Source organism: Oncorhynchus mykiss, chromosome 3 (genome assembly GCF_057628025.1).
Source record: "Oncorhynchus mykiss isolate SJ-2025 chromosome 3, ASM5762802v1, whole genome shotgun sequence".
In the NCBI taxonomy this organism is placed as follows: domain Eukaryota; kingdom Metazoa; phylum Chordata; class Actinopteri; order Salmoniformes; family Salmonidae; genus Oncorhynchus; species Oncorhynchus mykiss.
In genome coordinates, this window is record NC_143024.1 from 2,306,257 (window position 1) to 2,413,162 (window position 106,906).

Consider the following 106,906-nt stretch of genomic DNA (forward strand, 5'->3'; position numbering starts at 1 on the left):
TGATCACCATATTTTGCAGAAACTGGGATGTACGATTTTCAAACCAAGTCAAGATCACCATTGAGGTACCTGGCTAGCTCAGTCGGTAGAGTATGAGACTCTTAATCTCAGGGTCGTGGGATCGAGCCCCACGTTGTGTAATTATTTTCTCTGCCGAAGCACCAACTCACTTCGCAAACAACCATACGCTTGGAATTTCGACAGGCTTGCCACCCTGCATAGTTGGTGATACAGAAGGCTATGAATTTGTATTCTAGCTCTGCCTGCACTCTGACCTGTCATCTGAATGACATACCTATTACCAATGCATTTTACTCCTAAATGGCTTGAATAAATTATCATTTTCCGGACAAGAAATAGACAGGCAGAGGCTTCAAGAACAATACTTGCTCCTAGTGGGGCTTGAACTCATAACCTTGTCATCTAATTGCTGTATACTGCTGTATAAGTACAACACGCTAACATATTGCACCACAGGATCCATCAACAACACTCACTGATCACCATATTTTGCAGAAACTGGGATGTACGATTTTCAAACCAAGTCAAGATCACCATTGAGGTACCTGGCTAGCTCAGTCGGTAGAGTATGAGACTCTTAATCTCAGGGTCGTGGGATCGAGCCCCACGTTGTGTAATTATTTTCTCTGCCGAAGCACCAACTCACTTCGCAAACAACCATCCGCTTGGAATTTCGACAGGCTTGCCACCCTGCATAGTTGGTGATACAGAAGGCTATGAATTTGTATTCTATCTCTGCCTGCACTCTGACCTGTCATCTCAATAACATACCTATTACCAATGAATTGTACTCCTAAATGGCTTGAATAAATTATCATTTTCCGGACAAGAAATAGACAGGAAGAGGCTTCAAGAACAATACTTGCTCCTGGTGGGGCTTGAACTCATAACCTTGTCATCTAATTGCTGTATACTGCTGTATAAGTACAACACGCTAACATATTGCACCACAGGATCCATCAACAACACTCACTGATCACCATATTTTGCAGAAACTGGGATGTACGATTTTCAAACCAAGTCAAGATCACCATTGAGGTACCTGGCTAGCTCAGTCGGTAGAGCATGAGACTCTTAATCTCAGGGTCGTGGGTTCGAGCCCCACGTTAGGTGATTATTTTCTCTGCCGAAGCACCAACTCACTTCGCAAACAACCATCCGCTTGGAATTTCGAGCAGGCTTGCCTCCCTGCATAGTTGGTGATACAGAAGGCTATGAATATGTATTCTATCTCTGCCTGCACTCTGACCTGTCATCTGAATGACACACCTATTACCAATGAATTGTACTCCTAAATCGCTTGAATAAATTATCATTTTCCGGACAAGAAATAGACAGGCAAGAAGAATACTTGCTCCTGGTGGGGCTTGAACTCATAACCTTGTCATCTAATTGCTTTATACTGCTGTATAAGTACAACACGCTAACAGATTGCACCACAGGATCCATCAACAACACTCACTGATCACCATATTTTGCAGAAACTGGGATGTACGATATTCAAACCAAGTCAAGATCGCCATTGAGGTACCTGGCTAGCTCAGTCGGTAGACCATGAGACTCTTAATCTCAGGGTTGTGGGTTCGAGCCCCACGTTAGGTGATTATTTTCTCTGCCGAAGCACCAACTCACTTCGCAAACAACCATCCGCTTGGAATTTCGAGCAGGCTTGCCACTCTGCATAGTTGGTGATACAGAAGGCTATGAATTTGTATTCTAGCTCTGCCTGCACTCTGACCTGTCATCTGAATGACATACCTATTACCAATGAATTGTACTCCTAAATGGCTTGAATAAATTATCATTTTCCGGACAAGAAATAGACAGGCAGAGGCTTCAAGAACAATACTTGCTCCTCGTGGGGCTTGAACTCATAACCTTGTCATCTAATTGCTGTATACTGCTGTATAAGTACAACACGCTAACAGATTGCACCACAGGATCCATCAACAACACTCACTGATCACCATATTTTGCAGAAACTGGGATGTACGATTTTCAAACCAAGTCAAGATCACCATTGAGGTACCTGGCTAGCTCAGTCGGTAGAGTATGAGACTCTTAATCTCAGGGTCGTGGGATCGAGCCCCACGTTGTGTAATTATTTTCTCTGCCGAAGCACCAACTCACTTCGCAAACAACCATCCGCTTGGAATTTCGACAGGCTTGCCACCCTGCATAGTTGGTGATACAGAAGGCTATGAATTTGTATTCTATCTCTGCCTGCACTCTGACCTGTCATCTCAATGACATACCTATTACCGATGAATTGTACTCCTAAATGGATTGAAAAAATATCATTTTCCGGACAAGAAATAGACAGGCAGAGGCTTCAAGAACAATACTTGCTCCTGGCGGGGCTTGAACTCATAACCTTGTCATCTAATTGCTGTATACTGCTGTATAAGTACAACACGCTAACAGATTGCACCACAGGATCCATCAACAACACTCACTGATCACCATATTTTGCAGAAACTGGGATGTACGATATTCAAACCAAGTCAAGATCACCATTGAGGTACCTGGCTAGCTCAGTCGGTAGACCATGAGACTCTTAATCTCAGGGTTGTGGGTTCGAGCCCCACGTTAGGTGATTATTTTCTCTGCCGAAGCACCAACTCACTTCGCAAACAACCATCCGCTTGGAATTTCGAGCAGGCTTGCCACTCTGCATAGTTGGTGATACAGAAGGCTATGAATTTGTATTCTAGCTCTGCCTGCACTCTGACCTGTCATCTGAATGACATACCTATTACCAATGAATTGTACTCCTAAATGGCTTGAATAAATTATCATTTTCCGGACAAGAAATAGACAGGCAGAGGCTTCAAGAACAATACTTGCTCCTGGCGGGGCTTGAACTCATAACCTTGTCATCTAATTGCTGTATACTGCTGTATAAGTACAACACGCTAACAGATTGCACCACAGGATCCATCAACAACACTCACTGATCACCATATTTTGCAGAAACTGGGATGTACGATATTCAAACCAAGTCAAAATCACCATTGAGGCACCTGGCTAGCTCAGTCGGTAGAGCATGAGACTCTTAATCTCTGGGTCGTGGGTTTGAGCCCCACGTTAGGTGATTATTTTCTCTGCCGAAGCACCAACTCACTTCGCAAACAACCATCCGCTTGGAATTTCGAACAGGCTTGCCACTCTGCATGGTTGGTGATACAGAAGGCTATGAATTTGTATTCTAGCTCTGCCTGCACTCTGACCTGTCATCTGAATGACATACCTATTACCAATGCATTTTACTCCTAAATGGCTTGAATAAATTATCATTTTCCGGACAAGAAATAGACAGGCAAGAAGAATACTTGCTCCTGGTGGGGCTTGAACTCATAACCTTGTCATCTAATTGCTTTATACTGCTGTATAAGTACAACACGCTAACAGATTGCACCACAGGATCCATCAACAACACTCACTGATCACCATATTTTGCAGAAACTGGGATGTACGATATTCAAACCAAGTCAAGATCACCATTGAGGTACCTGGCTAGCTCAGTCGGTAGACCATGAGACTCTTAATCTCAGGGTTGTGGGTTCGAGCCCCACGTTAGGTGATTATTTTCTCTGCCGAAGCACCAACTCACTTCGCAAACAACCATCCGCTTGGAATTTCGAGCAGGCTTGCCACTCTGCATAGTTGGTGATACAGAAGGCTATGAATTTCTATTCTAGCTCTGCCTGCACTCTGACCTGTCATCTGAATGACATACCTATTACCAATGAATTGTACTCCTAAATGGCTTGAATAAATTATCATTTTCCGGACAAGAAATAGACAGGCAGAGGCTTCAAGAACAATACTTGCTCCTCGTGGGGCTTGAACTCATAACCTTGTCATCTAATTGCTGTATACTGCTGTATAAGTACAACACGCTAACAGATTGCACCACAGGATCCATCAACAACACTCACTGATCACCATATTTTGCAGAAACTGGGATGTACGATTTTCAAACCAAGTCAAGATCACCATTGAGGTACCTGGCTAGCTCAGTCGGTAGAGTAAGAGACTCTTAATCTCAGGGTCGTGGGATCGAGCCCCACGTTGTGTAATTATTTTCTCTGCCGAAGCACCAACTCACTTCGCAAACAGCCATCCGCTTGGAATTTCGACAGGCTTGCCACCCTGCATAGTTGGTGATACAGAAGGCTATGAATTTGTATTCTATCTCTGCCTGCACTCTGACCTGTCATCTCAATGACATACCTATTACCAATGAATTGTACTCCTAAATGGCTTGAATAAATTATAATTTTCCGGACAAGAAATAGACAGGAAGAGGCTTCAAGAACAATACTTGCTCCTGGTGGGGCTTGAACTCATAACCTTGTCATCTAATTGCTGTATACTGCTGTATAAGTACAACACGCTAACAGATTGCACCACAGGATCCATCAACAACACTCACTGATCACCATATTTTGCAGAAACTGGGATGTACGATTTTCAAACCAAGTCAAGATCACCATTGAGGTACCTGGCTAGCTCAGTCGGTAGAGCATGAGACCCTTAATCTCGGGGTCGTGGGTTCGAGCCCCACGTTAGGTGATTATTTTCTCTGCCGAAGCACCAACTCACTTCGCAAACAACCATCCGCTTGGAATTTCGAGCAGGCTTGCCACTCTGCATAGTTGGTGATACAGAAGGCTATGAATATGTATTCTATCTCTGCCTGCACTCTGACCTGTCATCTGAATGACATACCTATTACCAATGAATTGTACTCCTAAATGGCTTGAATAAATTATCATTTTCCGGACAAGAAATAGACAGGCAGAGGCTTCAAGAACAATACTTGCTCCTCGTGGGGCTTGAACTCATAACCTTGTCATCTAATTGCTGTATACTGCTGTATAAGTACAACACGCTAACAGATTGCACCACAGGATCCATCAACAACACTCACTGATCACCATATTTTGCAGAAACTGGGATGTACGATTTTCAAACCAAGTCAAGATCACCATTGAGGTACCTGGCTAGCTCAGTCGGTAGAGTAAGAGACTCTTAATCTCAGGGTCGTGGGATCGAGCCCCACGTTGTGTAATTATTTTCTCTGCCGAAGCACCAACTCACTTCGCAAACAGCCATCCGCTTGGAATTTCGACAGGCTTGCCACCCTGCATAGTTGGTGATACAGAAGGCTATGAATTTGTATTCTATCTCTGCCTGCACTCTGACCTGTCATCTCAATGACATACCTATTACCAATGAATTGTACTCCTAAATGGCTTGAATAAATTATAATTTTCCGGACAAGAAATAGACAGGAAGAGGCTTCAAGAACAATACTTGCTCCTGGTGGGGCTTGAACTCATAACCTTGTCATCTAATTGCTGTATACTGCTGTATAAGTACAACACGCTAACAGATTGCACCACAGGATCCATCAACAACACTCACTGATCACCATATTTTGCAGAAACTGGGATGTACGATTTTCAAACCAAGTCAAGATCACCATTGAGGTACCTGGCTAGCTCAGTCGGTAGAGTATGAGACTCTTAATCTCAGGGTCGTGGGATCGAGCCCCACGTTGTGTAATTATTTTCTCTGCCGAAGCACCAACTCACTTCGCAAACAACCATCCGCTTGGAATTTCGACAGGCTTGCCACCCTGCATAGTTGGTGATACAGAAGGCTATGAATTTGTATTCTATCTCTGCCTGCACTCTGACCTGTCATCTCAATGACATACCTATTACCAATGAATTGTACTCCTAAATGGCTTGAATAAATTATCATTTTCCGGACAAGAAATAGACAGGAAGAGGCTTCAAGAACAATACTTGCTCCTGGTGGGGCTTGAACTCATAACCTTGTCATCTAATTGCTGTATACTGCTGTATAAGTACAACACGCTAACAGATTGCACCACAGGATCCATCAACAACACTCACTGATCACCATATTTTGCAGAAACTGGGCTGTACGATATTCAAACCAAGTCAAGATCACCATTGAGGTACCTGGCTAGCTCAGTCGGTAGACCATGAGACTCTTAATCTCAGGGTCGTGGGTTCGAGCACCACGTTAGGTGATTATTTTCTCTGCCGAAGCACCAACTCACTTCGCAAACAACCATCCGCTTGGAATTTCGAGCAGGCTTGCCACTCTGCATAGTTGGTGATACAGAAGGCTATGAATTTGTATTCTAGCTCTGCCTGCACTCTGACCTGTCATCTGAATGACATACCTATTACCAATGAATTGTACTCCTAAATGGCTTAAATAAATTATCATTTTCCGGACAAGAAATAGACAGGCAGAGGCTCCAAGAACAATACTTGCTCCTCGTGGGGCTTGAACTCATAACCTTGTCATCTAATTGCTGTATACTGCTGTATAAGTACAACACGCTAACAGATTGCACCACAGGATCCATCAACAACACTCACTGATCACCATATTTTGCAGAAACTGGGATGTACGATTTTCAAACCAAGTCAAGATCACCATTGAGGTACCTGGCTAGCTCAGTCGGTAGAGTATGAGACTCTTAATCTCAGGGTCGTGGGATCGAGCCCCACGTTGTGTAATTATTTTCTCTGCCGAAGCACCAACTCACTTCGCAAACAACCATCCGCTTGGAATTTCGACAGGCTTGCCACCCTGCATAGTTGGTGATACAGAAGGCTATGAATTTGTATTCTATCTCTGCCTGCACTCTGACCTGTCATCTCAATGACATACCTATTACCAATGAATTGTACTCCTAAATGGCTTGAATAAATTATCATTTTCCGGACAAGAAATAGACAGGAAGAGGCTTCAAGAACAATACTTGCTCCTGGTGGGGCTTGAACTCATAACCTTGTCATCTAATTGCTGTATACTGCTGTATAAGTACAACACGCTAACATATTGCACCACAGGATGCATCAACAACACTCACTGATCACCATATTTTGCAGAAACTGGGATGTACGATTTTCAAACCAAGTCAAGATCACCATTGAGGTACCTGGCTAGCTCAGTCGGTAGAGCATGAGACTCTTAATCTCAGGGTCGTGGGTTCGAGCCCCACGTTAGGTGATTATTTTCTCTGCCGAAGCACCAACTCACTTCGCAAACAACCATCCGCTTGGAATTTCGAGCAGGCTTGCCTCCCTGCATAGTTGGTGATACAGAAGGCTATGAATATGTATTCTATCTCTGCCTGCACTCTGACCTGTCATCTGAATGACACACCTATTACCAATGAATTGTACTCCTAAATGGCTTGAATAAATTATCATTTTCCGGACAAGAAATAGACAGGCAAGAAGAATACTTGCTCCTGGTGGGGCTTGAACTCATAACCTTGTCATCTAATTGCTTTATACTGCTGTATAAGTACAACACGCTAACAGATTGCACCACAGGATCCATCAACAACACTCACTGATCACCATATTTTGCAGAAACTGGGATGTACGATATTCAAACCAAGTCAAGATCGCCATTGAGGTACCTGGCTAGCTCAGTCGGTAGACCATGAGACTCTTAATCTCAGGGTCGTGGGTTTGAGCCCCACGTTAGGTGATTATTTTCTCTGCCGAAGCACCAACTCACTTCGCAAACAACCATCCGCTTGGAATTTCGAGCAGGCTTGCCACTCTGCATAGTTGGTGATACAGAAGGCTATGAATTTGTATTCTAGCTCTGCCTGCACTCTGACCTGTCATCTGAATGACATACCTATTACCAATGAATTGTACTCCTAAATGGCTTGAATAAATTATCATTTTCCGGACAAGAAATAGACAGGCAGAGGCTTCAAGAACAATACTTGCTCCTCGTGGGGCTTGAACTCATAACCTTGTCATCTAATTGCTGTATACTGCTGTATAAGTACAACACGCTAACAGATTGCACCACAGGATCCATCAACAACACTCACTGATCACCATATTTTGCAGAAACTGGGATGTACGATTTTCAAACCAAGTCAAGATCACCATTGAGGTACCTGGCTAGCTCAGTCGGTAGAGTATGAGACTCTTAATCTCAGGGTCGTGGGATCGAGCCCCACGTTGTGTAATTATTTTCTCTGCGAAGCACCAACTCACTTCGCAAACAACCATCCGCTTGGAATTTCGACAGGCTTGCCACCCTGCATAGTTGGTGATACAGAAGGCTATGAATTTGTATTCTAGCTCTGCCTGCACTCTGACCTGTCATCTGAATGACATACCTATTACCAATGCATTTTACTCCTAAATGGCTTGAATAAATTATCATTTTCCGGACAAGAAATAGACAGGCAGAGGCTTCAAGAACAATACTTGCTCCTAGTGGGGCTTGAACTCATAACCTTGTCATCTAATTGCTGTATACTGCTGTATAAGTACAACACGCTAACATATTGCACCACAGGATCCATCAACAACACTCACTGATCACCATATTTTGCAGAAACTGGGATGTACGATTTTCAAACCAAGTCAAGATCACCATTGAGGTACCTGGCTAGCTCAGTCGGTAGAGTATGAGACTCTTAATCTCAGGGTCGTGGGATCGAGCCCCACGTTGTGTAATTATTTTCTCTGCCGAAGCACCAACTCACTTCGCAAACAACCATCCGCTTGGAATTTCGACAGGCTTGCCACCCTGCATAGTTGGTGATACAGAAGGCTATGAATTTGTATTCTATCTCTGCCTGCACTCTGACCTGTCATCTCAATGACATACCTATTACCAATGAATTGTACTCCTAAATGGCTTGAATAAATTATCATTTTCCGGACAAGAAATAGACAGGAAGAGGCTTCAAGAACAATACTTGCTCCTGGTGGGGCTTGAACTCATAACCTTGTCATCTAATTGCTGTATACTGCTGTATAAGTACAACACGCTAACATATTGCACCACAGGATCCATCAACAACACTCACTGATCACCATATTTTGCAGAAACTGGGATGTACGATTTTCAAACCAAGTCAAGATCACCATTGAGGTACCTGGCTAGCTCAGTCGGTAGAGCATGAGACTCTTAATCTCAGGGTCGTGGGTTCGAGCCCCACGTTAGGTGATTATTTTCTCTGCCGAAGCACCAACTCACTTCGCAAACAACCATCCGCTTGGAATTTCGAGCAGGCTTGCCTCCCTGCATAGTTGGTGATACAGAAGGCTATGAATATGTATTCTATCTCTGCCTGCACTCTGACCTGTCATCTGAATGACACACCTATTACCAATGAATTGTACTCCTAAATGGCTTGAATAAATTATCATTTTCCGGACAAGAAATAGACAGGCAAGAAGAATACTTGCTCCTGGTGGGGCTTGAACTCATAACCTTGTCATCTAATTGCTTTATACTGCTGTATAAGTACAACACGCTAACAGATTGCACCACAGGATCCATCAACAACACTCACTGATCACCATATTTTGCAGAAACTGGGATGTACGATATTCAAACCAAGTCAAGATCGCCATTGAGGTACCTGGCTAGCTCAGTCGGTAGACCATGAGACTCTTAATCTCAGGGTTGTGGGTTCGAGCCCCACGTTAGGTGATTATTTTCTCTGCCGAAGCACCAACTCACTTCGCAAACAACCATCCGCTTGGAATTTCGAGCAGGCTTGCCACTCTGCATAGTTGGTGATACAGAAGGCTATGAATTTGTATTCTAGCTCTGCCTGCACTCTGACCTGTCATCTGAATGACATACCTATTACCAATGAATTGTACTCCTAAATGGCTTGAATAAATTATCATTTTCCGGACAAGAAATAGACAGGCAGAGGCTTCAAGAACAATACTTGCTCCTCGTGGGGCTTGAACTCATAACCTTGTCATCTAATTGCTGTATACTGCTGTATAAATACAACACGCTAACAGATTGCACCACAGGATCCATCAACAACACTCACTGATCACCATATTTTGCAGAAACTGGGATGTACGATTTTCAAACCAAGTCAAGATCACCATTGAGGTACCTGGCTAGCTCAGTCGGTAGAGTATGAGACTCTTAATCTCAGGGTCGTGGGATCGAGCCCCACGTTGTGTAATTATTTTCTCTGCCGAAGCACCAACTCACTTCGCAAACAACCATACGCTTGGAATTTCGACAGGCTTGCCACCCTGCATAGTTGGTGATACAGAAGGCTATGAATTTGTATTCTAGCTCTGCCTGCACTCTGACCTGTCATCTGAATGACATACCTATTACCAATGCATTTTACTCCTAAATGGCTTGAATAAATTATCATTTTCCGGACAAGAAATAGACAGGCAGAGGCTTCAAGAACAATACTTGCTCCTAGTGGGGCTTGAACTCATAACCTTGTCATCTAATTGCTGTATACTGCTGTATAAGTACAACACGCTAACATATTGCACCACAGGATCCATCAACAACACTCACTGATCACCATATTTTGCAGAAACTGGGATGTACGATTTTCAAACCAAGTCAAGATCACCATTGAGGTACCTGGCTAGCTCAGTCGGTAGAGTATGAGACTCTTAATCTCAGGGTCGTGGGATCGAGCCCCACGTTGTGTAATTATTTTCTCTGCCGAAGCACCAACTCACTTCGCAAACAACCATCCGCTTGGAATTTCGACAGGCTTGCCACCCTGCATAGTTGGTGATACAGAAGGCTATGAATTTGTATTATATCTCTGCCTGCACTCTGACCTGTCATCTCAATAACATACCTATTACCAATGAATTGTACTCCTAAATGGCTTGAATAAATTATCATTTTCCGGACAAGAAATAGACAGGAAGAGGCTTCAAGAACAATACTTGCTCCTGGTGGGGCTTGAACTCATAACCTTGTCATCTAATTGCTGTATACTGCTGTATAAGTACAACACGCTAACATATTGCACCACAGGATCCATCAACAACACTCACTGATCACCATAGTTTGCAGAAACTGGGATGTACGATTTTCAAACCAAGTCAAGATCACCATTGAGGTACCTGGCTAGCTCAGTCGGTAGAGCATGAGACTCTTAATCTCAGGGTCGTGGGTTCGAGCCCCACGTTAGGTGATTATTTTCTCTGCCGAAGCACCAACTCACTTCGCAAACAACCATCCGCTTGGAATTTCGAGCAGGCTTGCCTCCCTGCATAGTTGGTGATACAGAAGGCTATGAATATGTATTCTATCTCTGCCTGCACTCTGACCTGTCATCTGAATGACATACCTATTACCAATGAATTGTACTCCTAAATGGCTTGAATAAATTATCATTTTCCGGACAAGAAATAGACAGGCAAGAAGAATACTTGCTCCTGGTGGGGCTTGAACTCATAACCTTGTCATCTAATTGCTTTATACTGCTGTATAAGTACAACACGCTAACAGATTGCACCACAGGATCCATCAACAACACTCACTGATCACCATATTTTGCAGAAACTGGGATGTACGATATTCAAACCAAGTCAAGATCGCCATTGAGGTACCTGGCTAGCTCAGTCGGTAGACCATGAGACTCTTAATCTCAGGGTTGTGGGTTCGAGCCCCACGTTAGGTGATTATTTTCTCTGCCGAAGCACCAACTCACTTCGCAAACAACCATCCGCTTGGAATTTCGAGCAGGCTTGCCACTCTGCATAGTTGGTGATACAGAAGGCTATGAATTTGTATTCTAGCTCTGCCTGCACTCTGACCTGTCATCTGAATGACATACCTATTACCAATGAATTGTACTCCTAAATGGCTTGAATAAATTATCATTTTCCGGACAAGAAATAGACAGGCAGAGGCTTCAAGAACAATACTTGCTCCTCGTGGGGCTTGAACTCATAACCTTGTCATCTAATTGCTGTATACTGCTGTATAAGTACAACACGCTAACAGATTGCACCACAGGATCCATCAACAACACTCACTGATCACCATATTTTGCAGAAACTGGGATGTACGATTTTCAAACCAAGTCAAGATCACCATTGAGGTACCTGGCTAGCTCAGTCGGTAGAGTATGAGACTCTTAATCTCAGGGTCGTGGGATCGAGCCCCACGTTGTGTAATTATTTTCTCTGCCGAAGCACCAACTCACTTCGCAAACAACCATCCGCTTGGAATTTCGACAGGCTTGCCACCCTGCATAGTTGGTGATACAGAAGGCTATGCATTTGTATTCTAGCTCTGCCTGCACTCTGACCTGTCATCTGAATGACATACCTATTACCAATGAATTGTACTCCTAAATGGCTTGAATAAATTATCATTTTCCGGACAAGAAATAGACAGGCAGAGGCTTCAAGAACAATACTTGCTCCTCGTGGGGCTTGAACTCATAACCTTGTCATCTAATTGCTGTATACTGCTGTATAAGTACAACACGCTAACAGATTGCACCACAGGATCCATCAACAACACTCACTGATCACCATATTTTGCAGAAACTGGGATGTACGATATTCAAACCAAGTCAAGATCACCATTGAGGTACCTGGCTAGCTCAGTCGGTAGAGCATGAGACTCTTAATCTCAGGGTCGTGGGTTCGAGCCCCACGTTAGGTGATTATTTTCTCTGCCGAAGCACCAACTCACTTCGCAAACAACCATCCTCTTGGAATTTCGAACAGGCTTGCCACTCTGCATGGTTGGTGATACAGAAGGCTATGAATTTGTATTCTATCTCACTTCGCAAACTCTGACCTGTCATCTGAATGACATACCTATTACCAATGAATTGTACTCCTAAATGGCTTGAATAAATTATCATTTTCCGGACAAGAAATAGACAGGAAGAGGCTTCAAGAACAATACTTGCTCCTGGTGGGGCTTGAACTCATAACCTTGTCATCTAATTGCTGTATACTACTGTATAAGTACAACACGCTAACAGATTGCACCACAGGATCCATCAACAACACTCACTGATCACCATATTTTGCAGAAACTGGGATGTACGATTTTCAAACCAAGTCAAGATCACCATTGAGGTACCTGGCTAGCTCAGTCGGTAGAGTATGAGACTCTTAATCTCAGGGTCGTGGGTTCGAGCCCCACGTTGGGTAATTATTTTCTCTGCCGAAGCACCAACTCACTTCGCAAACAACCATCCGCTTGGAATTTCGACAGGCTTGCCACCCTGCATAGTTGGTGATACAGAAGGCTATGAATTTGTATTCTATCTCTGCCTGCACTCTGACCTGTCATCTCAATGACATACCTATTACCAATGAATTGTACTCCTAAATGGCTTGAATAAATTATCATTTTCCGGACAAGAAATAGACAGGCAGAGGCTTCAAGAACAATACTTGCTCCTAGTGGGGCTTGAACTCATAACCTTGTCATCTAATTGCTGTATACTGCTGTTTAAGTACAACACGCTAACAGATTGCACCACAGGATCCATCAACAACACTCACTGATCACCATATTTTGCAGAAACTGGGCTGTACGATATTCGTACCAAGTCAAAAACACTATTCAGGTACCTGGCTAGCTCAGTCGGTAGAGCATGAGACTTTTAATCTCAGGGTCGTGGGTTCGAGCCCCACGTTAGGTGATTATTTTCTCTGCCGAAGCACCAACTCACTTCGCAAACAACCATCCGCTTGGAATTTCGAGCAGGCTTGCCACTCTGCATAGTTGGTGATACAGAAGGCTATGAATTTGTATTCTAGCTCTGCCTGCACTCTGACCTGTCATCTGAATGACATACCTATTACCAATGAATTGTACTCCTAAATGGCTTGAATAAATTATCATTTTCCGGACAAGAAATAGACAGGCAGAGGCTTCAAGAACAATACTTGCTCCTAGTGGGGCTTGAACTCATAACCTTGTCATCTAATTGCTGTATACTACTGTATAAGTACAACACGCTAACAGATTGCACCACAGGATCCATCAACAACACTCACTGATCACCATATTTTGCAGAAACTGGGATGTACGATTTTCAAACCAAGTCAAGATCACCATTGAGGTACCTGGCTAGCTCAGTCGGTAGAGTATGAGACTCTTAATCTCAGGGTCGTGGGTTCGAGCCCCACGTTGGGTAATTATTTTCTCTGCCGAAGCACCAACTCACTTCGCAAACAACCATCCGCTTGGAATTTCGACAGGCTTGCCACCCTGCATAGTTGGTGATACAGAAGGCTATGAATTTGTATTCTATCTCTGCCTGCACTCTGACCTGTCATCTCAATGACATACCTATTACCAATGAATTGTACTCCTAAATGGCTTGAATAAATTATCATTTTCCGGACAAGAAATAGACAGGCAGAGGCTTCAAGAACAATACTTGCTCCTAGTGGGGCTTGAACTCATAACCTTGTCATCTAATTGCTGTATACTGCTGTTTAAGTACAACACGCTAACAGATTGCACCACAGGATCCATCAACAACACTCACTGATCACCATATTTTGCAGAAACTGGGCTGTACGATATTCGTACCAAGTCAAAAATACTATTCAGGTACCTGGCTAGCTCAGTCGGTAGAGCATGAGACTTTTAATGTCAGGGTCGTGGGTTCGAGCCCCACGTTAGGTGATTATTTTCTCTGCCGAAGCACCAACTCACTTCGCAAACAACCATCCGCTTGGAATTTCGAGCAGGCTTGCCACTCTGCATAGTTGGTGATACAGAAGGCTATGAATTTGTATTCTAGCTCTGCCTGCACTCTGACCTGTCATCTGAATGACATACCTATTACCAATGAATTGTACTCCTAAATGGCTTGAATAAATTATCATTTTCCGGACAAGAAATAGACAGGCAGAGGCTTCAAGAACAATACTTGCTCCTAGTGGGGCTTGAACTCATAACCTTGTCATCTAATTGCTGTATACTGCTGTTTAAGTACAACACGCTAACAGATTGCACCACAGGATCCATCAACAACACTCACTGATCACCATATTTTGCAGAAACTGGGCTGTACGATATTCGTACCAAGTCAAAAATACTATTGAGGCACCTGGCTAGCTCAGTCGGTAGAGCATGAGACTCTTAATCTCAGGGTCGTGGGTTCGAGCCCCACGTTAGGTGATTATTTTCTCTGCCGAAGCACCAACTCACTTCGCAAACAACCATCCGCTTGGAATTTCGAGCAGGCTTGCCTCCCTGCATAGTTGGTGATACAGAAGGCTATGAATATGTATTCTATCTCTGCCTGCACTCTGACCTGTCATCTGAATGACATACCTATTACCAATGAATTGTACTCCTAAATGGCTTGAATAAATTATCATTTTCCGGACAAGAAATAGAAAGGCAGAGGCTTCAAGAACAATACTTGCTCCTCGTGGGGCTTGAACTCATAACCTTGTCATCTAATTGCTGTATACTGCTGTATAAGTACAACACCCTAACAGATTGCACCACAGGATCCATCAACAACACTCACTGATCACCATATTTTGCAGAAACTGGGATGTACGATTTTCAAACCAAGTCAAGATCACCATTGAGGTACCTGGCTAGCTCAGTCGGTAGAGCATGAGACTCTTAATCTCAGGGTCGTGGGTTCGAGCCCCACGTTAGGTGATTGTTTTCTCTGCCGAAGCACCAACTCACTTCGCAAACAACCATCCGCTTGGAATTTCGAACAGGCTTGCCACTGCATGGTTGGTGATACAGAAGGCTATGAATTTGTATTCTAGCTCTGCCGGCACTCTGACCTGTCATCTGAATGACATACCTATTACCAATGAATTGTACTCCTAAATGGCTTGAATAAATTATCATTTTCCGGACAAGAAATAGACAGGCAGAGGCTTCAAGAACAATACTTGCTCCTGGTGGGGCTTGAACTCATAACCTTGTCATCTAATTGCTGTATACTGCTGTATAAGTACAACACGCTAACAGATTGCACCACAGGATCCATCAACAACACTCACTGATCACCATATTTTGCAGAAACTGGGCTGTACGATATTCAAACCAAGTCAAGATCACCATTGAGGTACCTGGCTAGCTCAGTCGGTAGAGCATGAGACTCTTAATCTCAGGGTCGTGGGTTCGAGCCCCACGTTAGGTGATTATTTTCTCTGCCGAAGCACCAACTCACTTCGCAAACAACCATCCGCTTGGAATTTCGAGCAGGCTTGCCTCCCTGCATAGTTGGTGATACAGAAGGCTATGAATATGTATTCTATCTCTGCCTGCACTCTGACCTGTCATCTGAATGACATACCTATTACCAATGAATTGTACTCCTAAATGGCTTGAATAAATTATCATTTTCCGGACAAGAAATAGAAAGGCAGAGGCTTCAAGAACAATACTTGCTCCTCGTGGGGCTTGAACTCATAACCTTGTCATCTAATTGCTGTATACTGCTGTATAAGTACAACACCCTAACAGATTGCACCACAGGATCCATCAACAACACTCACTGATCACCATATTTTGCAGAAACTGGGATGTACGATTTTCAAACCAAGTCAAGATCACCATTGAGGTACCTGGCTAGCTCAGTCGGTAGAGCATGAGACTCTTAATCTCAGGGTCGTGGGTTCGAGCCCCACGTTAGGTGATTGTTTTCTCTGCCGAAGCACCAACTCACTTCGCAAACAACCATCCGCTTGGAATTTCGAACAGGCTTGCCACTGCATGGTTGGTGATACAGAAGGCTATGAATTTGTATTCTAGCTCTGCCGGCACTCTGACCTGTCATCTGAATGACATACCTATTACCAATGAATTGTACTCCTAAATGGCTTGAATAAATTATCATTTTCCGGACAAGAAATAGACAGGCAGAGGCTTCAAGAACAATACTTGCTCCTGGTGGGGCTTGAACTCATAACCTTGTCATCTAATTGCTGTATACTGCTGTATAAGTACAACACGCTAACAGATTGCACCACAGGATCCATCAACAACACTCACTGATCACCATATTTTGCAGAAACTGGGCTGTACGATATTCAAACCAAGTCAAGATCACCATTGAGGTACCTGGCTAGCTCAGTCGGTAGAGCATGAGACTCTTAATCTCAGGGTCGTGGGTTCGAGCCCCACGTTAGGTGATTATTTTCTCTGCCGAAGCACCAACTCACTTCGCAAACAACCATCCGCTTGGAATTTCGAGCAGGCTTGCCTCCCTGCATAGTTGGTTGATACAGAAGGCTATGAATATGTATTCTATCTCTGCCTGCACTCTGACCTGTCATCTGAATGACATACCTATTACCAATGAATTGTACTCCTAAATGGCTTGAATAAATTATCATTTTCCGGAAAAGAAATAGACAGGCAAGAAGAATACTTGCTCCTGGTGGGGCTTGAACTCATAACCTTGTCATCTAATTGCTTTATACTGCTGTATAAGTACAACACGCTAACATATTGCACCACAGGATCCATCAACAACACTCACTGATCACCATATTTTGCAGAAACTGGGATGTACGATTTTCAAACCAAGTCAAGATCACCATTGAGGTACCTGGTTAGCTCAGTCGGTAGAGTATGAGACTCTTAATCTCAGGGTCGTGGGATCGAGCCCCACGTTGTGTAATTATTTTCTCTGCCGAAGCACCAACTCACTTCGCAAACAACCATCCGCTTGGAATTTCGACAGGCTTGCCACCCTGCATAGTTGGTGATACAGAAGGCTATGAATTTGTATTCTAGCTCTGCCTGCACTCTGACCTGTCATCTGAATGACATACCTATTACCAATGCATTTTACTCCTAAATGGCTTGAATAAATTATCATTTTCCGGACAAGAAATAGACAGGCAGAGGCTTCAAGAACAATACTTGCTCCTAGTGGGGCTTGAACTCATAACCTTGTCATCTAATTGCTGTATACTGCTGTATAAGTACAACACGCTAACATATTGCACCACAGGATCCATCAACAACACTCACTGATCACCATATTTTGCAGAAACTGGGATGTACGATATTCAAACCAAGTCAAGATCACCATTGAGGTACCTGGCTAGCTCAGTCGGTAGACCATGAGACTCTTAATCTCAGGGTCGTGGGTTCGAGCCCCACGTTAGGTGATTATTTTCTCTGCCGAAGCACCAACTCACTTCGCAAACAACCATCCGCTTGGAATTTCGACAGGCTTGCCACCCTGCATAGTTGGTGATACAGAAGGCTATGAATTTGTATTCTATCTCTGCCTGCACTCTGACCTGTCATCTCAATGACATACCTATTACCAATGAATTGTACTCCTAAATGGCTTGAATAAATTATCATTTTCCGGACAAGAAATAGACAGGCAGAGGCTTCAAGAACAATACTTGCTCCTGGTGGGGCTTGAACTCATAACCTTGTCATCTAATTGCTGTATACTGCTGTATAAGTACAACACGCTAACAGATTGCACCACAGGATCCATCAACAACACTCACTGATCACCATATTTTGCAGAAACTGGGCTGTGCGATATTCGTACCAAGTCAAAAATACTATTCAGGTACCTGGCTAGCTCAGTCGGTAGAGCATGAGACTCTTAATCTCAGGGTCGTGGGTTCGAGCCCCACGTTAGGTGATTGTTTTCTCTGCCGAAGCACCAACTCACTTCGCAAACAACCATCCGCTTGGAATTTCGAACAGGCTTGCCACTGCATGGTTGGTGATACAGAAGGCTATGAATTTGTATTCTAGCTCTGCCGGCACTCTGACCTGTCATCTGAATGACATACCTATTACCAATGAATTGTACTCCTAAATGGCTTGAATAAATTATCATTTTCCGGACAAGAAATAGACAGGCAGAGGCTTCAAGAACAATACTTGCTCCAGGTGGGGCTTGAACTCATAACCTTGTCATCTAATTGCTTTATACTGCTGTATAAGTACAACACGCTAACATATTGCACCACAGGATCCATCAACAACACTCACTGATCACCATATTTTGCAGAAACTGGGATGTACGATTTTCAAACCAAGTCAAGATCACCATTGAGGTACCTGGCTTGCTCAGTCGGTAGAGCACGAGAATCTTATTCTCAGGGTTGTGGGTTCGAGCCCCACGTTGGGTAATTATTTTCTCTGCCGAAGCACCAACTCACTTCGCAAACAACCATCCGCTTGGAATTTCGAGCAGGCTTGCCACCCTGCATAGTTGGTGATACAGAAGGCTATGAATTTGTATTCTATCTCTGCCTGCACTCTGACCTGTCATCTCAATGACATACCTATTACCAATGAATTGTACTCCTAAATGGCTTGAATAAATTATCATTTTCCGGACAAGAAATAGACAGGCAGAGGCTTCAAGAACAATACTTGCTCCTGGTGGGGCTTGAACTCATAACCTTGTCATCTAATTGCTGTATACTGCTGTATAAGTACAACACGCTAACAGATTGCACCACAGGATCCATCAACAACACTCACTGATCACCATATTTTGCAGAAACTGGGCTGTATGATATTCGTACCAAGTCAAAAATACTATTCAGGTACCTGGCTAGCTCAGTCGGTAGAGCATGAGACTCTTAATCTCAGGGTCATGGGTTCGAGCCCCACGTTAGGTGATTATCTTCTCTGCCGAAGCACCAACTCACTTCGCAAACAACCATCCGCTTGGAATTTCGACAGGCTTGCCACCCTGCATAGTTGGTGATACAGAAGGCTATGCATTTGTATTCTAGCTCTGCCTGCACTCTGAGCTGTCATCTGAATGACATACCTATTACCAATGAATTGTACTCCTAAATGGCTTGAATAAATTATCATTTTCCGGAAAAGAAATAGACAGGCAAGAAGAATACTTGCTCCTGGTGGGGCTTGAACTCATAACCTTGTCATCTAATTGCTTTATACTGCTGTATAAGTACAACACGCTAACATATTGCACCACAGGATCCATCAACAACACTCACTGATCACCATATTTTGCAGAAACTGGGATGTACGATTTTCAAACCAAGTCAAGATCACCATTGAGGTACCTGGCTAGCTCAGTCGGTAGAGCATGAGAATCTTATTCTCAGGGTCGTGGGTTCGAGCCCCACGTTGGGTAATTATTTTCTCTGCCGAAGCACCAACTCACTTCGCAAACAACCATCCGCTTGGAATTTCGACAGGCTTGCCACCCTGCATAGTTGGTGATACAGAAGGCTATGAATTTGTATTCTATCTCTGCCTGCACTCTGACCTGTCATCTGAATGACATACCTATTACCAATGAATTGTACTCCTAAATGGCTTGAATAAATTATCATTTTCCGGACAAGAAATAGACAGGAAGAGGCTTCAAGAACAATACTTGCTCCTGGTGGGGCTTGAACTCATAACCTTGTCATCTAATTGCTGTATTTTTTTTTATTTTTCCTTTATTTAACCAGGCAAGTCAGTTAAGAACAAATTCTTATTTTCAATGACGGCCTGGGAACAGTGGGTTAACTGCCTGTTCAGGGGCAGAACGACAGATTTGTACCTTGTCAGCTCGGGGGTTTGAACTCGCAACCTTCCAGTTACTAGTCCAACGCTCTAACCACTAGGCTACCCTGCCGCCCCGTATACTGCTGTATAAGTACAACACGCTAGCAGATTGCACCACAGGATCCATCAACAACACTCACTGATCACCATATTTTGCAGAAACTGGGCTGTACGATATTCGTACCAAGTCAAAAACACTATTCAGGTACCTGGCTAGCTCAGTCGGTAGAGCATGAGACTCTTAATCTCAGGTTCGTGGGTTCGAGCCCCACGTTAGGTGATTATCTTCTCTGCCGAAGCACCAACTCACTTCGCAAACAACCATCCGCTTGGAATTTCGACAGGCTTGCCACCCTGCATAGTTGGTGATACAGAAGGCTATGCATTTGTATTCTAGCTCTGCCTGCACTCTGACCTGTCATCTGAATGACATACCTATTACCAATGAATTGTACTCCTAAATGGCTTGAATAAATTATCATTTTCCGGAAAAGAAATAGACAGGCAAGAAGAATACTTGCTCCTGGTGGGGCTTGAACTCATAACCTTGTCATCTAATTGCTTTATACTGCTGTATAAGTACAACACGCTAACATATTGCACCACAGGATCCATCAACAACACTCACTGATCACCATATTTTGCAGAAACTGGGATGTACGATTTTCAAACCAAGTCAAGATCACCATTGAGGTACCTGGCTAGCTCAGTCGGTAGAGCATGAGACTCTTAATCTCAGGGTCGTGAGCCCCAGGTTGGGTAATTATTTTCTCTGCCGAAGCACCAACTCACTTCGCAAACAACCATCCGCTTGGAATTTCGAGCAGGCTTGCCACTCTGCATAGTTGGTGATACAGAAGGCTATGAATTTGTATTCTAGCTCTGCCTGCACTCTGACCTGTCATCTGAATGACATACCTATTACCAATGAATTGTACTCCTAAATGGCTTGAATAAATTATCATTTTCCGGACAAGAAATAGAAAGGCAGAGGCTTCAAGAACAATACTTGCTCCTCGTGGGGCTTGAACTCATAACCTTGTCATCTAATTGCTGTATACTGCTGTATAAGTACAACACCCTAACAGATTGCACCACAGGATCCATCAACACTCACTGATCACCATATTTTGCAGAAACTGGGATGTACGATTTTCAAACCAAGTCAAGATCACCATTGAGGTACCTGGCTAGCTCAGTCGGTAGAGCATGAGACTCTTAATCTCAGGGTCGTGGGTTCGAGCCCCATGTTGGGTAATTATTTTCTCTGCCGAAGCACCAACTCACTTCGCAAACAACCATCCGCTTGGAATTTCGACAGGCTTGCCACCCTGCATAGTTGGTGATACAGAAGGCTATGAATTTGTATTCTATCTCTGCCTGCACTCTGACCTGTCATCTCAATGACATACCTATTACCAATGAATTGTACTCCTAAATGGCTTGAATAAATTATCATTTTCCGGACAAGAAATAGACAGGAAGAGGCTTCAAGAACAATACTTGCTCCTGGTGGGGCTTGAACTCATAACCTTGTCATCTAATTGCTGTAAATCAAATCAAATCAAATCAAATCAAATTTTATTTGTCACATACACATGGTTAGCAGATGTTAATGCGAGTGTAGCGAAATGCTTGTGCTTCTAGTTCCGACAATGCAGTAATAACAAGTAATCTAACTAACAATTCCAAAACTACTGTCTTGTACACAGTGTAAGGGGATAAAGAATATGTACATAAGGATATATGAATGAGTGATGGTACAGAGCAGCATAGGCAAGATACAGTAGATGGTATCGGGTACAGCATGTACAAATGAGATGAGTATGTAAACAAAGTGGCATAGTATAGTATAAAGTGGCTAGTGATACATGTATTACATAAGGATACCGTCGATGATATAGAGTACAGTATATACGTATGCATATGAGATGAATAATGTAGGGTAAGTAACATTTATATAAGGTAGCATTGTTTAAAGTGGCTAGTGATATATTTACATCATTTCCCATCAATTCCCATTATTAAAGTGGCTGGAGTTGAGTCAGTGTCAGTGTGTTGGCAGCAGCCACTCAGTGTTAGTGGTGGCTGTTTAACAGTCTGATGGCCTTGAGATAGAAGCTGTTTTTCAGTCTCTCGGTCCCAGCTTTGATGCACCTGTACTGACCTCGCCTTCTGGATGATAGCGGGGTGAACAGGCAGTGGCTCGGGTGGTTGATGTCCTTGATGATCTTTATGGCCTTCCTGTGACATCGGGTGGTGTAGGTGTCCTGGAGGGCAGGTAGTTTGCCCCCGGTGATGCGTTGTGCAGACCTCACTACCCTCTGGAGAGCCTTACGGTTGAGGGCGGTGCAGTTGCCGTACCAGGCGGTGATACAGCCCGCCAGGATGCTCTCGATTGTGCATCTGTAGAAGTTTGTGAGTGCTTTTGGTGACAAGCCGAATTTCTTCAGCCTCCTGAGGTTGAAGAGGCGCTGCTGCGCCTTCTTCACGATGCTGTCTGTGTGAGTGGACCAATTCAGTTTGTCTGTGATGTGTATGCCGAGGAACTTAAAACTTGCTACCCTCTCCACTACTGTTCCATCGATGTGGATAGGGGGGTGTTCCCTCTGCTGTTTCCTGAAGTCCACAATCATCTCCTTAGTTTTGTTGACGTTGAGTGTGAGGTTGTTTTCCTGACACCACACTCCGAGGGCCCTCACCTCCTCCCTGTAGGCCGTCTCATCGTTGTTGGTAATCAAGCCTACCACTGTTGTGTCGTCCGCAAACTTGATGATTGAGTTGGAGGCGTGCGTGGCCACGCAGTCGTGGGTGAACAGGGAGTACAGGAGAGGGCTCAGAACGCAACCTTGTGGGGCCCCAGTGTTGAGGATCAGCGGGGAGGAGATGTTGTTGCCTACCCTCACCACCTGGGGGCGGCCCGTCAGGAAGTCCAGTACCCAGTTGCACAGGGCGGGGTCGAGACCCAGGGTCTCGAGCTTGATGACGAGCTTGGAGGGTACTATGGTGTTGAATGCCGAGCTGTAGTCGATGAACAGCATTCTCACATAGGTATTCCTCTTGTCCAGATGGGTTAGGGCAGTGTGCAGTGTGGTTGAGATTGCATCGTCTGTGGACCTATTTGGGCGGTAAGCAAATTGGAGTGGGTCTAGGGTGTCAGGTAGGGTGGAGGTGATATGGTCCTTGACTAGTCTCTCAAAGCACTTCATGATGACGGATGTGAGTGCTACGGGGCGGTAGTCATTTAGCTCAGTTACCTTAGCTTTCTTGGGAACAGGAACAATGGTGGCCCTCTTGAAGCATGTGGGAACAGCAGACTGGTATAGGGATTGATTGAATATGTCCGTAAACACACCGGCCAGCTGGTCTGCGCATGCTCTGAGGGCGCGGCTGGGGATGCCATCTGGGCCTGCAGCCTTGCGAGGGTTAACACGTTTAAATGTCTTACTCACCTCGGCTGCAGTGAAGGAGAGACCGCATGTTTTCGTTGCAGGCCGTGTCAGTGGCACTGTATTGTCCTCAAAGCGGGCAAAAAAGTTATTTAGTCTGCCTGGGAGCAAGACATCCTGGTCCGTGACTGGGCTGGGTTTCTTCCTGTAGTCCGTGATTGACTGTAGACCCTGCCACATGCCTCTTGTGTCTGAGCCGTTGAATTGAGATTCTACTTTGTCTCTGTACTGGCGCTTAGCTTGTTTGATAGCCTTGCGGAGGGAATAGTTGCACTGTTTGTATTCGGTCATGTTACCAGACACCTTGCCCTGATTAAAAGCAGTGGTTCGCGCTTTCAGTTTCACACGAATGCTGCCATCAATCCACGGTTTCTGGTTAGGGAATGTTTTAATCGTTGCTATGGGAACGACATCTTCAACGCACGTTCTAATGAACTCGCACACCGAATCAGCGTATTCGTCAATGTTGTTATCTGACGCAATACGAAACATCTCCCAGTCCACGTGATGGAAGCAGTCTTGGAGTGTGGAGTCAGCTTGGTCGGACCAGCGTTGGACAGACCTCAGCGTGGGAGCCTCTTGTTTTAGTTTCTGTCTGTAGGCAGGGATCAACAAAATGGAGTCGTGGTCAGCTTTTCCGAAAGGGGGGCGGGGCAGGGCCTTATATGCGTCGCGGAAGTTAGAGTAACAATGGTCCAAGGTCTTTCCTCCCCTGGTTGCGCAATCGATATGCTGATAAAATTTGGGGAGTCTTGTTTTCAGATTAGCCTTGTTAAAATCCCCAGCTACAATGAATGCAGCCTCCGGATAAATTGTTTCCAGTTTGCAGAGAGTTAAATAAAGTTCGTTCAGAGCCATCGATGTGTCTGCTTGGGGGGGGATATATACGGCTGTGATTATAATCGAAGAGAATTCTCTTGGTAGATAATGCGGTCTACATTTGATTGTGAGGAATTCTAAATCAGGTGAACAGAAGGATTTGAGTTCCTGTATGTTTCTTTCATCGCACCATGTCACGTTAGTCATAAGGCATACGCCCCCGCCCCTCTTTTTACCAGAAAGATGTTTTTTCCTGTCTGCGCGATGCGTGGAGAAACCTGTTGGCTGCACCGCTTCGGATAGCGTCTCTCCAGTAAGCCACGTTTCCGTGAAGCAAAGAACGTTACAGTCTCTGATGTCCCTCTGGAATGCTACCCTTGCTCGGATTTCATCAACCTTGTTGTCAAGAGACTGGACATTGGCAAGAAGAATGCTAGGGAGTGGTGCGCGCTGTGCCCGTCTCCGGAGTCTGACCAGAAGACCGCCTCGTTTCCCTCTCTTTCGGAGTCGTTTTTTTGGGTCGCTGCATAGGATCCACTCCGTTGTCCTGTTTGTAAGGCAGAACACAGGATCCGCGTCGCGAAAAACATATTCTTGGTCGTACTGATGGTGAGTTGATGCTGATCTTATATTCAGTAGTTCTTCTCGACTGTATGTAATGAAACCTAAGATGACCCGGGGTACTAATGTAAGAAATAACACGTAAAAAAACAAAAAACTGCATAGTTTCCTAGGAACGCGAAGCGAGGCGGCCATCTCTGTCGGCGCCGGAAGTAGAAGTATACTGCTGTATAAGTACAACACGCTAACAGATTGCACCACAGGATCCATCAACAACACTCACTGATCACCATATTTTGCAGAAACTGGGCTGTACGATATTCGTACCAAGTCAAAAATACTATTCAGGTACCTGGCTAGCTCAGTCGGTAGAGCATGAGACTCTTAATCTCAGGGTCGTGGGTTCGAGCCCCACGTTAGGTGATTGTTTTCTCTGCCGAAGCACCAACTCACTTCGCAAACAACCATCCGCTTGGAATTTCGAACAGGCTTGCCACTGCATGGTTGGTGATACAGAAGGCTATGAATTTGTATTCTAGCTCTGCCGGCACTCTGACCTGTCATCTGAATGACATACCTATTACCAATGAATTGTACTCCTAAATGGCTTGAATAAATTATCATTTTCCGGACAAGAAATAGACAGGCAGAGGCTTCAAGAACAATACTTGCTCCTGGTGGGGCTTGAACTCATAACCTTGTCATCTAATTGCTGTATACTGCTGTATAAGTACAACACGCTAACAGATTGCACCACAGGATCCATCAACAACACTCACTGATCACCATATTTTGCAGAAACTGGGATGTACGATATTCAAACCAAGTCAAGATCACCATTGAGGTACCTGGCTAGCTCAGTCGGTAGAGCATGAGACTCTTAATCTCAGGTTCGTGGGTTCGAGCCCCACGTTAGGTGATTATCTTCTCTGCCGAAGCACCAACTCACTTCGCAAACAACCATCCGCTTGGAATTTCGACAGGCTTGCCACCATGCATAGTTGGTGATACAGAAGGCTATGCATTTGTATTCTAGCTCTGCCTGCACTCTGACCTGTCATCTGAATGACATACCTATTACCAATGAATTGTACTCCTAAATGGCTTGAATAAATTATCATTTTCCGGAAAAGAAATAGACAGGCAAGAAGAATACTTGCTCCTGGTGGGGCTTGAACTCATAACCTTGTCATCTAATTGCTTTATACTGCTGTATAAGTACAACACGCTAACATATTGCACCACAGGATCCATCAACAACACTCACTGATCACCATATTTTGCAGAAACTGGGATGTACGATTTTCAAACCAAGTCAAGATCACCATTGAGGTACCTGGCTAGCTCAGTCGGTAGAGCATGAGAATCTTATTCTCAGGGTCGTGGGTTCGAGCCCCACGTTGGGTAATTATTTTCTCTGCCGAAGCACCAACTCACTTCGCAAACAACCATCCGCTTGGAATTTCGACAGGCTTGCCACCCTGCATAGTTGGTGATACAGAAGGCTATGAATTTGTATTCTATCTCTGCCTGCACTCTGACCTGTCATCTGAATGACATACCTATTACCAATGAATTGTACTCCTAAATGGCTTGAATAAATTATCATTTTCCGGACAAGAAATAGACAGGAAGAGGCTTCAAGAACAATACTTGCTCCTGGTGGGGCTTGAACTCATAACCTTGTCATCTAATTGCTGTATACTGCTGTATAAGTACAACACGCTAGCAGATTGCACCACAGGATCCATCAACAACACTCACTGATCACCATATTTTGCAGAAACTGGGATGTACGATATTCAAACCAAGTCAAGATCACCATTGAGGTACCTGGCTAGCTCAGTCGGTAGAGCATGAGACTCTTAATCTCAGGGTCGTGAGCCCCACGTTAGGTGTTTATTTTCTCTGCCGAAGCACCAACTCACTTCGCAAACAACCATCCGCTTGGAATTTCGAGCAGGCTTGCCACTCTGCATAGTTGGTGATACAGAAGGCTATGAATTTGTATTCTAGCTCTGCCTGCACTCTGACCTGTCATCTGAATGACATACCTATTACCAATGAATTGTACTCCTAAATGGCTTGAATAAATTATCATTTTCCGGACAAGAAATAGAAAGGCAGAGGCTTCAAGAACAATACTTGCTCCTCGTGGGGCTTGAACTCATAACCTTGTCATCTAATTGCTGTATACTGCTGTATAAGTACAACACCCTAACAGATTGCACCACAGGATCCATCAACACTCACTGATCACCATATTTTGCAGAAACTGGGATGTACGATTTTCAAACCAAGTCAAGATCACCATTGAGGTACCTGGCTAGCTCAGTCGGTAGAGCATGAGACTCTTAATCTCAGGGTCGTGGGTTCGAGCCCCATGTTGGGTAATTATTTTCTCTGCCGAAGCACCAACTCACTTCGCAAACAACCATCCGCTTGGAATTTCGACAGGCTTGCCACCCTGCATAGTTGGTGATACAGAAGGCTATGAATTTGTATTCTATCTCTGCCTGCACTCTGACCTGTCATCTCAATGACATACCTATTACCAATGAATTGTACTCCTAAATGGCTTGAATAAATTATCATTTTCCGGACAAGAAATAGACAGGAAGAGGCTTCAAGAACAATACTTGCTCCTGGTGGGGCTTGAACTCATAACCTTGTCATCTAATTGCTGTATACTGCTGTATAAGTACAACACGCTAACAGATTGCACCACAGGATCCATCAACAACACTCACTGATCACCATATTTTGCAGAAACTGGGCTGTACGATATTCGTACCAAGTCAAAAATACTATTCAGGTACCTGGCTAGCTCAGTCGGTAGAGCATGAGACTCTTAATCTCAGGGTCGTGGGTTCGAGCCCCACGTTAGGTGATTGTTTTCTCTGCCGAAGCACCAACTCACTTCGCAAACAACCATCCGCTTGGAATTTCGAACAGGCTTGCCTCCCTGCATGGTTGGTGATACAGAAGGCTATGAATTTGTATTCTAGCTCTGCCGGCACTCTGACCTGTCATCTGAATGACATACCTATTACCAATGAATTGTACTCCTAAATGGCTTGAATAAATTATCATTTTCCGGACAAGAAATAGACAGGCAGAGGCTTCAAGAACAATACTTGCTCCTAGTGGGGCTTGAACTCATAACCTTGTCATCTAATTGCTGTATACTGCTGTATAAGTACAACACGCTAGCAGATTGCACCACAGGATCCATCAACAACACTCACTGATCACCATATTTTGCAGAAACTGGGATGTACGATATTCAAACCAAGTCAAGATCACCATTGAGGTACCTGGCTAGCTCAGTCGGTAGAGCATGAGAATCTTAATCTCAGGGTCGTGAGCCCCACGTTAGGTGATTATTTTCTCTGCCGAAGCACCAACTCACTTCGCAAACAACCATCCGCTTGGAATTTCGAGCAGGCTTGCCACCCTGCATAGTTGGTGATACAGAAGGCTATGAATTTGTATTCTATCTCTGCCTGCACTCTGACCTGTCATCTGAATGACATACCTATTACCAATGAATTGTACTCCTAAATGGCTTGAATAAATTATCATTTTCCGGACAAGAAATAGACAGGAAGAGGCTTCAAGAACAATACTTGCTCCTGGTGGGGCTTGAACTCATAACCTTGTCATCTAATTGCTGTATACTGCTGTATAAGTACAACACGCTAGCAGATTGCACCACAGGATCCATCAACAACACTCACTGATCACCATATTTTGCAGAAACTGGGATGTACGATATTCAAACCAAGTCAAGATCACCATTGAGGTACCTGGCTAGCTCAGACGGTAGAGCATGAGACTCTTAATCTCAGGGTCGTGAGCCCCACGTTAGGTGATTATTTTCTCTGCCGAAGCACCAACTCACTTCGCAAACAACCATCCGCTTGGAATTTCGAGCAGGCTTGCCACTCTGCATAGTTGGTGATACAGAAGGCTATGAATTTGTATTCTAGCTCTGCCTGCACTCTGACCTGTCATCTGAATGACATACCTATTACCAATGAATTGTACTCCTAAATGGCTTGAATAAATTATCATTTTCCGGACAAGAAATAGAAAGGCAGAGGCTTCAAGAACAATACTTGCTCCTCGTGGGGCTTGAACTCATAACCTTGTCATCTAATTGCTGTATACTGCTGTATAAGTACAACACACTAACAGATTGCACCACAGGATCCATCAACAACACTCACTGATCACCATATTTTGCAGAAACTGGGATGTACGATTTTCAAACCAAGTCAAGATCACCATTGAGGTACCTGGCTAGCTCAGTCGGTAGAGCATGAGACTCTTAATCTCAGGGTCGTGGGTTCGAGCCCCACGTTTGGTGATTATTTTCTCTGCCGAAGCACCAACTCACTTCGCAAACAACCATCCGCTTGGAATTTCGACAGGCTTGCCACCCTGCATAGTTGGTGATACAGAAGGCTATGAATTTGTATTCTAGCTCTGCCGGCACTCTGACCTGTCATCTGAATGACATACCTATTACCAATGAATTGTACTCCTAAATGGCTTGAATAAATTATCATTTTCCGGACAAGAAATAGACAGGAAGAGGCTTCAAGAACAATACTTGCTCCTAGTGGGGCTTGAACTCATAACCTTGTCATCTAATTGCTGTATACTGCTGTATAAGTACAACACGCTAACAGAATGCACCACAGGATCCATCAACAACACTCACTGATCACCATATTTTGCAGAAACTGGGATGTACGATATTCGTACCAAGTCAAAAATACTATTCAGGTACCTGGCTAGCTCAGTCGGTAGAGCATGAGACTCTTAATCTCAGGGTCGTGGGTTCGAGCCCCACGTTTGGTGATTATTTTCTCTGCCGAAGCACCAACTCACTTCGCAAACAACCATCCGCTTGGAATTTCGAACAGGCTTGCCACTGCATGGTTGGTGATACAGAAGGCTATGAATTTGTATTCTAGCTCTGCCGGCACTCTGACCTGTCATCTGAATGACATACCTATTACCAATGAATTGTACTCCTAAATGGCTTGAATAAATTATCATTTTCCGGACAAGAAATAGACAGGTAGAGGCTTCAAGAACAATACTTGCTCCTAGTGGGGCTTGAACTCATAACCTTGTCATCTAATTGCTGTATACTGCTGTATAAGTACAACACGCTAACAGAATGCACCACAGGATCCATCAACAACACTCACTGATCACCATATTTTGCAGAAACTGGGATGTACGATATTCAAACCAAGTCAAGATCACCATTGAGGTACCTGGCTAGCTCAGTCGGTAGAGCATGAGAATCTTAATCTCAGGGTCGTGAGCCCCACGTTAGGTAATTATTTTCTCTGCCGAAGCACCAACTCACTTCGCAAACAACCATCCGCTTGGAATTTCGAGCAGGCTTGCCACCCTGCATAGTTGGTGATACAGAAGGCTATGAATTTGTATTCTATCTCTGCCTGCACTCTGACCTGTCAACTGAATGACATACCTATTACCAAGAATTGTACTCCTAAATGGCTTGAATAAATTATCATTTTCCGGACAAGAAATAGACAGGAAGAGGCTTCAAGAACAATACTTGCTCCTGGTGGGGCTTGAACTCATAACCTTGTCATCTAATTGCTGTATACTGCTGTATAAGTACAACACGCTAGCAGATTGCACCACAGGATCCATCAACAACACTCACTGATCACCATATTTTGCAGAAACTGGGATGTACGATATTCAAACCAAGTCAAGATCACCATTGAGGTACCTGGCTAGCTCAGTCGGTAGAGCATGAGACTCTTAATCTCAGGGTCGTGAGCCCCACGTTAGGTGATTATTTTCTCTACCGAAGCACCAACTCACTTCGCAAACAACCATCCGCTTGGAATTTCGACAGGCTTGCCACTCTGCATAGTTGGTGATACAGAAGGCTATGAATTTGTATTCTATCTCTGCCTGCACTCTGACTGACATACCTATTACCAATGAATTGTACTCCTAAATGGCTTGAATAAATTATCATTTTCCGGACAAGAAATAGACAGGCAAGAAGAATACTTGCTCCTGGTGGGGCTTGAACTCATAACCTTTTCATCTAATTGCTTTATACTGCTGTATAAGTACAACACGCTAACAGATTGCACCACAGGATCCATCAACAACACTCACTGATCACCATATTTTGCAGAAACTGGGATGTACGATATTCAAACCAAGTCAAGATCACCATTGAGGTACCTGGCTAGCTCAGTCGGTAGAGCATGAGACTCTTAATCTCAGGGTCGTGAGCCCCACGTTAGGTGATTATTTTCTCTGCCGAAGCACCAACTCACTTCGCAAACAACCATCCGCTTGGAATTTCGAGCAGGCTTGCCACTCTGCATAGTTGGTGATACAGAAGGCTATGAATTTGTATTCTAGCTCTGCCTGCACTCTGACCTGTCATCTGAATGACATACCTATTACCAATGAATTGTACTCCTAAATGGTTTGAATAAATTATCATTTTCCGGACAAGAAATAGACAGGCAGAGGCTTCAAGAACAATACTTGCTCCTGGTGGGGCTTGAACTCATAACCTTGTCATCTAATTGCTGTATACTGCTGTATAAGTACAACACGCTAACAGATTGCACCACAGGATCCATCAACAACCCTCACTGATCACCATATTTTGCAGAAACTGGGCTGTATGATATTCATACCAAGTCAAAAATACTACTGAGGCACCTGGCTAGCTCAGTCGGTAGAGCATGAGACTCTTAATCTCAGGGTCGTGGGTTCGAGCCCCACGTTAGGTGATTATTTTCTCTGCCGAAGCACCAACTCACTTTGCAAACAACCATCCGCTTGGAATTTCGAGCAGGCTTGCCACCCTGCATAGTTGGTGATACAGAAGGCTATGAATTTGTATTCTATCTCTGCCTGCACTCTGACCTGTCATCTGAATGACATACCTATTACCAATGAATTGTACTCCTAAATGGCTTGAATAAATTATCATTTTCCGGACAAGAAATAGACAGGAAGAGGCTTCAAGAACAATACTTGCTCCTGGTGGGGCTTGAACTCATAACCTTGTCATCTAATTGCTGTATACTGCTGTATAAGTACAACACGCTAACAGATTGCACCACAGGATCCATCAACAACACTCACTGATCACCATATTTTGCAGAAACTGGGCTGTACGATATTCGTACCAAGTCAAAAATACTATTCAGGTACCTGGCTAGCTCAGTCGGTAGAGCATGAGACTCTTAATCTCAGGGTCGTGGGTTCGAGCCCCACGTTTGGTGATTATTTTCTCTGCCGAAGCACCAACTCACTTCGCAAACAACCATCCGCTTGGAATTTCGAACAGGCTTGCCACTGCATGGTTGGTGATGCAGAAGGCTATGAATTTGTATTCTAGCTCTGCCGGCACTCTGACCTGTCATCTGAATGACATACCTATTACCAATGAATTGTACTCCTAAATGGCTTGAATAAATTATCATTTTCCGGACAAGAAATAGACAGGAAGAGGCTTCAAGAACAATACTTGCTCCTAGTGGGGCTTGAACTCATAACCTTGTCATCTAATTGCTGTATACTGCTGTATAAGTACAACACGCTAACAGATTGCACCACAGGATCCATCAACAACACTCACTGATCACCATATTTTGCAGAAACTGGGCTGTACGATATTCGTACCAAGTCAAAAATACTATTCAGGTACCTGGCTAGCTCAGTCGGTAGAGCATGAGACTCTTAATCTCAGGGTCGTGGGTTCGAGCCCCACGTTTGGTGATTATTTTCTCTGCCGAAGCACCAACTCACTTCGCAAACAACCATCCGCTTGGAATTTCGAACAGGCTTGCCACTGCATGGTTGGTGATGCAGAAGGCTATGAATTTGTATTCTAGCTCTGCCGGCACTCTGACCTGTCATCTGAATGACATACCTATTACCAATGAATTGTACTCCTAAATGGCTTGAATAAATTATCATTTTCCGGACAAGAAATAGACAGGAAGAGGCTTCAAGAACAATACTTGCTCCTAGTGGGGCTTGAACTCATAACCTTGTCATCTAATTGCTGTATACTGCTGTATAAGTACAACACGCTAACAGAATGCACCACAGGATCCATCAACAACACTCACTGATCACCATATTTTGCAGAAACTGGGATGTACGATATTCGTACCAAGTCAAAAATACTATTCAGGTACCTGGCTAGCTCAGTCGGTAGAGCATGAGACTCTTAATCTCAGGGTCGTGGGTTCGAGCCCCACGTTTGGTGATTATTTTCTCTGCCGAAGCACCAACTCACTTCGCAAACAACCATCCGCTTGGAATTTCGAACAGGCTTGCCACTGCATGGTTGGTGATACAGAAGGCTATGAATTTGTATTCTAGCTCTGCCGGCACTCTGACCTGTCATCTGAATGACATACCTATTACCAATGAATTGTACTCCTAAATGGCTTGAATAAATTATCATTTTCCGGACAAGAAATAGACAGGTAGAGGCTTCAAGAACAATACTTGCTCCTAGTGGGGCTTGAACTCATAACCTTGTCATCTAATTGCTGTATACTGCTGTATAAGTACAACACGCTAACAGAATGCACCACAGGATCCATCAACAACACTCACTGATCACCATATTTTGCAGAAACTGGGATGTACGATATTCAAACCAAGTCAAGATCACCATTGAGGTACCTGGCTAGCTCAGTCGGTAGAGCATGAGAATCTTAATCTCAGGGTCGTGAGCCCCACGTTAGGTAATTATTTTCTCTGCCGAAGCACCAACTCACTTCGCAAACAACCATCCGCTTGGAATTTCGAGCAGGCTTGCCACCCTGCATAGTTGGTGATACAGAAGGCTATGAATTTGTATTCTATCTCTGCCTGCACTCTGACCTGTCAACTGAATGACATACCTATTACCAAGAATTGTACTCCTAAATGGCTTGAATAAATTATCATTTTCCGGACAAGAAATAGACAGGAAGAGGCTTCAAGAACAATACTTGCTCCTGGTGGGGCTTGAACTCATAACCTTGTCATCTAATTGCTGTATACTGCTGTATAAGTACAACACGCTAGCAGATTGCACCACAGGATCCATCAACAACACTCACTGATCACCATATTTTGCAGAAACTGGGATGTACGATATTCAAACCAAGTCAAGATCACCATTGAGGTACCTGGCTAGCTCAGTCGGTAGAGCATGAGACTCTTAATCTCAGGGTCGTGAGCCCCACGTTAGGTGATTATTTTCTCTACCGAAGCACCAACTCACCATATTTTGCAGAAACTGGGATGTACGATATTCAAACCAAGTCAAGATCACCATTGAGGTACCTGGCTAGCTCAGTCGGTAGAGCATGAGACTCTTAATCTCAGGGTTGTGGGTTCGAGCCCCACGTTGGGTGATTATTTTCTCTGCCGAAGCACCAACTCACTTCGCAAACAACCATCCGCTTGGAATTTCGAGCAGGCTTGCCACCCTGCATAGTTGGTGATACAGAAGGCTATGAATTTGTATTCTAGCTCTGCCTGCACTCTGACCTGTCATCTGAATGACATACCTATTACCAATGAATTGTACTCCTAAATGGATTGAAAAATTATCATTTTCCGGACAAGAAATAGACAGGCAGCGGCTTCAAGAACAATACTTGCTCCTGGTGGGGCTTGAACTCATAACCTTCGCATCTAATTGCTGTATACTGCTGTATAAGTACAACACGCTAACAGATTGCACCACAGGATCCATCAACAACACGCACTGATCACCATATTTTGCAGAAACTGGGATGTACGATATTCGAACCAACTCAAAATCACCATTGAGGTACCTGGCTAGCTCAGTCGGTAGAGCATGAGACTCTTAATCTCAGGGTCGTGGGTTCGAGCCCCACGTTGGGTGTTTATTTTCTCTGCCGAAGCACCAACTCACTTCGCAAACAACCATCCGCTTGGAATTTCGAGCAGGCTTGCCACCCTGCATAGTTGGTGATACAGAAGGCTATGAATTTGTATTCTATCTATGCCTGCACTCTGACCTGTCATCTCAATGACATACCTATTACCAATGAATTGTACTCCTAAATGGCTTGAATAAATTATAATTTTCCGGACAAGAAATAGACAGGCAGAGGCTTCAAGAAGAATACTTGCTCCTGGTGGGGCTTGAACTCATAACCTTGTCATCTAATTGCTGTATACTGCTGTATAAGTACAACACGCTAACAGATTGCACCACAGGATCCATCAACAACACGCACTGATCACCATATTTTGCAGAAACTGGGATGTACGATATTCGAACCAACTCAAAATCACCATTGAGGTACCTGGCTAGCTCAGTCGGTAGAGCATGAGACTCTTAATCTCAGGGTCGTGGGTTCGAGCCCCACGTTGGGTGATTATTTTCTCTGCCGAAGCACCAACTCACTTCGCAAACAACCATCCGCTTGGAATTTCGAGCAGGCTTGCCACCCTGCATAGTTGGTGATACAGAAGGCTATGAATTTGTATTCTATCTCTGCCTGCACTCTGACCTGTCATCTCAATGACATACCTATAACCAATGAATTGTACTCCTAAATGGCTTGAATAAATTATCATTTTCCGGACAAGAAATAGACAGGCAGAGGCTTCAAGAACAATACTTGCTCCTGGTGGGGCTTGAACTCATAACCTTGTCATCTAATTGCTGTATACTGCTGTATAAGTACAACACGCTAACAGATTGCACCACAGGATCCATCAACAACACTCTCACTGATCACCATATTTTGCAGAAACTGGGATGTACGATATTCAAACCAAGTCAAGATCACCATTGAGGTACCTGGCTAGCTCAGTCGGTAGAGCATGAGACTCTTAATCTCAGGGTCGTGGGTTCGAGCCCCACGTTGGGTGATTATTTTCTCTGCCGAAGCACCAACTCACTTCGCAAACAACCATCCGCTTGGAATTTCGAGCAGGCTTGCCACCCTGCATAGTTGGTGATACAGAAGGCTATGAATTTGTATTCTAGCTCTGCCTGCACTCTGACCTGTCATCTGAATGACATACCTATTACTAATGAATTGTACTCCTAAATGGATTGAAAAATTATCATTTTCCGGACAAGAAATAGACAGGCAGCGGCTTCAAGAACAATACTTGCTCCTGGTGGGGCTTGAACTCATAACCTTCGCATCTAATTGCTGTATACTGCTGTATAAGTACAACACGCTAACAGATTGCACCACAGGATCCATCAACAACACGCACTGATCACCATATTTTGCAGAAACTGGGATGTACGATATTCGAACCAACTCAAAATCACCATTGAGGTACCTGGCTAGCTCAGTCGGTAGAGCATGAGACTCTTAATCTCAGGGTCGTGGGTTCGAGCCCCACGTTGGGTGTTTATTTTCTCTGCCGAAGCACCAACTCACTTCGCAAACAACCATCCGCTTGGAATTTCGAGCAGGCTTGCCACCCTGCATAGTTGGTGATACAGAAGGCTATGAATTTGTATTCTATCTATGCCTGCACTCTGACCTGTCATCTCAATGACATACCTATTACCAATGAATTGTACTCCTAAATGGCTTGAATAAATTATAATTTTCCGGACAAGAAATAGACAGGCAGAGGCTTCAAGAAGAATACTTGCTCCTGGTGGGGCTTGAACTCATAACCTTGTCATCTAATTGCTGTATACTGCTGTATAAGTACAACACGCTAACAGATTGCACCACAGGATCCATCAACAACACTCTCACTGATCACCATATTTTGCAGAAACTGGGATGTACGATATTCAAACCAAGTCAATATCACAATTGAGGTACCTGGCTAGCTCAGTCGGTAGAGCATGAGACTCTTAATCACAGGGTCGTGGGTTCGAGCCCCACGTTGGGTGATTATTTTCTCTGCCGAAGCACCAACTCACTTCGCAAACAACCATCCGCTTGGAATTTCGAGCAGGCTTGCCACCCTGCATAGTTGGTGATACAGAAGGCTATGAATTTGTATTCTATCTCTGCCTGCACTCTGACCTGTCATCTCAATGACATACCTATAACCAATGAATTGTACTCCTAAATGGCTTGAATAAATTATCATTTTCCGGACAGGAAATAGACAGGCAGAGGCTTCAAGAACAATACTTGCTCCTGGTGGGGCTTGAACTCATAACCTTGTCATCTAATTGCTGTATACTGCTGTATAAGTACAACACGCTAACAGATTGCACCACAGGATCCATCAACAACACTCTCACTGATCACCATATTTTGCAGAAACTGGGATGTACGATATTCAAACCAAGTCAAGATCACCATTGAGGTACCTGGCTAGCTCAGTCGGTAGAGCATGAGACTCTTAATCTCAGGGTCGTGGGTTCGAGCCCCACGTTGGGTGATTATTTTCTCTGCCGAAGCACCAACTCACTTCGCAAACAACCATCCGGTTGGAATTTCGAGCAGGCTTGCTACCCTGCATAGTTGGCTATGAATTTGTATTCTATCTCTGCCTGCACTATGACCTGTCATCTGAATGACATACCAATGAATTGTACTCCTGCAGCCATTTGGCTTGAATAAATTATCATTTTCCGGACAAGAAATAGACAGGCAGAGGCTTCAAGAAGAATACTTGCTCCTGGTGGGGCTTGAACTCATAACCTTCGCATCTAATTGCTGTATACTGCTGTATAAGTACAACACGCTAACAGATTGCACCACAGGATCCATCAACAACACGCACTGATCACCATATTTTGCAGAAACTGGGATGTACGATATTCGAACCAACTCAAAATCACCATTGAGGCACCTGGCTAGCTCAGTCGGTAGAGCATGAGACTCTTAATCTCAGGGTCGTGGGTTCGAGCCCCACGTTGGGTGATTATTTTCTCTGCCGAAGCACCAACTCACTTCGCAAACAACCATCCGCTTGGAATTTCGAGCAGGCTTGCCACCCTACATAGTTGGTGATACAGAAGGCTATGAATTTGTATTCTATCTCTGCCTGCACTCTGACCTGTCATCTCAATGACATACCTATAACCAATGAATTGTACTCCTAAATGGCTTGAATAAATTATCATTTTCCGGACAAGAAATAGACAGGCAGAGGCTTCAAGAACAATACTTGCTCCTGGTGGGGCTTGAACTCATAACCTTGTCATCTAATTGCTGTATACTGCTGTATAAGTACAACACGCTAACAGATTGCACCACAGGATCCATCAACATCACTCTCACTGATCACCATATTTTGCAGAAACTGGGATGTACGATATTCAAACCAAGTCAAGATCACCATTGAGGTACCTGGCTAGCTCAGTCGGTAGAGCATGAGACTCTTAATCTCAGGGTCGTGGGTTCGAGCCCCACGTTGGGTGATTATTTTCTCTGCCGAAGCACCAACTCACTTCGCAAACAACCATCCGCTTGGAATTTCGAGCAGGCTTGCCACCCTGCATAGTTGGTGATACGGAAGGCTATGAATTTGTATTCTAGCTCTGCCTGCACTCTGACCTGTCATCTGAATGACATACCTATTACCAATGAATTGTACTCCTAAATGGATTGAAAAATTATCATTTTCCGGACAAGAAATAGACAGGCAGCGGCTTCAAGAACAATACTTGCTCCTGGTGGGGCTTGAACTCATAACCTTCGCATCTAATTGCTGTATACTGCTGTATAAGTACAACACGCTAACAGATTGCACCACAGGATCCATCAACAACACGCACTGATCACCATATTTTGCAGAAACTGGGATGTACGATATTCGAACCAACTCAAAATCACCATTGGGGTACCTGGCTAGCTCAGTCGGTAGAGCATGAGACTCTTAATCTCAGGGTCGTGGGTTCGAGCCCTACGTTGGGTGTTTATTTTCTCTGCCGAAGCACCAACTCACTTCGCAAACAACCATCCGCTTGGAATTTCGAGCAGGCTTGCCACCCTGCATAGTTGGTGATACAGAAGGCTATGAATTTGTATTCTATCTATGCCTGCACTCTGACCTGTCATCTCAATGACATACCTATTACCAATGAATTGTACTCCTAAATGGCTTGAATAAATTATAATTTTCCGGACAAGAAATAGACAGGCAGAGGCTTCAAGAAGAATACTTGCTCCTGGTGGGGCTTGAACTCATAACCTTGTCATCTAATTGCTGTATACTGCTGTATAAGTACAACACGCTAACAGATTGCACCACAGGATCCATCAACAACACTCTCACTGATCACCATATTTTGCAGAAACTGGGATGTACGATATTCAAACCAAGTCAAGATCACCATTGAGGTACCTGGCTAGCTCAGTCGGTAGAGCATATGAGACTCTTAATCTCAGGGTCGTGGGTTCGAGCCCCACGTTGGGTGATTATTTTCTCTGCCGAAGCACCAACTCACTTCGCAAACAACCATCCGCTTGGAATTTCGAGCAGGCTTGCTACCCTGCATAGTTGGTGATACAGAAGGCTATGAATTTGTATTCTATCTCTGCCTGCACTCTGACCTGTCATCTGAATGACATACCAATGAATTGTACTCCTGCAGCCATTTGGCTTGAATAAATTATCATTTTCCGGACAAGAAATAGACAGGAAAGAACAATACTTGCTCCTGGTGGGGCTTGAACTCATAACCTTCGCATCTAATTGCTGTATACTGCTGTATAAGTAATACCTAATGCATGTTTTCAGGATATTAGTATAGACTACACCGACATGGGCCCCGAAAATTTATCTAAAGGCAATCTCCTAGTCATAGTAGATAGGTTCTCCAAATGGGTAGAGGCAATAATAACAAAAGGGGAGGATGCTAGGTCAGTCTTTAAGTGGCTACAAACCAAACTAATACCCAGGTATGGCATCCCAAGACAAATCAAATTTGACAAATGGCTCACATTTAACAAACACCTGAGACAGGTGGAAGAAAGATTTGGCATAACCCACAGATTTGGATCTAAGTACAGGCCCCAATCCCAAAATCTGGTGGAACGTCAAACCAAAAGCAAAAGCTAAGATAGCTAAAGTATGTGCCTCATGGGATACTGACTGGTAGAGTCATGCATGGTCCACCAAGGGAGGGAGGTCATATGCCCGCCCTTGATGTACAACAAATTGTAATGTCTAATTATGTGAAAAAACTGACGGTTCTCTCTGCAGCACTCTCTACCCAGGTTCACAAGGTCCAGGAGGGGGAGCTGCCGGGGGACACGCCACTACTGAAGGTAAAGGTTGGTGACGGGGTGTGGGTTACAGTCCACAAGAGAAAGTGGCTGGAACCCAGGTGGACTGGACCGTACGAAGTGAAGGAGGTTACTTCACACTCAGTCCAGGTCAAAGGTAAATCAGGCACACCTTGGCACCGCCTTACACATTGCACCCCAGCCCCAATTCCTTCTAGAACACTGACTGAAGTCAGAGCTGATTTGAGCGGCCTAAATTCGATTCCAAATGAAGACACTCCTTCCTCAGGTGATGCGGCATCAAACTCCGCCTCCCCTGAGAAGGGAACCTCGCCCAGTTAGAGGGAAATTTCTCCCTCTCTGGGTGAGGCTGGGGATATCTGGTCCCTTATTTGTGATATTCCTACTGATATTTGGAGTAACCCTAGGACTTTCACATGGTTAATTGAACAACTTTTTCACCCTGCCACATCACATACACCAACCCCTACACATGTCCCTAACTCCTTTCCTGATATCACTCCCTCCAATCACTCCCGTCCCAAACGTAGCACTACACTTACAGACCCACCATGCAAACCAGACAAGGTTAGTAGCACCACCTTATGTATACCCACGATTGCAACCGCCACCTTTCTGCTATAGTTTTCACGTCTAATAGATGTGAAGAGGGGGATTTGTTATATAAATATTCATACACATAGCTCATATAAACAAAGACATTCCGTCGTAAGAACACATACACCCAGCCATAAGACTGACCCCCTCTTCCTTATATAAACACACATCTCATCTCCCTCTAACTGGCCGGTCCCAAGAGCAAAGAACTTTTGCTGTGCACCAATGGGGCCCGCTCTGGCTAGAGCAAGGCCCGCCTCCAACCCTCCGACCAGTCAAGAAGACCGAAACGACAAGACTCCACCTACTTTATTCTATGTATAAAAATGTATGTAACCATTGTATAGGCCTCTTTTTCACCTGGCTCCTTGCCGAGTTATGTGAACTAGGTCCGTGCACGTAAAACTGCGGGACAAGATATCTCTGACTCATTAAAACTGTCTTTTGTTACAACTGAAATCCACTCTGTCCAGCGTCCGTGATTTGGTCTCAACTCTCCAGTATTTGAACACTAACAAATTGGTAGCAGAGTTTGGTTGTTCTTGAATTCGATCTATTATAAGTTAGTGTGAGAGGACGAGACTGATCACGGCTAAAAAAATCAGACGGAAGAGTGACTTCCCCAGCCATTCATCTTGCCTCAGGAAATCTGATCGGAGCGCTCTATATAAAGGTGAGCAGAGCCCGTTATATCGAAATCTGCATATTGTATTATAGCCTAAACCAAATTTTGATCAGAAAGTACTGGGCGTGAGTATGAATCGGTGCCCAGATTTTTTACATAAGAACCTAAGACATTGATCGGGGAGATCTTGTTTTGCTCGTTTTTATTTTTTATTTGTATTTTTATTTTTTATCAATTGGCCTATTATTAGAAGTGTAGTATGCATGTAAAAGATCCTATTAAATTAGTGCTTACTGTTTAATTGGTTGTGGCTTAGAAGTGTAGTATGCACGTAAAAGTTCCTATTGAATAAGTTCTAAACTGTTTAATTGGTTGTGTTTAGAGATTTAGTTAATTAATAGATCGACTGAATCTGCATGTAAAAGATCCTATTGAATAAGTTGTAAACTGTTTAATTGGTTATGTTAGAGGTGTAGTCGAATAGATATAGGATATGTAAGTTTGGCCTTCCACAAGACAGAGATCGGGAATGATGTGGCTATTGCACATCAAACAATAAACATAATATGAACCAGAGTTGACATTCCATGATTTGGAGATGGGGGAAATTAAATTGAAAGAAACGTTTGTCGCGGAGTAGGTTGGGATACGTAACTGGGCTATTAGGCACACAAAGCCACCTTAGTATCGAATGGCCATGCAATTTTGATTGACAGCAGCCGGGCTGGAATACTGATTTTCGTTTTTTTTTCATTCCTGTTGATATTGCCTAAAGTTTAAAATTATTCTGACAATTGCTATAGAATCGCTGGAATTTACTGATATAAGTTCATAAAGGAACTTTCTGAATTGTTTCTAGAAAGTATTTAAATAAGCCGCCGAGCTTAGTACAGACTTTGTTTGACAGACGCTAAAAGCTACACACTGATTTTTGGGTTTTTCTATTCTATCCATATTTCCTAAAGATATAGAATTATTCTGACAATTGCTATAGAATCGCTCGAATTTACTGATATAAGTTCATAAAGGAATTTGCTGAATTGTTTACAGAAAGTATTTAAATAATTCACTGAACAACTCTTAGTTGTCTAGAAATTCTATCTATATTTCCTAAAGAGCTAGAATTACTCTGAAAATTGTTATAGAACCGCATATATTCACTGATATATTGTTCCAAAAGGAAATCGCCGAATCATTTTTAGAAAATACCTAAACGAATCGCTGAACAAATTCAAATAAAATACCAGAGAAACAGACACGTGGCGGGCGTCACATACTGATAACCCCCTTTGTATGCGAGGGTGGGGGTAGAAGAGATAAGCCATTGCCAGTACAGCAGTATATCTAAGCATACAACGATAGAAATAAACACCACATAGTAAGGATTGAATATACCTAAATAACGCATTATACACATTATCAGACGAACTAGATAAAATGTCTGCAGCTACCACGCCCAAACTAAAATTCAATGAATATTTAGATCAGAGTATGATTGATAGAGCGGGAGGTAAAGAACAGTATGGGAAAGTGGAGAAAGTGTGGAAAGGATTACGGATAAGATGGACACAAGCAGGTTATTTTAGCGGAGGACCACCTACAGGGGGGAAACTCCAAGATATGCAGACAGAATTAGAGGACGCAGTAGAGCATGCAAAAGCGAGTGAGGCGGAGAGAAACAAGATACACAGGTTCAAAAAAGTAGGTACAAGAGAGAGAGAGAGAGCGGAGGGGGAGCTCAAGATAGGTACATGGGCCATACAGGAGAGTAGGAGGGTGCTACCCAAAAACACACCAGACATGATGTGCGTGGCTATTGTGGCGTCGGGGGATGTTAAAGCTCCGCCTGAGAACTTGCCCACGGCTCCCCCTGTGGCCGTTTCTCCCTCACTATATCCACAATTGACAATGGAGGCAGTTCAGCCCCAGCCATACTCAAAGGGACAAAATCACCGGAGCCCGTCACACAACCCATTCCTGCCCAGGGCACCTCCCACAATACAGGCTCCAGTTCTGAGAATAGACCAAGGGGAGTTAAAAGGGGAAATTACCCTGGGGATAACGGCTGGCCATATGGTATGTGAACAGTTCGAAACTGGGATTCCAGGAGCAGGAGACCTCCCCCAGGAACGGAGGCCGCAATGCTCCTCTGTGAACTCTCTCACCTCTGAAACCAGAGGACACCTACAAACAAGATTAGATTCAAACCACTTCTATCAGACGGATAGGGAGGACTGTCATCAGAACATGGATATCGAAAACGAAGAAGAAATTGACATGGTGCTCACCCCAGCTCCGATGGGAGCTCCAAACGTGACTAAGATGCAGGAGCTGCTGAAATCATCAATAGCTCGAGCTAAGGAACTCAGGGAGCTAATAGCTAACCAAGATAACAACAGAGAGGGAGCCTACCGTGTGGAAGGCATAATGAGAGGAACAGTAACCAAAGTTACCGAATCAATGGGGTCCGAAACACTCCGTCGGTCCTCCAGAATTGCTGATAGAAGAGAGCGAGAGCAGGAGATGGCAGGACAGTACCCCCTGCGACCGACACCAGGTGATGCACACACTGTGGAGTACCAGCCCTGGAAAATGACTGATTTAACAACACAACACTGATGGGACAGATGCCTAGCCTACATGGAGGAGCTTCAGCGTGGCTACTTCAACTGCAGACACTTACGTCAGGCCTGCAACTCTGCCTAGGAGACATGAAAGCACTTCTAGCAAGAGCCACCGACCACGGAACCATGGAGGCCCTCATGACAGCAGCTGACCTTGGATGGCGGGCCCCAACACTGCCCATAGACCACTTCCGTACCAGATTATGGGAAGTTCTACGGAGAGCATACCCTACAGAAAGAAACCATGCCACCTTATCCTCCTTTACAATCAACCCAGGTGAGCAACCTGCAGCATACCTGGACAGGGCTAAGACCACATGGAGATCGGTCCACGAAGAACCATTCGATCACACTGATACCACACTCAGCATGTGGAAGGAAATGGTGGTCAACGGGTGTCCCGGAGATGTTAAAACCAAACTCAGAGGAACGGTAGGGTTGATTGCACTTCCTCTGACCCAATTCAACACTCATGTGCACCACCATGTGACCCAGCACAACAAGGAAAGAGGGGGTGCTGAGAGCCAGGTGCAGTCCCTCCAGGTACAACTCCTGAAACTCCAATTGAAGGAAGCACAACAAGGAGAAAAACCTAAGAAACAGATGATGGCGGAAGAAACGAAGGAGACAGGCACCAAAACAGACATCTCTCAAATAGTGGCCCAGACTATCTCCCAGATGATTCAACAGCAGGCCGGTCCTCAACCAGCCAACCCGGGGCCTTGGTATCCCCCGCAACCACAATTTGCATACCAGCCGCAATGGATACCAGGCCATCCAAAAAGAGGGGTTTGTTTCAACTGTAGAACTCCAGGGCACTACTCACGAGAGTGTCCATACCCACTCACACCACAACAACGCCAGTGGAACTCTACGAGAGGTCCATATGGGAAGGAAAGGGGTGGAAATAGACCTCAACAGTACGAACATCAGCAACCAGGACCCACACCCATGCATCAGCAACCCGCATACAACCAACCGCAGTTCCAGGGAATGACTGGGAAAACCATCCCCTGGCCATAAAAATGCCCACCACCCACGGCAGAAGAAGGAAACAGCAACTCCCAGACGGTTCACATGTCACCCTTCAATCAGCCATTAACCCTCAACCAGCATCGGCCAAATTAGCTGAAATCATCGGATTGACGCAGGTCCTCATCAGAGGAAAAGGAAAGACTGAATATCTATACAGACTCAGCCCATGCCCATGAAGCAGGCCACACTGATGGACCCGGAACTTTTATGAGAAACACATGGCCCCACACACGAAGGCAAACTAAAGACCCTCCAAAAAGGCCTCGCACATCTGGTGGCACCCTCACATAAAAAATATGACTGACTTATTTTATGACGATGATTTATTTTGTGACGAATGCAATGGTTGTGACAGACACAACCCAAAGACACCATATCAAACACCAATGGGCTCATACGTAATACCTAATGCATGTTTTCAGGATATTAGTATAGACTACACCGACATGGGCCCCGAAAATTTATCTAAAGGCAAACTCTATCTCCTAGTCATAGTAGATAGGTTCTCCAAATGGGTAGAGGCAATAATAACAAAAGGGGAGGATGCTAGGTCAGTCTTTAAGTGGCTACAAACCAAACTAATACCCAGGTATGGCATCCCAAGACAAATCAAATTTGACAAATGGCTCACATTTAACAAACACCTGAGACAGGTGGAAGAAAGATTTGGCATAACCCACCGATTTGGATCTAAGTACAGGCCCCAATCCCAAAATCTGGTGGAACGTCAAACCAAAAGCAAAAGCTAAGATAGCTAAAGTATGTGCCTCATGGGATACTGACTGGTAGAGTCATGCATGGTCCACCAAGGGAGGGAGGTCATATGCCCGCCCTTGATGTACAACAAATTGTAATGTCTAATTATGTGAAAAAACTGACGGTTCTCTCTGCAGCACTCTCTACCCAGGTTCACAAGGTCCAGGAGGGGGAGCTGCCGGGGGACACGCCACTACTGAAGGTAAAGGTTGGTGACGGGGTGTGGGTTACAGTCCACAAGAGAAAGTGGCTGGAACCCAGGTGGACTGGACCGTACGAAGTGAAGGAGGTTACTTCACACTCAGTCCAGGTCAAAGGTAAATCAGGCACACCTTGGCACCGCCTTACACATTGCACCCCAGCCCCAATTCCTTCTAGAACACTGACTGAAGTCAGAGCTGATTTGAGCGGCCTAAATTCGATTCCAAATGAAGACACTCCTTCCTCAGGTGATGCGGCATCAAACTCCGCCTCCCCTGAGAAGGGAACCTCGCCCAGTTAGAGGGAAATTTCTCCCTCTCTGGGTGAGGCTGGGGATATCTGGTCCCTTATTTGTGATATTCCTACTGATATTTGGAGTAACCCTAGGACTTTCACATGGTTAATTGAACAACTTTTTCACCCTGCCACATCACATACACCAACCCCTACACATGTCCCTAACTCCTTTCCTGATATCACTCCCTCCAATCACTCCCGTCCCAAACGTAGCACTACACTTACAGACCCACCATGCAAACCAGACAAGGTTAGGAGCACCACCTTATGTATACCCACGATTGCAACCGCCACCTTTCTGCTATAGTTTTCACGTCTAATAGATGTGAAGAGGGGGATTTGTTATATAAATATTCATACACATAGCTCATATAAACAAAGACATTCCGTCGTAAGAACACATACACCCAGCCATAAGACTGACCCCCTCTTCCTTATATAAACACACATCTCATCTCCCTCTAACTGGCCGGTCCCAAGAGCAAAGAACTTTTGCTGTGCACCAATGGGGCCCGCTCTGGCTAGAGCAAGGCCCGCCTCCAACCCTCCGACCAGTCAAGAAGACCGAAACGACAAGACTCCACCTACTTTATTCTATGTATAAAAATGTATGTAACCATTGTATAGGCCTCTTTTTCACCTGGCTCCTTGCCGAGTTATGTGAACTAGGTCCGTGCACGTAAAACTGCGGGACAAGATATCTCTGACTCATTAAAACTGTCTTTTGTTACAACTGAAATCCACTCTGTCCAGCGTCCGTGATTTGGTCTCAACTCTCCAGTATTTGAACACTAACAAATTGGTAGCAGAGTTTGGTTGTTCTTGAATTCGATCTATTATAAGTTAGTGTGAGAGGACGAGACTGATCACGGCTAAAAAAATCAGACGGAAGAGTGACTTCCCCAGCCATTCATCTTGCCTCAGGAAATCTGATCGGAGCGCTCTATATAAAGGTGAGCAGAGCCCGTTATATCGAAATCTGCATATTGTATTATAGCCTAAACCAAATTTTGATCAGAAAGTACTGGGCGTGAGTATGAATCGGTGCCCAGATTTTTTACATAAGAACCTAAGACATTGATCGGGGAGATCTTGTTTTGCTCGTTTTTATTTTTTATTTGTATTTTTATTTTTTATCAATTGGCCTATTATTAGAAGTGTAGTATGCATGTAAAAGATCCTATTAAATTAGTGCTTACTGTTTAATTGGTTGTGGCTTAGAAGTGTAGTATGCACGTAAAAGTTCCTATTGAATAAGTTCTAAACTGTTTAATTGGTTGTGTTTAGAGATTTAGTTAATTAATAGATCGACTGAATCTGCATGTAAAAGATCCTATTGAATAAGTTGTAAACTGTTTAATTGGTTATGTTAGAGGTGTAGTCGAATAGATATAGGATATGTAAGTTTGGCCTTCCACAAGACAGAGATCGGGAATGATGTGGCTATTGCACATCAAACAATAAACATAATATGAACCAGAGTTGACATTCCATGATTTGGAGATGGGGGAAATTAAATTGAAAGAAACGTTTGTCGCGGAGTAGGTTGGGATACGTAACTGGGCTATTAGGCACACAAAGCCACCTTAGTATCGAATGGCCATGCAATTTTGATTGACAGCAGCCGGGCTGGAATACTGATTTTCGGTTTTTTTTCATTCCTGTTGATATTGCCTAAAGTTTAAAATTATTCTGACAATTGCTATAGAATCGCTGGAATTTACTGATATAAGTTCATAAAGGAACTTTCTGAATTGTTTCTAGAAAGTATTTAAATAAGCCGCCGAGCTTAGTACAGACTTTGTTTGACAGACGCTAAAAGCTACACACTGATTTTTGGGTTTTTCTATTCTATCCATATTTCCTAAAGATATAGAATTATTCTGACAATTGCTATAGAATCGCTCGAATTTACTGATATAAGTTCATAAAGGAATTTGCTGAATTGTTTACAGAAAGTATTTAAATAATTCACTGAACAACTCTTAGTTGTCTAGAAATTCTATCTATATTTCCTAAAGAGCTAGAATTACTCTGAAAATTGTTATAGAACCGCATATATTCACTGATATATTGTTCCAAAAGGAAATCGCCGAATCATTTTTAGAAAATACCTAAACGAATCGCTGAACAAATTCAAATAAAATACCAGAGAAACAGACACGTGGCGGGCGTCACATACTGATAACCCCCTTTGTATGCGAGGGTGGGGGTAGAAGAGATAAGCCATTGCCAGTACAGCAGTATATCTAAGCATACAACGATAGAAATAAACACCACATAGTAAGGATTGAATATACCTAAATAACGCATTATACACATTATCAGACGAACTAGATAAAATGTCTGCAGCTACCACGCCCAAACTAAAATTCAATGAATATTTAGATCAGAGTATGATTGATAGAGCGGGAGGTAAAGAACAGTATGGGAAAGTGGAGAAAGTGTGGAAAGGATTACGGATAAGATGGACACAAGCAGGTTATTTTAGCGGAGGACCCCCTACAGGGGGGAAACTCCAAGATATGCAGACAGAATTAGAGGACGCAGTAGAGCATGCAAAAGCGAGTGAGGCGGAGAGAAACAAGATACACAGGTTCAAAAAAGTAGGTACAAGAGAGAGAGAGAGAGCGGAGGGGGAGCTCAAGATAGGTACATGGGCCATACAGGAGAGTAGGAGGGTGCTACCCAAAAACACACCAGACATGATGTGCGTGGCTATTGTGGCGTCGGGGGATGTTAAAGCTCCGCCTGAGAACTTGCCCACGGCTCCCCCTGTGGCCGTTTCTCCCTCACTATATCCACAATTGACAATGGAGGCAGTTCAGCCCCAGCCATACTCAAAGGGACAAAATCACCGGAGCCCGTCACACAACCCATTCCTGCCCAGGGCACCTCCCACAATACAGGCTCCAGTTCTGAGAATAGACCAAGGGGAGTTAAAAGGGGAAATTACCCTGGGGATAACGGCTGGCCATATGGTATGTGAACAGTTCGAAACTGGGATTCCAGGAGCAGGAGACCTCCCCCAGGAACGGAGGCCGCAATGCTCCTCTGTGAACTCTCTCACCTCTGAAACCAGAGGACACCTACAAACAAGATTAGATTCAAACCACTTCTATCAGACGGATAGGGAGGACTGTCATCAGAACATGGATATCGAAAACGAAGAAGAAATTGACATGGTGCTCACCCCAGCTCCGATGGGAGCTCCAAACGTGACTAAGATGCAGGAGCTGCTGAAATCATCAATAGCTCGAGCTAAGGAACTCAGGGAGCTAATAGCTAACCAAGATAACAACAGAGAGGGAGCCTACCGTGTGGAAGGCATAATGAGAGGAACAGTAACCAAAGTTACCGAATCAATGGGGTCCGAAACACTCCGTCGGTCCTCCAGAATTGCTGATAGAAGAGAGCGAGAGCAGGAGATGGCAGGACAGTACCCCCTGCGACCGACACCAGGTGATGCACACACTGTGGAGTACCAGCCCTGGAAAATGACTGATTTAACAACACAACACTGATGGGACAGATGCCTAGCCTACATGGAGGAGCTTCAGCGTGGCTACTTCAACTGCAGACACTTACGTCAGGCCTGCAACTCTGCCTAGGAGACATGAAAGCACTTCTAGCAAGAGCCACCGACCACGGAACCATGGAGGCCCTCATGACAGCAGCTGACCTTGGATGGCGGGCCCCAACACTGCCCATAGACCACTACCGTACCAGATTATGGGAAGTTCTACGGAGAGCATACCCTACAGAAAGAAACCATGCCACCTTATCCTCCTTTACAATCAACCCAGGTGAGCAACCTGCAGCATACCTGGACAGGGCTAAGACCACATGGAGATCGGTCCACGAAGAACCATTCGATCACACTGATACCACACTCAGCATGTGGAAGGAAATGGTGGTCAACGGGTGTCCCGGAGATGTTAAAACCAAACTCAGAGGAACGGTAGGGTTGATTGCACTTCCTCTGACCCAATTCAACACTCATGTGCACCACCATGTGACCCAGCACAACAAGGAAAGAGGGGGTGCTGAGAGCCAGGTGCAGTCCCTCCAGGTACAACTCCTGAAACTCCAATTGAAGGAAGCACAACAAGGAGAAAAACCTAAGAAACAGATGGTGGCGGAAGAAACGAAGGAGACAGGCACCAAAACAGACATCTCTCAAATAGTGGCCCAGACTATCTCCCAGATGATTCAACAGCAGGCCGGTCCTCAACCAGCCAACCCGGGGCCTTGGTATCCCCCGCAACCACAATTTGCATACCAGCCGCAATGGATACCAGGCCATCCAAAAAGAGGGGTTTGTTTCAACTGTAGAACTCCAGGGCACTACTCACGAGAGTGTCCATACCCACTCACACCACAACAACGCCAGTGGAACTCTACGAGAGGTCCATATGGGAAGGAAAGGGGTGGAAATAGACCTCAACAGTACGAACATCAGCAACCAGGACCCACACCCATGCATCAGCAACCCGCATACAACCAACCGCAGTTCCAGGGAATGACTGGGAAAACCATCCCCTGGCCATAAAAATGCCCACCACCCACGGCAGAAGAAGGAAACAGCAACTCCCAGACGGTTCACATGTCACCCTTCAATCAGCCATTAACCCTCAACCAGCATCGGCCAAATTAGCTGAAATCATCGGATTGACGCAGGTCCTCATCAGAGGAAAAGGAAAGACTGAATATCTATACAGACTCAGCCCATGCCCATGAAGCAGGCCACACTGATGGACCCGGAACTTTTATGAGAAACACATGGCCCCACACACGAAGGCAAACTAAAGACCCTCCAAAAAGGCCTCGCACATCTGGTGGCACCCTCACATAAAAAATATGACTGACTTATTTTATGACGATGATTTATTTTGTGACGAATGCAATGGTTGTGACAGACACAACCCAAAGACACCATATCAAACACCAATGGGCTCATACGTAATACCTAATGCATGTTTTCAGGATATTAGTATAGACTACACCGACATGGGCCCCGAAAATTTATCTAAAGGCAAACTCTATCTCCTAGTCATAGTAGATAGGTTCTCCAAATGGGTAGAGGCAATAATAACAAAAGGGGAGGATGCTAGGTCAGTCTTTAAGTGGCTACAAACCAAACTAATACCCAGGTATGGCATCCCAAGACAAATCAAATTTGACAAATGGCTCACATTTAACAAACACCTGAGACAGGTGGAAGAAAGATTTGGCATAACCCACAGATTTGGATCTAAGTACAGGCCCCAATCCCAAAATCTGGTGGAACGTCAAACCAAAAGCAAAAGCTAAGATAGCTAAAGTATGTGCCTCATGGGATACTGACTGGTAGAGTCATGCATGGTCCACCAAGGGAGGGAGGTCATATGCCCGCCCTTGATGTACAACAAATTGTAATGTCTAATTATGTGAAAAAACTGACGGTTCTCTCTGCAGCACTCTCTACCCAGGTTCACAAGGTCCAGGAGGGGGAGCTGCCGGGGGACACGCCACTACTGAAGGTAAAGGTTGGTGACGGGGTGTGGGTTACAGTCCACAAGAGAAAGTGGCTGGAACCCAGGTGGACTGGACCGTACGAAGTGAAGGAGGTTACTTCACACTCAGTCCAGGTCAAAGGTAAATCAGGCACACCTTGGCACCGCCTTACACATTGCACCCCAGCCCCAATTCCTTCTAGAACACTGACTGAAGTCAGAGCTGATTTGAGCGGCCTAAATTCGATTCCAAATGAAGACACTCCTTCCTCAGGTGATGCGGCATCAAACTCCGCCTCCCCTGAGAAGGGAACCTCGCCCAGTTAGAGGGAAATTTCTCCCTCTCTGGGTGAGGCTGGGGATATCTGGTCCCTTATTTGTGATATTCCTACTGATATTTGGAGTAACCCTAGGACTTTCACATGGTTAATTGAACAACTTTTTCACCCTGCCACATCACATACACCAACCCCTACACATGTCCCTAACTCCTTTCCTGATATCACTCCCGTCCCAAACGTAGCACTACACTTACAGACCCACCATGCAAACCAGACAAGGCTTTCCCCTCTGCATAGTTGGTGATACAGAAGGCTATGAATTTGTATTCTAGCTCTGCCTGCACTCTGACCTGTCATCTGAATGACATACCTATTACCAATGAATTGTATTCCTAAATGGCTTGAATAAATTATCATTTTCCGGACAAGAAATAGACAGGCAGAGGCTTCAAGAACAATACTTGCTCCTGGTGGGGCTTGAACTCATAACCTTGTCATCTAATTGCTTTATACTGCTGTATAAGTACAACACGCTAACATATTGCACCACAGGATCCATCAACAACACTCACTGATCACCATATTTTGCAGAAACTGGGCTGTAAGATATTCGTACCAAGTCAAAAATACTATTGAGGCACCTGGCTAGCTCAGTCGGTAGAGCATGAGACTCTTAATCTCAGGGTCGTGGGTTCGAGCCCCACGTTAGGTGATTATTTTCTCTGCCGAAGCACCAACTCACTTCGCAAACAACCATCCGCTTGGAATTTCGGGCAGGCTTGCCTCCCTGCATAGTTGGTGATTCAGAAGGCTATGAATTTGTATTCTATCTCTGCCTGCACTCTGACCTGTCATCTGAATGACATAACTATTACCAATGAATTGTACTCCTAAATGGCTTGAATAAATTATCATTTTCCGGACAAGAAATAGACAGGCAAGAAGAATACTTGCTCCTGGTGGGGCTTGAACTCATAACCTTGTCATCTAATTGCTTTATACTGCTGTATAAGTACAACACGCTAACAGATTGCACCACAGGATCCATCAACAACACTCACTGATCACCATATTTTGCAGAAACTGGGATGTACGATATTCAAACCAAGTCAAGATCACCATTGAGGTACCTGGCTAGCTCAGTCGGTAGAGCACGAGACTCTTAATCTCAGGGTCGTGAGCCCCACGTTAGGTGATTATTTTCTCTGCCGAAGCACCAATTCACTTCGCAAACAACCATCCGCTTGGAATTTCGAGCAGGCTTGCCACCCTGCATAGTTGGTGATACAGAAGGCTATGAATTTGTACTCTAGCTCTGCCTGCACTCTGACCTGTCATCTGAATGACATACCTATTACCTATGAATTGTACTCCTAAATGGCTTGAATAAATTATTATTTTCCGGACAAGAAATAGACAGGCAAGAAGAATACTTGCTCCTGGTGGGGCTTGAACTCATAACCTTGTCATCTAATTGCTTTATACTGCTGTATAAGTACAACACGCTAACATATTGCACCACAGGATCCATCAACAACACTCACTGATCACCATATTTTGCAGAAACTGTGAAGTACGATTTTCAAACCAAGTCAAGATCACCATTGAGGTACCTGGCTAGCTCAGTCGGTAGAGCATGAGACTCTTAATCTCAGGGTCGTGGGTTCGAGCCCCACGTTAGGTGATTATTTTCTCTGCCGAAGCACCAACTCACTTCGCAAACAACCATCCGCTTGGAATTTCGAGCAGGCTTGCCTCCCTGCATAGTTGGTGATACAGAAGGCTATGAATTTGTATTCTATCTCTGCCTGCACTCTGACCTGTCATCTGAATGACATAACTATTACCAATGAATTGTACTCCTAAATGGCTTGAATAAATTATCATTTTCCGGACAAGAAATAGACAGGCAAGAAGAATACTTGCTCCTGGTGGGGCTTGAACTCATAACCTTGTCATCTAATTGCTTTATACTGCTGTATAAGTACAACACGCTAACAGATTGCACCACAGGATCCATCAACAACACTCACTGATCACCATATTTTGCAGAAACTGGGATGTACGATATTCAAACCAAGTCAAGATCACCATTGCGGTACCTGGCTAGCTCAGTCGGTAGAGCATGAGACTCTTAATCTCAGGGTCGTGGGTTCGAGCCCCACGTTGGGTGATTATTTTCTCTGCCGAAGCACCAACTCACTCCGCAAACAACCATCCGCTTGGAATTTCGAGCAGGCTTGCCACCCTGCATAGTTGGTGATACAGAAGGCTATGAATTTGTATTCTAGCTCTGCCTGCACTCTGACCTGTCATCTCAATGACATACCTATTACCAATGAATTGTACTCCTAAATGGCTTGAATAAATTATCATTTTCCGGACAAGAAATAGACAGGCAGAGGCTTCAAGAACAATACTTGCTCCTGGCGGGGCTTGAACTCATAACCTTGTCATCTAATTGCTGTATACTGCTGTATAAGTACAACACGCTAACAGATTGCACCACAGGATCCATCAACAACACTCACTGATCACCATATTTTGCAGAAACTGTGAAGTACGATTTTCAAACCAAGTCAAGATCACCATTGAGGTACCTGGCTAGCTCAGTCGGTAGAGCATGAGACTCTTAATCTCAGGGTCGTGGGTTCGAGCCCCACGTTGGGTAATAATTTTCTCTGCCGAAGCACCAACTCACTTCGCAAACAACCATCCGCTTGGAATTTCGACAGGCTTGCCACCCTGCATAGTTGGTGATACAGAAGGCTATGAATTTGTATTCTATCTCTGCCTGCACTCTGACCTGTCATCTCAATGACATACCTATTACCAATGAATTGTACTCCTAAATGGCTTGAATAAATTATCATTTTCCGGACAAGAAATAGACAGGAAGAGGCTTCAAGAACAATACTTGCTCCTGGTGGGGCTTGAACTCATAACCTTGTCATCTAATTGCTGTATACTGCTGTATAAGTACAACACGCTAACAGATTGCACCACAGGATCCATCAACAACACTCACTGATCACCATATTTTGCAGAAACTGGGCTGTACGATATTCGTACCAAGTCAAAAATACTATTCAGGTACCTGGCTAGCTCAGTCGGTAGAGCATGAGACTCTTAATCTCAGGGTTGTGGGTTCGAGCCCCACGTTAGGTGATTATTTTCTCTGCCGAAGCACCAACTCACTTCGCAAACAACCATCCGCTTGGAATTTCGAGCAGGCTTGCCACTCTGCATAGTTGGTGATACAGAAGGCTATGAATTTGTATTCTATCTCTGCCTGCACTCTGACCTGTCATCTCAATGACATACCTATTACCAATGAATTGTACTCCTAAATGGCTTGAATAAATTATCATTTTCCGGACAAGAAATAGACAGGAAGAGGCTTCAAGAACAATACTTGCTCCTGGTGGGGCTTGAACTCATAACCTTGTCATCTAATTGCTGTATACTGCTGTATAAGTACAACACGCTAACAGATTGCACCACAGGATCCATCAACAACACTCACTGATCACCATATTTTGCAGAAACTGGGCTGTACGATATTCGTACCAAGTCAAAAATACTATTCAGGTACCTGGCTAGCTCAGTCGGTAGAGCATGAGACTCTTAATCTCAGGGTCGTGGGTTCGAGCCCCACGTTAGGTGATTATTTTCTCTGCCGAAGCACCAACTCACTTCGCAAACAACCATCCGCTTGGAATTTCGAGCAGGCTTGCCACTCTGCATAGTTGGTGATACAGAAGGCTATGAATTTGTATTCTATCTCTGCCTGCACTCTGACCTGTCATCTCAATGACATACCTATTACCAATGAATTGTACTCCTAAATGGCTTGAATAAATTATCATTTTCCGGACAAGAAATAGACAGGAAGAGGCTTCAAGAACAATACTTGCTCCTGGTGGGGCTTGAACTCATAACCTTGTCATCTAATTGCTGTATACTGCTGTATAAGTACAACACGCTAACAGATTGCACCACAGGATCCATCAACAACACTCACTGATCACCATATTTTGCAGAAACTGGGCTGTACGATATTCGTACCAAGTCAAAAATACTATTCAGGTACCTGGCTAGCTCAGTCGGTAGAGCATGAGACTCTTAATCTCAGAGTCGTGGGTTCGAGTCCCACGTTGGGTAATAATTTTCTCTGCCGAAGCACCGACTCACTTCGCAAACAACCATCCGCTTGGAATTTCGACAGGCTTGCCACCCTGCATAGTTGGTGATACAGAAGGCTATGAATTTGTATTCTATCTCTGCCTGCACTCTGACCTGTCATCTCAATGACATACCTATTACCAATGAATTGTACTCCTAAATGGCTTGAATAAATTATCATTTTCCGGACAAGAAATAGACAGGAAGAGGCTTCAAGAACAATACTTGCTCCTGGTGGGGCTTGAACTCATAACCTTGTCATCTAATTGCTGTATACTGCTGTATAAGTACAACACGCTAACAGATTGCACCACAGGATCCATCAACAACACTCACTGATCACCATATTTTGCAGAAACTGGGCTGTACGATATTCATACCAAGTCAAAAATACTATTCAGGTACCTGGCTAGCTCAGTCGGTAGAGCATGAGACTCTTAATCTCAGGGTCGTGGGTTCGAGCCCCACGTTAGGTGATTATTTTCTCTGCCGAAGCACCAACTCACTTCGCAAACAACCATCCGCTTGGAATTTCGAGCAACTGCATAGTTGGTGATACAGAAGGCTATGAATTTGTATTCTAGCTCTGCCTGCACTCTGACCTGTCATCTGAATGACATACCTATTACCAATGAATTGTACTCCTAAATGGCTTGAATAAATTATCATTTTCCGGACAAGAAATAGACAGGCAGAGGCTTCAAGAACAATACTTGCTCCTGGTGGGGCTTGAACTCATAACCTTGTCATCTAATTGCTGTATACTGCTGTATAAGTACAACACGCTAACAGATTGCACCACAGGATCCATCAACAACACTCACTGATCACCATATTTTGCAGAAACTGGGATGTACGATATTCAAACCAAGTCAAGATCACCATTGTGGTACCTGGCTAGCTCAGTCGGTAGAGCATGAGACTCTTAATCTCAGGGTCGTGGGTTCGAGCCCCACGTTGGGTGATTATTTTCTCTGCCGAAGCACCAACTCACTCCGCAAACAACCATCCGCTTGGAATTTCGAGCAGGCTTGCCACCCTGCATAGTTGGTGATACAGAAGGCTATGAATTTGTATTCTAGCTCTGCCTGCACTCTGACCTGTCATCTGAATGACATACCTATTACCAATGAATTGTACTCCTAAATGGCTTGAATAAATTATCATTTTCCGGACAAGAAATAGACAGGCAGAGGCTTCAAGAACAATACTTGCTCCTGGCGGGGCTTGAACTCATAACCTTGTCATCTAATTGCTGTATACTGCTGTATAAGTACAACACGCTAACAGATTGCACCACAGGATCCATCAACAACACCCACTGATCACCATATTTTGCAGAAACTGGGATGTACGATATTCAAACCAAGTCAAGATCACCATTGAGGTACCTGGCTAGCTCAGTCGGTAGAGCATGAGACTCTGAATGACATACCTATTACCTATGAATTGTACTCCTAAATGGCTTGAATAAATTATTATTTTCCGGACAAGAAATAGACAGGCAAGAAGAATACTTGCTCCTGGTGGGGCTTGAACTCATAACCTTGTCATCTAATTGCTTTATACTGCTGTATAAGTACAACACGCTAACATATTGCACCACAGGATCCATCAACAACACTCACTGATCACCATATTTTGCAGAAACTGTGAAGTACGATTTTCAAACCAAGTCAAGATCACCATTGAGGTACCTGGCTAGCTCAGTCGGTAGAGCATGAGACTCTTAATCTCAGGGTCGTGGGTTCGAGCCCCACGTTGGGTAATAATTTTCTCTGCCGAAGCACCAACTCACTTCGCAAACAACCATCCGCTTGGAATTTCGACAGGCTTGCCACCCTGCATAGTTGGTGATACAGAAGGCTATGAATTTGTATTCTATCTCTGCCTGCACTCTGACCTGTCATCTCAATGACATACCTATTACCAATGAATTGTACTCCTAAATGGCTTGAATAAATTATCATTTTCCGGACAAGAAATAGACAGGAAGAGGCTTCAAGAACAATACTTGCTCCTGGTGGGGCTTGAACTCATAACCTTGTCATCTAATTGCTGTATACTGCTGTATAAGTACAACACGCTAACAGATTGCACCACAGGATCCATCAACAACACTCACTGATCACCATATTTTGCAGAAACTGGGCTGTACGATATTTGTACCAAGTCAAAAATACTATTCAGGTACCTGGCTAGCTCAGTCAGTAGAGCATGAGACTCTTAATCTCAGGGTCGTGGGTTCGAGCCCCACGTTAGGTGATTATTTTCTCTGCCGAAGCACCAACTCACTCCGCAAACAACCATCCGCTTGGAATTTCGAGCAGGCTTGCCACCCTGCATAGTTGGTGATACAGAAGGCTATGAATTTGTATTCTAGCTCTGCCTGCACTCTGACCTGTCATCTGAATGACATACCTATTACCAATGAATTGTACTCCTAAATGGCTTGAATAAATTATCATTTTCCGGACAAGAAATAGACAGGCAGAGGCTTCAAGAACAATACTTGCTCCTGGCGGGGCTTGAACTCATAACCTTGTCATCTAATTGCTGTATACTGCTGTATAAGTACAACACGCTAACAGATTGCACCACAGGATCCATCAACAACACTCACTGATCACCATATTTTGCAGAAACTGGGATGTACGATATTCAAACCAAGTCAAGATCACCATTGAGGTACCTGGCTAGCTCAGTCGGTAGAGCATGAGACTCTTAATCTCAGGGTCGTGGGTTCGAGCCCCACGTTGGGTGATTATTTTCTCTGCCGAAGCACCAACTCACTTCGCAAACAACCATCCGCTTGGAATTTCGAGCAGGCTTGCCACCCTGCATAGTTGGTGATACAGAAGGCTATGAATTTGTACTCTAGCTCTGCCTGCACTCTGACCTGTCATCTGAATGACATACCTATTACCTATGAATTGTACTCCTAAATGGCTTGAATAAATTATTATTTTCCGGACAAGAAATAGACAGGCAAGAAGAATACTTGCTCCTGGTGGGGCTTGAACTCATAACCTTGTCATCTAATTGCTTTATACTGCTGTATAAGTACAACACGCTAACATATTGCACCACAGGATCCATCAACAACACTCACTGATCACCATATTTTGCAGAAACTGTGAAGTACGATTTTCAAACCAAGTCAAGATCACCATTGAGGTACCTGGCTAGCTCATTCGGTAGAGCATGAGACTCTTAATCTCAGGGTCGTGGGTTCGAGCCCCACGTTGGGTAATAATTTTCTCTGCCGAAGCACCAACTCACTTCGCAAACAACCATCCGCTTGGAATTTCGACAGGCTTGCCACCCTGCATAGTTGGTGATACAGAAGGCTATGAATTTGTATTCTATCTCTGCCTGCACTCTGACCTGTCATCTCAATGACATACCTATTACCAATGAATTGTACTCCTAAATGGCTTGAATAAATTATCATTTTCCGGACAAGAAATAGACAGGCAGAGGCTTCAAGAACAATACTTGCTCCTGGCGGGGCTTGAACTCATAACCTTGTCATCTAATTGCTGTATACTGCTGTATAAGTACAACACGCTAACAGATTGCACCACAGGATCCATCAACAACACTCTCACTGATCACCATATTTTGCAGAAACTGGGATGTACGATATTCAAACCAAGTCAAGATCACCATTGAGGTACCTGGCTAGCTCAGTCGGTAGAGCATGAGACTCTTAATCTCAGGGTCGTGGGTTCGAGCCCCACGTTGGGTGATTATTTTCTCTGCCGAAGCACCAACTCACTTCGCAAACAACCATCCGCTTGGAATTTCGAGCAGGCTTGCCACCCTGCATAGTTGGTGATACAGAAGGCTATGAATTTGTACTCTAGCTCTGCCTGCACTCTGACCTGTCATCTGAATGACATACCTATTACCTATGAATTGTACTCCTAAATGGCTTGAATAAATTATTATTTTCCGGACAAGAAATAGACAGGCAAGAAGAATACTTGCTCCTGGTGGGGCTTGAACTCATAACCTTGTCATCTAATTGCTTTATACTGCTGTATAAGTACAACACGCTAACATATTGCACCACAGGATCCATCAACAACACTCACTGATCACCATATTTTGCAGAAACTGTGAAGTACGATTTTCAAACCAAGTCAAGATCACCATTGAGGTACCTGGCTAGCTCAGTCGGTAGAGCATGAGACTCTTAATCTCAGGGTCGTGGGTTCGAGCCCCACGTTGGGTAATAATTTTCTCTGCCGAAGCACCAACTCACTTCGCAAACAACCATCCGCTTGGAATTTCGACAGGCTTGCCACCCTGCATAGTTGGTGATACAGAAGGCTATGAATTTGTATTCTATCTCTGCCTGCACTCTGACCTGTCATCTCAATGAAATACCTATTACCAATGAATTGTACTCCTAAATGGCTTGAATAAATTATCATTTTCCGGACAAGAAATAGACAGGAAGAGGCTTCAAGAACAATACTTGCTCCTGGTGGGGCTTGAACTCATAACCTTGTCATCTAATTGCTGTATACTGCTGTATATGTACAACACGCTAACAGATTGCACCACAGGATCCATCAACAACACTCTCACTGATCACCATATTTTGCAGAAACTGGGATGTACGATATTCAAACCAAGTCAAGATCACCATTGAGGTACCTGGCTAGCTCAGTCGGTAGAGCATGAGACTCTTAATCTCAGGGTCGTGGGTTCGAGCCCCACGTTGGGTGATTATTTTCTCTGCCGAAGCACCAACTCACTTCGCAAACAACCATCCGCTTGGAATTTCGAGCAGGCTTGCCACCCTGCATAGTTGGTGATACAGAAGGCTATGAATTTGTACTCTAGCTCTGCCTGCACTCTGACCTGTCATCTGAATGACATACCTATTACCTATGAATTGTACTCCTAAATGGCTTGAATAAATTATTATTTTCCGGACAAGAAATAGACAGGCAAGAAGAATACTTGCTCCTGGTGGGGCTTGAACTCATAACCTTGTCATCGAATTGCTTTATACTGCTGTATAAGTACAACACGCTAACATATTGCACCACAGGATCCATCAACAACACTCACTGATCACCATATTTTGCAGAAACTGTGAAGTACGATTTTCAAACCAAGTCAAGATCACCATTGAGGTACCTGGCTAGCTCAGTCGGTAGAGCATGAGACTCTTAATCTCAGGGTCGTGGGTTCGAGCCCCACGTTGGGTAATAATTTTCTCTGCCGAAGCACCAACTCACTTCGCAAACAACCATCCGCTTGGAATTTCGACAGGCTTGCCACCCTGCATAGTTGGTGATACAGAAGGCTATGAATTTGTATTCTATCTCTGCCTGCACTCTGACCTGTCATCTCAATGACATACCTATTACCAATGAATTGTACTCCTAAATGGCTTGAATAAATTATCATTTTCCGGACAAGAAATAGACAGGAAGAGGCTTCAAGAACAATACTTGCTCCTGGTGGGGCTTGAACTCATAACCTTGTCATCTAATTGCTGTATACTGCTGTATAAGTACAACACGCTAACAGATTGCACCACAGGATCCATCAACAACACTCACTGATCACCATATTTTGCAGAAACTGGGCTGTACGATATTCGTACCAAGTCAAAAATACTATTCAGGTACCTGGCTAGCTCAGTCGGTAGAGCATGAGACTCTTAATCTCAGGGTCGTGGGTTCGAGCCCCACGTTAGGTGATTATTTTCTCTGCCGAAGCACCAACTCACTTCGCAAACAACCATCCGCTTGGAATTTCGAGCAGGCTTGCCACTCTGCATAGTTGGTGATACAGAAGGCTATGAATTTGTATTCTAGCTCTGCCTGCACTCTGACCTGTCATCTCAATGACCTGTCATCTGAATGACATACATACATACCAATGAATTGTACTCCTAAATGGCTTGAATAAATTATCATTTTCCGGACAAGAAATAGACAGGCAAGAAGAATACTTGCTCCTGGTGGGGCTTGAACTCATAACCTTGTCATCTAATTGCTTTATACTGCTGTATAAGTACAACACGCTAACATATTGCACCACAGGATCCATCAACAACACTCACTGATCACCATATTTTGCAGAAACTGTGAAGTACGATTTTCAAACCAAGTCAAGATCACCATTGAGGTACCTGGCTAGCTCAGTCGGTTGAGCATGAGACTCTTAATCTCAGGGTCGTGGGTTCGAGCCCCACGTTGGGTAATAATTTTCTCTGCCGAAGCACCAACTCACTTCGCAAACAACCATCCGCTTGGAATTTCGACAGGCTTGCCACCCTGCATAGTTGGTGATACAGAAGGCTATGAATTTGTATTCTATCTCTGCCTGCACTCTGACCTGTCATCTCAATGACATACCTATTACCAATGAATTGTACTCCTAAATGGCTTGAATAAATTATCATTTTCCGGACAAGAAATAGACAGGAAGAGGCTTCAAGAAGAATACTTGCTCCTGGTGGGCCTTGAACTCATAACCTTGTCATCTAATTGCTGTATTTTTATTTTATTTTTTATTTTATTTTTTATTTCACCTTTATTTAACCAGGTAGGCTAGTTGAGAACAAGTTCTCATTTGCAACTGCGACCTGGCCAAGATAAGGCATAGCAGTGTGAACAGACAACACAGAGTTACACATGGAGTAAACAATTAACAAGTCAATAACACAGTAGAAAAAGGGGAGTCTATATATACATTGTGTGCAAAAGGCATGAGAAGGTAGGCAAATAATTACAATTATGCAGATTAACACTGGAGTGATAAATGATCAGATGGTTATGTAAAGGTAGAGATATTGGTGTGCAAAAGAGCAGAAAAATAAATAAATAAAAACAGTATGGGGATGAGGTAGGTGAAAATGGGTGGGCTATTTACCAATAGACTATGTACAGCTGCAGCGATCGGTTAGCTGCTCAGATAGCAGATGTTTGAAGTTGGTGAGGGAGATAAAAGTCTCCAACTTCAGCGATTTTTGCAATTCGTTCCAATCACAGGCAGCAGAGAACTGGAACGAAAGGCGGCCAAATGAGGTGTTGGCTTTAGGGATGATCAGTGAGATACACCTGCTGGAGCGCGTGCTACGGATGGGTGTTGCCATCGTAACCAGTGAACTGAGATAAGGCGGAGCTTTACCTAGCATGGACTTGTAGATGACCTGGAGCCAGTGGGTCTGGCGACGAATATGTAGCGAGGGCCAGCCGACTAGAGCATACAAGTCGCAGTGGTGGGTGGTATAAGGTGCTTTAGTGACAAAACGGATGGCACTGTGATAAACTGCATCCAGTTTGCTGAGTAGAGTGTTGGAAGCAATTTTGTAGATGACATCGCCGAAGTCGAGGATCGGTAGGATAGTCAGTTTTACTAGGGTAAGTTTGGCGGCGTGAGTGAAGGAGGCTTTGTTGCGGAATAGAAAGCCGACTCTTGATTTGATTTTCGATTGGAGATGTTTGATATGGGTCTGGAAGGAGAGTTTAGAGTCTAGCCAGACACCTAGGTACTTATAGATGTCCACATATTCAAGGTCGGAACCATCCAGGGTGGTGATGCTGGTCAGGCGTGCGGGTGCAGGCAGCGAACGGTTGAAAAGCATGCATTTGGTTTTACTAGCGGTTAAGAGCAGTTGGAGGCCACGGAAGGAGTGCTGTATGGCATTGAAGCTCGTTTGGAGGTTAGATAGCACAGTGTCCAGGTATACTGCTGTATAAGTACAACACGCTAACAGATTGCACCACAGGATCCATCAACAACACTCACTGATCACCATATTTTGCAGAAACTGGGCTGTACGATATTCGTACCAAGTCAAAAATACTATTCAGGTACCTGGCTAGCTCAGTCGGTAGAGCATGAGACTCTTAATCTCAGGGTCGTGGGTTCGAGCCCCACGTTAGGTGATTATTTTCTCTGCCGAAGCACCAACTCACTTCGCAAACAACCATCCGCTTGGAATTTCGAGCAGGCTTGCCACTCTGCATAGTTGGTGATACAGAAGGCTATGAATTTGTATTCTAGCTCTGCCTGCACTCTGACCTGTCATCTGAATGACATACCTATTACCGATGAATTGTACTCCTAAATGGCTTGAATAAATTATCATTTTCCGGACAAGAAATAGACAGGAAGAGGCTTCAAGAACAATACTTGCTCCTGGTGGGGCTTGAACTCATAACCTTGTCATCTAATTGCTGTATACTGCTGTATAAGTACAACACGCTAACAGATTGCACCACAGGATCCATCAACAACACTCACTGATCACCATATTTTGCAGAAACTGGGCTGTACGATATTCATACCAAGTCAAAAATACTATTCAGGTACCTGGCTAGCTCAGTCGGTAGAGCATGAGACTCTTAATCTCAGGGTCGCGGGTTCGAGCCCCACGTTAGGTGATTATTTTCTCTGCCGAAGCACCAACTCACTTCGCAAACAACCATCCGCTTGGAATTTCGAACAGGCTTGCCACTCTGCATGGTTGGTGATACAGAAGGCTATGAATTTGTATTCTAGCTCTGCCGGCACTCTGACCTGTCATCTCAATGACATACCTATTACCAATGAATTGTACTCCTAAATGGCTTGAATAAATTATCATTTTCCGGACAAGAAATAGACAGGCAGAGGCTTCAAGAACAATACTTGCTCCTGGCGGGGCTTGAACTCATAACCTTGTCATCTAATTGCTTTATACTGCTGTATAAGTACAACACGCTAACAGATTGCACCACAGGATCCATCAACAACACTCACTGATCACCATATTTTGCAGAAACTGGGCTGTACGATATTCGTATCAAGTCAAAAATACTATTCAGGTACCTGGCTAGCTCAGTCGGTAGAGCATGAGACTCTTAGTCGCGGGTTCGAGCCCCACGTTAGGTGATTATTTTCTCTGCCGAAGCACCAACTCACTTCGCAAACAACCATCCGCTTGGAATTTCGAACAGGCTTGCCACTCTGCATGGTTGGTGATACAGAAGGCTATGAATTTGTATTCTAGCTCTGCCTGCACTCTGACCTGTCATCTGAATGACATACCTATTACCAATGAATTGTACTCCTAAATGGCTTGAATAAATTATCATTTTCCGGACAAGAAATAGACAGGCAGAGGCTTCAAGAACAATACTTGCTCCTGGCGGGGCTTGAACTCATAACCTTGTCATCTAATTGCTGTATACTGCTGTATAAGTACAACACGCTAACAGATTGCACCACAGGATCCATCAACAACACTCACTGATCACCATATTTTGCAGAAACTGGGATGTACGATTTTCAAACCAAGTCAAGATCACCATTGAGGTACCTGGCTAGCTCTGTCGGTAGAGCATGAGACTCTTAATCTCAGGGTCGTGGGTTCGAGCCCCACGTTAGGTGCTTATTTTCTCTGCCGAAGCACCAACTCACTTCGCAAACAACCATCCGCATGGAATTTCGAACAGGCTTGCCACTGCATGGTTGGTGATACAGAAGGCTATGAATTTGTATTCTATCTCTGCCGGCACTCTGACCTGTCATCTGAATGACATACCTATTACCAATGAATTGTACTCCTAAATGGCTTGAATAAATTATCATTTTCCGGACAAGAAATAGACAGGCAGAGGCTTCAAGAAGAATACTTGCTCCTGGTGGGGCTTGAACTCATAACCTTGTCATCTAATTGCTGTATACTGCTGTATAAGTACAACACGCTAACAGATTGCACCACAGGATCCATCAACAACACTCACTGATCACCATATTTTGCAGAAACTGGGCTGTACGATATTCGTACCAAGTCAAAAATACTATTCAGGTACCTGGCTAGCTCAGTCGGTAGAGCATGAGACTCTTAATCTCAGGGTCGCGGGTTTGAGCCCCACGTTAGGTGATTATTTTCTCTGCCAAAGCACCAACTCACTTCACAAACAACCATCCGCTTGGAATTTCGAACAGGCTTGCCACTGCATGGTTGGTGATACAGAAGGCTATGAATTTGTATTCTATCTCTGCCGGCACTCTGACCTGTCATCTGAATGACATACCTATTACCAATGAATTGTACTCCTAAATGGCTTGAATAAATTATCATTTTCCGGACAAGAAATAGACAGGAAGAGGCTTCAAGAACAATACTTGCTCCTGGTGGGCCTTGAACTCATAACCTTGTCATCTAATTGCTTTATACTGCTGTATAAGTACAACACGCTAACAGATTGCACCACAGGATCCATCAACAACACTCACTGATCACCATATTTTGCAGAAACTGGGCTGTACGATATTCGTACCAAGTCAAAAATACTATTCAGGTACCTGGCTAGCTCAGTCGGTAGAGCATGAGACTCTTAGTCGCGGGTTCGAGCCCCACGTTAGGTGATTATTTTCTCTGCCGAAGCACCAACTCACTTCGCAAACAACCATCCGCTTGGAATTTCGAACAGGCTTGCCACTCTGCATGGTTGGTGATACAGAAGGCTATGAATTTGTATTCTATCTCTGCCTGCACTCTGACCTGTCATCTGAATGACATACCTATTACCAATGAATTGTACTCCTAAATGGCTTGAATAAATTATCATTTTCCGGACAAGAAATAGACAGGCAGAGGCTTGCCACCCTGCATAGTTGGTGATACAGAAGGCTATGAATTTGTATTCTATCTCTGCCTGCACTCTGACCTGTCATCTGAATGACATACCTATTACCAATGAATTGTACTCGTAAATGGCTTGAATAAATTATCATTTTCCGGACAAGAAATAGACAGGCAGAGGCTTCAAGAAGAATACTTGCTCCTGGTGGGGCTTGAACTCATAACCTTGTCATCTAATTGCTGTATACTGCTGTATAAGTACAACACGCTAACAGATTGCACCACAGGATCCCATCAGCAACACTCACTGATCACCATATTTTGCAGAAACTGGGCTGTACGATATTCGTACCAAGTCAAAAATACTATTCAGGTACCTGGCTAGCTCAGTCGGTAGAGCATGAGACTCTTAGTCGCGGGTTCGAGCCCCACGTTAGGTGATTATTTTCTCTGCCGAAGCACCAACTCACTTCGCAAACAACCATCCACTTGGAATTTCGAACAGGCTTGCCACTCTGCATGGTTGGTGATACAGAAGGCTATGAATTTGTATTCTAGCTCTGCCGGCACTCTGACCTGTCATCTGAATGACATACCTATTACCAATGAATTGTACTCCTAAATGGCTTGAATAAATTATCATTTTCCGGACAAGAAATAGACAGGCAAGAAGAATACTTGCTCCTGGTGGGGCTTGAACTCATAACCTTGTCATCTAATTGCTTTATACTGCTGTATAAGTACAACACGCTAACAGATTGCACCACAGGATCCATCAACAACACGCACTGATCACCATATTTTGCAGAAACTGGGATGTACGATATTCAAACCAAGTCAGGATCACCATTGAGGTACCTGGCAAGCTCAGTCGGTAGAGCATGAGACTCTTAATCTCAGGGTCGTGGGTTCCAGCCCCACGTTGGGTGATTATTTTCTCTGCCGAAGCACCAACTCACTTCGCAAACAACCATCCGCTTGGAATTTCGAGCAGGCTTGCCACCCTGCATGGTTGGTGATACAGAAGGCTATGAATTTGTATTCTATCTCTGCCTGCACTCTGACCTGTCATCTGAACGACATACCTATTACCAATGAATTGTACTCCTAAATGGCTTGAATAAATTATCATTTTCCGGACAAGAAATAGACAGGCAGAGGCTTGCCACCCTGCATAGTTGGTGATACAGAAGGCTATGAATTTGTATTCTATCTCTGCCTGCACTCTGACCTGTCATCTGAATGACATACCTATTACCAATGAATTGTACTCCTAAATGGCTTGAATAAATTATCATTTTCCGGACAAGAAATAGACAGGCAGAGGCTTCAAGAACAATACTTGCTCCTCGTGGGGCTTGAACTCATAACCTTGTCATCTAATTGCTGTATACTGCTGTATAAGTACAACACGCTAACAGATTGCACCACAGGATCCATCAACAACACTCACTGATCACCATATTTTGCAGAAACTGGGATGTACGATTTTCAAACCAAGTCAAAATCACCATTGAGGTACCTGGCTAGCTCAGTCGGTAGAGCATGAGACTCTTAATCTCAGGGTCGTGGGATCGAGCCCCACGTTGGGTAATTATTTTCTCTGCCGAAGCACCAACTCACTTCGCAAACAACCATCCGCTTGGAATTTCGAACAGGCTTGCCACTGCATGGTTGGTGATACAGAAGGCTATGAATTTGTATTCTATCTCTGCCTGCACTCTGACCTGTCATCTCAATGACATACCTATTACCAATGAATTGTACTCCTAAATGGCTTGAATAAATTATCATTTTCCGGACAAGAAATAGACAGGAAGAGGCTTCAAGAACAATACTTGCTCCTGGTGGGGCTTGAACTCATAACCTTGTCATCTAATTGCTGTATACTACTGTATAAGTACAACACGCTAACAGATTGCACCACAGGATCCATCAACAACACTCACTGATCACCATATTTTGCAGAAACTGGGCTGTACGATATTCGTACCAAGTCAAAAATACTATTGAGGCACCTGGCTAGCTCAGTCGGTAGAGCATGAGACTCTTGGTCGTGGGTTCGAGCCCCACGTTAGGTGATTATTTTCTCTGCCGAAGCACCAACTCACTTCGCAAACAACCATCCACTTGGAATTTCGAGCAGGCTTGCCACTCTGCATAGTTGGTGATACAGAAGGCTATGAATTTGTATTCTAGCTCTGCCTGCACTCTGACCTGTCATCTGAATGACATACCTATTACCAATGAATTGTACTCCTAAATGGCTTGAATAAATTATCATTTTCCGGACAAGAAATAGACAGGCAAGAAGAATACTTGCTCCTGGTGGGGCTTGAACTCATAACCTTATCATCTAATTGCTGTATACTGCTGTATAAGTACAACACGCTAACAGATTGCACCACAGGATCCATCAACAACACTCACTGATCACCATATTTTGCAGAAACTGGGATGTACGAAATTCAAACCAAGTCAAGATCACCATTGAGGTACCTGGCTAGCTCAGTCGGTAGAGCATGAGACTCTTAATCTCAGGGTCGTGAGCCCCACGTTGGGTGATTATTTTCTCTGCCGAAGCACCAACTCACTTCGCAAACAACCATCCGCTTGGAATTTCGAGCAGGCTTGCCACCCTGCATAGTTGGTGATACAGAAGGCTATGAATTTGTATTCTATCTCTGCCTGCACTCTGACCTGTCATCTCAATGACATACCTATTACCAATGAATTGTACTCCTAAATGGCTTGAATAAATTATCATTTTCCGGACAAGAAATAGACAGGCAGAGGCTTGCCACCCTGCATAGTTGGTGATACAGAAGGCTATGAATTTGTATTCTATCTCTACCTGCACTCTGACCTGTCATCTCAATGACATACCTATTACCAATGAATTGTACTCCTAAATGGCTTTAATAAATTATCATTTTCCGGACAAGAAATAGACAGGAAGAGGCTTCAAGAACAATACTTGCTCCTGGTGGGGCTTGAACTCATAACCTTGTCATCTAATTGCTGTATACTACTGTATAAGTACAACACGCTAACAGATTGCACCACAGGATCCATCAACAACACTCACTGATCACCATATTTTGCAGAAACTGGGATGTACGATATTCATACCAAGTCAAAAATACTATTCAGGTACCTGGCTAGCTCAGTCGGTAGAGCATGAGACTCTTAATCTCAGGGTCGTGGGTTCGAGCCCCACGTTAGGTGATTATTTTCTCTGCCGAAGCACCAACTCACTTCGCAAACAACCATCCGCTTGGAATTTCGACAGGCTTGCCACCCTGCATAGTTGGTGATACAGAAGGCTATGAATTTGTATTCTATCTCTACCTGCACTCTGACCTGTCATCTCAATGACATACCTATTACCAATGAATTGTACTCCTAAATGGCTTGAATAAATTATCATTTTCCGGACAAGAAATAGACAGGCAAGAAGAATACTTGCTCCTGGTGGGGCTTGAACTCATAACCTTGTCATCTAATTGCTTTATACTGCTGTATAAGTACAACACGCTAACAGATTGCACCACAGGATCCATCAACAACACTCACTGATCACCATATTTTGCAGAAACTGGGATGTACGATATTCAAACCAAGTCAGGATCACCATTGAGGTACCTGGCTAGCTCAGTCGGTAGAGCATGAGAATCTTATTCTCAGGGTCGTGGGTTCGAGCCCCACGTTGGGTAATTATTTTCTCTGCCGAAGCACCAACTCACTTTGCAAACAACCATCCGCTTGAAATTTCGACAGGCTTGCCACCCTGCATAGTTGGTGATACAGAAGGCTATGAATTTGTATTCTATCTCTGCCTGCACTCTGACCTGTCATCTCAATGACATACCTATTACCAATGAATTGTACTCCTAAATGGCTTGAATAAATTATCATTTTCCGGACAAGAAATAGACAGGAAGAGGCTTCAAGAACAATACTTGCTCCTGGTGGGGCTTGAACTCATAACCTTGTCATCTAATTGCTGTATACTGCTGTATAAGTACAACACGCTAACAGATTGCACCACAGGATCCATCAACAACACTCACTGATCACCATATTTTGCAGAAACTGGGCTGTACGATATTCGTACCAAGTCAAAAATACTATTCAGGTACCTGGCTAGCTCAGTCGGTAGAGCATGAGACTCTTAATCTCAAGGTTGTGGGTTCGAGCCCCACGTTAGGTGATTATTTTCTCTGCCGAAGCACCAACTAACTTCGCAAACAACCATCCGCTTGGAATTTCGAACAGGCTTGCCACTGCATGGTTGGTGATACAGAAGGCTATGAATTTGTATTCTAGCTCTGCCGGCACTCTGACCTGTCATCTCAATGACATACCTATTACCAATGAATTGTACTCCTAAATGGCTTGAATAAATTATCATTTTCCGGACAAGAAATAGACAGGAAGAGGCTTCAAGAACAATACTTGCTCCTGGTGGGGCTTGAACTCATAACCTTGTCATCTAATTGCTGTATACTGCTGTATAAGTACAACACGCTAACAGATTGCACCACAGGATCCATCAACAACACTCACTGATCACCATATTTTGCAGAAACTGGGATGTACGATATTCAAACCAAGTCAAAAATACTATTCAGGTACCTGGCTAGCTCAGTCGGTAGAGCATGAGACTCTTAATCTCAGGGTTGTGGGTTCGAGCCCCACGTTAGGTGATTATTTTCTCTGCCGAAGCACCAACTCACTTCGCAAACAACCATCCGCTTGGAATTTCGACAGGCTTGCCACCCTGCATAGTTGGTGATACAGAAGGCTATGAATTTGTATTCTATCTCTGCCTGCACTCTGACCTGTCATCTCAATGACATACCTATTACCAATGAATTGTACTCCTAAATGGCTTGAATAAATTATCATTTTCCGGACAAGAAATAGACAGGAAGAGGCTTCAAGAACAATACTTGCTCCTGGTGGGGCTTGAACTCATAACCTTGTCATCTAATTGCTGTATACTGCTGTATAAGTACAACACGCTAACAGATTGCACCACAGGATCCATCAACAACACTCACTGATCACCATATTTTGCAGAAACTGGGATGTACGATATTCAAACCAAGTCAAGATCAGCATTGAGGTACCTGGCTAGCTCAGTCGGTAGAGCATGAGAATCTTACTCTCAGGGTCGTGAACCCCACGTTAGGTGATTATTTTCTCTGCCGAAGCACCAACTCACTTCGCAAACAACCATCCGCTTGGAATTTCGACAGGCTTGCCACCCTGCATAGTTGGTGATACAGAAGGCTATGAATTTGTATTCTATCTCTGCCTGCACTCTGACCTGTCATCTGAATGACATACCTATTACCAATGAATTGTACTCCTAAATGGCTTGAACAAATTATCATTTTCCGGACAAGAAATAGACAGGCAAGAAGAATACTTGCTCCTGGTGGGGCTTGAACTCATAACCTTTTCATCTAATTGCTTTATACTGCTGTATAAGTACAACACGCTAACAGATTGCACCACAGGATCCATCAACAACACTCACTGATCACCATATTTTGCAGAAACTGGGATGTACGATATTCAAACCAACTCAAGATCACCATTGAGGTACCTGTCTAGCTCAGTCGGTAGAGCATGAGAATCTTAATCTCAGGGTCGTGAGCCCCACGTTAGGTGATTATTTTCTCTGCCGAAGCACCAACTCACTTCGCAAACAACCATCCGCTTGGAATTTCGAGCAGGCTTGCCACCCTGCATAGTTGGTGATACAGAAGGCTATGAATTTGTATTCTAGCTCTGCCTGCACTCTGACCTGTCATCTGAATGACATACCTATTACCAATGAATTGTACTCCTAAATGGCTTGAATAAATTATCATTTTCCGGACAAGAAATAGAAAGGCAGAGGCTTCAAGAACAATACTTGCTCCTCGTGGGGCTTGAACTCATAACCTTGTCATCTAATTGCTGTATACTGCTGTATAAGTACAACACGCTAACAGATTGCACCACAGGATCCATCAACAACACTCACTGATCACCATATTTTGCAGAAACTGGGATGTACGATTTTCAAACCAAGTCAAGATCACCATTGAGGTACCTGGCTATCTCAGTCGGTAGCGCATGAGACTCTTAATCTCAGGGTCGTGGGTTCGAGCCCCATGTTGGGTAATTATTTTCTCTGCCGAAGCACCAACTCACTTCGCAAACAACCATCCGCTTGGAATTTCGACAGGCTTGCCACCCTGCATAGTTGGTGATACAGAAGGCTATGAATTTGTATTCTATCTCTGCCTGCACTCTGACCTGTCATCTCAATGACATACCTATTACCAATGAATTGTACTCCTAAATGGCTTGAATAAATTATCATTTTCCGGACAAGAAATAGACAGGAAGAGGCTTCAAGAACAATACTTGCTCCTGGTGGGGCTTGAACTCATAACCTTGTCATCTAATTGCTGTATACTGCTGTATAAGTACAACACGCTAACAGATTGCACCACAGGATCCATCAACAACACTCACTGATCACCATATTTTGCAGAAACTGGGCTGTACGATATTCGTACCAAGTCAAAAATACTATTCATGTACCTGGCTAGCTCAGTCGGTAGAGCATGAGACTCTTAATCTCAAGGTTGTGGGTTCGAGCCCCACGTTAGGTGATTATTTTCTCTGCCGAAGCACCAACTAACTTCGCAAACAACCATCCGCTTGGAATTTCGAACAGGCTTGCCGCTGCATGGTTGGTGATACAGAAGGCTATGAATTTGTATTCTAGCTCTGCCGGCACTCTGACCTGTCATCTCAATGACATACCTATTACCAATGAATTGTACTCCTAAATGGCTTGAATAAATTATCATTTTCCGGACAAGAAATAGACAGGAAGAGGCTTCAAGAACAATACTTGCTCCTGGTGGGGCTTGAACTCATAACCTTGTCATCTAATTGCTGTATACTGCTGTATAAGTACAACACGCTAACAGATTGCACCACAGGATCCATCAACAACACTCACTGATCACCATATTTTGCAGAAACTGGGCTGTACGATATTCGTACCAAGTCAAAAATACTATTCAGGTACCTGGCTAGCTCAGTCGGTAGAGCATGAGACTCTTAATCTCAAGGTTGTGGGTTCGAGCCCCACGTTAGGTGATTATTTTCTCTGCCGAAGCACCAACTAACTTCGCAAACAACCATCCGCTTGGAATTTCGAACAGGCTTGCCACTGCATGGTTGGTGATACAGAAGGCTATGAATTTGTATTCTAGCTCTGCCGGCACTCTGACCTGTCATCTCAATGACATACCTATTACCAATGAATTGTACTCCTAAATGGCTTGAATAAATTATCATTTTCCGGACAAGAAATAGACAGGAAGAGGCTTCAAGAACAATACTTGCTCCTGGTGGGGCTTGAACTCATAACCTTGTCATCTAATTGCTGTATACTGCTGTATAAGTACAACACGCTAACAGATTGCACCACAGGATCCATCAACAACACTCACTGATCACCATATTTTGCAGAAACTGGGATGTACGATATTCAAACCAAGTCAAAAATACTATTCAGGTACCTGGCTAGCTCAGTCGGTAGAGCATGAGACTCTTAATCTCAGGGTTGTGGGTTCGAGCCCCACGTTAGGTGATTATTTTCTCTGCCGAAGCACCAACTCACTTCGCAAACAACCATCCGCTTGGAATTTCGACAGGCTTGCCACCCTGCATAGTTGGTGATACAGAAGGCTATGAATTTGTATTCTATCTCTGCCTGCACTCTGACCTGTCATCTGAATGACAAACCTATTACCAATGAATTGTACTCCTAAATGGCTTGAATAAATTATCATTTTCCGGACAAGAAATAGACAGGCAAGAAGAATACTTGCTCCTGGTGGGGCTTGAACTCATAACCTTTTCATCTAATTGCTTTATACTGCTGTATAAGTACAACACGCTAACAGATTGCACCACAGGATCCATCAACAACACTCACTGATCACCATATTTTGCAGAAACTGGGATGTACGATATTCAAACCAAGTCAAGATCACCATTGAGGTACCTGTCTAGCTCAGTCGGTAGAGCATGAGAATCTTAATCTCAGGGTCGTGAGCCCCACGTTAGGTGATTATTTTCTCTGCCGAAGCACCAACTCACTTCGCAAACAACCATCCGCTTGGAATTTCGAGCAGGCTTGCCACCCTGCATAGTTGGTGATACAGAAGGCTATGAATTTGTATTCTATCTCTGCCTGCACTCTGACCTGTCATCTGAATGACATACCTATTACCAATGAATTGTACTCCTAAATGGCTTGAATAAATTATCATTTTCCGGACAAGAAATAGACAGGAAGAGGCTTCAAGAACAATACTTGCTCCTGGTGGGGCTTGAACTCATAACCTTGTCATCTAATTGCTGTATACTGCTGTATAAGTACAACACGCTAACAGATTGCACCACAGGATCCATCAACAACACTCACTGATCACCATATTTTGCAGAAACTGGGATGTACGATTTTCAAACCAAGTCAAGATCACCATTGAGGTACCTGGCTATCTCAGTCGGTAGCGCATGAGACTCTTAATCTCAGGGTCGTGGGTTCGAGCCCCATGTTGGGTAATTATTTTCTCTGCCGAAGCACCAACTCACTTCGCAAACAACCATCCGCTTGGAATTTCGACAGGCTTGCCACCCTGCATAGTTGGTGATACAGAAGGCTATGAATTTGTATTCTATCTCTGCCTGCACTCTGACCTGTCATCTCAATGACATACCTATTACCAATGAATTGTACTCCTAAATGGCTTGAATAAATTATCATTTTCCGGACAAGAAATAGACAGGAAGAGGCTTCAAGAACAATACTTGCTCCTGGTGGGGCTTGAACTCATAACCTTGTCATCTAATTGCTGTATACTGCTGTATAAGTACAACACGCTAACAGATTGCACCACAGGATCCATCAACAACACTCACTGATCAAATTTATTTTATATAGCCCTTCGTACATCAGCTGATATCTCAAAGTGCTGTACAGAAACCCAGCCTAAAACCCCAAACAGCAAGCAATGCAGGTGAAGAAGCACGGTGGCTAGGAAAAACTCCCTAGAAAGGCCAAAACCTAGGAAGAAACCTAGAGAGGAACCAGGCTATGTGGGGTGGCCAGTCCTCTTCTGGCTGTGCCGGGTGGAGATTATAACAAAACATGGTCAAGATGTTCAAATGTTCATAAATGACCAGCATGGTCGAATAATAATAAGGCAGAATAGTTGAAACTGGAGCAGCAGCACAGTCAGGTGGACTGGGGACAGCAAGGAGTCATCATGTCAGGTATTCCTGGGGCATGGTCCTAGGGCTCAGGTCCTCCGAGAGAGAGAAAGAAAGAGAGAATTAGAGAGAGCATATGTGGGATGGCCAGTCCTCTTCTGGCTGTGCCGGGTGGAGATTATAACAGAACATGGCCAAGATGTTCAAATGTTCACTGATCACCATATTTTGCAGAAACTGGGCTGTACGATATTCGTACCAAGTCAAAAATACTAGTCAGGTACCTGGCTAGCTCAGTCGGTAGAGCATGAGACACTTAATCTCAGGGTCGTGGGTTCGAGCCCCACGTTAGGTGATTATTTTCTCTGCCGAAGCACCAACTCACTTCGCAAACAACCATCCGCTTGGAATTTCGAGCAGGCTTGCCACCCTGCATAGTTGGTGATACAGAAGGCTATGAATTTGTATTCTAGCTCTGCCTGCACTCTGACCTGTCATCTGAATGACATACCTATTACCAATGAATTGTACTCCTAAATGGCTTGAATAAATTATCATTTTCCGGACAAGAAATAGAAAGGCAGAGGCTTCAAGAACAATACTTGCTCCTCGTGGGGCTTGAACTCATAACCTTGTCATCTAATTGCTGTATACTGCTGTATAAGTACAACACGCTAACAGATTGCACCACAGGATCCATCAACAACACTCACTGATCACCATATTTTGCAGAAACTGGGATGTACGATTTTCAAACCAAGTCAAGATCACCATTGAGGTACCTGGCTATCTCAGTCGGTAGCGCATGAGACTCTTAATCTCAGGGTCGTGGGTTCGAGCCCCATGTTGGGTAATTATTTTCTCTGCCGAAGCACCAACTCACTTCGCAAACAACCATCCGCTTGGAATTTCGACAGGCTTGCCACCCTGCATAGTTGGTGATACAGAAGGCTATGAATTTGTATTCTATCTCTGCCTGCACTCTGACCTGTCATCTCAATGACATACCTATTACCAATGAATTGTACTCCTAAATGGCTTGAATAAATTATCATTTTCCGGACAAGAAATAGACAGGAAGAGGCTTCAAGAACAATACTTGCTCCTGGTGGGGCTTGAACTCATAACCTTGTCATCTAATTGCTGTATACTGCTGTATAAGTACAACACGCTAACAGATTGCACCACAGGATCCATCAACAACACTCACTGATCACCATATTTTGCAGAAACTGGGCTGTACGATATTCGTACCAAGTCAAAAATACTATTCAGGTACCTGGCTAGCTCAGTCGGTAGAGCATGAGACTCTTAATCTCAAGGTTGTGGGTTCGAGCCCCACGTTAGGTGATTATTTTCTCTGCCGAAGCACCAACTAACTTCGCAAACAACCATCCGCTTGGAATTTCGAACAGGCTTGCCACTGCATGGTTGGTGATACAGAAGGCTATGAATTTGTATTCTAGCTCTGCCGGCACTCTGACCTGTCATCTCAATGACATACCTATTACCAATGAATTGTACTCCTAAATGGCTTGAATAAATTATCATTTTCCGGACAAGAAATAGACAGGAAGAGGCTTCAAGAACAATACTTGCTCCTGGTGGGGCTTGAACTCATAACCTTGTCATCTAATTGCTGTATACTGCTGTATAAGTACAACACGCTAACAGATTGCACCACAGGATCCATCAACAACACTCACTGATCACCATATTTTGCAGAAACTGGGATGTACGATATTCAAACCAAGTCAAAAATACTATTCAGGTACCTGGCTAGCTCAGTCGGTAGAGCATGAGACTCTTAATCTCAGGGTTGTGGGTTCGAGCCCCACGTTAGGTGATTATTTTCTCTGCCGAAGCACCAACTCACTTCGCAAACAACCATCCGCTTGGAATTTCGACAGGCTTGCCACCCTGCATAGTTGGTGATACAGAAGGCTATGAATTTGTATTCTATCTCTGCCTGCACTCTGACCTGTCATCTGAATGACAAACCTATTACCAATGAATTGTACTCCTAAATGGCTTGAATAAATTATCATTTTCCGGACAAGAAATAGACAGGCAAGAAGAATACTTGCTCCTGGTGGGGCTTGAACTCATAACCTTTTCATCTAATTGCTTTATACTGCTGTATAAGTACAACACGCTAACAGATTGCACCACAGGATCCATCAACAACACTCACTGATCACCATATTTTGCAGAAACTGGGATGTACGATATTCAAACCAAGTCAAGATCACCATTGAGGTACCTGTCTAGCTCAGTCGGTAGAGCATGAGAATCTTAATCTCAGGGTCGTGAGCCCCACGTTAGGTGATTATTTTCTCTGCCGAAGCACCAACTCACTTCGCAAACAACCATCCGCTTGGAATTTCGAGCAGGCTTGCCACCCTGCATAGTTGGTGATACAGAAGGCTATGAATTTGTATTCTATCTCTGCCTGCACTCTGACCTGTCATCTGAATGACATACCTATTACCAATGAATTGTACTCCTAAATGGCTTGAATAAATTATCATTTTCCGGACAAGAAATAGACAGGAAGAGGCTTCAAGAACAATACTTGCTCCTGGTGGGGCTTGAACTCATAACCTTGTCATCTAATTGCTGTATACTGCTGTATAAGTACAACACGCTAACAGATTGCACCACAGGATCCATCAACAACACTCACTGATCACCATATTTTGCAGAAACTGGGATGTACGATTTTCAAACCAAGTCAAGATCACCATTGAGGTACCTGGCTATCTCAGTCGGTAGCGCATGAGACTCTTAATCTCAGGGTCGTGGGTTCGAGCCCCATGTTGGGTAATTATTTTCTCTGCCGAAGCACCAACTCACTTCGCAAACAACCATCCGCTTGGAATTTCGACAGGCTTGCCACCCTGCATAGTTGGTGATACAGAAGGCTATGAATTTGTATTCTATCTCTGCCTGCACTCTGACCTGTCATCTCAATGACATACCTATTACCAATGAATTGTACTCCTAAATGGCTTGAATAAATTATCATTTTCCGGACAAGAAATAGACAGGAAGAGGCTTCAAGAACAATACTTGCTCCTGGTGGGGCTTGAACTCATAACCTTGTCATCTAATTGCTGTATACTGCTGTATAAGTACAACACGCTAACAGATTGCACCACAGGATCCATCAACAACACTCACTGATCAAATTTATTTTATATAGCCCTTCGTACATCAGCTGATATCTCAAAGTGCTGTACAGAAACCCAGCCTAAAACCCCAAACAGCAAGCAATGCAGGTGAAGAAGCACGGTGGCTAGGAAAAACTCCCTAGAAAGGCCTAAACCTAGGAAGAAACCTAGAGAGGAACCAGGCTATGTGGGGTGGCCAGTCCTCTTCTGGCTGTGCCGGGTGGAGATTATAACAAAACATGGTCAAGATGTTCAAATGTTCATAAATGACCAGCATGGTCGAATAATAATAAGGCAGAATAGTTGAAACTGGAGCAGCAGCACAGTCAGGTGGACTGGGGACAGCAAGGAGTCATCATGTCAGGTATTCCTGGGGCATGGTCCTAGGGCTCAGGTCCTCCGAGAGAGAGAAAGAAAGAGAGAATTAGAGAGAGCATATGTGGGATGGCCAGTCCTCTTCTGGCTGTGCCGGGTGGAGATTATAACAGAACATGGCCAAGATGTTCAAATGTTCACTGATCACCATATTTTGCAGAAACTGGGCTGTACGATATTCGTACCAAGTCAAAAATACTATTCAGGTACCTGGCTAGCTCAGTCGGTAGAGCATGAGACACTTAATCTCAGGGTCGTGGGTTCGAGCCCCACGTTAGGTGATTATTTTCTCTGCCGAAGCACCAACTCACTTCGCAAACAACCATCCGCTTGGAATTTCGAACAGGCTTGCCACTGCATGGTTGGTGATACAGAAGGCTATGAATTTGTATTCTAGCTCTGCCGGCACTCTGACCTGTCATCTCAAAGACATACCTATTACCAATGAATTGTACTCCTAAATGGCTTGAATAAATTATCATTTTCCGGACAAGAAATAGACAGGAAGAGGCTTCAAGAACAATACTTGCTCCTGGTGGGGCTTGAAATCATAACCTTGTCATCTAATTGCTGTATACTGCTGTATAAGTACAACACGCTAACAGATTGCACCACAGGATCCATCAACAACACTCACTGATCACCATATTTTGCAGAAACTGGGATGTACGATATTCAAACCAAGTAAAGATCACCATTGAGGTACCTGGCTAGCTCAGTCGGTAGAGCATGAGAATCTTACTCTCAGGGTCGTGAGCCCCACGTTAGGTGATTATTTTCTCTGCCGAAGCACCAACTCACTTCGCAAACAACCATCCGCTTGGAATTTCGAGCAGGCTTGCCACCCTGCATAGTTGGTGATACAGAAGGCTATGAATTTGTATTCTATCTCTGCCTGCACTCTGACCTGTCATCTGAATGACATACCTATTACCAATGAATTGTACTCCTAAATGGCTTGAATAAATTATCATTTTCCGGACAAGAAATAGACAGGAAGAGGCTTCAAGAACAATACTTGCTCCTGGTGGGGCTTGAACTCATAACCTTGTCATCTAATTGCTGTATACTGCTGTATAAGTACAACACGCTAGCAGATTGCACCACAGGATCCATCAACAACCCTCACTGATCACCATATTTTGCAGAAACTGGGCTGTACGATATTCATACCAAGTCAAAAATACTATTGAGGTACCTGGCTAGCTCAGTCGGTAGAGCATGAGACTCTTAATCTCAGGGTCGTGGGTTCGAGCCCCACGTTGGGTAATTATTTTCTCTGCCGAAGCACCAACTCACTTCGCAAACAACCATCCGCTTGGAATTTCGAACAGGCTTGCCACTGCATGGTTGGTGATACAGAAGGCTATGAATTTGTATTCTATCTCTGCCTGCACTCTGACCTGTCATCTCAATGACATACCTATTACCAATGAATTGTACTCCTAAATGGCTTGAATAAATTATCATTTTCCGGACAAGAAATAGACAGGAAGAGGCTTCAAGAACAATACTTGCTCCTGGTGGGGCTTGAACTCATAACCTTGTCATCTAATTGCTGTATACTACTGTATAAGTACAACACGCTAACAGATTGCACCACAGGATCCATCAACAACACTCACTGATCACCATATTTTGCAGAAACTGGGCTGTACGATATTCGTACCAAGTCAAAAATACTATTGAGGCACCTGGCTAGCTCAGTCGGTAGAGCATGAGACTCTTGGTCGTGGGTTCGAGCCCCACGTTAGGTGATTATTTTCTCTGCCGAAGCACCAACTCACTTCGCAAACAACCATCCGCTTGGAATTTCGAACAGGCTTGCCACTGCATGGTTGGTGATACAGAAGGCTATGAATTTGTATTCTATCTCTGCCTGCACTCTGACCTGTCATCTCAATGACATACCTATTACCAATGAATTGTACTCCTAAATGGCTTGAATAAATTATCATTTTCCGGACAAGAAATAGACAGGAAGAGGCTTCAAGAACAATACTTGCTCCTGGTGGGGCTTGAACTCATAACCTTGTCATCTAATTGCTGTATACTACTGTATAAGTACAACACGCTAACAGATTGCACCACAGGATCCATCAACAACACTCACTGATCACCATATTTTGCAGAAACTGGGCTGTACGATATTCGTACCAAGTCAAAAATACTATTGAGGCACCTGGCTAGCTCAGTCGGTAGAGCATGAGACTCTTGGTCGTGGGTTCGAGCCCCACGTTAGGTGATTATTTTCTCTGCCGAAGCACCAACTCACTTCGCAAACAACCATCCGCTTGGAATTTCGAGCAGGCTTGCCTCCCTGCATAGTTGGTGATACAGAAGGCTATGAATTTGTATTCTATCTCTGCCTGCACTCTGACCTGTCATCTGAATGACATACCTATTACCAATGAATTGTACTCCTAAATGGCTTGAATAAATTATCATTTTCCGGACAAGAAATAGACAGGCAGAGGCTTCAAGAACAATACTTGCTCCTGGTGGGGCTTGAACTCATAACCTTGTCATCTAATTGCTGTATACTGCTGTATAAGTACAACACGCTAACAGATTGCACCACAGGATCCATCAACAACACTCACTGATCACCATATTTTGCAGAAACTGGGATGTACGATATTCAAACCAAGTCAAAATCACCATTGAGGCATCTGGCTAGCTCAGTCGGTAGAGCATGAGACTCTTAATCTCAGGGTCGTGGGTTCGAGCCCCACGTTAGGTGATTATTTTCTCTGCCGAAGCACCAACTCACTTCGCAAACAACCATCCGCTTGGAATTTCGAACAGGCTTGCCACTCTGCATTGTTGGTGATACAGAAGGCTATGAATTAGTATTCTAGCTCTGCCTGCACTCTGACCTGTCATCTGAATGACATACCTATTACCAATGAATTGTACTCCTAAATGGCTTGAATAAATTATCATTTTCCGGACAAGAAATAGACAGGAAGAGGCTTCAAGAACAATACTTGCTCCTGGTGGGGCTTGAACTCATAACATTGTCATCTAATTGCTGTATACTGCTGTATAAGTACAACACGCTAACAGATTGCACCACAGGATCCATCAACAACACTCACTGATCACCATATTTTGCAGAAACTGGGATGTACGATTTTCAAACCAAGTCAAGATCACCATTGAGGTACCTGGCTAGGTCAGTCGGTAGAGCATGAGACTCTTAATCTCAGGGTCGTGGGATCGAGCCCCACGTTGGGCAATTATTTTCTCTGCCGAAGCACCAACTCACTTCGCAAACAACCATCCGCTTGGAATTTCGACAGGCTTGCCACCCGCATAGTTGGTGATACAGAAGGCTATGAATTTGTATTCTATCTCTGCCTGCACTCTGACCTGTCATCTCAATGACATACCTATTACCAATGAATTGTACTCCTAAATGGCTTGAATAAATTATCATTTTCCGGACAAGAAATAGACAGGCAGAGGCTTCAAGAACAATACTTGCTCCTAGTGGGGCTTGAACTCATAACCTTGTCATCTAATTGCTGTATACTGCTGTATAAGTACAACACGCTAACAGATTGCACCACAGGATCCATCAACAACACTCACTGATCACCATATTTTGCAGAAACTGGGCTGTACGATATTCGTACCAAGTCAAAAATACTATTCAGGTACCTGGCTAGCTCAGTCGGTAGAGCATGAGACTCTTAATCTCAGGGTCGTGGGTTCGAGCCCCACGTTAGGTGATTATTTTCTCTGCCGAAGCACCAACTCACTTCGCAAACAACCATCCGCTTGGAATTTCGAACAGGCTTGCCACTCTGCATGGTTGGTGATACAGAAGGCTATGAATTAGTATTCTAGCTCTGCCTGCACTCTGACCTGTCATCTGAATGACATACCTATTACCAATGAATTGTACTCCTAAATGGCTTGAATAAATTATCATTTTCCGGACAAGAAATAGACAGGAAGAGGCTTCAAGAACAATACTTGCTCCTGGTGGGGCTTGAACTCATAACATTGTCATCTAATTGCTGTATACTGCTGTATAAGTACAACACGCTAACAGATTGCACCACAGGATCCATCAACAACACTCACTGATCACCATATTTTGCAGAAACTGGGATGTACGATTTTCAAACCAAGTCAAGATCACCATTGAGGTACCTGGCTAGGTCAGTCGGTAGAGCATGAGACTCTTAATCTCAGGGTCGTGGGTTCGAGCCAAGTCAAGGTGATTATTTTCTCTGCCGAAGCACCAACTCACTTCGCAAACAACCATCCGCTTGGAATTTCGAGCAGGCTTGCCTCCCTGCATAGTTGGTGATACAGAAGGCTATGAATATGTATTCTATCTCTGCCTGCACTCTGACCTGTCATCTGAATGACATACCTATTACCAATGAATTGTACTCCTAAATGGCTTGAATAAATTATCATTTTCCGGACAAGAAATAGACATGCAGAGGCTTCAAGAACAATACTTGCTCCTCGTGGGGCTTGAACTCATAACCTTGTCATCTAATTGCTGTATACTGCTGTATAAGTACAACACGTTAACAGATTGCACCACAGGATCCATCAACAACACTCACTGATCACCATATTTTGCAGAAACTGGGATGTACGATTTTCAAACCAAGTCAAGATCACCATTGAGGTACCTGGCTAGCTCAGTCGGTAGAGCATGAGACTCTTAATCTCAGGGTCGTGGGATCGAGCCCCACGTTGGGCAATTATTTTCTCTGCCGAAGCACCAACTCACTTCGCAAACAACCATCCGCTTGGAATTTCGACAGGCTTGCCACCCGCATAGTTGGTGATACAGAAGGCTATGAATTTGTATTCTATCTCTGCCTGCACTCTGACCTGTCATCTCAATGACATACCTATTACCAATGAATTGTACTCCTAAATGGCTTGAATAAATTATCATTTTCCGGACAAGAAATAGACAGGCAGAGGCTTCAAGAACAATACTTGCTCCTAGTGGGGCTTGAACTCATAACCTTGTCATCTAATTGCTGTATACTGCTGTATAAGTACAACACGCTAACAGATTGCACCACAGGATCCATCAACAACACTCACTGATCACCATATTTTGCAGAAACTGGGCTGTACGATATTCGTACCAAGTCAAAAATACTATTCAGGTACCTGGCTAGCTCAGTCGGTAGAGCATGAGACTCTTAATCTCAGGGTCGTGGGTTCGAGACCCACGTTAGGTGATTATTTTCTCTGCCGAAGCACCAACTCACTTCGCAAACAACCATCCGCTTGGAATTTCGAACAGGCTTGCCACTCTGCATGGTTGGTGATACAGAAGGCTATGAATTTGTATTCTAGCTCTGCCGGCACTCTGACCTGTCATCTGAATGACATACCTATTACCAATGAATTGTACTCCTAAATGGCTTGAATAAATTATCATCTCCCGGACAAGAAATAGACAGGCAGAGGCTTCAAGAACAATACTTGCTCCTAGTGGGGCTTGAACTCATAACCTTGTCATCTAATTGCTGTATACTGCTGTATAAGTACAACACGCTAACATATTGCACCACAGGATCCATCAACAACACTCACTGATCACCATATTTTGCAGAAACTGGGATGTACGATTTTCAAACCAAGTCAAGATCACAATTGAGGTACCTGGCTAGCTCAGTCGGTAGAGCATGAGACTCTTAATCTCATGGTCGTGGGTTCGAGCCCCACTTTGGGTAATTATTTTCTCTGCCGAAGCACCAACTCACTTCGCAAACAACCATCCGCTTGGAATTTCGACAGGCTTACCACCCTGCATAGTTGGTGATACAGAAGGCTATGAATTTGTATTCTATCTCTGCCTGCACTCTGACCTGTCATCTCAATGACATACCTATTACCAATGAATTGTACTCCTAAATGGCTTGAATAAATTATCATTTTCCGGACAAGAAATAGACAGGCAGAGGCTTCAAGAACAATACTTGCTCCTAGTGGGGCTTGAACTCATAACCTTGTCATCTAATTGCTGTATACTGCTGTATAAGTACAACACGCTAACATATTGCACCACAGGATCCATCAACAACACTCACTGATCACCATATTTTGCAGAAACTGGGATGTACGATTTTCAAACCAAGTCAAGATCACCATTGAGGTACCTGGCTAGCTCAGTCGGTAGAGCATGAGACTCTTAATCTCATGGTCGTGGGTTAGAGCCCCACTTTGGGTAATTATTTTCTCTGCCGAAGCACCAACTCACTTCGCAAACAACCATCCGCTTGGAATTTCGAACAGGCTTGCCACTCTGCATGGTTGGTGATACAGAAGGCTATGAATTTGTATTCTAGCTCTGCCGGCACTCTGACCTGTCATCTGAATGACATACCTATTACCAATGAATTGTACTCCTAAATGGCTTGAATAAATTATCATTTTCCGGACAAGAAATAGACAGGCAGAGGCTTCAAGAACAATACTTTCTCCTAGTGGGGCTTGAACTCATAACCTTGTCATCTAATTGCTGTATACTGCTGTATAAGTACAACACGCTAACATATTGCACCACAGGATCCATCAACAACACTCACTGATCACCATATTTTGCAGAAACTGGGATGTACGATTTTCAAACCAAGTCAAGATCACCATTGAGGTACCTGGCTAGCTCAGTCGGTACAGCATGAGACTCTTAATCTCATGGTCGTGGGTTAGAGCCCCACTTTGGGTAATTATTTTCTCTGCCGAAGCACCAACTCACTTCGCAAACAACCATCCGCTTGGAATTTCGACAGGCTTACCACCCTGCATAGTTGGTGATACAGAAGGCTATGAATTTGTATTCTATCTCTGCCTGCACTCTGACCTGTCATCTGAATGACATACCTATTACCAATGAATTGTACTCCTAAATGGCTTGAATAAATTATCATTTTCCGGACAAGAAATAGACAGGCAGAGGCTTCAAGAACAATACTTGCTCCTAGTGGGGCTTGAACTCATAACCTTGTCATCTAATTGCTGTATACTGCTGTTTAAGTACAACACGCTAACAGATTGCACCACAGGATCCATCAACAACCCTCACTGATCACCATATTTTGCAGAAACTGGGATGTACGATATTCAAACCAAGTCAAAAATACTATTGAGGCACCTGGCTAGCTCAGTCGGTAGAGCATGAGACTCTTAATCTCAGGGTCGTGGGTTTGAGCCCCACGTTAGGTGATTATTTTCTCTGCCAAAGCACCAACTCACTTCGCCAACAACCATCCGCTTGGAATTTCGAGCAGGCTTGCCTCCCTGCATAGTTGGTGATACAGAAGGCTATGAATTTGTATTCTATCTCTGCCTGCACTCTGACCTGTCATCTCAATGACATACCTATTTCCAATGAATTGTACTCCTAAATGGCTTGAATAAATTATAATTTTCCGGACAAGAAATAGACAGGCAAGAAGAATACTTGCTTCTGGTGGGGCTTGAACTCATAACCTTGTCATCTAATTGCTTTATACTGCTGTATAAGTACAACACGCTAACAGATTGCACCACAGGATCCGTCAACAACACTCACTGATCACCATATTTTGCAGAAACTGGGATGTACGATATTCAAACCAAGTCAAGATCAGCATTGAGGTACCTGGTTAGCTCAGTCGGTAGAGCATGAGACTCTTAATCTCAGGGTCGTGAGCCCCACGTTAGGTGATTATTTTCTCTGCCGAAGCACCAACTCACTTCGCAAACAACCATCCGCTTGGAATTTCGAGCAGGCTTGCCACTCTGCATAGTTGGTGATACAGAAGGCTATGAATTTGTATTCTAGCTCTGCCTGCACTCTGACCTGTCATCTGAATGACATACCTATTACCAATGAATTGTAGTCCTAAATAGCTTGAATAAATTATCATTTTCCGGACAAGAAATAGACATGCAGAGGCTTCAAGAACAATACTTGCTCCTCGTGGGGCTTGAACTCATAACCTTGTCATCTAATTGCTGTATACTGCTGTATAAGTACAACACGCTAACAGATTGCACCACAGGATCCATCAACAACACTCACTGATCACCATATTTTGCAGAAACTGGGATGTACGATTTTCAAACCAAGTCAAGATCACCATTGAGGTACCTGGCTAGCTCAGTCGGTAGAGCATGAGACTCTTAATCTCAGGGTCGTGTGATCGAGCCCCACCTTGGGTAATTATTTTCTCTGCCGAAGCACCAACTCACTTCGCAAACAACCATCCTCTTGGAATTTCGACAGGCTTGCCACCCTGCATAGTTGGTGATACAGAAGGCTATGAATTTGTATTCTATCTCTGCCTGCACTCTGACCTGTCATCTGAATGACATACCTATTACCAATGAATTGTACTCCTAAATGGCTTGAATAAATTATCATTTTCCGGACAAGAAATAGACAGGCAGAGGCTTCAAGAACAATACTTGCTCCTAGTGGGGCTTGAACTCATAACCTTGTCATCTAATTGCTGTATACTGCTGTATAAGTACAACACGCTAACATATTGCACCACAGGATCCATCAACAACACTCACTGATCACCATATTTTGCAGAAACTGGGATGTACGATTTTCAAACCAAGTCAAGATCACCATTGAGGTACCTGGCTAGCTCAGTCGGTAGAGCATGAGACTCTTAATCTCATGGTCGTGGGTTAGAGCCCCACTTTGGGTAATTATTTTCTCTGCCGAAGCACCAACTCACTTCGCAAACAACCATCCGCTTGGAATTTCGACAGGCTTACCACCCTGCATAGTTGGTGATACAGAAGGCTATGAATTTGTATTCTATCTCTGCCTACACTCTGACCTGTCATCTCAATGACATACCTATTACCAATGAATTGTACTCCTAAATGGCTTGAATAAATTATCATTTTCCGGACAAGAAATAGACAGGAAGAGGCTTCAAGAACAATACTTGCTCCTGGTGGGGCTTGAACTCATAACCTTGTCATCTAATTGCTGTATACTGCTGTATAAGTACAACACGCTAACAGATTGCACCACAGGATCCATCAACAACACTCACTGATCACCATATTTTGCAGAAACTGGGATGTACGATTTTTAAACCAAGTCAAGATCACCATTGAGGTACCTGGCTAGCTCAGTCGGTAGAGCATGAGACTCTTAATCTCAGGGTCGTGGGTTCGAGCTCCACTTTGGGTAATTATTTTCTCTGCCGAAGCACCAACTCACTTGGCAAACAACCATCCGCTTGGAATTTCGACAGGCTTGCCACCCTGCATAGTTGGTGATACAGAAGGCTATGAATTTGTATTCAATCTCTGCCTGCACTCTGACCTGTCATCTGAATGACATACCTATTACCAATGAATTGTACTCCTAAATGGCTTGAATAAATTATCATTTTCCGGACAAGAAATAGACAGGCAGAGGCTTCAAGAACAATACTTGCTCCTAGTGGGGCTTGAACTCATAACCTTGTCATCTAATTGCTGTATACTGCTGTTTAAGTACAACACGCTAACAGATTGCACCACAGGATCCATCAACAACACTCACTGATCACCATATTTTGCAGAAACTGGGCTGTACGATATTCGTACCAAGTCAAAAACACTATTGAGGTACCTGGCTAGCTCAGTCGGTAGAGCATGAGACTCTTAATCTCAGGGTCGTGAGCCCCACGTTAGGTGATTATTTTCTCTGCCGAAGCACCAACTCACTTCGCAAACAACCATCCGCTTGGAATTTCGAGCAGGCTTGCCACTCTGCATAGTTGGTGATACAGAAGGCTATGAATTTGTATTCTAGCTCTGCCTGCACTCTGACCTGTCATCTGAATGACATACCTATTACCAATGAATTGTACTCCTAAATGGCTTGAATAAATTATCATTTTCCGGACAAGAAATAGACAGGCAGAGGCTTCAAGAACAATACTTGCTCCTGGTGGGGCTTGAACTCATAACCTTGTCATCTAATTGCTGTATACTGCTGTATAAGTACAACACGCTAACAGATTGCACCACAGGATCCATCAACAACACTCACTGATCACCATATTTTGCAGAAACTGGGCTGTACGATATTCGTACCAAGTCAAAAATACTATTGAGGCACCTGGCTAGCTCAGTCGGTAGAGCATGAGACTCTTAATCTCAGGGTCGTGGGTTCGAGCCCCACGTTAGGTGATTATTTTCTCTGCCGAAGCGCCAACTCACTTCGCAAACAACCATCCGCTTGGAATTTCGAGCACCCTGCATAGTTGGTGATACAGAAGGCTATGAATTTGTATTCTATCTCTGCCTGCACTCTGACCTGTCATCTGAATGACATACCTATTACCAATGAATTGTACTCCTAAATGGCTTGAATAAATTGTCATTTTCCGGACAAGAAATAGACAGGCAGAGGCTTCAAGAACAATACTTGCTCCTAGTGGGGCTTGAACTCATAACCTTGTCATCTAATTGCTGTATACTGCTGTTTAAGTACAACATGCTAACAGATTGCACCACAGGATCCATCAACAACCCTCACTGATCACCATATTTTGCAGAAACTGGGATGTACGATATTCAAACCAAGTCAAAAATACTATTGAGGCACCTGGCTAGCTCAGTCGGTAGAGCATGAGACTCTTAATCTCAGGGTCGTGGGTTCGAGCCCCACGTTAGGTGATTATTTTCTCTGCCGAAGCACCAACTCACTTCGCCAACAACCATCCGCTTGGAATTTCGAGCAGGCTTGCCTCCCTGCATAGTTGGTGATACAGAAGGCTATGAATTTCTATTCTATCTCTGCCTGCACTCTGACCTGTCATCTCAATGACATACCTATTACCAATGAATTGTACTCCTAAATGGCTTGAATAAATTATCATTTTCCGGACAAGAAATAGACAGGCAGAGGCTTCAAGAACAATACTTGCTCCTAGTGGGGCTTGAACTCATAACCTTGTCATCTAATTGCTGTATATTGCTGTTTAAGTACAACACGCTAACAGATTGCACCACAGGATCCATCAACAACACTCACTGATCACCATATTTTGCAGAAACTGGGCTGTACGATATTCGTACCAAGTCAAATATACTATTGAGGCACCTGGCTAGCTCAGTCGGTAGAGCATGAGACTCTTAATCTCAGGGCCGTGGGTTCGAGCCCCACGTTAGGTGATTATTTTCTCTTCCGAAGCACCAACTCACTTCGCAATCAACCATCCGCTTGGAATTTCGAGCACCCTGCATAGTTGGTGATACAGAAGGCTATGAATTTGTATTCTATCTCTGCCTGCACTCTGACCTGTCATCTGAATGACATACCTATTACCAATGAATTGTACTCCTAAATGGCTTGAATAAATTGTCATTTTCCGGACAAGAAATAGACAGGCAGAGGCTTCAAGAACAATACTTGCTCCTAGTGGGGCTTGAACTCATTACCTTGTCATCTAATTGCTGTATACTGCTGTTTAAGTACAACACGCTAACAGATTGCACCACAGGATCCATCAACAACACTCACTGATCACCATATTTTGCAGAAACTGGGATGTACGATATTCAAACCAAGTCAAGATCACCATTGAAGTACCTGGCTAGCTCAGTCGGTAGAGCATGAAACTCTTAATCTCAGGGTCGTGGGTTCGAGCCCCACGTTGGGTGATTATTTTCTCTGCCGAAGCACCAACTCACTTCGCAAACAACCATCCGCTTGGAATTTCGAGCAGGCTTGCCACCCTGCATAGTTGGTGATACAGAAGGCTATGAATTTGTATTATATCTCTGCCTGCACTCTGACCTGTCATCTCAATGACATACCTATTACCAATGAATTGTACTCCTAAATGGCTTGAATAAATTAACATTTTCCGGACAAGAAATAGACAGGCAAGAAGGATACTTGCTCCTGGTGGGGCTTGAACTCATAACCTTGTCATCTAATTGCTTTATACTGCTGTATAAGTACAACACGCTAACAGATTGCACCACAGGATCCATCAACAACACTCACTGATCACCATATTTTGCAGAAACTGGGATGTACGATATTCAAACCAAGTCAAGATCAGCATTGAGGTACCTGGCTAGCTCAGTCGGTAGAGCATGAGACTCTTAATCTCAGGGTCGTGAGCCCCACGTTAGGTGATTATTTTCTCTGCCGAAGCACCAACTCACTTCGCAAACAACCATCCGCTTGGAATTTCGAGCAGCCTTGCCACTCTGCATAGTTGGTGATACAGAAGGCTATGAATTTGTATTCTAGCTCTGCCTGCACTCTGACCTGTCATCTGAATGACATACCTATTACCAATGAATTGTACTCCTAAATGGCTTGAATAAATTATCATTTTCCGGACAAGAAATAGACAGGCAGAGGCTTCAAGAACAATACTTGCTCCTAGTGGGGCTTGAACTCATAACCTTGTCATCTAATTGCTGTATACTGCTGTTTAAGTACAACACGCTAACAGATTGCACCACAGGATCCATCAACAACACTCACTGATCACCATATTTTGCAAAAACTGGGCTGTACGATATTCGTACCAAGTCAAAAATACTATTGAGGCACCTGGCTAGCTCAGTCGGTAGAGCATGAGACTCTTAATCTCATGGTCGTGGGTTCGAGCCCCACTTTGGGTAATTATTTTCTCTGCCGAAGCACCAACTCACTTCGCCAACAACCATCCGCTTGGAATTTCGAGCAGGCTTGCCTCCCTGCATAGTTGGTGATACAGAAGGCTATGAATTTGTATTCTATCTCTGCCTGCACTCTGACCTGTCATCTCAATGACATACCTATTACCAATGAATTGTACTCCTAAATGGCTTGAATAAATTATCATTTTCCGGACAAGAAATAGACAGGCAGAGGCTTCAAGAACAATACTTGCTCCTGGTGGGGCTTGAACTCATAACCTTGTCATCTAATTGCTGTATACTGCTGTATAAGTACAACACGCTAACAGATTGCACCACAGGATCCATCAACAACACTCACTGATCACCATATTTTGCAGAAACTGGGATGTACGATATTCAAACCAAGTCAAGATCACCATTGAGGTACCTGGCTAGCTCAGTCGGTAGAGCATGAGACTCTTAATCTCAGGGTCGTGGGTTCGAGCCCCACGCTGGGTGATTATTTTCTCTGCCGAAGCACCAACTCACTTCGCAAACAACCATCCGCTTGGAATTTCGAGCAGGCTTGCCACCCTGCATAGTTGGTGATACAGAAGGCTATGAATTTGTATTATATCTCTGCCTGCACTCTGACCTGTCATCTCAATGACATACCTATTACCAATGAATTGTACTCCTAAATGGCTTGAATAAATTAACATTTTCCGGACAAGAAATAGACAGGCAAGAAGGATACTTGCTCCTGGTGGGGCTTGAACTCATAACCTTGTCATCTAATTGCTTTATACTGCTGTATAAGTACAACACGCTAACAGATTGCACCACAGGATCCATCAACAACACTCACTGATCACCATATTTTGCAGAAACTGGGATGTACGATATTCAAACCAAGTCAAGATCAGCATTGAGGTACCTGGCTAGCTCAGTCGGTAGAGCATGAGACTCTTAATCTCAGGGTCGTGAGCCCCACGTTAGGTGATTATTTTCTCTGCCGAAGCACCAACTCACTTCGCAAACAACCATCCGCTTGGAATTTCGAGCAGCCTTGCCACTCTGCATAGTTGGTGATACAGAAGGCTATGAATTTGTATTCTAGCTCTGCCTGCACTCTGACCTGTCATCTGAATGACATACCTATTACCAATGAATTGTACTCCTAAATGGCTTGAATAAATTATCATTTTCCGGACAAGAAATAGACAGGCAGAGGCTTCAAGAACAATACTTGCTCCTAGTGGGGCTTGAACTCATAACCTTGTCATCTAATTACTGTATACTGCTGTTTAAGTACAACACGCTAACAGATTGCACCACAGGATCCATCAACAACACTCACTGATCACCATATTTTGCAAAAACTGGGCTGTACGATATTCGTACCAAGTCAAAAATACTATTGAGGCACCTGGCTAGCTCAGTCGGTAGAGCATGAGACTCTTAATCTCATGGTCGTGGGTTCGAGCCCCACTTTGGGTAATTATTTTCTCTGCCGAAGCACCAACTCACTTCGCCAACAACCATCCGCTTGGAATTTCGAGCAGGCTTGCCTCCCTGCATAGTTGGTGATACAGAAGGCTATGAATTTGTATTCTATCTCTGCCTGCACTCTGACCTGTCATCTCAATGACATACCTATTACCAATGAATTGTACTCCTAAATGGCTTGAATAAATTATCATTTTCCGGACAAGAAATAGACAGGCAGAGGCTTCAAGAACAATACTTGCTCCTGGTGGGGCTTGAACTCATAACCTTGTCATCTAATTGCTGTATACTGCTGTATAAGTACAACACGCTAACAGATTGCACCACAGGATCCATCAACAACACTCACTGATCACCATATTTTGCAGAAACTGGGATGTACGATATTCAAACCAAGTCAAGATCACCATTGAGGTACCTGGCTAGCTCAGTCGGTAGAGCATGAGACTCTTAATCTCAGGGTCGTGGGTTCGAGCCCCACGCTGGGTGATTATTTTCTCTGCCGAAGCACCAACTCACTTCGCAAACAACCATCCGCTTGGAATTTCGAGCAGGCTTGCCACCCTGCATAGTTGGTGATACAGAAGGCTATGAATTTGTATTCTATCTCTGCCTGCACTCTGACCTGTCATCTGAATGACATACCTATTACCAATGAATTGTACTCCTAAATGGCTTGAATAAATTATCATTTTCCGGACAAGAAATAGACAGGCAGAGGCTTCAAGAACAATACTTGCTCCTAGTGGGGCTTGAACTCATAACCTTGTCATCTAATTTTTGTATATTGCTGTTTAAGTACAACACGCTAACAGATTGCACCACAGGATCCATCAACAACACTCACTGATCACCATATTTTGCAGAAACTGGGCTGTACGATATTCGTACCAAGTCAAAAATACTATTGAGGCACCTGGCTAGCTCAGTCGGTAGAGCATGAGACTCTTAATCTCAGGGTCGTGGGTTCGAGCCCCACGTTAGGTGATTATTTTCTCTGCCGAAGCACCAACTCACTTCGCAAACAACCATCCGCTTGGAATTTCGAGCAGGCTTGCCTCCCTGCATAGTTGGTGATACAGAAGGCTATGAATTTGTATTCTATCTCTGCCTGCACTCTGACCTGTCATCTGAATGACATACCTATTACCAATGAATTGTACTCCTAAATGGCTTGAATAAATTATCATTTTCCGGACAAGAAATAGACAGGCAAGAAGAATACTTGCTCCTGGTGGGGCTTGAACTCATAACCTTGTCATCTAATTGCTGTATACTGCTGTATAAGTACAACACGCTAACAGATTGCACCACAGGATCCCATCAACAACACTCACTGATCACCATATTTTGCAGAAACTGGGATGTACGATATTCAAACCAAGTCAAGATCACCATTGAGGTACCTGGCTAGCTCAGTCGGTAGAGCATGAGACTCTTAATCTCAGGGTCGTGAGCCCCACGTTAGGTGATTATTTTCTCTGCCGAAGCACCAACTCACTTCGCAAACAACCATCCGCTTGGAATTTCGAGCAGGCTTGCCACTCTGCATAGTTGGTGATACAGAAGGCTATGAATTTGTATTCTATCTCTGCCTGCACTCTGACCTGTCATCTCAATGACATACCTATTACCAATGAATTGTACTCCTAAATGGCTTGAATAAATTATCATTTTCCGGACCAGAAATAGACAGGCAGAGGCTTCAAGAACAATACTTGCTCCTGGTGGGGCTTGAACTCATAACCTTGTCATCTAATTGCTGTATACTGCTGTATAAGTACAACATGCTAACAGATTGCACCACAGGATCCATCAACAACACTCTCACTGATCACCATATTTTGCAAAAACTGGGCTGTACGATATTCGTACCAAGTCAAAAATACTATTGAGGCACCTGGCTAGCTCAGTCGGTAGAGCATGAGACTCTTAATCTCAGGGTCGTGGGTTCGAGCCCCACGTTAGGTGATTATTTTCTCTGCCGAAGCACCAACTCACTTCGCAAACAACCATCCGCTTGGAATTTCGAACAGGCTTGCCACTCTGCATGGTTGGTGATACAGAAGGCTATGAATTTGTATTCTAGCTCTGCCGGCACTCTGACCTGTCATCTGAATGACATACCTATTACCAATGAATTGTACTCCTAAATGGCTTGAATAAATTATCATCTTCCGGACAAGAAATAGACAGGCAGAGGCTTCAAGAACAATACTTGCTCCTAGTGGGGCTTGAACTCATAACCTTGTCATCTAATTGCTGTATACTGCTGTATAAGTACAACACGCTAACATATTGCACCACAGGATCCATCAACAACACTCACTGATCACCATATTTTGCAGAAACTGGGATGTACGATTTTCAAACCAAGTCAAGATCACAATTGAGGTACCTGGCTAGCTCAGTCAGTAGAGCATGAGACTCTTAATCTCATGGTCGTGGGTTCGAGCCCAACTTTGGGTAATTATTTTCTCTGCCGAAGCACCAACTCACTTCGCAAACAACCATCCGCTTGGAATTTCGACAGGCTTACCACCCTGCATAGTTGGTGATACAGAAGGCTATGAATTTGTATTCTATCTCTGCCTGCACTCTGACCTGTCATCTCAATGACATACCTATTACCAATGAATTGTACTCCTAAATGGCTTGAATAAATTATCATTTTCCGGACAAGAAATAGACAGGCAGAGGCTTCAAGAACAATACTTGCTCCTAGTGGGGCTTGAACTCATAACCTTGTCATCTAATTGCTGTATACTGCTGTATAAGTACAACACGCTAACAGATTGCACCACAGGATCCATCAACAACACTCACTGATCACCATATTTTGCAGAAACTGGGCTGTACGATATTCGTACCAAGTCAAAAATACTATTCAGGTACCTGGCTTGCTCAGTCGGTAGAGCATGAGACTCTTAATCTCAGGGTCGTGGGTTCGAGCCCCACGTTAGGTGATTATTTTCTCTGCCGAAGCACCAACTCACTTCGCCAACAACCATCCGCTTGGAATTTCGAGCAGGCTTGCCTCCCTGCATAGTTGGTGATACAGAAGGCTATGAATTTGTATTCTATCTCTGCCTGCACTCTGACCTGTCATCTGAATGACATACCTATTACCAATGAATTGTACTCCTAAATGGCTTGAATAAATTATCATTTTCCGGACAAGAAATAGACAGGCAGAGGCTTCAAGAACAATACTTGCTCCTAGTGGGGCTTGAACTCATAACCTTGTCATCTAATTGCTGTATATTGCTGTTTAAGTACAACACGCTAACAGATTGCACCACAGGATCCATCAACAACACTCACTGATCACCATATTTTGCAGAAACTGGGCTGTACGATATTCGTACCAAGTCAAAAATACTATTGAGGCACCTGGCTAGCTCAGTCGGTAGAGCATGAGACTCTTAATCTCAGGGTCATGGGTTCGAGCCCCACGTTAGGTGATTATTTTCTCTGCCGAAGCACCAACTCACTTCGCAAACAACCATCCGCTTGGAATTTCGAGCAGGCTTGCCTCCCTGCATAGTTGGTGATACAGAAGGCTATGAATTTGTATTCTATCTCTGCCTGCACTCTGACCTGTCATCTGAATGACATACCTATTACCAATGAATTGTACTCCTAAATGGCTTGAATAAATTATCATTTTCCGGACAAGAAATAGACAGGCAAGAAGAATACTTGCTCCTGGTGGGGCTTGAACTCATAACCTTGTCATCTAATTGCTGTATACTGCTGTATAAGTACAACACGCTAACAGATTGCACCACAGGATCCATCAACAACACTCACTGATCACCATATTTTGCAGAAACTGGGATGTACGATATTCAAACCAAGTCAAGATCACCATTGAAGTACCTGGCTAGCTCAGTCGGTACAGCATGAGACTCTTAATCTCAGGGTCGTGGGTTCGAGCCCCACGTTGGGTCATTATTTTCTCTGCCGAAGCACCAACTCACTTCGCAAACAACCATCCGCTTGGAATTTCGAGCACCCTGCATAGTTGGTGATACAGAAGGCTATGAATTTGTATTCTATCTCTGCCTGCACTCTGACCTGTCATCTGAATGACATACCTATTACCAATGAATTGTACTCCTAAATGGCTTGAATAAATTATCATTTTCCGGACAAGAAATAGACAGGCAGAGGCTTCAAGAACAATACTTGCTCCTGGTGGGGCTTGAACTCATAACCTTGTCATCTAATTGCTGTATACTGCTGTATAAGTACAACACGCTAACAGATTGCACCACAGGATCCATCAACAACACTCACTGATCACCATATTTTGCAGAAACTGGGCTGTACGATATTCCTACCAAGTCAAAAATACTATTGAGGCACCTGGCTAGCTCAGTCGGGCATGAGAGCATGAGACTCAGGGTCGTGGGTTCGAGCCCCACGCTGGGTGATTATTTTCTCTGCCGAAGCACCAACTCACTTCGCAAACAACCATCCGCTTGGAATTTCGAGCAGGCTTGCCACCCTGCATAGTTGGTGATACAGAAGGCTATGAATTTGTATTATATCTCTGCCTGCACTCTGACCTGTCATCTCAATGACATACCTATTACCAATGAATTGTACTCCTAAATGGCTTGAATAAATTAACATTTTCTGGACAAGAAATAGACAGGCAAGAAGAATACTTGCTCCTGGTGGGGCTTGAACTCATAACCTTGTCATCTAATTGCTTTATACTGCTGTATAAGTACAACACGCTAACAGATTGCACCACAGGATCCGTCAACAACACTCACTGATCACCATATTTTGCAGAAACTGGGATGTACGATATTCAAACCAAGTCAAGATCAGCATTGAGGTACCTGGCTAGCTCAGTCGGTAGAGCATGAGACTCTTAATCTCAGGGTCGTGGGTTCGAGCCCCACGTTGGGTGATTATTTTCTCTGCCGAAGCACCAACTCACTTCGCAAACAACCATCCGCTTGGAATTTCGAGCACCCTGCATAGTTGGTGATACAGAAGGCTATGAATTTGTATTCTATCTCTGCCTGCACTCTGACCTGTCATCTGAATGACATACCTATTACCAATGAATTGTACTCCTAAATGGCTTGAATAAATTATCATTTTCCGGACAAGAAATAGACAGGCAGAGGCTTCAAGAACAATACTTGCTCCTAGTGGGGCTTGAACTCATAACCTTGTCATCTAATTGCTGTATACTGCTGTTTAAGTACAACACGCTAACAGATTGCACCACAGGATCCATCAACAACCCTCACTGATCACCATATTTTGCAGAAACTGGGATGTACGATATTCAAACCAAGTCAAAAATACTATTGAGGCACCTGGCTAGCTCAGTCGGTAGAGCATGAGACTCTTAATCTCAGGGTCGTGGGTTCGAGCCCCACGTTATGTGATTATTTTCTCTGCCGAAGCACCAACTCACTTCGCAAACAACCATCCGCTTGGAATTTCGAGCAGGCTTGCCACCCTGCATAGTTGGTGATACAGAAGGCTATGAATTTGTATTCTATCTCTGCCTGCACTCTAACCTGTCATCTGAATGACATACCTATTACCAATGAATTGTACTCCTAAATGGCTTGAATAAATTATCATTTTCCGGACAAGAAATAGACAGGCAGAGGCATCAAGAACAATACTTGCTCCTAGTGGGGCTTGAACTCATAACCTTGTCATCTAATTGCTGTATATTGCTGTTTAAGTACAACACGCTAACAGATTGCACCACAGGATCCATCAACAACACTCACTGATCACCATATTTTGCAGAAACTGGGATGTACGATATTCAAACCAAGTCAAGATCACCATTGAGGCACCTGGCTAGCTCAGTCGGTAGAGCATGAGACTCTTAATCTCAGGGTCGTGGGTTCGAGCCCCACGTTGGGTCATTATTTTCTCTGCCGAAGCACCAACTCACTTCGCAAACAACCATCCGCTTGGAATTTCGAGCACCCTGCATAGTTGGTGATACAGAAGGCTATGAATTTGTATTCTATCTCTGCCTGCACTCTGACCTGTCATCTGAATGACATACCTATTACCAATGAATTGTACTCCTAAATGGCTTGAATAAATTATCATTTTCCGGACAAGAAATAGACAGGCAGAGGCTTCAAGAACAATACTTGCTCCTAGTGGGGCTTGAACTCATAACCTTGTCATCTAATTGCTGTATACTGCTGTTTAAGTACAACACGCTAACAGATTGCACCACAGGAGCCATCAACAACCCTCACTGATCACCATATTTTGCAGAAACTGGGATGTACGATATTCAAACCAAGTCAAAAATACTATTGAGGCACCTGGCTAGCTCAGTCGGTATAGCATGAGACTCTTAATCTCAGGGTCGTGGGTTCGAGCCCCACGTTAGGTGATTATTTTCTCTGCCGAAGCACCAACTCACTTTGCCAACAACCATCCGCTTGGAATTTCGAGCAGGCTTGCCTCCCTGCATAGTTGGTGATACAGAAGGCTATGAATTTGTATTCTATCTCTGCCTGCACTCTGACCTGTCATCTGAATGACATACCTATTACCAATGAATTGTACTCCTAAATGGCTTGAATAAATTATCATTTTCCGGACAAGAAATAGACAGGCAGAGGCTTCAAGAACAATACTTGCTCCTAGTGGGGCTTGAACTCATAACCTTGTCATCTAATTGCTGTATATTGCTGTTTAAGTACAACACGCTAACAGATTGCACCACAGGATCCATCAACAACACTCACTGATCACCATATTTTGCAGAAACTGGGCTGTACGATATTCGTACCAAGTCAAAAATACTATTGAGGCACCTGGCTAGCTCAGTCGGTAGAGCATGAGACTCTTAATCTCAGGGTCGTGGGTTCGAGCCCCACGTTAGGTGATTATTTTCTCTGCCGAAGCACCAACTCACTTCGCAAACAACCATCCGCTTGGAATTTCGAGCAGGCTTGCCTCCCTGCATAGTTGGTGATACAGAAGGCTATGAATTTGTATTCTATCTCTACCTGCACTCTGACCTGTCATCTGAATGACATACCTATTACCAATGAATTGTACTCCTAAATGGCTTGAATAAATTATCATTTTCCGGACAAGAAATAGACAGGCAAGAAGAATACTTGCTCCTGGTGGGGCTTGAACTCATAACCTTGTCATCTAATTGCTGTATACTGCTGCATAAGTACAACACGCTAACAGATTGCACCACAGGATCCATCAACAACACTCACTGATCACCATATTTTGCAGAAACTGGGATGTACGATATTCAAACCAAGTCAAGATCACCATTGAAGTACCTGGCTAGCTCAGTCGGTACAGCATGAGACTCTTAATCTCAGGGTCGTGGGTTCGAGCCCCACGTTGGGTCATTATTTTCTCTGCCGAAGCACCAACTCACTTCGCAAACAACCATCCGCTTGGAATTTCGAGCACCCTGCATAGTTGGTGATACAGAAGGCTATGAATTTGTATTCTATCTCTGCCTGCACTCTGACCTGTCATCTGAATGACATACCTATTACCAATGAATTGTACTCCTAAATGGCTTGAATAAATTATCATTTTCCGGACAAGAAATAGACAGGCAGAGGCTTCAAGAACAATACTTGCTCCTGGTGGGGCTTGAACTCATAACCTTGTCATCTAATTGCTGTATACTGCTGTATAAGTACAACACGCTAACAGATTGCACCACAGGATCCATCAACAACACTCACTGATCACCATATTTTGCAGAAACTGGGCTGTACGATATTCCTACCAAGTCAAAAATACTATTGAGGCACCTGGCTAGCTCAGTCGGGCATGAGAGCATGAGACTCAGGGTCGTGGGTTCGAGCCCCACGCTGGGTGATTATTTTCTCTGCCGAAGCACCAACTCACTTCGCAAACAACCATCCGCTTGGAATTTCGAGCAGGCTTGCCACCCTGCATAGTTGGTGATACAGAAGGCTATGAATTTGTATTATATCTCTGCCTGCACTCTGACCTGTCATCTCAATGACATACCTATTACCAATGAATTGTACTCCTAAATGGCTTGAATAAATTAACATTTTCTGGACAAGAAATAGACAGGCAAGAAGAATACTTGCTCCTGGTGGGGCTTGAACTCATAACCTTGTCATCTAATTGCTTTATACTGCTGTATAAGTACAACACGCTAACAGATTGCACCACAGGATCCGTCAACAACACTCACTGATCACCATATTTTGCAGAAACTGGGATGTACGATATTCAAACCAAGTCAAAAATACTATTGAGGCACCTGGCTAGCTCAGTCGGTAGAGCATGAGACTCTTAATCTCAGGGTCGTGGGTTCGAGCCCCACGTTGGGTGATTATTTTCTCTGCCGAAGCACCAACTCACTTCGCAAACAACCATCCGCTTGGAATTTCGAGCACCCTGCATAGTTGGTGATACAGAAGGCTATGAATTTGTATTCTATCTCTGCCTGCACTCTGACCTGTCATCTGAATGACATACCTATTACCAATGAATTGTACTCCTAAATGGCTTGAATAAATTATCATTTTCCGGACAAGAAATAGACAGGCAGAGGCTTCAAGAACAATACTTGCTCCTGGTGGGGCTTGAACTCATAACCTTGTCATCTAATTGCTGTATACTGCTGTATAAGTACAACACGCTAACAGATTGCACCACAGGATCCATCAACAACACTCACTGATCACCATATTTTGCAGAAACTGGGCTGTACGATATTCGTACCAAGTCAAAAATACTATTGAGGCACCTGGCTAGCTCAGTCGGTAGAGCATGAGACTCTTAATCTCAGGGTCGTGGGTTCGAGCCCCACGTTAGGTGATTATTTTCTCTGCCGAAGCACCAACTCACTTCGCAAACAACCATCCGCTTGGAATTTCGAGCAGGCTTGCCTCCCTGCATAGTTGGTGATACAGAAGGCTATGAATTTGTATTCTATCTCTGCCTGCACTCTGACCTGTCATCTGAATGACATATCTATTACCAATGAATTGTACTCCTAAATGGCTTGAATAAATTATCATTTTCCGGACAAGAAATAGACAGGCAAGAAGAATACTTGCTCCTGGTGGGGCTTGAACTCATAACCTTGTCATCTAATTGCTGTATACTGCTGCATAAGTACAACACGCTAACAGATTGCACCACAGGATCCATCAACAACACTCACTGATCACCATATTTTGCAGAAACTGGGATGTACGATATTCAAACCAAGTCAAGATCACCATTGAAGTACCTGGCTAGCTCAGTCGGTACAGCATGAGACTCTTAATCTCAGGGTCGTGGGTTCGAGCCCCACGTTGGGTCATTCTTTTCTCTGCCGAAGCACCAACTCACTTCGCAAACAACCATCCGCTTGGAATTTCGAGCACCCTGCATAGTTGGTGATACAGAAGGCTATGAATTTGTATTCTATCTCTGCCTGCACTCTGACCTGTCATCTGAATGACATACCTATTACCAATGAATTGTACTCCTAAATGGCTTGAATAAATTATCATTTTCCGGACAAGAAATAGACAGGCAGAGGCTTCAAGAACAATACTTGCTCCTGGTGGGGCTTGAACTCATAACCTTGACATCTAATTGCTGTATACTGCTGTATAAGTACAACACGCTAACAGATTGCACCACAGGATCCATCAACAACACTCACTGATCACCATATTTTGCAGAAACTGGGCTGTACGATATTCCTACCAAGTCAAAAATACTATTGAGGCACCTGGCTAGCTCAGTCGGGCATGAGAGCATGAGACTCAGGGTCGTGGGTTCGAGCCCCACGCTGGGTGATTATTTTCTCTGCCGAAGCACCAACTCACTTCGCAAACAACCATCCGCTTGGAATTTCGAGCAGGCTTGCCACCCTGCATAGTTGGTGATACAGAAGGCTATGAATTTGTATTATATCTCTGCCTGCACTCTGACCTGTCATCTCAATGACATACCTATTACCAATGAATTGTACTCCTAAATGGCTTGAATAAATTAACATTTTCTGGACAAGAAATAGACAGGCAAGAAGAATACTTGCTCCTGGTGGGGCTTGAACTCATAACCTTGTCATCTAATTGCTTTATACTGCTGTATAAGTACAACACGCTAACAGATTGCACCACAGGATCCGTCAACAACACTCACTGATCACCATATTTTGCAGAAACTGGGATGTACGATATTCAAACCAAGTCAAAAATACTATTGAGGCACCTGGCTAGCTCAGTCGGTAGAGCATGAGACTCTTAATCTCAGGGTCGTGGGTTCGAGCCCCACGTTGGGTGATTATTTTCTCTGCCGAAGCACCAACTCACTTCGCAAACAACCATCCGCTTGGAATTTCGAGCACCCTGCATAGTTGGTGATACAGAAGGCTATGAATTTGTATTCTATCTCTGCCTGCACTCTGACCTGTCATCTGAATGACATACCTATTACCAATGAATTGTACTCCTAAATGGCTTGAATAAATTATCATTTTCCGGACAAGAAATAGACAGGCAGAGGCTTCAAGAACAATACTTGCTCCTGGTGGGGCTTGAACTCATAACCTTGTCATCTAATTGCTGTATACTGCTGTATAAGTACAACACGCTAACAGATTGCACCACAGGATCCATCAACAACACTCACTGATCACCATATTTTGCAGAAACTGGGCTGTACGATATTCGTACCAAGTCAAAAATACTATTGAGGCACCTGGCTAGCTCAGTCGGTAGAGCATGAGACTCTTAATCTCAGGGTCGTGGGTTCGAGCCCCACGTTAGGTGATTATTTTCTCTGCCGAAGCACCAACTCACTTCGCAAACAACCATCCGCTTGGAATTTCGAGCAGGCTTGCCTCCCTGCATAGTTGGTGATACAGAAGGCTATGAATTTGTATTCTATCTCTGCCTGCACTCTGACCTGTCATCTGAATGACATATCTATTACCAATGAATTGTACTCCTAAATGGCTTGAATAAATTATCATTTTCCGGACAAGAAATAGACAGGCAAGAAGAATACTTGCTCCTGGTGGGGCTTGAACTCATAACCTTGTCATCTAATTGCTGTATACTGCTGCATAAGTACAACACGCTAACAGATTGCACCACAGGATCCATCAACAACACTCACTGATCACCATATTTTGCAGAAACTGGGATGTACGATATTCAAACCAAGTCAAGATCACCATTGAAGTACCTGGCTAGCTCAGTCGGTACAGCATGAGACTCTTAATCTCAGGGTCGTGGGTTCGAGCCCCACGTTGGGTCATTCTTTTCTCTGCCGAAGCACCAACTCACTTCGCAAACAACCATCCGCTTGGAATTTCGAGCACCCTGCATAGTTGGTGATACAGAAGGCTATGAATTTGTATTCTATCTCTGCCTGCACTCTGACCTGTCATCTGAATGACATACCTATTACCAATGAATTGTACTCCTAAATGGCTTGAATAAATTATCATATTCCGGACAAGAAATAGACAGGCAGAGGCTTCAAGAACAATACTTGCTCCTGGTGGGGCTTGAACTCATAACCTTGACATCTAATTGCTGTATACTGCTGTATAAGTACAACACGCTAACAGATTGCACCACAGGATCCATCAACAACACTCACTGATCACCATATTTTGCAGAAACTGGGCTGTACGATATTCCTACCAAGTCAAAAATACTATTGAGGCACCTGGCTAGCTCAGTCGGGCATGAGAGCATGAGACTCAGGGTCGTGGGTTCGAGCCCCACGCTGGGTGATTATTTTCTCTGCCGAAGCACCAACTCACTTCGCAAACAACCATCCGCTTGGAATTTCGAGCAGGCTTGCCACCCTGCATAGTTGGTGATACAGAAGGCTATGAATTTGTATTATATCTCTGCCTGCACTCTGACCTGTCATCTCAATGACATACCTATTACCAATGAATTGTACTCCTAAATGGCTTGAATAAATTAACATTTTCTGGACAAGAAATAGACAGGCAAGAAGAATACTTGCTCCTGGTGGGGCTTGAACTCATAACCTTGTCATCTAATTGCTTTATACTGCTGTATAAGTACAACACGCTAACAGATTGCACCACAGGATCCGTCAACAACACTCACTGATCACCATATTTTGCAGAAACTGGGATGTACGATATTCAAACCAAGTCAAAAATACTATTGAGGCACCTGGCTAGCTCAGTCGGTAGAGCATGAGACTCTTAATCTCAGGGTCGTGGGTTCGAGCCCCACGTTGGGTGATTATTTTCTCTGCCGAAGCACCAACTCACTTCGCAAACAACCATCCGCTTGGAATTTCGAGCACCCTGCATAGTTGGTGATACAGAAGGCTATGAATTTGTATTCTATCTCTGCCTGCACTCTGACCTGTCATCTGAATGACATACCTATTACCAATGAATTGTACTCCTAAATGGCTTGAATAAATTATCATTTTCCGGACAAGAAATAGACAGGCAGAGGCTTCAAGAACAATACTTGCTCCTAGTGGTGCTTGAACTCATAACCTTGTCATCTAATTGCTGTATACTGCTGTTTAAGTACAACACGCTAACAGATTGCACCACAGGATCCATCAACAACCCTCACTGATCACCATATTTTGCAGAAACTGGGATGTACGATATTCAAACCAAGTCAAAAATACTATTGAGGCACCTGGCTAGCTCAGTCGGTAGAGCATGAGACTCTTAATCTCAGGGTCGTGGGTTTGAG

The 106,906-nt window shown here is 43.9% G+C and overlaps 32 non-coding genes across 32 annotated transcripts; all 32 read left to right on the top strand.

The window, feature by feature from the left end:
* Window positions 1-16,936: 16,936 nt before the first annotated feature.
* On the top strand, window positions 16,937-17,009 carry trnak-cuu (transfer RNA lysine (anticodon CUU)). Its single transcript has one exon. It is a non-coding gene; the product is annotated as a tRNA-Lys (tRNA).
* A 1,411-nt stretch (window positions 17,010-18,420) lies between these two features.
* On the top strand, window positions 18,421-18,493 carry trnak-cuu (transfer RNA lysine (anticodon CUU)). Its single transcript has one exon. It is a non-coding gene; the product is annotated as a tRNA-Lys (tRNA).
* A 7,083-nt stretch (window positions 18,494-25,576) lies between these two features.
* trnak-cuu (transfer RNA lysine (anticodon CUU)) lies at window positions 25,577-25,649 on the top strand. The gene has a single exon. It is a non-coding gene; the product is annotated as a tRNA-Lys (tRNA).
* Window positions 25,650-28,043: 2,394 nt separating this feature from the next.
* On the top strand, window positions 28,044-28,116 carry trnak-cuu (transfer RNA lysine (anticodon CUU)). Its single transcript has one exon. It is a non-coding gene; the product is annotated as a tRNA-Lys (tRNA).
* A 3,855-nt stretch (window positions 28,117-31,971) lies between these two features.
* Window positions 31,972-32,044, top strand: trnak-cuu (transfer RNA lysine (anticodon CUU)). The gene has a single exon. It is a non-coding gene; the product is annotated as a tRNA-Lys (tRNA).
* Window positions 32,045-53,036: 20,992 nt separating this feature from the next.
* Window positions 53,037-53,109, top strand: trnak-cuu (transfer RNA lysine (anticodon CUU)). The gene has a single exon. It is a non-coding gene; the product is annotated as a tRNA-Lys (tRNA).
* An 899-nt stretch (window positions 53,110-54,008) lies between these two features.
* On the top strand, window positions 54,009-54,081 carry trnak-cuu (transfer RNA lysine (anticodon CUU)). The gene has a single exon. It is a non-coding gene; the product is annotated as a tRNA-Lys (tRNA).
* A 914-nt stretch (window positions 54,082-54,995) lies between these two features.
* trnak-cuu (transfer RNA lysine (anticodon CUU)) lies at window positions 54,996-55,068 on the top strand. The gene has a single exon. It is a non-coding gene; the product is annotated as a tRNA-Lys (tRNA).
* Window positions 55,069-55,990: 922 nt separating this feature from the next.
* trnak-cuu (transfer RNA lysine (anticodon CUU)) lies at window positions 55,991-56,063 on the top strand. Its single transcript has one exon. It is a non-coding gene; the product is annotated as a tRNA-Lys (tRNA).
* A 922-nt stretch (window positions 56,064-56,985) lies between these two features.
* trnak-cuu (transfer RNA lysine (anticodon CUU)) lies at window positions 56,986-57,058 on the top strand. The gene has a single exon. It is a non-coding gene; the product is annotated as a tRNA-Lys (tRNA).
* A 1,219-nt stretch (window positions 57,059-58,277) lies between these two features.
* Window positions 58,278-58,350, top strand: trnak-cuu (transfer RNA lysine (anticodon CUU)). Its single transcript has one exon. It is a non-coding gene; the product is annotated as a tRNA-Lys (tRNA).
* Window positions 58,351-60,749: 2,399 nt separating this feature from the next.
* On the top strand, window positions 60,750-60,822 carry trnak-cuu (transfer RNA lysine (anticodon CUU)). The gene has a single exon. It is a non-coding gene; the product is annotated as a tRNA-Lys (tRNA).
* Window positions 60,823-61,737: 915 nt separating this feature from the next.
* trnak-cuu (transfer RNA lysine (anticodon CUU)) lies at window positions 61,738-61,810 on the top strand. The gene has a single exon. It is a non-coding gene; the product is annotated as a tRNA-Lys (tRNA).
* Window positions 61,811-62,234: 424 nt separating this feature from the next.
* trnak-cuu (transfer RNA lysine (anticodon CUU)) lies at window positions 62,235-62,307 on the top strand. The gene has a single exon. It is a non-coding gene; the product is annotated as a tRNA-Lys (tRNA).
* Window positions 62,308-64,431: 2,124 nt separating this feature from the next.
* On the top strand, window positions 64,432-64,504 carry trnak-cuu (transfer RNA lysine (anticodon CUU)). The gene has a single exon. It is a non-coding gene; the product is annotated as a tRNA-Lys (tRNA).
* A 5,842-nt stretch (window positions 64,505-70,346) lies between these two features.
* trnak-cuu (transfer RNA lysine (anticodon CUU)) lies at window positions 70,347-70,419 on the top strand. Its single transcript has one exon. It is a non-coding gene; the product is annotated as a tRNA-Lys (tRNA).
* A 912-nt stretch (window positions 70,420-71,331) lies between these two features.
* Window positions 71,332-71,404, top strand: trnak-cuu (transfer RNA lysine (anticodon CUU)). Its single transcript has one exon. It is a non-coding gene; the product is annotated as a tRNA-Lys (tRNA).
* Window positions 71,405-73,795: 2,391 nt separating this feature from the next.
* On the top strand, window positions 73,796-73,868 carry trnak-cuu (transfer RNA lysine (anticodon CUU)). Its single transcript has one exon. It is a non-coding gene; the product is annotated as a tRNA-Lys (tRNA).
* A 423-nt stretch (window positions 73,869-74,291) lies between these two features.
* Window positions 74,292-74,364, top strand: trnak-cuu (transfer RNA lysine (anticodon CUU)). Its single transcript has one exon. It is a non-coding gene; the product is annotated as a tRNA-Lys (tRNA).
* A 3,401-nt stretch (window positions 74,365-77,765) lies between these two features.
* On the top strand, window positions 77,766-77,838 carry trnak-cuu (transfer RNA lysine (anticodon CUU)). Its single transcript has one exon. It is a non-coding gene; the product is annotated as a tRNA-Lys (tRNA).
* Window positions 77,839-81,232: 3,394 nt separating this feature from the next.
* trnak-cuu (transfer RNA lysine (anticodon CUU)) lies at window positions 81,233-81,305 on the top strand. The gene has a single exon. It is a non-coding gene; the product is annotated as a tRNA-Lys (tRNA).
* A 2,395-nt stretch (window positions 81,306-83,700) lies between these two features.
* On the top strand, window positions 83,701-83,773 carry trnak-cuu (transfer RNA lysine (anticodon CUU)). The gene has a single exon. It is a non-coding gene; the product is annotated as a tRNA-Lys (tRNA).
* Window positions 83,774-90,145: 6,372 nt separating this feature from the next.
* trnak-cuu (transfer RNA lysine (anticodon CUU)) lies at window positions 90,146-90,218 on the top strand. Its single transcript has one exon. It is a non-coding gene; the product is annotated as a tRNA-Lys (tRNA).
* Window positions 90,219-90,634: 416 nt separating this feature from the next.
* On the top strand, window positions 90,635-90,707 carry trnak-cuu (transfer RNA lysine (anticodon CUU)). The gene has a single exon. It is a non-coding gene; the product is annotated as a tRNA-Lys (tRNA).
* Window positions 90,708-91,132: 425 nt separating this feature from the next.
* On the top strand, window positions 91,133-91,205 carry trnak-cuu (transfer RNA lysine (anticodon CUU)). Its single transcript has one exon. It is a non-coding gene; the product is annotated as a tRNA-Lys (tRNA).
* Window positions 91,206-93,100: 1,895 nt separating this feature from the next.
* Window positions 93,101-93,173, top strand: trnak-cuu (transfer RNA lysine (anticodon CUU)). Its single transcript has one exon. It is a non-coding gene; the product is annotated as a tRNA-Lys (tRNA).
* A 1,406-nt stretch (window positions 93,174-94,579) lies between these two features.
* Window positions 94,580-94,652, top strand: trnak-cuu (transfer RNA lysine (anticodon CUU)). The gene has a single exon. It is a non-coding gene; the product is annotated as a tRNA-Lys (tRNA).
* A 425-nt stretch (window positions 94,653-95,077) lies between these two features.
* Window positions 95,078-95,150, top strand: trnak-cuu (transfer RNA lysine (anticodon CUU)). Its single transcript has one exon. It is a non-coding gene; the product is annotated as a tRNA-Lys (tRNA).
* Window positions 95,151-96,061: 911 nt separating this feature from the next.
* trnak-cuu (transfer RNA lysine (anticodon CUU)) lies at window positions 96,062-96,134 on the top strand. Its single transcript has one exon. It is a non-coding gene; the product is annotated as a tRNA-Lys (tRNA).
* A 4,857-nt stretch (window positions 96,135-100,991) lies between these two features.
* Window positions 100,992-101,064, top strand: trnak-cuu (transfer RNA lysine (anticodon CUU)). The gene has a single exon. It is a non-coding gene; the product is annotated as a tRNA-Lys (tRNA).
* Window positions 101,065-102,943: 1,879 nt separating this feature from the next.
* trnak-cuu (transfer RNA lysine (anticodon CUU)) lies at window positions 102,944-103,016 on the top strand. The gene has a single exon. It is a non-coding gene; the product is annotated as a tRNA-Lys (tRNA).
* A 1,879-nt stretch (window positions 103,017-104,895) lies between these two features.
* Window positions 104,896-104,968, top strand: trnak-cuu (transfer RNA lysine (anticodon CUU)). Its single transcript has one exon. It is a non-coding gene; the product is annotated as a tRNA-Lys (tRNA).
* Window positions 104,969-106,906: the final 1,938 nt, after the last annotated feature.